Source organism: Varanus komodoensis, unplaced genomic scaffold (genome assembly GCF_004798865.1).
Source record: "Varanus komodoensis strain SLA01 unplaced genomic scaffold, ASM479886v1 scaffold34_1, whole genome shotgun sequence".
Lineage (NCBI taxonomy): Eukaryota > Metazoa > Chordata > Lepidosauria > Squamata > Varanidae > Varanus > Varanus komodoensis.
In genome coordinates, this window is record NW_025335854.1 from 947,564 (window position 1) to 1,091,742 (window position 144,179).

Consider the following 144,179-nt stretch of genomic DNA (forward strand, 5'->3'; position numbering starts at 1 on the left):
ATGATGAGTGTGTTGATATGTTTTGGTGAGCAAGTTGCAGTGTCTCTCCCCAGCTTGGAGCTAGGAAATGGGAAGGAATTCAGGCATATCCCAATCAAGTCTTCATTACTTTTCTCTAGGTGAAGCACACACAAAACAGGCAAAAATGATTCTGTGTTGTACTTTTCAGCAGTGATGCTTTATGGCAGGATGCGTCATGCCAAGCACTTTATTACAGGTTATGGGATTTTTTTCTTTTTTGGTAGAATTTATATCTCATCTTCTTTCCTCTTAGAAGGAACCCAAAGGGGCTTACACGCTTTCCATCCTCTGCATTTTATCCTCACAACAACAACCCTGTGAGGTAAGTTAGGCTGAAAGTCAGTCACTGGCCCAAAGTCAACCAGTGTATTTCATGGCTGAACAGGAACTAGAATTCAGATATCCACGAGTCCACACCGGCTGCTACATAGTAGAAAAGCAAGAAAGGAAATGTTTTGTACATAGTACTCTGCTCTCAGTTTAGTGGTAGAACAATTGGTCCAGTCAGCAGGTGGGTGTCACAGCTGAGAGAGGACTGGAATCCACTGGAGAGCCAGTGTGGTGTAGTGGTTAAAAGCATGGGACTGGGACTCAGACGATCTGGGTTCTAGTCCCTGCTCAGCCATGGAGCCAACGGGTGACCTTGGGCCAGTCACAGACTCTCAGCCCAACCTACCTCACAGGGTTGTTGTGGGGATATGATGAAGGAGGAGATGTAAGCTGCCTTGAACCCTTTGTAGGAAAAAGGCAGGATATAAATCGAAAAATAAATAAATAAATAAAAAATAAATAAAATCTTCCAGTCCCCAGCCCAGCCCCCAAACCACTATGCCATAATGGTTCTGTTAGTCACTCTACATACTCCCATCCCTCTGTGAATCTCCAGTCCCCACCGTCATCCCCATCCTGCTCAATGCTTGCTGGAGGGTCAAGGAAAAAGACTTTTCAATCTAGACAGCTGCAGACAAGAGGATCAAAAGTGCAAGATCAACACGACAAAAGAGTTTCCCCCTTTCCAGCAAATCCAGATCAGCCCAGCACCACAGCTATTTACTCAAAGCTTGCACTTCTTGGGCATCCACTCTGATGGTACTTTTGTGGAGATAGTGGCACACACCCAGATCCTGCAGCTACTTACCCAGTCAGTGGGGATTCCTTCTGATTCTACAGACATTTAGCCATACTGCTTTGTCAGCATCCCTCCTGGTCTTGCAGCTGTTCCACTGGTCCCATGTGTATTCAGCCTCTTCTGAGCATTGCTCTGTGGAGGGATATTCCCCATATCCTTAGCTATTTATTTTAGATCTCAAGAAGACATTCTGCTCCTGCAGCTTCTAACTGAATTATCCTTCCCTAAAACAAGAATCCATACAGTCTCGATTTGCACTGTTTTGCATTGCCATGTCATCCCTTCTGGTGGAGAACAAGAAAAGTGATGCATTGCTGCCTGCCATCTGATGGAATGGGCACCCCTCACGAAAGTGAAATAATGGGTCTTTTCCCCAGTGCCCTTAAGAAAGCTTCAAATTGCAACAGACAGTAAACAATCAGGAGGAAGCTTGTCCTCTGAATAGCACAGCAGCTCTCAAATATGTATCACAGTGGAATTGGCAGACATTCACAAAACGAATCTATAATTTGTAAATATCTGCTCCCCATCTTCAAAATAAAATGCCACAGCTTGTAGCTCCTGCTCAGGTGTTATTCCCTCTGGTATACGCTATGTCATTATTAACCTGAAGAGATGATTGCAAGCAATGGAAATGAGTGTTATACATTTCAAACAGGGTTTGGAGGGGGACAGTAGGAAGAATGCTGCAGATAGTTTTCTTGTCCATCTCTGCAGCCAAGAAAGCTGAAAATGTGGCCCATGCTTTCAAGCCACTTCCCCTTTCATCGTTGCAGATTAAAATCACATGGGAATCAATAGCTTACATCAAGGAGGTGCGGGAAAGACTTCTTTTTATAACAAAGAGAGATCTTCAAGCATCCGTTTTTGGACTTGCTGACATGCTTTGCTTCTGCAATCTGCTCTCTGTGTCATGCACAGGGAGAGAGTGGCACTGGACTTTTCAAAATCCCTCCCACCTCAGGAAGATCTATTTCTCAGTCAAGTTGCCCCTTGCCTAAGGCTTTCTATTTTCATTTCTGCAGTGTTTGCATTACTGCTTTGCTTCTCAAATGCTGTGCTAGTAAAGGAGCACCCAGGCCAGATGTGTTCAGTCTGCAATCATAGGACAAAGGAATTGGAGATGAGAAAAACGACTCCTCCTACACACATCCTTTCACACTTTTGCTGCCCCAAGCAGAAAGAGCGTGCGTTTCAAAAGACTGTGCAAAACAACTAGGTTTCTCCCTCCCTCCCTCCGCGCACACGTGTGTGTGTGTGTAAGGGTGGATTTTGAAGAATTCCGGCACTCCTTATGGCTCCTTAGGCTTCTGATGGACATTTTATTTTCTACTATGTTCTATGTAGGGCTGCCTTTGAAGATGGTTGGGTAGTTACAGTTGGTACAGAATAGGGCCACTTGGTTGGTGACAGGAATCCCTAGTGTGGCCGACATGGCACCTACTGTATACTGAAAGATATGCATTGCTTCCCACTTGTGGCCCGGGCCCAATTCAAGGTGTTTGTGTCCACATGTAATGGCTTAGGGAGTGCCTACACCTGCATGTGCCTACCCGGCCTTTGAGATCTACAAAGGGGGCCCTCCTGTGTGAGCCGTCCCTTAAGGAGGTGAGAGGGGTGGCCGCTAGGAGGAGGGCCTTTTCTGCAGCTGCTCCCCACATCTGGAATGCTTTCCCCAAGGAGATTCGCCTGGCAGCTTCCTTACTTTCTTTTCAGTGCTACACAAAGACCTTCCTTTCTAAAAAAAAACCATTTTAATATCTAATGCCGTAAGACCTTTGTTTTGTATTTTCTGCTTGTATTCTATTGCTATTTCATTTTTAATGTTTTGCTGCTTTTTATTATGTTTCTATCTTGTGTTGTGAGCCACCCAGAGGTGCTGCGGCACAATTGGGCAGCATACCAAAGTTTTAAATAAATAAAGCAAGCCCTGGAATGGTGCAACCATGTGGCCCACCCATGCAGCCAGCCAGCCAGCTAGCCAGAATGTTTCTTGGGAGACCACTGTGTATAAAGCTGTGAAATTTGTCAAGCCTTCATTGTTCTCTGATCAAGTTGTTGATGGTATGACATTGTGACCCCTCCACTCCAGTTTCACTTTTGCGCTAACCAGCAGTTTCGAGATGTGTGTTGTTTGTTTTTTTAAGAGTTGGGAAGAAGTAGCATGTAATTATAAAAATGAAATGAAGTGCGATTTCCTCTTGCACTATTCCACTCTACCACAGTGCCACCTAGAGGAACCATACCGGAAAAGCAGAAAAAGAAGCCCTCCTTCTGCAGTGCTAGGATTTCATTTCTGCCATGAAACTGAAAGTAGAGACAATGGATAAATACCCTCATGTACAAATACCTGTACTATCATTCAGAGGTCTTATTGGAAAATTAAAATAAAACCTGCTAATTTGCATGAAGTTCCAGTAGGAATACTGTGCCATGCTTCTTCACAAGCAAATGGAGAAGAAGAAGGCAAATTTTCCATCTGACCATATTCCAGTGAAAACAATGCAGTGCAGATAGCTGGCCAATGATGGAATTAAGCCAAATGTCCATCCTCAATCAAAGACTGGCTAACTCTACATTTCTCAAAAGTTGTATGGAGCCCTCTGCTTCTGCCAGAACTTAGGTTGGTGGGAAAATTTAAATGTCATGCATCCAAAAGCTTATCCATGAGCTGCCCAACATGAAGCCAATGTGGGAGGCTTCGTCCACCATGCTTCCTTCAAAGAAGGGATATGGGGCTAAGCCAGTGGTTCTTATATGCAGAGGGATGTGGAGTGATTCAGCTATCATATCATTAGATGCTAAATAACATTGAGATCTTTTTCTGCTTGAGATTTGGCCTTCTTCTTCCTTTCTACTCCCACTGTGGGCACAAAATATGGTGAAGAAAGCAGAGTGGTCTACACAATTATTTAGAACTGACTACATAGAAAATTTCTTATGACAGTAACATCTGCTAATGCAAATGGAAAGTAAACTATGAGAACTGCAAATATTCTGAAAGCACATTTCTGCAAATTCAGCAGCTACTGAGAAGGGGGAAAATGCATAACCCATTTCTGGCACCGACTCTCCTTTTTGTCTATGATGTGATATGGTTAGTTTCTTCCAGGACAATATACGCACCACTGCACAAACATGGCAGGGTGTTAATTCAAAACCTTTGGGGAGTTATCTGACTGTACCGGGACCTAAGAATACACAACTTCAGAGCTGATAACAAAAGAACAGCTGAAATCTCTGAAAAAGATTTGCTTGTTCAAAAATAGGAGCTTAACTTCAGAGTGCTACTATAACAATAAACAGAAGATTCATTCTAAAGTATTTTCACAGCAAGAATGTTGTGTTAGGCTTTTATTTTTTAACTATTTATAAGTCACTTACAAAAACAGTGAATAATTGGAATTGCTTCTGGGACTTCTTTGTCTATAAAGCCTATTGAAATCAATAGGCCAGATCCAGACTTAGCCAGTTGCATTTGGATTCTATTCAAGTCATCACTAACTTGCCCCAATGGTTTAAAGAAGACTTAAGTTTGACTAAATTCCACTGCAATCCTGTATATGGATACTCAGAAATAAGGCCCACTAAATATGAGCAAAAATTGTTATTAAGTGCATAAAGCCACACTAACAGTGTACAAAATATCAGTGATGTGGAACAATTTAATGTGATCAGTGAATTCTATTTTGTGCACCATTATTTTCTTGGAACTAATGCTGAGGAATGGATGCAGAACCCAGCAATTTCACGAGAATGCTGCAGTAGTCAATAAATACTGGACATGTTAGCAGTGGGTGCAGCCAGGGCCCAAGAGTGAGCATATTTACCTCCTCTGATTCACCTCTCACACCCATACCCTTCCTAGTCCATCCTCCTCAGCTGATTCTTGAAAATCAACAGAACATTTTCTTCCTCATTGTGGCACACTGGGAGGAATGGTTTGACTTTCCCATCTCTAGATACTATAATGGGATTGAAAAACCCTTCTTATCTCTGAAAAAGTTCTGGTTTCTGATTAGCTCTTGATTGGTTAAATGCCTTTCACTTGCCTCACTATGCAACTGGTGAAAGCTCTTATCTCCAAGCAGCACCCAGTCTGAGATAAGGGCTTCCCCTTGTCAGTGGAGGTGGAGCAGGTCCTCTTAAAGAAGCTGGCAGGCCAGATGCATGGTGCTGAGCAAATGATTAAGGAGGCATTTTTGTCTGCTCTCATGCTACTAGAATTCAGAATTATGCCATGAAGCTTATTGAGATGAAATTCAGGACATATAAAAAGAAGCATTTCTTTATCCAGGACATCATTATGCTATGGAATTCACTTCCACAAGATGTAGTGATGGTCAACAAATTAGATGGCTTTAAAATGGTGCTAGGACAAATTCATGGAAGAAAACTATGCGTGGGTACTAGTCCTGATGTCCATCCAACAGTAGAGGCAGAATGCCTGTGTATATCAAGTACCAGAGAATATGGGTGCTGCTACACTCAGATCCAGCCTATCAACATACAGTCCTGGGATGGAACAAACATCATCTCTCAATTTAGTAACTCAGATGGTATCCTCAGCCACTGACATAATCAACATAAGCTTTATTCATTTTGCAATGGGCCCACCAGGGTAGGCTAGAAGAGAGATACATGGTGTATATAATGATGCATTTAATGAAATGTAATCACGCATATTTTTGTTATGATTGATTCAATAGTCTCAGTCAAATGCTTTAAATAAGGATAAGCCAATATAGACGAGATGTGGTTTAGAGCAGAACAGGGTGCAACGGCTGAAGTATCATGTAGAGGAGAGGTCAAATCAGATCAAATCTCAGCCTCCCTGTATGAGACTCACTGACAAAGTTGAACTGCACACTATTGCTGAATCTAACTACAGGGCAGAAGAAAAATGATTTTAAGTTGATATTGCATCCCCCACATTCTGCCGTTAGGGTGGGGATTGTGAGTGAATAAATCAAATTTCTGAACTAATACTGGAATCAAAACAATCTAATACACACAGGGGCATTTCAACACTGCATGAAATATTAAACTGCTATACAGTCAGAGTTCATAGTAGGTAGAAAAAATCTGAGAAGAATACAGTAGGGCCCAAACCAGAATTTCTTTCCTGCTTCTTCAATACACTAATGCATTCACCTGTTCATTTTCCCACAGTTTATGGCCACTTTCTATCTGGTAGTGTACTTGTGGATTGGTTGTGGTAGTGGTGGAGAAGACCTGCATGATAAGGCTCCATTTCAGCTGCCCCAAATCATAGCTGAGTTTGGTTTAATCAGAAGGACTTCTTCATGTACATGGAGATGGCATTATTAGGAAAACCCTACTGCCAACACTTGTCTTCTCAGATTCCTTACCGGCTTCTGAATTGCACAGAAAGCCACCAGGGGCTACCCCTTCTCCACTCCTTACAAATGGGGGTGCTAGGACAAATGTGCCAACATGGAGACATTTCGTCTTTGCTGTGTGTGGATAGAATCAGTTCCTATTTGGTTAATGCTGGGGTGTCATCAGCATGTTGTGCTGTGATTGATTCACTACCAGCGGTGTTACCATAAATGCTGGATGATGGCTGCAGAGTTGCTGTCCCTGATGTAATTTTGGAATGTTGCTATACTCTTCTAAGTGCTGCAGCTGGGGGCTGGGAACTAGACTAGGGAATTCCACTAGCTCTGAAATGCCTGGCCTTGGCATATCACATGTGGTAACAGTCGAGAACAACACCACTGCCTGTCTCCCTACCCTCCTCCCCATGATTTAGTGGGAGGGAAGATGAGGAGCTGCCCATTTCTCAAAAGCAAGACAGAACCCTCCAGTCATTTGCAGCAGTGAATGTGTACATAGGCTTACTGGATGGAAATACAAAGAAGACCATGATGAAGTCAAAGATGAAGGAAACTTTTAAAGGTCAATTCCCCCTAAACAGAGCACCTTTCCAAGTCCTCCTACTTCTCCCACAGTTGCATTTGTTAGTGGTGCAAGATCAGATTTTCAGCACTATGGAAACATTGTGGTTGGCATCAGCATGTGCCAAATACTATGACTGCAGTCCTTGAAGATGGTCTACTGTAAATTACTCCTGGGAGTGTGGAACTGGAGCCATAAGATTGCTTTCCACATCTTATTCTAAAATCTATGCCAAGTAGGTAAGCTTTTTCCTATCAAAGAACCACAGAAGAAAGCAATTAATGGTTACACCTATTTATTTATTGCATCAGTGAATGATACGACATCTTCTGAATTGCATTGCAAATACTATGAATAAATCAAATGCATTGCAGTGCCTAAAACAATACTGCAGGGGGTTGTTATCCCCTGAGGTTCTGACAAGTCAGATTGCGATCCACTGGCTAATTGAACTAATGCTATAATTGTCCATGGAGAGGGAGGTTGGAGAAGCCTGTTCAGCTTCAACCTTCATCATTAGACAGAGTGAGGTAGTTTGCTCAGTCAACAGTTGATTTGAGATGGGGAGAGAAGTGGTCTGGGTTCACAAGGCCTTCTCCTCAATTAGCCTGCTGCTCTGGGGCTACCCAGTCCTATCCATTGCCAGAGGCAGACAAATGTCTTGGGTTAGCCATGAGGAGAAGACGCACCTACCCTTGTCAACAAATATCTCTGGCAGAAGAGGAAAGGAGGATTCAATGCCTTTGCCTAAAGATGTTCAAAGAGCCTACCAGGATCAGCACCCAACTAGCTGCTCTTCCCACCAGCCTTTCTTGGGAAATACCTGGAAATACCTGGGGGCTGGATGAAATTAAGGGGAAATCTCATCAATGGGCTGGATCTTCTGGACTTTTCATTAAAACATATGGCTACCTATACACCAAGAATAGCATCAGAACTCCATCTCCACATGCTTTTGGTGAAGCAGAGGGTTACAGGAAAAGCAGGTGTGGAAAGCATTCTACAGGGTGATCCAGTTAGCATTTAGCATTTCATAGGGAAGATAATCTTTAAAAAATCCCAAGCTTTAACAATCTGGGTTTTTAATTCAGTGCTGTGTTAGTTTACTAACTGCTTTCATATACCATTGTTTTAGTTGCGATGGTTATACTATTTTATTATAATATGTTAACATTTTTGATAACATCAAGAGTTCTAGCAGTGTGAGGATTGCATTATTAAATGTATGAAAAGAATAGAGAAATAAACAATACAGAGAGTGGATGTTCTGTGAAGTGTGCTCTGAAGATAATGCTTTTTTAATTTTTATTTTTGACCAGCTAGATGACATATGGGTCTCTCAACAAATTATCTAATGGATGCTCCTGCAATTTATGCTAGCAGAAAGCCTACTCATGAAATGGCAATTGCTAAAAAAAGTCTTCATAAAAAGGAACAACTGTACTATTCATTATAATGTGCATGTTTCCTGGAACCTTGGAGCTGGCATGCTAGCTAGTATGAGAACAATGCTGAGCAATTATTATGCCTTCGCCCTAATTATTTCCCATAGGAAAATAGTTGCCTTGAAAGTGATGTGGAAAAAATAGCTCATAAAATTTCCGTAATACTTAGTTACTCAATCTCAGTAAAACTGATTATTTGCTTAAACTACTTAAAATCCTGTCTTTTGGGGGTAATGGGAACCACCTACAATGGCGAGATAATGGGCACTTTGGTTGCATTCACACAACACAACAAGCAACCCTGTGTGGTTAGGGTTCACAGATTTTTGCCATGTTATCATGGTTTCCATTCTCCCTGCTCAGTCTCCCCACTATTGGCATGTATCCCACCACTGGCCACAGAAAATGGCTATCGTTGCTGTTGAATTGCATTTATATCCCACATTTCTTCTGCATGTTAGGAAGCCAGGGCAACTTACATAGCTCCATTTTATCCTCACAACTTGAGGTAGGTTAGGCTGAGAGTGAGTTACTGGCTCGAAGTCATCCAGTAAACTGCCCATCTGAGTGGGGAGAAGAACCTGGACCTGCCAGGTCTCCAGTCCAACCACCCTGCCTTGGATTCCCCAAAGAGGAAGAAGGTGGGATATAACTCTAATGTCATCATCATAGTAGTACTACCAATAATATTATCCACTGCTTACAGCAGTAAATAGACATGCTAGCAACACTAGAACAAAAATTAATTAAAGTGTAAATTGATACACAGATTTTATGATGACTGTCATTTGCCAACCAAGAAAATGTTCCATTGAACAGGAAGCTCAGTGTACTGTGGCACTGTAAGTGGCAGATCCATTATGTCCTCATGGCAGTGGGCACCTAGGAATGGCATTTCCTGGAGAATAACACCATTGCTGCTCATCGTCTAATGGCTATATTCCACCTCCAGTATCAGAAGTTATAAACCTATGCACACCTGTTGGCAGGGATACAGCAGTACTATGGAAGCTCTCTTGGGTTCCTCTCAAGAAGAAGAAAGTGGGGTATTGATGCAAAGCAGGAAGGGGCAGGGTCCAGTTGTTCTTATGTTCTGTTAGTTGGTTTCTTGTAGTCAGCTGGTTGGCTACTGTGCAAGCAAAATGACCTTTGCCTGATCCAATTTGCCCTTCTCATGTTCTTATGACATCAGTCTGGAATGGCATAGAGCAATCCCGGTACAGGTCATGGTTGAATGGGAGATCAGGAGAACACATGGTTGCTGGATGTGACCACTACTGTTTATCTGTGTGCTGTACAGGTCCTGGGAGCATGATGTACCCAAGATCCAAACACAGGGAGTCACTCAGAACCAGAAGTACATGTCTGGCAGTAAATATAGCATTTGGTGTTACAAAACTTGGAATTATCTTAATCTGACCATTATCTATTATAATTTAATCAGATTTTAATGCATGTCCTACCTGGATAGGGGGCTTGTTCTTACATAGCATAGCTTATATTTCTTCAGTAATGTACCTCCCACCTCTGTCAACTCTTTAAAATCTCTGTAGGTAAAGGCCACACACTATAAGGGCTTACCTAGGAATAAGTTTCATTGACCTCAGTGAAGTTTCCTTTTGAGAAGATGTGCCTATGATCTTGCACTTAGGCATAGTCTTGCATCATGAAGACACATAAGTAGGTCAGGATGGAATGATCAATGAAACTATTTGCTTTATTCATCATTCAGAGCATGCTGCGGGCCCTAAGAAAACCAAAATAAATCAATTGTTTGTGAAACTTGCGGAACACTTACCAGTTCACCAACTCAGATATTTTTGGCAATGTAAGAATTGTGGGTTCCAAACCACAAGATGTCAACAGTCACTAAAACTTCTGGATCATTATCTCCTCTCGCACAATGTGCGGCTAGCTGATAAGTATCTCCACTGGCTCTTTTTTCCTTTCCTTTTGCTGCACAACTCCCTTTTAAAAATTCACCTGCACAAGCCATGGGGCTCACCGACTAATATTTCCCAAGGTACTTACGTCCTTTTGAGCTCGTACGGTGTGCTTGTTAGAGCAGTCAATTTTCCATTCTTTATACATATCAGAGTAGCCCAGAAACAGAACATCTGATGGTTCATTGTATTTATTTTCTATGACTTCTCACATGCATTTTCCACTCCTTCTCTTAAAGTTCTTTACATCCTTCTAAGTCAATACAGTCAAGTTAAGCATTTATCTATTGCAGTAATAATCCTCCTTTCCTCAACGCAACCCAGGGCACTACTCATTATATGTTCTCACTCTTCTCTCAGAACTATCCTATGAGAAATCTTACCAGCTTTTTGAGAAATCTAATTGCAGGTCTCTTGGACTGAAGTCCAACACTTGTCCTACCACATCAACAAGTGAAGGGAGATATATTGGCTGTGGCTAGAACAGAAGTAGGCCACTGCATGTTCTCCAGATGTTTTGAAGTACAACACCCATGAGGGGATGGAAAAGTGGAATGAAATAGTTCTGCACTTCCCTAAACTTTTCAGAGCATAATTCAGTGATTGCATTCATCCTAAGGGAAGGCTTGGAAATATATTCCATTCTAGCTGTTCTTGATAGAAATCCCTCCTAAAGCTTATATCCTGTTATATCAGGAAATAGCCATAGTATACAAGGCTAAGTATACTTTCCAACCTTGCAGCTGAAGATTCTTCAACTAGAGATGCCAGAGGTTTAGTAGCATTGGTCCTTATATATGCAAAACATGTGTCTCCTTGCCACTAAGCTTTGGCTCCTCCAGAATACTAATATTTAAAGAAGTAGAAAAAACACCATCTCCACTCACAGTAGGAGGATGAACCCAGAGGAGAAATGTGCTGTACAGAACTTACCATGAAACCCATCTATCCCCCATTAAAGAAATAAATGTGTTGGCATTTGTAAGAGCTCATTATTTTAAATTAGCTTGCAAATGCTGTATAGGTGAAAGTCACTTTTTCTTGCTGCATTGACAACTTTTCTGCTTCTCCCAAGACACTTTCGAATGAGCTATTTGTTTTGCACTAAATTTACTACACAAACAAAATGACTAGCACAATCGTTTAAAAAGACGGATTGACAGAAGAAGAGTCTGTCTTGGCCATAGCAAAGGTGGGAGGTCCTATATAAAGTGAATGGGAACTATGTTCCCACATCTATTCCCTCCAAATAAATAAATAAATAAATGTGAATCATCAAAACCTGAGCTCACAAGCTCATTCCAACTTGAAACTGCAAGCTTTGCTTTTTCTTGCACACAAAAGACCTGTCTGCATTTTAATCCATTTTTCCTTCCATACATGCAATGTGTGAGTGCTTTTGAAATTATACAATCTTCTTCCATTGATTCATGTGTGTGTGTGTGTACTTTTACAAAGCACTCTTTTTTTCTTACCCATTCTTCTTGAGGCACAAATGCTGTCAAGCACATTTCTGGGGTTTGCAAATCACACGGTGAGCTCATAAGCATATGGACTTCTGGCACAGATGTTATCTCAGCCTGTGCTGAGTCAGAAGATGAGAACAGAGCAAACTTTGATCTTATTCATCCCTACCTGAAATTAGGTTTCAGAAATAAGACTGAAACCATTTGGGAGGACTCAGGAGCCCTGTAGGGACTTTGTTTCTCCTGGCTTGACTTTGTTCATGTTCAGAATAGTCTGAGCTAATCGCACACATTCAGAATGCATGTTATTTTTCCATATTGATACTCAGTTTATTCAGTTTTAAGTGATTACTAGAAGCCAACATGAATTTCCCAAAAATAAATCCTGCCAGACTAATTCAATTTCTTTCTTTTTTATTTTTTTAATTGGGCATCCTCCTTGATGGACTGTGGGAATGCTGTGGAATAATCTATCCTGGCTTTAGCACAGTTTTTGACAAAGTGCACATAAAGATATCCTGATTTCTAGGTAGCAAAATGTGGCCTTGACGGAACAATCAGGTGGATCCACAGTTGGATACAGAATCAGATTCAGTGAGTGCTGATGTATGGTACCTTGTGATGTGGCTGCAAAAAAGGCAAATGCTATTTTAGGCTGCATTAATGGAAGTATCACTTCCAAATCATGTGAAGTACTAGTTCTCCTTTGCTCAGCACTGCTTAGTTCTGGGCACCACTACAGTTTAAGAAAGATGCAGACAAACTGGGAAGAGTTCAAAGGACAGCAAAGCCCTGAGAAGAGGTATTTAAAGAGTTGGACGTGTTTAACCTGGAGAAGACTGAGAGATGTGAAAGCTGTCTTCAAGTACTTGAAAGGCTGTCACAAAGCGAGAAGATCTCTTCTTGATTACCCCAAGTATAATGGAATTAAGTTATAGGAAGCCAGATTCCACCTAGTTATCAGGGGGAAAATATCCTTGAATGTTAAAGGAGTACAACAATGGAACCCATTACCTAGGGAAGTCGTGAGCTGTCCCACACTGGAGGCATTCAAGATGCAACTGGACAGCCATCTGAGAGGGATGGTTCAACTTGCTATCTTGCACTAAGCAGGTGGTTGGATCCATTGGCCTTTTGGCCCCTTCTAACTCTGCTATTCTATGATTCTACAAGTAATACACTCAATGTAACATGACAGAATTTTGAGTTACCATTTACACATGACATATGATTAGAAAACAGTTAAAATTGCAAGCAGCGTTAGCACTTGTTTTATGTTTACAAATATGGCACAACTTTTTTATAATTATATTTTTATTTGATTGTGTTTACAATTTTTTCAACAAAGAAAAGTATCCATGAAATCCCACTGAGAATACAAAACAAGAGTTCCTCAGGATGGACTATGGTCAAACAGTTACATCCCTCTGATTCCCCTGTGAGTATAAACTGTGCACCTCTGGTGGGTAAAACTTGGAGGTATAATGCCAAGATTGGAATGAAGTCCACACTAATGGTCCTCTCTCCACCTAGCCCCATTTTCCTTAGAGGTGGACAGTGGCTAGACATCCATGGAATGAGGCACTGCCCAGAACGACTGGATCTTCCTATCAAATTTGACCTTGATGAAGCTCTTCCATACCTGCCCATAGTCAATGTTTTCACTTTGGGAATAAGCACCCAGAGCCAGTCAAACATAAATATGGTTCTGTCAGTGCTTCTTCGCCTCATTATCCTGAATGACTAACTCTTCCTGGTGGAGAAGGGCAAGGAGTATTTGGGCTCCACTTCAGCCAATCAATCAATCAATCAATCAATCTTGGGCTGTCACTGTTCCCAATGATCATGTACAGTGACAAAGTAGGAAGGAGGAAGATGAGTTGAACAAAAATGAAGTATGCATGTGCCAGAACTGGAATTAACTTACATTGAACTATATCCATCTATGTTAAATCAGAAGGAAGCCAGAAGAAACTATGGGACTTGAAGAAACTGCATAGCTAGAGAGTGAGCTAGCATGTCATGTCACCTTTGCTAAGCTGGAAAAGTGCAGGCCTGCAGCTGGATGGGGGATCATATGTAGAAGTGGGTTGGGCTGGAAGGCCTTATAGGCCCTGGCCAACTCTATTAATATTCTCTTCCATTCTAAGCTCACCAGGACAATGTTACTGAAACCTAGGATATCCACTCATCTCAAACTCGTGATCTTTAATGTGTTAAGAATGACTTACAGGAGTATGTCCTGATTCCAAAGAGGCCGAAGTACAACAACCTTAAAATTGTCCTTCAGAAAAATGCAATATCTGAGGAAAATATATACAGTATATTAAGGTCCAAAACAGCAGCAACCAACCTAACACGTGCACAGCTAAAATTGTTTCCCTTTTTGAAATGGTAGCAAAATTATATACAAGCCACATGACACTGTGTGGTTTCTGCTGCTATTGAATTACAGCTTTGTGTGCCAACTTAAGTGCTGTATGGAACATAGCAAAACACAATTCTCAGAACTCAGCTATTGATTATTCTCTCTCTCTCTCTCTCTCTCTCTCTCTCAGCAGTAAGAGTCGACAATCATTTGGAAAGTAGATTAGAAGACAGAGAAAGGAAGGTTTAAACAAAAATGTGTACTTTTCAAGGTGATTTTGAAAATTGTTTTATATATTTTATATAGTGGAGTCATTTCTTGCACGTGTTTCTTACTTGACAAGAGATATTCAAAGCTCAGTGGCTACTTTTGAATTTAAAAATCATCATGTTTTAAACATCATAAAAATCATGTTTGTTCAAATCCAAGCAATCAACGATTTCCCATTTGCATGGTATCAGCCTAACAAGCCATAGCCTAGTTATTGATTGCGTGTTGACAAGTGTACTTTACAGAAAACACGTAGCATTCAATAGAATTTAGTTTAGAAACTATGAAGACAGACGGAAATAGATTTGAAATGTAGTGTTTGAGATTCAAACTCAAGAAGGCTAAAAACATGCCTGTGCCCCTGGTCATCTGTTTTCTTTGCCGCTTGCATGGCACAGAAATACAAATGCCTCTTCCCTGCACCACCCTCGTCTAAGAGCCATGTGGATGCTCCATGCAAAGGCCTATGAACATAATGCCCGAATTCATGTGATCTTTGCCTCCCTCTCAAAAAGTAAAAGATTATGCAAATAAGACGGCTGCATTATTGCTCATGTTCTGGAACACTCCCATCAGAGTTTTCTTTTTCTTTAGAGCTGGTGTAAGAGAGAAAGGCATTCACATATTCCCCTAGGTAAAATTTCCCTAGCAAGAATAAGAATTCTACCATGGGCCGAGCTGAATGACAGAAGGGTTCTGGTTCTGTTTTCCCCCCATTTTTATTGTGAATTTCAACAAAAGAAAATATTAAGATGGGAAAGAAAGGGGGAGAAGACATTTTCCTAGCTTAAAATAAAACGAATCTTTGTACATATGAAATGAGTTCCTGAATGTATATAAGTGTATATGGAAAATCCAAACAAACAAAAAGGCATAATTTTCAAGGAAGGAAGTACAAATACCCATATATTTATCCATTTGTAGGTATTATCTAAATAGCACTAATTCAAGTGTTGAAAGCATTGTTAGGTCCTTAATCCACTGCATTGCAGGAGGTGGGCATTTTTTTCCAGTGTTGTAATATGAGTTCTTTAACTGTCAAAGGAGTATGGAAAATCCATTTACATTTACCATATGTTAACTTCCAGGGAATGGGTAAATAATGTAAGATAACATTTGCATCAAAAATATTGAAGAGCATTCCAATACTAAGTTTATCCATATTATGATCTCCTCCCAAAAAAGAAGGAATTATTGGAATTGAGAAAATGTATGGTAAGAGAACCATTAGTGGCATAACTTCTCCAGCAATTAGCCAAAAATGTAGCTACCCTATCAGTATATGAGGCAGCCATTCACCCTGCTCCTTTGTACTATTTTCCAGATATGCATGTGATATGCAGAATATTTGCAGAACACACTGCAGGAGTCATGCTTTGTAACTTATCCAAGCTAGGTAAAGTAGGAGAAGGAAGAAAGGGAGGAACAGCAGCCTCCCCATCTCTTTGTACAAGTCAAGAGGAATGCAGATTCCAGAGCTTCCCTCATTACTATGAAATGGGACCCAAGTTAGACTAATGTTGGTTGCAATAGCTCAGTGACTTCTGTGTATTTAAATATGTAGTGCCAGAGGCAATTCTTATCTGAAAATAAATCTGAAAACTATGTATGATTACCCTAAATTACCTTTTGGTCTAATTAGAAGCATTGTCTGAAGTCTGAAACAGAATCAATTTTGGATTAATCCATTTTTATGCAAATGGAGCAACTTTGGCTTATTAAGGACAGTTTTAAGTAGCAAATTATGAAATGTAGATTTCCCTTCACTTCAGCCATTTCTCATTTTCCAAAATCCCATAGGAAAAACTATGCATTAATGCAGTGTATCCTATGCTAATTAATTACTAAATCTATTTGCTGGAATGAGATGCAGTACACATGCAATTAAAAGGGGAAAAAATCATTGTCATTTGGTTGTATTTTAGAAGTGGAGGCATCTCTAGTCATATAAAGAGTTGCCACCATTCATGAAATTAGGGATGCTGGTGTATGGACAGTATCCCTAATTACTTGCAGCTTATTCAGTGCCCTATATCATGGTATTGGTGCCATTCAACCAGCTAATTAACCTCTTTTATTAGCTGCTCTGCCCACCAAAATCTCTTTCTAGTTTATAGTTAATTACTACATTCAAATCCCAGAGCCACACAGCTTCCTTAATGATAAGGATGAATTGCCATTTTTCCCCGAATTGCAAAAGAAATAAAGGAAAAATGCATGGCTGATAATTTCATTCAAAATACAGCATGATTTAATTGCTACACATCATTTTAACAAGGATGCTGTTCAACCGGAGGGAGGGAATCTGTCTTTAAAATGTGACCTATGTAGAGCACAAGGAATTAAGAGGAAAATGGGGGGAGTCAAACTGTAGAAGAGCATATTGATACCTGACCCATATAATGTTCCATGTTGGGAAGTCCCAAGAAGGACCATCAGCTGGAACATTTCTGAAAAGAACTCTACTTGAAGTTGTTCAAGTGAACAGTCAAGAAGCAGTGGGTGGAAGGGGACAAAGAAGTGGCCCAGAGTATGGTCTGAAGACACCATGTTGAAGCTAAGAAGTTCTGAGGCTGACCTGAGCTTGGAGGGAAAACCAGCTGGGAACTGCACGTAGCCACCCAGAATTCCACAATAGGAGAAAGGTGGGATGTAATATTTACATCCCGCTTAAATAAGTGAACAAGCCAGTGTAATTTAGTAGGTAAACTTGTTCCCTCGCCATTGCTAGAATGCCCTCAAAAGCTCTTCTCCAAGGTCATGCTTACAACCTTGGAGAAGCAGCTCCTATGGTTCTTTCCAGGGCTTTTTTTGTCATAGAATGCACCGGAACGGCATTCCGGCACCATTTTTTGATGGATTTTTCCAAGGGATTTTGAATCGGCCTGTCGGGCGTAGCAGGTCGGCGGCAAAAATCATTAAAATAGTGCATGTGGGCTGTTTGTGTGTCTGTACTGATTGTGAGGGCGCTGCTCGGCTTGGGATGCTGCTCAGCTTGGGATTGGTCATTGGTCGGGTGGTCGCACGCTGAGTGCTTACTGCCGGTGGCGACCATTATGTTTATGTGTGTGTAGAGTGACTGGCTATGTGCAAAAGGTAAATAAGTTCTTTATTTCAAAAAAGGTTGGTGAATTGAAAATCTTTTTTAGTGTAAAAGTGTGACCCCAAGACGTGAGTTCTGGCACCTTTTTCTTTTTTTACAAAAAAAACACTGGTCATTTCCATGCCATCAATGGGAAGGGAAGAAGGTATCTGAGTGCAGACCCCCAGCCAGAAGATCGGAGCAGTTTCCTGACCTGGCCATTCATTTCTAACCTTGCACCAAAATTCTTAAGGGCAGCTAGATGCTCTCTGAGAGCCAAACGACTGCACTTTTATTTATTTATTTTACTTTTACTTTTTTGTGGGTTTGTTTTTACCTTTGTACTTTTCTAATTTATTTTTTTTTTTTTTTTTGCTTTTAATGTTTAAAGAGACATATGTTTCTTGTATTTATTGCTTAAAGGTTTTATTGTTTTAAATTTCTGTACAAAGATTGACACCTTTGAATTGTGGTGCTGGAGAAGACTCTTGAGAGTCCTTGGATGGCAAAGAAATCAGATCAGACAATCTAAAAGGAAATCAACTCTGAGTGCTCTTGAGAAAGTCAGATACTGAAGATGAAACTCAAATGAGAAGGAAGAACTCACTGGAGAAGAACCTGATGCTGGGAATGACTGAAGGCAAAAGGAGAAGAGGATGGCAGAGGATGAGGTGGCTGGATGGGGTCACTGGGGCAGTGGGTGTGGGTCTGAGTAGATCCTGAGGGATGGTAGACGACAGGAGGGCCTGGAGGAATGTTGTCCATGGGGTCGCAGAATGTTGGACACGACTTAGCGACTAAACAAAAAAAATCCAAACTGATTTTGTGGGTCTTTAGTGGACAAACCAGTATATAAATATTAATACTACAACAGGCTACAATTTTCCTCCTGTCCATGTCCATTTCAGGGAAGAATGAACTGAAGAAACAGAAAGGGGAACAAATCAGACTTTCTAGATTTCTTCCACATCCCCAGTCACTAAGCTGCTATGTCATACAAGGGTTTTATATACAAGTCCAGTCTGGGTGCAGACCCCACTTCTGCCTAATACTGTACATCGGCCACATCAACTGGGTACCAGCATCATGAATTCTATACGTCCTCAGATGTCTCCCATCAGGTTTTGCCTCCATTCTCTAAGCAACATTTGGAGGTGTTGTCACTCTAATAGAGCATATCTTCTTTAGGAAGTGACATCCAACAAATAAAAGTGCAATGACCTTGAAGTGGTATCTTTTATTTAACTTATCACAAAGAAACATAAAACAGTGAATTACTGATGATGGTAAGCACAGCGCAGCTGGCAAGCGAAGCTTTATGACTGCTCAACCAGCAAACACTCTACATTACAGAATAATGGGGGATTTTGCTGTGATTCTAATTTCCATGCAAAATGACTGAAGCATACTTGAAGTGGGAAAGGTTTCCACGCCAAGAACCCTCAGAGAACCAACAAAAATCCTGGGAGGTTTACTAGTGAACACCATGCTTCAACAACAACTACAACAGCGGCAGCAATGTAATGTCATTAGCCAACATTTCCTATTAGTTGTGGGATAACACAGCTACACCAAAGAGGTGACTTCACAGAGATTCAGTCATGAATTCCTTTAAAACATTTATAACACTCAGAAAGGAAATAGAATTGACTTGAAAAAGATAGAAATGCTGGTGCAACAAGAATCCCTTATCTCTGCTCAGGCCACAGTGAAGTGTGCTAAATTGATGGACGAGAATTACTGCCTTTCCGCTCCCAGCGTTAACAGCATTTCCTATCAGCACCAGGGCACGTATTACTGATAGGCTAGGTGTATTTCAAGGGAGGTAAGAGTCTGGCAGAGGACGGAAGGCGACAGTTACCACTTTTTCAAGACACCATCCTTTACAAAACATAGAATGGTTCCTTCCTGCAGTGCTGTTGCTTTGAAGGTGCCACCTGTAGATTAAGTGCCATGTGTCCTTGCAGAAAGTGTAACCAAAGCAGGAAGACTGAGTTGGCATCACAGGGCACTTGCTGAGGTCAAAACTCCAGAAGGGGACCTCTTGGTGTCTCCAGAGCAGCTCTCAACCTTCTCTTCGTTGCCTTCAGTGTTTGACTTGGGCATGAGAGCTGTCCTCACCAAGTCCATGAGTGTGAAAAGACCTAGGGAAAGGAGCAGAACCCTCCATTTTCCTTGTCCCTTCTATCTAGGGAACAGTGCTGGCTAAGCGCAGAAGGAGAGGACAAGTGAATGGACAGCAGCATAACTGGCTGCAAGGAGGCGGGCCCACAAATTCCTTGCTACTCAATGCTGCCATCTGCATCTAGATTTGTTTGGAGGCTAAACTTGTAACCTTTGGTCCAGCAATCAGAAGCAATCTTCTAGTGTGCAAACTTAGCAGGATACATTTGACATTTTACTGATGCCCTTTCTTTCGTTCTTGGTATTTATTGTGCCACTAACTTGAAAAATGCCCAGGCCAAATTTAAATTAAAGCTTGGACAGTGGTATCTGAAGGTCACTTCTTTCTGTTGTTGTTGTTGTTGTTGTTTTTTAAATAATTGCATGCTATTCAGGTCCTTGTGATCTATCATAGATGGTCTCAAAGATCTCTCTCTCTCTCTCTCTCTCTCTCTCTCTCTCTCTCTCTCTCTCTCTCACACACACACACACACACACACACACACACACACACACATTTAGTAGCACTGTCTTCCAGTTCAAAAAATCTTTGCTTGCAATCTTCTGTGCATTTGCTCCAAGGTCTCTCTCAAAGGATTCAGAATGAAAGGTGAGAACAGCTTCTGAGACTCGAAATTTATTCGTACTAAACATAGACATTCCTATTAACACTAACCGAGCAATCCTATTGTCCTTAAGCAATTTCTAGAGGGCCTTGGATTTTTTAGCTTGCCAGAACTGAAATCTGAAAAAAAGTTCTGAGTTTGAATCTGAGGATCTACTCTACTTCCTGCTCAAGGATTAGATAAGCCATCTTGGGTTTCTTGCTGGAAAAAAAGGAAGGTATAAAATTGAATGAATAAATGAATAACATGTGTTGGTTTATCCCAAGTGAGCCTTAGAACTAAGATCAGATCTTTTTGTTTGGTAATAGTTACTAGTTAAGTTTCATATCTAGGATTTTGAAATAGATTGCCAATTGTCCTGTAAGGTCAGAGTCCCCGTGGTTCAGGCTGCATTGGATGTCAGGGGTGATGGTAGACTACCTTGCTGTGTTGATGTTCAGCCTAAGCAGGCTTTTGCCCATGCCAATACTACCGGAGGTTTTCCCAGTTGCAATGTACAGCTGTGAAAGCTGGACCATGAGGAAGGCTGAGCACCAAAGAATTGTGGCCTTTGAATTGTGGTGCTGGAGGGGACTCCTGCGAGTCCCTTGGACCGCAAGGTGATCAAACCGGTCAGTCCTAGAGGAGATCAACCCTGACTGCTCTTTAGAAGGCCAGATACTGCAGATGAAACTCAAATACTTTGACCACCTAATGAGAAGGAAGGACTCCCTGGAGAAGAGCCTAATGCTGGGAACAATTGACAGCAAAAGAAGGGGACTGGTGGCTGGATGGTGTCACTGAAGCAGTCATTGTGAGCTTAAGCAGACTCCAGGGGATGGTGGAGGACAGAAGAGCCTGGAGGAATTTTGTCCATGGGGTCGCAGAATGTTGGACATGACTTTGGACTGAACAACAACAACAACAACAGCATTACCAGAACATAGGCCAACTTCTCTTCTTGCAGGGTAAACTATTAAAATATTTAGATGATTACTCATCTGCCTTTGTATGAAAGAATCAAATAGTTAAGAAATGAAATTTAGAATAAATCTTCATTTACTGCAATCACTCTATTGTAAACATATACGAAAGGAGAAGTAGAATATAATAACCAACAGCTGTCACTCACTGTTAGAAAGAAAGGTGGCTAGAAAAACAATAATTCTAAAGAAAATTGAAGGCAGAAGAAGAAGACCAACTATAAAATGGATCAATTCCACAAAGAAAGGTGCAATCTTGAGTTTGCAAGAGCTGAGCAGGGCTGTCTAGGACAAGGCATTTTGGAGGGCATTCATTTATTTAGTCATTGTAAGTTGGAGACAACTTGATGGTGTGTAACAACAAATTTCTATCCAACTTTTCAGAACACAACCAAACTGGCTTACAAAAAGTTCAGAAAATGTATTTATTTCTGATATCTCTCTCTCACTGTGCAACATTAAAAAACCCTTAGAACCATAGCAAGCATTTTAAAAGCCAAATTTAAAAGGTGTATCTTAACCCTCCCTTCCTGCATATAGAAAGTGTGAAAAACAGTCCTTCATGAGGAATTTGCCCTAGAGGTTTGGAAAAGCACAGGAGAGAGTCTTTCAGTGCATACCTGACAAGGAGGACTCTGCAAAGGAGGTCTTTGAAAGGCCTCTCCTGCAGATCTTAATACCCAAGCAGATTGTTAGTAAAACAGGCAGTCCCTCAGAGAGCCAGGCCTTATGCCATTTAATGTTTTAAAAGTCAAAACCTGGAAAGCAATTGCCCACTAGCGCAGATCTTTCAGGATTGGGGGATATGATCATGACACCATGCATGAGTTTGCTGAAGAAAATTTTCTCACTATAAGCTTTCCAATACTCTCCAAGTGTGTTTACGGGGATACATGTGTTTCACTGTAACAAAGGCATGGAGTACTGTCATTACATAAGACTTTTTCTTCTTTATTCCTGGCCTGGACAAAACCAATATGGCCTTGAAGAGGGAAAGGAAGAGGAGGAAGACACTTTCAGTTCCACCAATCTACATTGACCTATAATGAGGAATGTGCAAAGTGTTTTAAAATTCATTCTGTTTTATGCATTGTCTGATACTTTTCTGTTCCATCATCTGCTCATTGACAGAACTGGATTTCATGCAAATGCTACCATGTGCCAAGTCTTCAAAATGTGTCAGTCCCCCACAACCCACACAAATCCCTGAAAATATGTGCCTTTTCACTTTAGCCCATGAGGAACATGCATATAAAGTTATGGAAAAGAAAAGGGAAAGGTCTGCAAGTTGTCCTTCCTGTACAACTTGGAAAAGCAAGAATCTGCTCACCACCTTAGAAATTTGAACCCATTTGAGTCAATCGAGGATTCCTCCAGCATGCTTACCCTTGCTGGGTTCGTGTTCAGAAATGTTCTCGCATTTGCTGATTGCATAGCACTGCAATTATGAAGCAGATGGCAGCCTATAGCTCAAGATCATATTTAGGTGAGATAAGTTGTACAAGAGGCTTAGTTTATATTATCTTATTTATATATTATATTATCCAGTATAGTGTTATATTGACCCTGTAAGTGAAATGAGAAACCAAAGAAAGTTGATCCAATTTATTACTGGCAGTAAATTCTGATTTCCCACACGTTAGAGTTTCCCACTGTAAAAAAGTGACATAGAGCAGGGTAATGTTTTGTTAATATGGTAAAGGAGGAGTGTGAGCAATTGAATGTCATTCATCATCATAACAATTTTTACTAGAGACTGAAATGAGATAACAGGCTCTGTTCAAATCATGCTTTCCACTGCTCCAAAGTTACCTCTTGCCTCATTCTTAACTGCTTTCAAGTAAAAATATAATGTACTAAGTATTTCTGATCAAAACAGTTGGAAATAGCTCTTATTTCTTCTACAAGGAAATATTGGGAACAATTTACAGCCCACTTACTCAATGGCAGTTCCATTAACTTTAATAGACTTGCTCCAGAGTAAAATGGCAGTGGATTTGCTTTTTCATTTAAATGTCTGAAGCATTAGGCAGTTGGTGCAGCAGTTCAGTGTTCACTGATTAAAGAACGTGGGTTTTAAATAACAAATGACCTCTGTAAAGGGATGATTGATACTAATGAGATAGTTGCAAATAGTTACAGTATCTCTTGATAAGTTTCTCCCCCACTCAAAACAATTAATGACTTGGATGCTGCATCATTCAAGAGAAACCATCTGCTCCAAATAATCTAAAGTGATCTATACTCTGAGGTACTTGACATGAACTTAAATGTATCTAAGAGGCTCTTAAATGTGTCCATGGGCTGGAGGCTTCTGTTTGTGTATATGTGTTTTCAAGATCCTCAAGGTGGGCAATGTCAGCATAGCAATGGCAGGTGGAAAATTTATAATTCCCCTTCCTGAAGAGTCATGGCTCTAGTAGAGCTGGCATTGCATGCTCTTACATGAGGGTAATTAAGCAAAGAGGTGACTACAGCACCATCTCTCTTGCCTTCTTCTTGCTTTGAGGGAGGTTGCTAGAGTGGAGTCTCCATGGCTGTGCTAAACCGTGCAGCTCTTTTTTTAAAGTGTTGGTGAAAGAACATAAATAGAATTCACAGCCACATCTTTTTATTAAGTCAAGTAAATGCACCCATACCTATCCCAGCTGACAATTTTTCAGAAATCTCTCCATCCATTTTCCAGTTTGGGGGGTGTTGTTGTTGTTGTTGTTTTTCCACTTTTTATCCCCCAGAAATAATCAAAAGAGCACGGTCTTTTTCTCCTCCAGCTCTAGTTTTCTGTGTTTCTCCCCTGTTATGTTTGCTCAATACCTTGAATTCATTGCGAGTTATTCCTGATCTCTGTGGTGTGTTTTAACATGGGGGTCTGTTCTCTGTCTGTTCCTACCCTGTTCTTGGATTCTCAAGGCCTTCTCTCAGCTTCCCTGGCTCCATTCCCTTCTAAGGTGGCCAATTACACAATGGCGCAAAGGAGGATTTGCATATGCTAATTTATATGTGGAGATAACACTTAGAAATACTAAGAGTTCTATAAATAGAAATACATCTCACCCTAGTGAGGAATACTACGACAAGGTAATCTGTGTTGTTCCCACTCAGTATGCTGCACAGATGGTATTATGTGTGACTCTCCTTCTCTCCCTTCTTTTCTTCTTCTTGTTATCTGCTATCAAGTCATCTCTGACCCTATCAAAGAAAACCCTTCAAGTTCTCCTGTCGTTGCCAGCCCTGCTCAGCTCTTGTAAATTCATGGTTATGACTTTCTTAATGGAATCAATTCATTTCCTATTTGGTCTTCCTTTTCTTCTTCTGCCCTCGACTTTTCCTAGCATTATGGCCTTCTCTAGTGATTCTTGCCTTCTCAATATGTGCCCAAAGAATGACAGCTTCAATTTTGTCATTTTTGCTTCCAGTGAAAGTTGGTTTGCTCCAGGACCCACTTGTTCATCTGCCATCCCAGGGAATTTGCAGCGCTCTCCTCTAGCACCATGCTTGGAATGTATCAATGCCCTTCCTCAGCTTTCTTCACTGTACAGCTTTCACACCTGTACATAGTGACTGTCTCATCTTATTATTCTTTAATTCTAATCCAAACTTGGAATGGGCAGCCCTTCACCCAGATGATCATCCTTTGCTAGCCCTTCAAATAGAGGACTATTCTTTGACAGCCCTATACATAGAGGAAGATCTTCTGTGAAGTAGGACACTTGACCCACCCAGAATCCTCCAGCTAACTTGTTTCCTCTTTTAGTGGATTGAGACTTTGGGTCATTTCTCAACATGCAACTCTCCTTTCATTGTCACAGTCCAGATGCCTGAACTCATCTTCCCCACAGTGGGAGACCAAATCCACCATTTTTCCTTTGCATGCAAACATATAACTCATAAGCCCTTCAAAAACATCTTGCTCTTCTGGACAGAGCAGGAAGCTTTGACAGGCTTTACACCCTATAATATATTTATGTCAAACCCAGTCCCTTTTGCTCTTCAAACCACACTTGGTATGATAACAATATTTCATGGCTTCTCAGACACAATCATCATGTCCAGCAATGCAGTGACAACCATGCATTTGAAAAACTGGCCCATAATTGTAGCCCTTTCAACATGTAACTCTTCCTGTTTCATTTCTTCAGCTATTTCTAGGACAACACGTATCAAAATGAAGTTATCACAGAATTACCAAGAAGAGACAACATGAATTTATACAATTGACCTCAAGAAGGTTTAGCATTGTTTTAACATGCAGATTCACCCCTAGAACATCAGCAATCAGAGTGATTGATGGTTGATGAGAAAGGGAAGCCCAAGATATGCAGTTCACTATAATTCGTAATGGTACGTTCTGGAAAAGATTGCCAGGCACAGAGATCACTAGACATGACACTTACCCCTGTGATCAGGGTACTCATTGGTTATGAGTTTCTTCACCTCCTCTGAATAATGCCATTGTTGTAGCTCACGGATAGAGAAACCCATGATAAAATGGATTCTCATAAGAATACATATTTAAAAGGTCTTACTTCTTCAAATAACTTCAAGACTGGCAATGACTATCCAGGACACTTTTTAGCTCTGCCTGGGGATGCTCCCCCTGGAGAATTGAACCAGGAACCCACTCTTTAGAAAGCTTGTTCTTTACCACTGACCTACAGTTTTCCGATTCTGTCCTTACCAGCTTACTCATGTGTTATATTAAACAATATGGTCAAGGGATGGGAAAGTCACCCACACAATACTGAGGCTATATGGAGACATTGTTAAATTAGAAGAGCAGAATGCCTCATCTTTACCTTTTCTTAAGACTCTATTTCCTTTGAGTGTTGAACACAATTTCTGCTTTGTGAGTTCTTCAGAATAAAATAGATTGAGGGCACTGTGGAGTTCTATGAAGCAGGGATGTGTTATCCCACAATTCTTTCCCCCCACTCTTCATCAGGAGGAGCCTGTTTCAAAATTTGCTGCAAAAATAAATCTAGGTGTCCCCCCACCACCAATGGAGGATACTTCAAAGTTTTTCCCCTTGTAGAATGTGGCACTAGAATCAAACCCATGCACACAAAAGGAAAGCCATTCTGAATGCCCCACTGATGAAAACAGAACTACTTAAACACTGCAGGTCACAGCTTTCCTTTTCTGAATCCACATTCCTGAGAGCTTTTCTGTACAAATGCAATGGGTGGGATCTGTTTTTTTCTGAAACAAGCTATCCTGTACTGTATCTTAAAGAAGTGCTAGAAAAGTGACCATTATCAGCTTGTGAGGTGCGTGTGTGCTTGGAAACCAAGCATTGTCCCCCTCTGTGCAGTTGGTCTGGATGTCCTTGTAGAATATTTGCTAACTCACACATAAGATTTCTGTGAATTGATTTTCTATCAGTGTAGGTGGCCTGATACATATTGGATCAGAGCCCTGGACCTGTTAGTAGTTCTGGAAAAGTGACTGATACCTCCATTTGTTTCAGAGACTAGCCTGGTCCACTGTAGGATTCAATCATTCATTTGTATATTGTGAGAGCCATAGTGGTATGTTCCTGGAAGAGCTGGACTGGAGACTGGAGGCCTCTGGGTTCTAGTCCCTGCTTGGCCATGAAGTTCCCTGGGTGCTTCTGGCCAGTTACTCCCTCTCAGCCTTGCCTAAGATACAATGGAGCTATGGAAGCCATATTGTTTTCATTTTTTTATTTACTCTACACACTTAACCAATAATTATTCCAAAGACTTCAGACATCCTGGATACAAAATCTTTTTTCTCTCTACAGTTATTATGTATTTCGCCCTAAGTAAGATATGGAAGCCATAATGTGTTCCCCATGTTGCTGTTAGCTGCGAAGTCGTGTCCGACAGATTGCAACCCCATGGACAACATTCCTCCAGGCCTTCCTGCCCTCCACCATCCCCAGGAGTCCACTTAAGCTCACACCAACTGCTTCAGTGACTCCATCTAGCCACCTCATCCTCTGCCATCCCCTTCTTCTTTTGCCATCTATTGTTCCCAGCATTAGGCTCTTCTCCAGGGAGTCCTTCCTTCTCATTAGGTGGTCAAAGTATTTGAGTTTCATCTTCAGGATCTGGCCTTCTAAAGAGCAGTCAGGGTTGATCTCCTCTAGGACTGACCGGTTTGATCACCTTGTGGTCCAAGGGACTCACAGGAATCTTCTCCAGCACCACAATTCAAAGGCCTCAATTCTTCAGTGCTCAGCCTTCCTTATGGTCCAGCTTTCATAGGCATACATTGCAACTGGGAAAACCATAGCCTTGACTATAAGCACTTTTGTTGGCAGGGTGATGTCTCTGCTTTTTAGTATGTTGTCTAGATTGCCATAGCTTTCCTCCCCAGGAGCAAGCATCTTTTAATTTCTTGGCTGCAGTCCCCGTCTACGGTGTTCTTGGAGCCAGGAAAATAAAAGCTGTCACTACCTCCATTTCTTCCCCATCTATTTGCCAGGAAGTGAGAGGACCAGATGCCATGATCTGAGTTTTCTTAATTTTGAGTTTCAAGCCAACTTTTGTGCTCTCCTCCTTCACCTGCATCAAGTGGCTCGTTAGTTCCTTTTCACTTTCTGCCATGAGAGTGGTATCATCTCCATATCTGAGGTTGTTGATATTTCTCCCAGCAATCTTAATGCCAACTGGTGATTCATCTAGCCCCACCTTTCTCATGATGTGCTCTGCATATAAGTTAAATAGACAGGGCAACAATATACAGCCTTGCTGAACTCCTTTCTCAATTTTGAACCAATCAGTAGTTTTGTGTCCAGTTCTCACTGTGTTCCCCATAAGCAGAATAAAGACAAGATATAAATGCAATGTAATACTAATGCTGGTGATCATTGCTTTGCCACTTAATAGCCAAAGCTCTTTGCAACAGTGAGAAAAGCACAGACGACAAATGCAGTCAATTATCCCATTAAAAAGTCCAAATAAAATCATAATTTAAATGGCAAAGAGTTTTCAGTACAAGTTGGACCTGTTAAAAAGAAACTTATGGACATACCCCCTAAGGATATGTTCCCCAGAGAGGCTCAGCTGGCGCTGACATTATATCAGGCAAAACCCTTTTTACTTTCTCATCATTTTAATGTTTAATTGAGTTTAACTGGGGTTTTATTATCTCAAATTGTTGGATGCTGTGGTGTTTTGTTTTATTCTATTTATTTTTATTGTATGCTGTCCCAAGATACTAGCGATGGACAGGTTAGAAAAACTTGTGCCAATAGTTTGCTTCAGGGGAAGGGTTAGGGTTTTGGAAGCATCTTCAGGGAACAAGGAGCCTGCTGCTTGAAAATCCCTATTAAAGCAGCAGAACTTTGTAGCAGCAAATCCTGGATTGTTCCTGGATGGAGGAGAAGGGAAGGTTCTCCCACTTTCAAAACCAAGACACACCAAAGCTAGGTGTATGCTAGAATCCTCATGCACAATGCCCATTTTCTGATGTACCTTTATATGGGAAAACATTAAATCATATGGTCTCTCAACAGAAGCATGAAAGAATAAAGTCCAACATCTGCTGGACCACTTCATCTACCATCCCATTCGGATTGGGCTATTATAATTAAGAAAGTCAACTCACTTTGCAAATAAAATTATGTGAGTCATAAAAGGAGATGCTGGTCTGTGTATTCATAACTATGTTCCATGGGCTGATGACATTTCCTGTAGCCTGAATTGTTCATTGCTTTAGCATTCCAGCATTAGAACTCTTGCCTACTACAAGCTACTACATTTGGTACATAGTGAACATAAATTATGTGATAGAACTATGCCAGAGAAGTCTCCAAGGAGCCATGTTCTCCAGTACTAAGGATGTATAGACTTGTTAAATCTTCACTTCTCATTGTTTGCAGATTGTCAGAAACCTTTCATTTTATTGTCCACTCTTTTGCACAAATCCACCTTCTGAAGGTTCTCACATATCCCCAATATGTGAGTTTTCTTGCTTTACTTTATGGGGTAATACACATTTTCTGTGACTACATGTGTGTAAAATTATGGAACATAAAACAAAAACAAAACAATTCCATGGGATCTGTGCAACCTAGGAAAACACAATCCACTGCAGAATATACAGATCATATCCATAGAAATCCAAACTCACTTGAATCCATTGCGGATTTCTCTGACAACCCTACCCAGTACGAATGTATATTTTAGAGAACAGTCTCTTCCATACTCTCATTTCTTTCAGCTTCCCTGAATAGAATGCTATTCTGTTCAAGAATAGAATCCAGTTTAATTGTTTGCCTGTCATTCACAGATAGTGCATACACGTTATGTCTGCCAAAACTAAATTACAGCATTGAATTCAGATAGGGATCATTTTTTAATTTTTTAAATGATCTAACATCAGCCATTGCAAATCTTCCATTTCTAAATGGAGCAAGATAATTGCAGTCCATTATGAAAATTTAGTAGTCTGTTGGGTTTGTTTCTTTTTAAAAACCATAACAGTGTTAGCAATTATGGATCTGAAGAACACATTGCAAATCAGAATACAACTGAGCACTGTCAAATGATTTGTATTTTAGGAAACAAGGCAAACCTGCTTCGGAGAATTCAGTGTACAAGAATATGCACATCTATGCTGTGAAATAATAATAATAAGAAATATTTCTCAAAACAACATATCTTACAAAAAGTAAAATATTCAAAATGTAAAACAGCTAAAACAATTATCTACTAAAATACAGCAAAATCACACCATTAAAACATCAATGAAAACCATGAATAATTTAACCACTGTATTAAGAGCATTCCTATACCACCAAATGCCTCAAAATAGAGGAAAGCCTTACCTGATGCTAAAAATATAATGTTGGCACCAAGCATACCTGGTGAGGGACAACATTTCATAGCTTTTTGTGGGGCTACCACCAAAAAACACCTTCCTTTGCTGCTTTCCTTTAAAATCCCTTTAGAAGGAACTGAGAAGAGGACCTTACAGGCTGATAATAAGCAACAGTGCATTTGTACCAGGAAAGCTCTTCCAAATGAACTGGTGGCCCATGGTTCTATAAAATTTTATCAGTCAAAATGAGCATCTTGGATTGGTCTCAGCAACATATAGGCAGCCAGTGCAAGGGAGAAATAATATTATATGATCACATGTTATGGTTTCTTTCTTATGCTTTCTATGGATTGTTATGGTGGTGACACATTTTACAGAAACCACAGTTGTGTAAAAAGAAACACCCTCTTAGGTAGCCCAAGTAGAGTCTGTTGCAATAATCAGGGCATAGTCTCCAGTTAGAATAACTATGCCACCAACTGAAGTTGGTAGGAAGTACTTTGTCCCCCTGTGGTAACCTGAACTTTCAGCCACAGTGATGGCTCCAGGAGACCCTCCAAGCTATGAACCTGCACTTTCAGTGAGGAGTTCAAACCCATAACAGGCTGCTCAACACCAGTCAACTAGTCAGAAGGACCAACCATGAATAACATCTCAATCTTCCCTGGATGAAGCTTCACTTTATTAGCTTCCATCCAATCCATGATCACAGCCAGAAACTGCTCCAGAAAGTACATAGCCTCACTTGGTTATGAATGCAGCTGAATGTCATCTGCATACTGCTTTAAAACAACCTACCTCTGGTGTAAGAGGAAGAAGAATCAACTAGCAAATCTCTCAATTACACAATCAGAATATACATCTAGAACTCTGCCCATTCTCCTTCATAGAGCCAGACTTTTTCAAACCTTAGAAAACGGCTTAGGAAAATAGTACACTAAAAAAGGCAGTTTCAATAGATAAATGCCTGTGTTGTTCCTGTTGTTGTCATCGTTGCCATTTTTATGTGTCATCGAGTCAGAGCCCATGAATGGAAGCTCTCCGAAATGTCCTGTCCTTGACAGCCCTGCTCAGCTCCTGTAAACTCAAGGTTGTGGCTTCCTGTATGGAGTCAACCCATTTCATATTTGGTCTTCCTTTTCTTCTTCTGCCTTTGACTTGGTCTAGCATGATGGCCTTCTCCAATGAGTCTTGGCTTCTCACGATGTGTCCGAAGTATTGTGTATTGACTATCAATTGTGTAGAGACAAACTAGTTTGGCATCCATAATACAAGAAGGAATGTATGCATATTCCAAGTTGAGCATGGATTGAATATGTTTCCAATTTCAATCTCTAGTTCAAAGAACTGTTTACTAAGCTTTTATTTCCTACATCAGTTTTTACAGTTCAAGTATCTTTAGAGAGCAGCACACGCAAGAATCCCACTAAGGGCCTGGGATACATTATTTAAACACTGCTGCTTTCAGCCACATAGACAATCCAATTCTGCAAACTCCCATGGGTGCAAGTTTTGTTTTGTTTTGTTTTTTCCAAAGGACTTGCAGCAGCTGAGTTTTCCAACAACCAAATTGCAGTTAGAAAAGAGCTAGGAAAGAAACAAACAGAACACACCCCACTTCGTTCCTAATGTAATAAAAGGAAACTATTTCACATCTCATTTGCGGCATAAATTCAATGATTTGTGTACTGAGGTGTGTGAACACCCTTTGGGTACTTAGACGCAGTAATAATGCACACACACTGAGCCAGGCTCAGTTTGCCTCCTGCTCAATACATTAAATAGGGATAATGTAGCAAAGTACAACACTAATAAGTGTTAAAAAGTATTAAAGGTTCAGCTATCTTCTGAGGCAGACCAGGGGCAAAATCCTTACCTTCAGGAACCCCAGCCTCCCAAGAAACACCCCTTTCCCTGTCACATCCCCTTTCCCCAAGTGCCACTCATGTCATGCAGGTTCTCCCCATTCGGAAGGTTTAAATACTTCTCCTAAAGCCTAGTTTCTAGTGAGCTGCAATATGCCAGTGGGTTCCTTTTTTTTTTTTTTTTTTGGAGACAGACAGACAGACAGATGATAGATAGATAGATAGATAGATAGATAGTTTGATAAATATATTGATAGATTTGCTCAGGGACCTCTCCCACAAGGACATTCCCTTTTCTTCCCCCTCAGTGTCATTTTTTGCAGTTTACTGGCTTATTCATAGGGGTGAATCAGAGAACAGCATTTCACAAACCTATTTATTTATTCATTCATTTATTTCATTCTATTTCTATGCCATACAATAGCTGATGCTATCTGGATGGTTCACAGCCATGTCTTGAAATAGAGAGGGAATAACATGCGGTATAAAATTCCAATTTACAATTTTAAAACAGTTTTAAAATTGCAGTTTAAACATTTAGAGCAATTTCAATAAAACTGCAGTACAGTACAGATGTAGTGAGTGGGCCAGTTACTCATTCTCTGCTGACTTTCCAAGGGCCTGTGCAGTTGTATCTTGAGGAAGAATCAGGGGAGATGGCAACCATGCGGGGAGGAGCCTTTGAAGCGCCATCAATATTGCTGCCCCATTTCCCAGGCAGACTGGGAGAGTAGAGATGTTTTGGGAGAAATGGGAGGGGTCCCAGGAGAGGATGGAAGGCCACTGCCTTGCCTGGTCCCTGACCCCACTAGGAGGCATCAGGAGAGATGAGCTACTCAGTTCAGAGGCTGGCTCCCCACCTAGCCATCCTGAAGGTGGACCCTGCAGCATTCCTGAAAGGGAAGGATTGAGAAAAAGTTTGGTTTGGACACTTTCTGACTTGAGTGGAGGCTTATTGCTCAGGAGCTCTCAGAGTTGCCTTGTCTTGTTAACTGACAGTCCTTTACAAGTGCCATTACAGACCTGACTTGTAAAGGACTGTCATGAAGGAACAGTCTGGATCATGGCACTAGACACAACTCATCATGTACTATTAAACACCTGGAAACAGGTATTTAGCCTGATGCCAAAAGATGACAATGTTGGCACTCAGTAGGAGGGTCATTCCAGAATTGGGAGGCCACCACTGAGAAGGCCATTCTCCTGGTTGCCTCTCACCATGCCAGCCTTAGAGTTGGAAGCCAGAGAACAGCCTCAGATGCAGATTGTAGGGTAGATTGGGTAGACTAGGGTTGGGAAAGGCATGCCATCAGATATTGTAGTCCCAAGCTGTGCAGGGCTTTATAGGTTAAAAGCAGCACCTTGAACTGTGCTCAGAAATGTACATGCATGTACAGGGGTGAAATTAGTAAACCATTTCAGGAAAGAAAGAAATGTCAGTGGTGGATTTCTATTTGTGACCCTTTTCCACGTCCAGAGTTGGAACAATCTAATCAGCCAATGAGGAAGAACTCTACTCTGAATGTTTTGGTGGTGATTCTTGGTGATCTATGAAATCCTGATTTGCATTCTGCACAGCCTTGCACCTACCTAACTTCCACTGCCCTGTCCAATTTTTCAGGGGAAAGGGTAAAATTCACCCCTTCCAATTCAAATTATTAAGAGAAACTCAGTAACAGCCCAAACTAGGCCAAGGTATTTACGCAGAAGGGCTGAGTTCAGACAAATAGGTTCTATACACAGAGAAGAAGACCTATGACCTCACCATTTGCTCCCATGCTTGATACTATGCATAGACGCCATAATATGCATGTTAAGGTTGGGAATGAACTGCCCAGCTTCTTGGCCAAGACTTTCATGCTTCCACCTGTGCAAATGGTATTCAGGGGCATACTACTTCTGATACTCAAGTAATATATAGACCTCAGAACCAGCAGCCATCCATAGCTTTATTCTCCATGAATTTTGTAGAAATCCCTTTTAAAGCCATACCGATGGCTATGACTGCATCTTATACTAATGAATACCACAGTTTAACTATGCACTGTATATTTGTTCTGACTCTTCCAGCAATCCATTCATGGGATAAGCCCACACATCTTACATTATGAGAGAGGCAGAAAATGTGTCCCTACCTGCATTTGACATATCATGCATAATGTTTGCACATCTGTCAGGTCCCCCTTTCCCCTTTTCTAAAGTAAACAGTCCCAGATAAGGCTCGGTTCACACATCACCGCAAGCAACCCACTGCGGTTATCACAGTTATTGGGGCAGGTGGGGGGGGGTATCCTTTTGTGCTCAAGACATGATCAGACTTATAGTGGTAATTCTTCTCCCTCCTTCCATCTCCTTCCCTCACAGTCCCTCAGGCAGGATCCCAGGAGACATCTCAGATAGGAATGAGGTGATAGCTGTGAGATTGAGCCAAGTTCAGCTGTGCAAACAGGGCCCATACCATGAAGAGCATAAGAGAGGATGAGTGAGCCAATCGGAACCCTCCCCTCCTCCTTTGGAGTGATCCACTGGAGCAGTGGGTGGCCTGATCTTGCTCAGAAAAAAAAGGGGGTAGCTACGCAGCACTGTGGAAAGGAACTGCCACTCCGCAGATTCCTCTGCTACCTCCTGCACGTATTCCTGCAGGAAGCACTATGGTTCATGAGTCCTCCAAGGAAAATGGTCTCCAAGCCTATCTGGAGGCCTTGCCGTTAATAGCAACTCTTGTCCACCAGAACCCGATCACCCAATTTCATATCTCAGCCAATCATTTATTTACTTTCCAATCAATTTCCAGTTCAATAACATATACTTTCCAGAGTTCTTGTTCCTTTGCCCAGCACTTTTACAATGCTTTGTTGTTTCTGGTCCCTTGACTTTCCCCTGTGAATGAATCATGTCAGTACCTTTCCTGCAGGTTACCCTTTGCTTCATTCAGTCTACAGGTCTTTGATTCATTTCTGAAAGCTATTGAAAGGCTGATAAGAATGTCATAAATGCCGACTCCCTTCCTTATTAAAGCAGATGAGAGAGACTAAACTTCACTTTCTAAATCAAAGATGGGCAGTGACTTATCTACTGGTCAGACAAAAACTTAACAGCAATTTTAGTTGAACCCCCACAGTACTTACAAATTTTAATCAAGATGTGGTACGTGTGTGTGTGTGTGTGTGTGTGTGTATGCAAGTGTGTATAAAACAGTTCCATTTATAAAGAAAAGAAGCAGTGAGTCTCAAAAGTTATGTATTCCTGAGATATCTCTGTAACTTTTTCCTCACACACCTTCTGGATTTTTTGGAATAGCAAAGGCTGGAGCCAACCCACCTCTTCTTGGGATCTTTTGGGCATTATGCTCATTCCTCAGTCACTTCCATCAATGTCTTCACACTATTTAAGTACATACTTTCAATAGTTACCGAAGCTGGACAACATGCATTTGGACCATGACTGTCCATTAATAAGCTTATATGGGGGTTTGTTTTATGCAAAAACATAGTATATGTTGCCTTAGAACAGGTTTCTCAAACCTGTTTAGTATGGCAAAATTGGATTCAATGGTCTGTCTACCCTTAGGCTTTGCAGTTACTTCATACATACATATGTGTGTGTGCATATGCATATGTACGTGTATACTTAACCTATTTTTTCAAATATCATGGTATTTGTTAATCAAATACACAGGAAAAGAAAACAAAGCAATGCACAGTGTATTTTTTGTATTTTTGTATTTAATGGTAATTTATTATGTTCTATTGTATTTCAGTGTATTTTATTGTGTTGTAAGCCGCCCCGAGGCTTCGGCAAGGGGTGGCATAGAAATGTTATAATAATAATAATAATAATAATAATAATAATAATAATAATATATTATATACAGTGTGTGTGTGTATTGTGGCAAGTTCTTAAAGAGATGGGAGTACCAGGCCATCTTATTTTTCTCTTGAGAAACCTATATGCAGGTCAAGAAGCAACAGTGAGAACTGGACACGGAACCACTGATTGGTTCAAAATTGAGAAAGGAGTTCGGCAAGGCTGTTTACTGTCACCCAGCCTATTTAATTTATATGCAGAGCACATCATGAGAAAGGTGGGGCTAGATGAATCACCAGTTGGCATTAAGATTGCTGGGAGAAATATCAACAACCTCAGATATGCAGATGATACCACTCTCATAGCAGAAAGTGAAGAGGAACTAAAGAGCCTCTTGATGCAGGTGAAGGAGAAGAGTGCAAAAGTTGGCTTGAAACTCAACATTAAGAAAACTAAGATCATGGCATCCAGTCCTCTCACTTCCTGGCAAATAGATGGGGAGGAAATGGAGGTAGTGACAGATTTTATTTTCCTGGGCTCCAAGAACACTGTAGATGGGGACTGCAGCCAAGAAATTAAAAGTCACTTGGTCCTGGGGAGAAAAGCAATGGCAAATCTAGACAGCATACTAAAAAGCAGAGACATCATCCTGCCGACAAAAGCACGTATAGTCAAGGCTATGGTTTTCCCAGTTGCAATTCATGGCTGTGAAAGCTGGACCATAAGGAAGGCTGAGCACCAAAGGATTGAGGCCTTTGAATTGTGGTGCTGGAGGAGACTCCTGCGAGTCCCTTAGACTGCAAGGTGAAAAAACCGATCAGTCCTAGAGGAGATCAACCCTGACTGCTCTTTAGAAGGCCAGATGCTGAAGATGAAACTCAAATACTTTGGCCACCTAATGAGAAGGAAGGATTCCCTGGAGAAGAGTCTAATGCTGGGAACAATAGATGGCAAAAGAAGAAGGGGACGGCAGAAGATGGGGTGGCTGGATGGAGTCACTGAAGCAGTTGGCGTGAGCTTGGGTGGACTCCGGGGGATGGTGGAGGACAGGAAGGCCTGGAGGAATGTTGTCCATGGCGATGGGTTGGATACGACTTTGTGACTAACAACAACAGCAGCAACAACAATACACACGCACACACACGCACACACACACTTTATACAGCATTTTGTTAGCATGGGTGTCTCCATGCTGGCAGTGGCTTCATGAAGTGTCCTTATTTAATTTTATAGTAGAATAGGATGTGATGCATTCTTTTGTTCCTACTCTTCACTTTAATCCATACCTCCCCTTCTTATCACCTGTTTATCACTCATTTCTCCCAATGACCTTGTCCACCTTCAAAAGAACTGTACCCTATTTTGATGTAGTCAAGTATTAATCACAAGAGGACACATCTTTGTAACTATTTTCTACCTAGCAAGTCAGCAAATGACAGGGTTTTCAACCTGATTAGCTTCCTGTTTTCTGCATCTCTTTCTGTGGTCTCTTATCCTTAAAATTATTAGTAGGGATGAACAAAAGTTGTTTTCAGTTCATTAAACATGAGAACTTGCCCTGTTAGCCCTGTGAACATGTATTTGGACTCATGTTTCAGGCAAAAGAAATTCCTGAGATTGTGACTTTGTTAGCAAAATAGATGTTTAAAAGGAAAAAGGCAGACATTAAAATGCACGGCTCGAGGGGAAAATATTTTTCCATGTTTTAGTAACTGCGAGAAAAGTACACAATTGAGTGTGTGGATTGCACAATGTGAATATAAATATGCACTCACCCATACAAACAAGCATTTTAAAAAGCTTGCATTCAGGAATGGGAACAAGGAAAAGTGAGGGTTTTTATTTGGGCTGTGAGTGCCTGGAGGAGCTTAATGAAGCTTGAGCCTAGGGAATGTGCAAGGAATCCATTCTGGGGATGGGAATCAGTTGGATTCCCTGGGTTCAGCTCCCCAGACTTGGTCCCTCTTTCTCACAGCCACGAGTCTTGTTTCCTGGCAAGCTACCACAGAACCCCTGTGGTCACAAGCAACGTACCGGCTACGTCCTTCTTCCATGCAAGTGACCTGCAACTTTTATTTGTGCTGCATGTACCTTGGAAGAAGGTTGCAAATTTCACAACCAGACTTCAATTAGCATTTGCAGATTTTCCTTTGGCTCAACTCAGTTCTGAAGTGAGGATTGACCATGAGAAAAAGTGTGATGGACAGAGAGGGCTAGATTCCAGGGGAGTTCCTCGCAGCACTGTATGACCCTGATAGTGATCCAATCCTTCCTCACTACTTTCGCTTTGCAAATAGCCTTTTCTGTGAGGATTGGTAATTTTCACTGATAAAGGCTTCAAAGTGAAGTTTAGTCAATTATCCTATATTGTCGTTATGTACTGTCAAGTCATCTCTGACTTGACAGCCTTATGAATGAAAGCCCTCCAAAATGTCCAGTCCATGACAGCTCTGCTCAGCTCTTCTAAATGCAAGGCAGTGCTTTCTTTTATGGAGTCAATCCATCTCATATTTGGTCTTCCACTTTTGTCTTCTACTTTCCCTAGCATGAGTGTCTTCTCCAGGGAGCTTTGCCTTCTTATGTGTCTGAAGTATGACAGGCTCAGTTTTGTCATTTTTGCTTCTAGGGAAAGCTCTGAGTTGATTTGATCTAGGGCCCACGTCTCCATCTTTCTGTTGGTCCAGGGTATGTGCAAAACTCTCTTCCAGCACCACTTTCCACATTCATCATTTTTATTTGTGCCAACTTTCTTCACTGTCCAGCTTTCTTATCCATACATTGTGATTGGGAATACAAGCGTGTGGATCATCTTGGCTTTGGTCTCCAGTAAAACCCCTGCACTTATCTTTTCCTGCAATTAGATTATCTTTTCTAGTTCCTTCATTGCTGCCCTTCCAAATCTCAGTCTTCTTCAAATTTCCTAGCTATGGTCTCTATTTGAATTGATGACTGGGCCTAGGTCTGTGAAGTCTTTCACAGTTTCAGTTACCTCATTGTACTCTGTAAAGTTGGGTATTTTTTTCTGTGATTTTTGTCTTCTTAACAGTCCTCTGCAGTCCTCCTTTTTCACTTCCTGATTCCAATTCTCCTATTGCCTATTTTAATCTTTATGTGCACTGATCTCCAAAAAGGGTGGCAAAGGGTCATCCCTGGTGTCTGTGCACATTCTCACTTGTGTATGTATGCATTTGCAAACACACACATAGAGGTCAGTACTGGGCTCTGAGACTAGTGCCCAAAGAATTGATGCTTCACCAAAACTTAAGCAAGAGCCATCCCCACTCTAAATTTTGGCCCTGCAAACGGGCTAAATTAAGCAGATGTTATATGGTTGTAGGGTACCACACTTGTTTTATTGACCTTTCTGTGTAGCCAGAAGCTGTAAAATGGCATACAGCAAGATTGGTTCCTTTGATATTTCCAGTGGTTGCATGAATCACTGTGATTTCTTCAGGTGTTTATGGAGATACAGTAAAACACCCCGGCAGGCACTCACAGAGACCTGGATGGATTTAATACTTTCCTTTAAGCAGCACATAGACAGACAAATCCAGATTCACAGAGAATGTAAATTCACATCCTTCCACAGATGACAGGGACAATATGTCAGCTTCCTAAGCCGAAGGTGCAGAGATAAGGCCTTAAAATATTTTCAAACGGTGCACTACACCATCTTCACCCATTTCAACTTGAGCTCGCTTTTCATCTTAATGGTTCTGTATTCAAGCCTTGAAGCATTTTTAAGGGAAACCAAAGCTGGATTCTAACCACCATTCTGCATAATGGTTTTTTGATTAACTGAAATCTTTCTTATTTTAAGTTTAGTACCTACTTCAGTGATAATCAAGAACAAATTCTTGTGTTTATGTGCTACTCTTAAAATACCAAAGTTAAAATTTGCAAAACCAGAGAAATCTCTTCAGAGAGATGCAGAGTATAATTATGGCTGTCAAGCAAGGGGGAAACCAGTAACAATTGCTTTTCTAGTTTGCATTGAGGCATAATGACTTAAATGAATATTAACAGCCTTTTATGACTGGTGGCTTCTAATGGAAAATTCTTCATCTGCTTGGATGGAGATTGGGAAACATAGCTGGTGAATCAAATAGGAGTGTGTTACTGTGGAGAAGGAAAATATGACAGGGCAGATTCAGAACTCTTCCTGCTGGCCAAGCATCATAATAACAACCCTGGTAGTTGTAGGATTACTCCCTCAATCTACTGCAGCTGCCGGGGCCCTTATGAGCACTACCAGGGGGAAGAATTATTGAAGAACAGGCTCTTCCCTCTAGAAGCTGTCTCAACAGCACAGGGCTATTGTGAAGAGAAAATGAAGAGGATCAGGATCAGGATCATATATGTCACCTTGGGTGCCTCGCATCAAAAAGGTGAGATGCACATATTATTAGTACTGAATTGTTATAAACCACCGACAGCCTTTGGGAATGGGGCTGTACATAAGTCTGGGCCTGCTTCAAGGGGCTTAAATTAACATATAAAGCCCTAAATGGTTTAGGACCTGGATATCTGAAGGAGCACCTCTTCCCATATATGCTCACCTGGACCCTAAGATCATCTATGGAGGTCCTTCTCCAGGAGCCATCATTAAAAGAGGCAAGGAATGTGGCTGTGATTCCCAGCTATGGTGCCCCAATTATGGAATCAACTTCCCAGGAAAGTGGGCCTGGTGCTGATGTTGCATTATTGCAGCACTGGGTTAAAACCTTATTTCCCTGGTATTTAAATTGGTACTGTACTGTTAGTTAATTGTTAAATTTGTGGATTTTATATTAGCTTTTATCTTACTAGTAATTGAAATGGTGTGATTTATTGTGGTAACCTTTGTAAGGACCCTTTGATATTTTGTGTTTGTTTGTGTTTTTTGGTAATCTATTGTGTGTTTTTTATTTTAGATTGTCTCTCAGAATGGTTTACATATCAACAATCTGGCTTATCAAATGGGTTATAAAAATCTTAAATCAGTAGCAGCAGCAATTGACTATAACTCTGGTGTAAGCTTGCAAAACTCACAACATTACCAAAGCTTAAATTCTAGAACTTCTGCGGCAACCATTACATGCACCCTAATCCTTTGTTCTCTTCTTGAAGATACACTAGGTTTACAAAAAAAGAAATGGGGAAAAGTCAGAACTGAATGGTTTGACAGCCAGCTAACTACCATATTCATGAGCTAATCTCGGAAGGGTAGGTGTTCACTTAGGATAAGCATCCCACAGTCCAAATTGTTGAGCAGCCTTTGAACATCTTTGATAAGGAAATAAAAGGGAGACATAAAGAAAATAAGGAAATAAGTCAGCATTTTTTCAAGATGGGCATGTCACTCGCCTCTTTCTTTTCAACTTTCCATGCAGCAATATTTTTAAAAAGTTTTTCCTCAGAAAAATGGGGGAAACAAATTCACACAGGGGAAAAATGAATTAATTTCAGCTCAGTGACACCTTTGTGAAGTGATGTTCTCAGTTTCTGGCTGGTAAAATGGAGGTTTTGCCAAACCCTTAAATAGTCTTCTTCAATATTTTACTGTCTTTACTATTCCATTTCCAAACGGTATATCAAGAGGAGAGAGGTATATAAGATAGTAGAGATGCAGTGCCTCCTAGCTTACACAACTTTTACCATTTCACATTGTCCACATTTGTTTGTACCTTTTCACAGTGCAATGACTGATTGCACAATCGGACTGATTTGTCCAATCAGTGCAACGAATCATGAGTGGCATAATAATCCTATAGGCTTTTTGTCTATTTACAAAAGAACAAACAAAACAAAACCAGACATTCTTTCTAGCACTAGGCAAGCCAGAATACATGGCCAATAAGCTTGATGCATATGCATCCGATTATTATGAACTATTAATAATAATTTCATTTCTAAACACCCCATGGCCAAAGCCCAAGCCAAACTGGGTCTCTTAGACTATTTTTGGTGCTTTTCTCTGGAGTGACCAGAACTGAAGCTGGATTCTGCAAGATGCTTTATTTATAATTTGGCTTTCAAGAGGCCAGCAGCACATCTCCAAATATAGGCTCATTTGCATTCATTTCTCTAAATGTCAACTGTGGGTGGGGTGTGGAGACAGCAGTAGAGCTGAATGGGCCTCTTTTTCACAGTCTTCAAATCACTGCACTTTGGCAGATGACAAGAAGGAAACTATAAGATGAACGCTCTTCCAAAGTCCAATCTTACCAGGCTGCAAAATAACAGCAATAAGAAGAATGCCTTCAACAGTTTCTCAGTCATCACTGCCCCCTAACCTCTCAGAGGAGGCAGCAGCTCCTTTAAAATCATTTATTTATTCTATTGTAGTCTGTCTTTTTTTCCTTCCAAGGAACTCAAGGTAGCATATAAAATTGTCCTCCTCCTCAAAATTGTATCCCCCCAAATTGTACTGGCCAAAAGTTGCCTCGTGGTGTCCAAGACCGAGTAGGGACTAGAACCCCAATTTCTTACGCCCCAGTCCTGCACTCTTATCCACTCCACCGTATGACTTGTATATCATCCATATTTGCCACAAAATAAATAATAATTTGGTAAATCCCTTAATTTATATAAAATAGTCTATAAAGCTTCATATTCACAGTTCCTACTGCTGCAGGAGCATGGCAATATTAATCTTATGAAATGGCAGCTTCAGAGACATCACCCTGAGTAAATGTTCCCTGTTCATCTGCTTTCTTCAGCCATGCCTTTTCTGTGAGCATGGCTATTATCACGATTATTATTTGTTCAACTGGTACACAATTCAGCATTGAGGTACTTAGAGTTGCTAAGAAATTGGATCACGTGCCACTAGGTTACACAGATGGCCAAGTCCGCCACTATGTGTGGGCCAGAGTGTTGTGTTATCTGGAGTGCACTCTGAGATCAGTATCGGACAGGCATGGGTGACAGAATCTTCTCCACAGTGGTTCACTAGACATCATCATTGTAGGCCCTGAACTTCTCCATTAACCCTGCCATACAAATTTGCTAAGCCTCTGCTGGAGTTATTTTGTACACAAGGTGCTATTTGCTTTTAACCATTGTAATGAATCTATTAGATTTTGCAGTGAAGTTCTGTTGATTGCTCACTTGGGATGGATACCCTAAAAGGTGGCTTGCATGTTTTTAAATGAAAGAACAGCAAAGTGTGGCACTCTTACTGTTTTACCACTGCATTTTGAGTTTGCTCAATGAGTTATTAAAAAATTGCAACACACAAAGGCAATCAACCTAGACAAGGCTAGACCAGTTAGTGGAGCTCAGTCTTTGACATTTTTCTACCTGCTTCCTCTGAAAATGAAAGCTGCATTAAACTGGCCACCCACCTCTTCTTTTCAAACACAAAAAACCCCAAAGAAGCTGTCTACTTATCAATTCAGTGGATGAGGCACAACATCCATTTAGCATGAAGAATAACATATTTCTTTTTATTAGGTCGCACTAATATATATATATGTATGTATGTATGTCTTTAAAAAACTTTTGCTGAGCATTACAGTTACCACATACTTAGGAAAATAACCATAAGGGAGACTTCCATGTTGTATCTGATGCTAGGATGTGCTAAGAACACCTGCAAGACATTTAATTTTACCCCATGGCCTCATGTCTGCTAAATGTGGTGTAAACTGTATTTTGAAAGGTTTCACTCTGGTGTAAATCAAGAAATCCCCTGAAGATATTTGGAAATATAATGTGCAGGAGAAAGTGACAGCTACAGGTGAGAGAGTGAAGAATGTCATTTCACTGTTGAACTTTATGTCCATTAGGAAACCTGCAACAACAAAGCAAAAATGGTCAAAGAATATAATCTGAAGGTACCTACTGAAACTTGGAACTTCTGTATGCAAAGCATGTATCTAACTGCTGAGATGCATCTCCTCTCTTTACATGTATTTTACTAGCCCTGGAAGAGGATTATCTATAAACATGTTCTATTTCTGTCATGGTACATCACTTCTGCTGCACTTGGAGGATCAAGCATGACAAAAACAACTTCTGGTTCAGGGAAAGAAGAGGAGGCAAGAAATGGAAGAGTCACTCTTTCCACCTCTGCTATCAAAATTCTTACGGAAGTTATCAGGAGAAACCCTTCTTTTTCGGTACCCATCAACTCCTTGAGCAGCTACTACATTACCCATATGACATCCCTTAGGGCAAACCAAAAGGCTGATGTAGCAGCCAAGCTCCTTCTCTAATGCTCTTTTTCATGATGAGGAACAGAGATCAGCAAAGCTGTGGAGGATGGGGTTGAGACTCTCATGAGGAGGCAGTTGGGAACAGGCACATGAGAGGGGTAGAAAGATAGCCAGTATTATAGCAATATGAAAGGGCTGCTAGAAGCAGGAGATATTTATTGTGCTTTCTGAGAGAACCTGAAGGTGACTCCTTCTATTCCCCAAGACTAAATCCTTTACATCCAAAAAACAAATGAACAAACCCCTCCCCTCCCCTTACATTTGGTCTAGAAAACAAAATTGTTTCAATGCTTTAAGCCAGCCTTCCCCAAACCTGGAGCCTTCGAGATGTATTGGACTGAAACCCTCATGATCCCTAATCAAAATTGCCGAAGACAGTTGGGGTTAAACATTTTGGGGATTAAGGAAGGTGGTTAAAAGTAGACTACTTATCTTGCAGTATTATAAAAGTACATTATTCCTTGTCTTTTTCCCTTCTCTAAGGAACCCAAGGTCTCTTACTTAGTCCTCTTTCACTCCATGTTATCCTTGAAGTAGCAATCCTGTTAGCCTGAGAGTAAGCAACTGGCCCAAAGTTATCCAGTGAGCTTCATGGCTGAGCAGGGACTAGAATCTGACTCAGCTGGGTTCCAAGGCTACAGTTAGTATGTTAAGGAAGGTAAATGTGACTGAATCCCAAACAAGCTTCAGCCTGGCAGGAAAGAGGAATGGGGCAGGGGAATAGGTGGAGGTATAAGAGGTATGAGCAGGAAGGTATAGGAGGATGTCCTGGACTATTCAATAAACCTGTTCCATATCCTGCTTTCCAATAAAACCTGATCCTGGAACAAATGCATGATTTCCTTGAAAAAAAGTTCTGTTTAAAAGATACAGGCTCGTTATGCAATCTCTGTTTTCTTTCCCAGAACAATGCACCTTTGCATGACCATTTCTGCATGACGACTGATTCACATGTGGAGGAAAAGGGTATACAGATGAACTCAGAGCTTAACAGATGCTATTAAGGCAGTCTTGTGATTAGTGTATGACACACAACACTCTTCACAGTTCTGTTTCTATTCTCAGTGCACCACCTTTGGTTGTGTGAATCGAACGTACCATTCCATCTTCACACCCTTACTAATTATCACATGAATAACCTATTCCCCACACAACACCCCTTACACACGGGTGCATGTTTCATTCCCATCAGTGCTGCCTTCCCCGGATTTTTCTCCTTCTCTTCTTGCCCACATTTATGCTTTCATGGGACAGACAGAGAGAAGAATGGTAGTTCTTCAGTCAGTGGAATGAATCAGCAGCAGCGGCAGCAAGTTCTGTGGCTGAGCAAAAATCCGGAGAAGTTGATTGATGATGCAGCTCTTAAGCAAGCAGAAACTGGTAATAAAAATCACATTAATGGGTGCACTGAGTGTTTCTTGAAATGCAATTGCGTCCGCTATCTGACAAAAAAGTAATGCACGCAGCAGAAGCAAATGGCACCAGATAAGTTTGTGTCCCCTCGTGTGTTGAGTACAACATCCGTATCTGTTCTGCATGGCAAAAGCAATAAGACAAAAGGGAAGTCTATACACAAGCTGCACTCTACGTTTGGGCAACGCCATGTTTCAGACGCTGTTCTATTAACACGGCCAGAAGGTGTGGTGTTCCAAAGGCTTTTGAATCCAGGCAAATGCAAAGGTCAATTCCTTCCTGATTCCAGAGGCTTTCGGCAGCAGGATTAAATTCTTCAGCCACTGAACCTTTTCTGCTTGCACTTTAAAAGTTAATACCCTGATAATGAATCAACAGTTCTCTGCAATGCAAGTGCCATTGTAGTTCATTTAGGTACTGCAAACAACAGAGGGATTTTGAATGCATCCAGCAAGTTGAAGAGATTAAAAGCCAAAAGGAGGAAGGGCTTTCCATGGTCTTTCTAAGAGATTCTTCCTAAGTGAAAGAGAGCTTTTCTTTTTAGAAGTTCCTTTTCTGTGAAGTAAATGAAGTACCGTGGACACATAAATCCAGAGCTTCATTAAGAACAAGGGGCACAAGGGCACTCCCATTACATGTCGCTGATGCTATTTGGCCCAACCTCTGATTCTGCACAGTTGCCACTAAGTCCTTCTGGGGAGTCAACATGCCCAACAAGGGCAATGGCCCTCTTCTGCTGTTGTTCCTTTCCCGGATGGCATTCACAGATCTATGAAATCTGAAGCTGGAGGTGCCATAGACAGTGGTGTGATGGATCCAGGGCTTTCAGGGACTGAGCACCAATCTTTCTGATTAGTGGGAATGTGAATATCCTTTTCTATCCCTCACAAAACCCCCGTTCCATCTGAGCTGAGCTGCACTCCTCTTGGTAGTTGGCAGGGTAAGGATGATTTTTCCCACCAACAGTATACTGTCCCTTGTTGTCATGGGACATGCTTCATGGTGGCCTGAACTTCAAATGGGCAATGGACAGCCAGAACTTTACCAAAGATCTGCTGATAGCATATGGATAATTTTAGGATGCGTTTTTGTTGATGGAAAAGACACCCCTGCCTGTGATTTTGGACTTGCCCTGTGGATGTAGTTGCAGAGGCTATCCTGATCAGTGCCTTCAGAATTCAACAGCACACTGTTGGGCATATGGTCATCATGGCTAGCAACCAGCCAAGACTACCCTAGTTTGATTACAGGGACCCGCTTTCCCCTGCCAGTAATCTGCTCTTGCAAAACAGGTCCCATATAAGCATCCAGGCAGCTGGGATAACATTGCTTATTTGTCTGCTGTCTGATGAAGCTGCTGCATGGCTGCACTGAGGCATGTGATGGTGCTACCATATTGATTAAAATCCTGCTGGGCCCTCAGATCTCCAGTGTGCTACATGTATGGATGTTAGCTTCCATTTAAAAACAAAACCCAACCCAGTCTTCTGGAATGTTGCAGAGGTAAGTCCACCCATTTTCATTGAGACCAACTAACTATTTCTCCTGATCCTAGGGACCAGAAAATATTTAGGATGCTACCACAAAGGTTTTTGTTATTGCTTGAAAATCTAGTTGGTTGACTGCTTGCTGATGGTGTGATAGCCAACACAATGCAATACCAAAGCTGCACCAATCCAATACCTGTGGGACAAAGCATGCTTTGAAGTCCTCCTGTCTGGAACTCAGTTCACATCAAGGCTGTAGGGGTGCAAATCCCCCTCCCCCCATGGCTTAATCGGGTAGTACCGCTGAATGAACCTCGGACAAGCCCTAAAACCCCATTGGTGGCCTTTCTATTATCCTTGCCATCATTTTCTATTCACAAAGCATGAACAAATGTGCATCCATGGTTGCATGGTTTTGTGGTTCTTCCCATTAGCAAGTCTACCAGGCATACTTGGTCAATTGCCAGGGTCCAATCACCCTGCCGTGCCCATGCCTGATGACTTCCTTGCTTTTTTTTTTGCTAGGTATAAGGGAACTGAACATGCTCGGCCTTGAGAAGGGAAGGCTGAAGCAGGACATGATATCCCTGTATAAGTACCTCAAAGGCTGTCATAAAGAGGAAGGTCAAGACCTCTTCTTGCAGATGCCAGAGTGTAGGACATGGAGTAATCAATTCAAGTTGCAACAACTCAGATTCAGGCTGGACATCAGGAAAAGCTTTCTCACTGTCACAGCAATGCAACAGTGGAACCAGCTGGGCTCTCCTACACTTGAGCCATTCCAAAAGAAACTGGACAGCCATCTGAGTGGGATGGTGTAACACGGTGTCCTGCATAGCAGGGGTTTGGACTCAATGGCCTTTATGGCCCCTTCCAACTCTACTACTCTATGATTCTATGATTCCTACATTGTGCTGGTGAATTCCTATGCTGTGGGATCAGTGGTGTGGGAATATGGTAGAAAAGAAAACACCAGTGTCACTGCTATCTTTTGTTAGAAAAAACATCAAAAAGTTGCTTGTACACAAGCCAGACAGCAGGAACAGCTGGATATGCATGTTGGTATATTTGCCTTATTTATCACAGTCCATTTCACTGGACGTTTTGCTGGAACATATTCCAGGTGGGAGGAATCTCAGAATAGATTTCTTCTAATAGCTGTGCATAGTTCTAACATTATACTAAACTTGTTGCGAGGCTCATTTCAAATTAAAATATGACAACCCCATTTAATCAAATAAGACTTGAGGACATTCAGACTTTCAAAGGGCTTGATAAATGGCATATCCATTTAAACAAAGCAACCCTGGCACAGGAGATGCATTGTGAATTTAGTATGCTATAATTCATATAATAGGATTTCTATTATTAATTAGGATCATCACTATCATAATCATCTATTAATACAGTGCCATCAAGGTACCAGGGACTTTAAAGAGAAAAATAGGTGTGGAAGAAAGATCCCAGCTCAGGGTTTGGACCTAGACTTGGCTATTCATAGGGCAGGCCCATGGAAATCAATGACACATAAAGTAGTTATGATTAAGTCTCATTCATTTCAATGGGTCTTCTCTAAACTAAGTCTGGATTCAATTCCCGGATTTTACAGTTCAAAAATTCAACAGAGGGAATGGAGAAATAAGATTTCCATAACTGGTAATGCAATTATTTGTATTTAACCATTATTAAGGACACTATGAGTATCCGCTGACCTGGTGCTCTTCAGATGTTTTGAATTTCAACTGCTGTAACCTAGTCAGCATGACCAATAGTCAAGAATACTAGAAGATGAAGTCCAAAGTATCTTCAGGACACCAAAAAGTGGTGGACTAGGTGGTTGGGCCAGAAGCTAGGAAGGAAAGAAGGAAGGGAGGGAAAAGGAAGGATAAACAGAAAGTAGAAGGCCAGGTGTTTTGAATTTCAAATTCCTGTGTTTCTGAACACTGCCCAGTGTGCTGACAGGGACTGTAGTACCTGACATTCGAAGTATCTGGGGAAACTACCTTCCACCAAGCCCTTTTCTCCAAGGCTTAGAGTCACCAAGATAAATGGGTGAACTCATTTAAAACATCCAAAGCCCATCTTCCCACTGTAAAGACCTCTGGAGTGCTGTCTATGGATAATCCTGTAAGTTACCCCAGACAGCAGCTGAACAGCAACAGTGAAAAAACTCATCTGTGAAACCAGCCACCAAAGGTGCACGTGAATAACACTGTCCCTGCTAGTCCTTGAAGAGGCAATAAGAGTCAGCTATGAAAAAAATAACAGGGAAAAGTTTTCCTTAAGGGGACCTTTTAGGATTCAATCCAGTTTGGATGCCTATAATCTACTTATTATATTTATTTGTTGTATTTGTATCCTGTCTTGTATCCTTTCAAGGAACTCCAGGCGGTTTTCAGAACTCTCCTCCTCCTGCTCTCCATCTGTGAAGAAGGTTGGGCGGAGAGTCTAACCCATTGAGTTGCATGGATAACTGGGGCTAGAACCCAGATCTCCCGCACCCTAGCCTCATGCTCCTAACCATGACACCACACCAACTCTCAGCCTTGGAGGAGTATTACATCCAGTGCAGGGCAAACGGAATGTGGAAGCAAAGGTTACCTAGATTTGCTTCCCACCACACAAAATACTTAACTGGAATTGGCTCTCTTGGTGCTGTACCTCAGAGAGTGAAGGGAAGAGGTTGAAGCAACACCAGGATTCTCTACATTGTAGCAGGCCTGTCTTATCCCATCAAGCAATCCATGGACACAATCTCCAGTTTTCCCTTGTGCAACAGCTTAGGGCCTGGTTACCTGAAGGAGCGTCTCCTTCCATATGTGCCTGCCCACCCCTTAAGATCTGGGGCAAACACCCTTCTTCTGGTGCCCTCCCTGAAGGAGATTATGAGGGTGACTACCTGGAGGAAGGCCTTCTCTGCAGTGTCACCTCAGTTGTGGAATTCACTCCCCAGAGAGCTTCACCTGGCACCATCACTTTATTCTTTTCGGCCCCAGGCCAAAACCTTTTTATTTTCCCAATGTTTTAAGACCTGACTGTTTTAGTTGGGGTTTTATTATTAGCTAAATGTTAGGATGCTGTGTTTTTTGTTTTAATTACATTTTGTATTGTTAAACCATCTCAAGACTTCAGTAATGGGACAGGCTACAAAAGTTTTAAATAAATAAAATAAATAATATAATAAAAGTCAGCCAACGTGGTTCTTTCTGCTCTGGTTGTGGGGTTGAGGTGGGGGTACTGAGCCTGGAGTCACCACTATGAGTTCCAAGTACTGCATCATTTCATGGCTTTGGTTCCTGAAAATGGTCATCTGTACTCCAACGTGCAGTCCTATGCATGATTCAACAGGAAGAAGTCCTACAACTCCTATCATCCCCAGGCAGCCACAGTTTTGAATAAGCACCATTGTTCATCACAAAGCTTTCTTCTGAGGACTGTTGCTTTTAAAGGATTAACTCCTACACGCACTTAAGATGGAGTAAAATCCATTGAACTCCAACTCCAATTGTAACTTACCCCAAGTATAGATATATAAAATTAAGCTGTTAATAAATTTGTGGAGCAAAGTGACACAGCCCTTTGGAACAAACACAGATCTAACTAATTTGTGTCAGATTTATAAGTTTCTATACAATAAAAGAATTGTCCTTAAATAATTCTTCATGAAGAACATCCTATCATTTCATCTCAAGTTTGCAATATTTGGATTTCTTCTTCCCATGTAAAGATTTAATCATCTTATTGGACTTATGTGCTAATCTCCCAGCTAGCAATTCAGGTACCACAAAAATCAATTTTGACCTCCGGGGCCTGTGAACTGCATTTGAAACAGCCTATAGAGATTTCTCGTTATTTATTTTTTCTTAATCAAGTTGCATTTTGATCTTTGCCACTGGCACAAAGTTCATCTGATGCTATCAACCAGCAATTTAAAAGGGGGTGGGAGATGAAAATCCTCACTTGAGAAAGGTTACTAGAAGACACACAGATTAATCCATATATCATGTCTTATTTTTTAAAAGAATTATTTTTGCAGATGGAAGAAATGGAGAAGGGAAAAAAAGAAGCATAGCTAGGTTACTGTAGAGGTCATTGAGCTGGTGCAGGTACAGTTTCATGAATGATATAAATCTGATGAACTGTCAAAAACATAGGCTTCAGTTCTGCTTTTACAGAACATTAGAGGTCTTCCCAGCCTGGCAAATCCAATGACCACTGCAGCCTCCAGAAACATTTGTCAAGCTTGGGCATGCAGTCTTTGGTTCTAAAAGCACCACTGATGTAACCTATTGGACTGGATCTGTTGTTATTTGCTTGCACAAACTAATTTCAATTCTGCAGCAGTGACTGCAGCCTACCAGAAGATGTTCCAGAACACAAGTAGGCAACCTGATGTTTCCATCCTTCTACATGAATTGGACTGCAATTTGCAAGGACTGCAACAATTTCCACTGCTGATGAGGACTTCTGGGAGTTGCCATCAAAAATAAGTTACCTAGTTGTTCTAGAACATTCATAACATGACCATTTGGCTCCTTTCTGCAGGACCAGGGCAAGGACAAGAGAAAGCCTGTGGATGCTAAGGACAGATTCTAAAAGGATTCATCCCACCCCTAAATATTCTCAGGAAACTATTATTATAGTAGATTTTCCCTTATATAGAACTATTGTGTTATAGGAGTATTGTAATTAGCCGATCATAGATCAGCAGGTAATATGGTATCCCTTGCCATATTCCAGATACAAAGTGCCATCAACGAATTGTAAGCTTAAACATCCCTGGTTATTAACACAGAGAGATTGCCGTTTTAACAGATGGCATGAAGATCGGATATGTCTTTTTATCTTTTATTTTGAAATCTTAAGAAGTATATACATTTCATGATAACAGCATTGATATAAGACAAATTGCAAAGTGGTCAAAAGCAAAACTTAATTTTAAACATTTAAAGTTTAAATCTAGGAACACTGCCATCATTTTAAAGATTTAAGCAACTTACCCAATTATGCTTCTGAGTTGGCAGAAAATGAAGCAGAGAAGTCAATTAAGGCTGGTGGTATTGTTCTCCTGAGGGTTTATGTTGCATCCTGTGAGTACCAATATTTGGTTCTGAAGTTCCTGTGTTTTTTGTTAATATTGATCTGATTACTTCTCAGTTCTATATCATCAATTATTACTAATTATTAAAATTACTATTAATAATTTAAAAAAATTATTTCAACACTTACAGCTATAATTTAGGAAAATATAGTTACGTTATTATTTTTCTGCTGCACATTTTCATAATCTCAAGATACTATCTAGTTATCTTCCATAGGTCCTAACTGTATTTACAACATTCTTATTACTTCCAAAATAAACTGAACATGTACAACTGCACAGCAACTGATTACCCTTTATCTCCAACTTCCTTATCTGATTCACTTGTTACTCCTATAGTTGTTATTCCTGTTACCCTGTGATAGCTTTAATTAAAAATTGCAACTGTTAAAATGCCTCTGTTAGAATCAAACTTACTCAGAATCACTACAGGGGATATTTTCTTAATATCCTATTCACTTTTATATGAAAATGATAGTTAGGAGAGTTTTCCCACTTATGAGAAAAGGGTGGAGGATGATATAATGATTTGGATAAATGTTTGCAAGGTAGCCTATTATGTAGCTTGGTCAGGGTTTGCAGGATGCAAAGGCCTCCAACTAAAGTATTTGTCACACCATGATGTATCTGCCTGCCGTATGGCTGTTAGAGATGTCAGAAGGAAAAGAGATGACCACAATAATTCAGCACTGCAGACATGTTTCAATATACAGGGATTTGAGCAAAGCTCTCAAAAACTATTCCTGGGTAGGCAGAACTAGCAGCTATGTTTTCTCCTAATCTATGTATATGCATATTAAAAATGTCAAGTTCTTCACATCTCATTCATAAGGACATTTGTGAATTTCAGTTCATTCTTATGAAAATTATTTTTTCCAACCATCCCTAAATTATTTCATGTCTAGCTCCATTTACTGAGTTAGATTTTCTAGGCCATGGCACATGCATATTTCAGCTTATATGACGAAGAAGTGCAGCCAAATCCGGTGCTTCTGGACTCCCAGTCTAGCCTTCTGCTGTTCCCAAAAGCCCATGTTGCCTTTTATCCAACAATGAATCATTTGACATTTTCCTGAGTTGAGTGCCGTTTTTCCACATTCTGAAAAACTGAAATGCCCCTTCTTGAATTTAATTACAGGGAGCAAGAGAATTAGGCTAAAATGTGTTACTGGTGATGTTTTTGCATCCTTCTTTTGCCTCTGGTTCTGTCCCTTTGCCTTCATCCCCATCCACCATTGGAATGTAACTCCCAGGCATTTCTCTGGTTTCAAATTTAAGCCTTGGGCTGAAAGGAGTCTCTCTCCCCTGCATACAATATAAAAAAGGACTGAAAAGAAAGCAAAGGTCTGCAAAAACCAGCAGAAGACATCCTATTGCAGGAATATCTTCGAATCTTTAAACCATTTAGACCACTACAAGGCTTATATGAGGCACCTTGTTAGAAGAACCAGTTAACAACACTGTAGTCCCTGTAAGATTATCAGCTTCTGTAGTTGGAATCTGGTTGCAAAAGCAAAAGCAAGCAAACAACAAAGGGAAGGAGAGAGCATTTACACTGACATTTTCCTTCTATATAATAATGAGCTTTATTTATTGGTCAGCTGATTTTGCAGCTAACAATCACTATATGACACTTCATTAGGAGAGGGTATGGGAAACAACCTTGTGAGAAAGATGACATTTTTGCCATATATTGGAATTTGGGTCTGGGATATACATTTCTCTCAATTTATTTTCATAAAGGCAATTACAGGGAAACTGAAACCTAATGGAATGCAGCAGCCTATTTCTAAAAGTTCCTCTAAAAGTGATGTCAAAAATATATTACAATTCAGAAAATATAGGAGTGCTAACTAGTGTTGTGACAAAGTTCCATGGAACCCATCCCTCTTCAGTTTGCAGACTTGCTCTCATGATTAGCCTTGGCTTAGAAAATGAGTTGAGGGAAAGTCCACAAATGCTTGCAAAACTCTAGCTGCACAAATGGCAACTGTGTCACATGCAGTGGGAACAAAGGCCAAAAGTCATGTGCACAAACATGAGATGCTGCTTGCATAGTATTCACATGGGGCTTGATTCCTGGTGAGTGCCACACAGATGCTTGGCATGCTCTCCTGGCAGTTGGTCTCAAAGCCACCAGAAAGTCAGGCGGAATCTGGGGAGCTGTGCCCCAGAAACCCAACAGCTTTATGCATGTCCCTAGTCTTAACCATATGTTTCTAGACATGAGCCATACATTGTTGGTGCTCAGTTCTTTTAAATCCTTTTTGATACCAAGAAGCTTAAAAGAACCAAATCTAATAACTTCCAGAGAGGAAAACATGCTAGTTTTTTGTAGCGAAAGCCTAGTCTCATTTGGGAAGGGGTGTGTCTTACCTCAGTGTTCTGACCAGAGTGTGCAATGTATCTCACGGATAGTGTTGTCCTGTGTGATGGAAGCCTCACATGAATTGGGACGAATCTACCTCTCAGTGCAATTACATCTGCTGGTTATCGTGTCCTAAAAATCTGTACACAGTTTGGGGCCAGATTGTCTGAAAGAATGTCTTCCTGCGTGCAAACTTCAAGAATTTTGGGGATACTCTTCTATTTAGTGGATGACATGAGAGAGGGCCTTTTTGTTGGCTTGTACCAGGCTATGAAACTCCCTCTCACACACCCACATTTTCTTCTGCTGGTAGGCAAAGTCATTTTAATTCAGGCAGAACTCTGGCATGGAAGGAATTCTGTTGCTTGAAGTGTTTGTTTGTTTAAATGAGTTTGATTCTGTTTCATCAACTGTTGTGTTTCAACTAAGGTTCACATATGTTTTCAAGTTATATTTTAAATTAATATTTTATTTTTAATCTATATTTTATGATTGTTAGGTGCACTGAGTAGAGATGTGAGTGGAAATGAGATATGGACGTGTGTGTGTGTGTGTGTGTGTGTGTGTGTGTGTGAGAGAGAGAGAGAGAGAGAGAGAGAGAGAGAGACCACCAAGATATGCCCTCCCTTCTCCAGGCAGATACATTCAATCATTTAGCTACATGTTCATCTTATGATTTTAGGTCATAGCAAAAAACTGTTCCACAGTTTTATGTGTTCCGTGTGCATATTTATCTGTCTCTTTCAGCTTGTTAAACTGCATCCAGAGTGAGGACATTCAGATTTTCCATTCCCTCTGGAAAAGGAACCTCACTTTAATTTAATTCTTTTTGCTATTATGGGATAGCAAGCGCCAGAGGACTATTTGAACAAGGAAGACTCCTTTGTTCACTAAAGAAAAAAGCAGGTCAGCACCCACCTTGTCTTTAAGGATGGCTCAGCATTTCAAACCAGCTTTTTCTTCAGTGTGAGTCTGTGGGTGCCACCAGCTAGAGCCATGTGCATTATGTTCCCATGTTTGCCTTTTGAATCCTTTCATCCCATTTTGTAATCTTGAAATGCTTGTGCATCTGATTCCCTTAAGAAGCTCAGCTTTTCCTACATATTTTAAAAGATGCAAACTCCATCACACAATTCTGAAAGATGTGGTTTTGGCACAGGAGCAATTCTGTGTTCACATATTGGTTCAGGAGGTATGAATCAGGTTAGTTCATATAATAATGAACTAACCTAATTTATTCTCCATGCCTGCCTAGGCCTATGGGTGAACATTTTCCATCATCTGTTGAAGCTGTTTTGGAAGCAACCTATTTTAGAGATGAAATCTCAATGGAATTTTCTGGTTTGGCCTGACAGATTGGATTTCATTTTTCCCAGGATGCCATTGGTTCATTCTTCAGTGAGCTGATCTGACATGTAGATTATGCAGAAATGGATCTTTTTTAGGGGAAGGTGGATCTTGACTTTTGTGCAAATGGAGTTGTGTCTTTAATTAATAAAAGGAAAGAATAAAAGAGACAAGTTCTTTGACAAGTACAGAATATGGCTCTGCTCGGTTAAATGTAGTTGTGTGTGGAGAATATGGAACTAACATTGAAGGAGGGTACATGTCTCTGTGGGGATACACAGTAGACAAATGGGCTTGTAATTGTTCACACTTGCGCAAGATTTTAAAAACACTCCCATTTATACAAGTGTCAATATCCTCCCCCACTTCCAAAACAAACAAATCAAAATTCCCTAAGTTGCCATTTGCACAAGTGGCAAGACCTGAAAAGAATCTTAAAACAGTTTCCACATTTCTGAAATTGGGAAAAAGTCCATTGCAGTCTATCAGCACTAAGCAGAATGGAAACACTGAAGAATCCTATCATGCACAGATAAAAAGGAATTTCCAAAGTTGCTCATCTTGAGCTGCAACAAAATACATGTACGCAGACAAACAAGTATTAGAGCGCTTTGTAAACACTAAGAAATATAGTATATACCATATAGTATATACCATTTTAACTGTTAATATTATTGGATTTTATCTGGCCAGGGCGGCTTATTTTATACTGTATTTTTGTATTTTTAATTTAATGTTTATATTTTTGATTTATAATTATTTTAACTTACTGTTGTAAGCCGCCCCGAGGCTTCGGCAAATGGGGCGGCATAAAAATGTTTTAATAAATAAATAATAAATAATTATAGTTGTGTGGACTGGAATCCATTCAATCAGGCATGGAAGGAGTTACCCTTGATTGTCAGGTAAGCAAATTTGGGGGTAGAGGGTGAAAAGGAGGTAGAATGCCATGAAACGGAAGCAATTCACTTCAAATGTATGCAAAAAAACCATACTCACATTCACAACAGCAGCATTTGGTGAAAACACAGTTCTCTCAGCATCACTGAGATAATGTTGTGTGAAGGTGTGCTGGATGCCATCATAATATCCTCTGTGGTGTGTAATCTACAGATCTGATTCTCAACCAATTCACCTATAATTTTCTATCACTTTTCTATCAGTTTGTCTGTCATGGTCTCATCCAAAGTATCTAGTTTAGTGAGCTCTCCATTTGAAATTCCAGAGAACCACCATTCCCAAGCTTTGCTAATGGGAAAAAGCAGTAATTAAATTCAGGGAGATCAACAACATGGAAATGCTCTAAGCCCTACAAGTCTTTATGGTTGCTCAGCATTTTTCTCCATTGAAATGACTGAGAATTTTAACAATGTTTAACTTTGGGTAGACTGCATCATAGATCTTGAAATAGCCTTGACAACTACAAATATTTTCTTTAAGTATATCCACTATTTTCAAAATCCCTATTACCTCTGCTTTTGTTTACCAAACTATTTCAAGATAGTTAATCACATTCTGCATCAGATGGCAGGAATTCCCATTGGAAATGCAAGGCAAAACCCTTGACAGACCTTCATATTGCAAAGTAAAGCAAACAACGGGTACCATATCCTCATTATTTGTGAACTGACAAGCACTTAAATTCAGTGTTGTTCAGCTCAACATTCAGCTCTTTAGTGCGTAATGAAGTTGAGCCAATTTCCCATAGCACCACCTTCCATATAATAGAGAAAATTAATTGCACACTATTAAGAAAGATACGGATTGCAATCTGCTCTACTAATTACTGTCTATGTAGCATTACCTGACTTTCTCCATCTCTTCTCATCTTGAGACTAATGATCTCTCCCCAGAGGCAAAATTTAAGCACTAGCTCAATATTTCTGCTTCAGCTAGCTTCACTTCCACTGTGTCCACTTCTCAAAATAACAATAAGTCCCAACTGAACAAGCATAAAGAACCTCATTTTGTTAATTTCCCATTGCATCAAGGAAGGTTTGAGAAAGAAGAAAGGGATCTTCCCTTGCTGGGTGATAAAAAGGAAGATTGTTCATATCAAAATCCACTGAACTCTGCTGGTGCACAACTGAGGTTATGATAAAGCCCCTACTTGATTTGTAGAAAATATTGTTTGAGAAAGGAGTTGAGGACCAACAGTAGTGAGGAAGTAGTGAGGAAGGGAACCCACACAGCAGGTCCTATCCAAGAGTCCTCAGAAACCTTGATCCAGCACCTCCATGGGTTCAGTCCAATGTTTCGCTGATGGTTCAGAATCCACTTTTTATTTTGTGGTAGTGGTGGTGGTGGTGGTGCTGCTGCTTCCTCCTCCTCCTCTTCCTATTCTCCTGTTTTCCATGTGGTATTTTTCTTGTTGCAATTGTCTCACCAGGCCAACCTGATGATTTTAACAGTGTGTCCAGATATTAAGATCGGAGTAAACAAAGGGATGCCTTTGAAAAGTAGATTTGGCAAATTCTACTTTCAGAAGTAGAAGCCTAGCTGGATGGCATTCAGACATCTCATGAATCACAACATAATGGGAGTCGTACCTTGAGTAAACCTAACCTCTCCCTCTCTCTTTTTGGTGGGATACTTCCTCCATCCATTGGTAGCGAATCCCAAAGGACCATGTTTTATGTTCTTAAATATGTACATGTATTCTTGATGGTTTTCTTTTTGATGGTGACCAGTTTGTCTTTGCTTTTGTGACATTTTATTAGAGGTCAAGCAGAGCTTATTCCCCACTTAAAGTATCCTCACTTTCCCATTATCGGACAACACTTTCCTTCAAAGAGCAATTTAATATATTCCACCATGTTCAAATGGTGAATCGCCTAATTCCACACTTTTCCTATAGCAGAAGTTGAATTTTTAATAGGTTCACCTTTTGGATATAAGTGACCAGTCTTTCATTCTGATTAAAGATTTGACATTATGTGTGCTATAGGCAATATTGAAAAGAATGCAGCAGTGGGTTATATTTTATTCACAAAAAGCTATGTGCCAGGAATTAAATCCAACTTTTTATTACTTTTATCTCCATTCAGAAAAAGTACTTGTGGCCAAATAAATAAATATTGAAAAGGTGGGAAGAAGAATTTTGTATTGGCCCCTTGGATTACTAGATTAGCTAACATTATGCTTTGGAAGGATGACCAAGAGAGTGCAAGATGAGGTTTTCCTAATATATAAAACCAAAAATGAGATTTTAGCTATCTGAAATCAAAGATCAGGAGGCACATGCCACAAAGGACAATTTCCTTGGTTTCTAAGCCCTGGCTGGTTGAACAAGAGGATAGATCCAGTATTTGTTCACTTAGAAGACCCAGTTCAATTGAACTGCTCCCTAGTCAGTTTTTTAAATGGGAATCTGTGTAAAATATTCCTTTAGGGTATGATGCTATGGCCACCAGAGCTTGTGTAGAAAGCCATAAGAAAATTCCACTCTTGAATGCTACTTATCAGATTTCTCTCTCATTGCTTATTGTCCTCAATAAGGTTTCTCAATCTGTAGGTTGGGGTTAATTGACTTGCTTCAGAAACCAAAGATTTCCCACATGAGCCAGAGACACACTTTTCATGAGACACACTTTGCTGAAATGGGGCAAGAAAGAAGTGGACTGTACCCTCTTAGTGTCAGCTGGGGAGTTAGATGGCAGTGGCCCCTCACAGTGGAAAATTAACCAGGCCTCTCAGAGTTCATGAACAAAGAACCGAGAGTTGATATCAGCTGTAGAAAGGAGCTGTGGCTTGGTCTTGCTCTCAAGGAAGCTGGGCCTTTTCTGCAATCCCATCTTTCACCTGTCACTTCATAATAAAGACAATACAGAGCCATCATTATACAATCAAAGGATTTAACCTTTCAGTCATAATACTAAACTCCTGCACAGCTCAGCCATCCCACTCACCCTCTCCCTGCTCCCCTTATGCTTGATTGCCCAGGACGCCTGCACGATACCACTACTGAAGTCCTATGTAGGTCTTGCTTAATACAGTAACCAAGTAAGAACATAAGCAAAGCCATATTAGATCTAAACAAAGGTTCATCTAGTCCAGCATTCTATACACCTGGTGGCAAACTAGCTGGCCTAGGATGCTCCAGGCAGGATGGATGCAAGACCTTTTTCTGGCCAAGCTCCTCAGCAACTGGTTTCTCCAGGCATGCCAGCTCTGGTAAAGGAGGTAGCACTCAGCCAGCAAGGCTAGTAGCCACAGATAGCCTCTTCCCTCATGTATCTGTCCAATTCCCATCCAGATTGGTGGACATCACCACTTCCTGTGGCAGTGAATTCCATAGTTTAATTACACATTGAGTGCAAAATTGGCCCAATTCCCTCTCTGGCAACACATTTGTCACTCTCTATGTGTGGAAGGCAACTTTCTGAAGAGGAGAACTTCCTCTATCTGTAGACTCACTGTGTGATCCATAATGCTGATCTTTTACAAGAAAAAGTTGAAACGGGCGGAGTTTGCATGCTCCATTTCCTCACATGTTTACTGTATGCAAATTAGGAATATCTGAATATGTTCATTCAAGCTCCTCATCAAAAGTCTTACCATATAGATATATAGATCATGCCTTAATGCTTTCTTCAAAACTAGATCTAATCTTCTGTAACTGCATTTGCACACAGCTGTGAAGGGGCTATTGTCTTCCAAATGAAGAAACAGAATGGGTGCTAAGATATCCTCTTACTTTTATTTTACATCCTTGTACAGACAAATATTTTGTCCACAAAATGCATGCATGAAATGCAAGTGAGCAAAGATAAATCTGAGCTCAGGAACATGTGTCTATTTGTTTCATGTAGGCTTCCGTTTGCTTGTTGGACCCCTCTGAGCAATCATCAACACCTTGCTAAGTAGGGCAGAGACAAAATGAAACTGCAGGTAGTAACAAAATGAGCCGCCAAACATCATTTTTTGAATCTGAAATATTATGCCTCCATTATCAGGCTAGTGAACAAGATAATTGTGCAGTGAATACAGTGCTTTTACCTGAAAATTGAAATGCTTCGTATGGATCCATTAATGATACTTAATTTCAGTATGCAATGTCCCATCTACCACCCCACTGAGACTGAGAACACTTTGGAGCTTAGATGCATTACGCTAAAACAAACAATCACATTTCCCTTACAAACTTGATCTTTAAGCAATGCATTATATTTGCAAAGTACATAAGCCCCTCTTTGAATAGCAAGAGAAGGATGGAAGGCAAACTAAATTATGGGTTTGGATCAGAGTCTGCTTACACAATGAGTCTGCTTACACAATGCCACAGATATAGTGTTATCCTGGAACAGTCATCCCAGCTCAAATGCAAGAATTCCAGAATAAATTCCCTGCTTACATGCAAGAATTCCAGAATAAATTCAACTTCTGTGGAGTACCTTATCATGGTAATTCTTACAAAAATGCTTTAAGGTGGGCAATTATAACAGTCCCCCTATTTAGCCTGAGCCTGAACCAGTGTTTTCCCTGTCTAGTTAATAGCTGAATTATATTTGAACAAAGAATTTCACAGGTCAAATTCCAGCTAGTCTGCTAATTGAGGTTTCAACATTCCGGATATGATACTTCCTTCACTATTATTCTAAGTAACTCACAGATTTGCACTGAGTTGTGAATTTGCCACTTTGAAGAGCCAGGATAAGAGCCAAATGGGCTCTTGTGATGTGCAAATACAGTCCATATGTGCTTGTTTTCTTTCAAACAAGCCACCTTGCATTGCCTGTGGGCGGAGAACAGGGCTATGGTTATCCATGTGACTTGTTGTGTTGTCCATACAGGGACCACACATCCCACTATGAGCAACACCTTGCAGCCAGCAAGTCACTTTGTAAGAGTGGCACAATGTCCTTGCCACTCGTGTCAAGCAGATGTCTGGCAATTACCTTTGCCTACTGCCCCCAAAGTGCCCAATCTGTATTGAAGCAGAGGCTGCCTTTTTCTTACTGTGATTGCCAGAACATTTTGAGGTGGATCTGATCTGATCCTTGCCCAAGTCTACAGAAGGCTCAGGCAAAAAGCAAACGTTCTCGCAGAAGCCCACTCTTTCTTGCCAGCACAACGACTGGGCAAGCAGTTGCAGACAACATGGTTGCCTGCTCCAGAGGAGACCTCTCCAGAAGCCTAGACTGCACAGTCTAAAAGGTTACTTGAAAGGCACTTGGATCAGCCGTGCTGTTGTTCTCAATGGGTCCCATGGGTGTTCCCAACCACTCAGGAACTATGCATGTCCCCAGGATCAAATGCTGCCAAATTGCAGTTATTGTGAAATGTGCCCCCTCCCTCTTTGGCTCAATCCTATTCTAAATTTTATTTTTTCAGAGTATTACCTAGGACAAATGGAACCTGCTACAATAAGATTTTTGGAGAGACATTTCCTACCCCAATCTGCAATACTTTATGCTAAAGTTATAGAAGTCCCAGTCACTTAAATGCTAGCAATGTCTGATAAGAATGGGCCCTGAAGGACCTGCATTCAATAAGAGACTAATTTTCTTTCAAGATCAGCTATAAGATGAATGACAGCAAGCTACTCTGGATTTGAAGAGGCAAAAGTCATTTCTATCATTAAACTTCCAAGCAAATAAAATGGATCATTTGTGCAAAATGAACTGATGGAACACTTTGCAATATGCTGATACTGAAAAAATGGCAAGGATAAGATTTCAGAAATGCAATGGGATGTATAAGAAGAATGCCATATCATCAGCATTCTTGATGCTATAAAAACAGTCTGATATTTCTGTATCACATAAAAATATTCTCTTTGTAAGTTTATTTAGCTAATAATACATTGCATGTCTACTGAGGGCAACATGGAAGTCATAACTTACTTCAGGCACTATTTGTTGGGAAGTTCTTTGGAGTGAAGGCTGAGAATTTCTTTTAAGAATTTACCAAAATCTGCAAATGCTTTAACTTCAGATCAGAAAATGATCAAGGAAAAATAAAAAATCTAGAGGGAGAGGAGAGGAGAGGAGAGGAGAGGAGAGGAGAGGAGAGGAGAGTTTAATGCAAGAATATCCAGCCCCATGAATATGAGTGTTTTTCCCTAAGGAATTTGGGATTTAATGTTCATGAATTCAGCCATGTCAGGGTCAAATTAAGCTGGACACCCATTCTTTAATTTTGGTTTTGTTTTTCTTGGTTTGGTTTGGTTTGGTTTTTCTGGGCTTTTTGTTTATTTGATTTTTTTCTTGGCAACATAATCTTCTCAGTGCTTACCAAATTGGGCCAGTGCAGATGAGCAAAAATTGTATTTTGCCTTGTGTTGATAAAGAGTTGCCAAAATTTGTGAAGTTCTTCATATTCTGAATGGGAAACAATGTGATTTTTTAATGTGAGTGTATGTTAAAGAGATAATAAACCCAACTAAATTAAAGGTACAGGATTATGGCAATATTCTTGTCCAGGTCCCAGTGGGATCGCTATGGAAAACTTACTAATGTGTTATGCTTTTGTCATCTAAATTATTCTTCACAAAGACTTCAACTGCTGTTCTAAAAGTTTTCCAGTACAAAAATGCTATTCTGTTTAATGAAAAGGACTTGAACTTTATCGATAGGTTTGACTTCCATCACACAGACTTTGAGCAGAAAGATTCTAGAGACCTTGATCATTAATTTCTATGTACTTGTTCCAGGCATTATCCACCATGCAAGAGCAGCAGCCCTGCTTTTCCAGAATCTATACACTTTTTCTTCTTTTCAAAAGAATCCTCCGCATAAGAATGAGCATTGTCAGGTATGAATGCTAGATTCATATCTCCCTACCATTCACAAGAAAGGTCAATATTAATGGGAAAGCTGTTACATTTGGGATTTCTCTGAGTTGGAACTCATGTATGATGCATGTTCCAAGCCCACACAACCCTTGAGATGTGCAAGATCTTTTGCTGAACTCTAACATGTATTTGGCATAAGTTTATGTATGCATTCTTCATTTCTTCTACTAATACACTCTTGGATTCACCTAGAACACAAAGAATATTTGTATTACATGAATAATACTACAGATGCAGAGTTGTAAACGTCATCTTAAAGGTCATCTACATGCATCTTAGATAACAAAGCAGCAAAACATAAATCATACACATTTGCAGAGAGCAAAGACCCTCTGCCCTCTATAGTAAAAGAGGATAGCACTGGGGACAAGGACCCCAATTTGGAAGGAAGGAAGGCTATGCCTAACTTAATTTCTTGTCCAGTTCAGCTTGATTCATGTTGCTTGGATTTAGATGCCATTTGTTGTGAACTGATTTCCACACTGGAAACAAGTCTTGTTCTCTTCCTGCTTTCCTTATGGAGAAAGGAGGATTCAACTGGGTGAGTAAGTACTACTTGCTACATACCATTCCTTCATTCCTATTATTTCCATTGTGTTAGTTAGATGCTTTAATCCAAATTAGAATTCATTAAACTACTTCTGGTTTAACTTACATTTTGAAGGACCTTTAAAATTAATCTCATCTTCGTTGGAGTATCACCAGACCTGAGTCCTCCTTCATTTTGTGTACCTTGCCCTCATCACATCCAGACCAGAATCCCATGTTAATATCCCATTAATAACATCTCCATCACAACTAGTCATCACTTTTTTACTTTACGTATCTTCTTCATTGTTATCAGAGGTCAATTGGATTCCCCTTGACTATCCTCCCATTATGCTTAGCAACTTTCAGGTCCTGTTTACCGTTTTTCCCCCTTGTAGCCCTTTGCTATAGTGAACCATGACAAAGAGGAATAAGTAAATTACAAAGGCGTCATCCAATTCCTTTTCCTGTGCCAATCTTTTCCTATCATGAAGGTACAAGGAAAGAAGGTTAGGATTTGCTTAAGCAGCTCCTTGCAAACTGTATGCGGGCCAGCATCATTGTTCCATAAGCAGGGTGCTTGCCATTGATGGAAAATAGGGGAAACATAATTTCTTTGAAATGGGAAAAGCTCTGCTTTATGGTCCTGTAGGCTTGGAAGAACATGAGAATCAGTCCAAAAGAAGTTATCTATCAAGAATATCCACCTTTATTCATCACTCTTGCTATAAGTAAGCAAGCAAGTTTGCCCTTGTTGGAATGGAAAAGGCAAAAACATATTGGTCTTAAACATTCCTAAGACATGCATGAGCTGCAGATCAGAAGTGAAGGCTCTAATCAATGGTAAGGACTTTGCATTTAGTATCAGCCATGCATCCAGAGAGAAAAATATTGCTATGTCTAAGCCAAAGACTGCAGCAGATATCCTTCAAAAGAATTGAAATGGGTTTCCAGGAAAATACCTTCATAACAAGGAGTCTTGCACTGATTCTGAAGGGTAAACCCTTTCTGTAATTCCCTGAAGCTTACAGAACAGAGAAAAAAAGCCTACACATTTTTGGTTCAACAATTAAGCATTGCAAAACTGAGCAGAATTAATGCATTGCAGCAACCTTTCTGATGTTCCACTGGATAATTGCATTTGGACAAGCATGAACATGCTCCCTCTTGAAGAGTTTAATGCAGAAAACACTGTCAGTCACCATCAGCGTTCACCTGCCGGAACAGTGGAAATACAACATTGCTTTAGGATTATAAGTAATTATACACAGCCCTATTCTAATTCACACAGTTGGAAGCATAGGAAATTGAATTCATATCTGGTTTAAGGAACCTTAGTGCTGCCAGAAAAACAGCTATGTAGAGTTGGCAAGGAACTATCTGATCTGGGTCTCTCCCTCTCTCTCTCGGCTCCCACATGTGAGAGAGAGGTGGGAGGGAAAGATTGTCTGTGTCTGTGTGTGTGTGTGTGTTGCATCAGCCACTGGATGGTCATGAAAATATGTTTAGTGAACAAAACACCTTGGCATTTTTAGTTGCATTGTCTCCGTGTGTCTATTCCAGCGGACAGAGCAATCTAGAATCTAGGTCTATCATTCTTCCATTGAAAGCCATCCAGTCATCACTCAGTGGCAGACCAGATGGTTTGCTTGGTTTGCACTTTCAATCCCCAACAGCTCCAAGTGGGGCTAGGAATACTTTTCCATATAGGAATATGCTGAGCTTCTCTGGAACCTGTTTTGCACCTGCCCATTGGACTTCTCTTGGTGCTTGTCCCATGGAGCAAAGGTAGCAATGGCAGCAACATCTAATATCTTTTTTTAAAGCAGCATTTGACACCTGCTGACTCTGTACTTGCATTTCTGTCCCTTTGATACAAATTTATCCAAACATTTGTGTGATGTGTTTCCAGAAAACTTTCCAGGAATTTGGAATTTCTTCCATAGGAAATGAAACATACTCTTGTTATGGGGAAAGACTTCCTTCCTCTTCAGTTGCAAGGTTCCATGAAATGAGGTAGGATTTCCAGAAAACTTCACAGGGACTTGTAATTTCACCCTCTTGGGGTGGGGATGCAACAGGAACAGACGGGAAGGGAAGGGAAGGGAAGGGAAGGGAAGGGAAGGGAAGGGAAGGGAAGGGAAGGGGTTTTTTTTTTTTTGGAACAACCATTTTGCATTTATGCCTTTGCTCATAAATCTTCAAAGTAAAATGCCTTCTTTGTCATATGACAAAGGTTTGCTTGGCCTTTTCAAGCACAATTAGGGTGTCAAGAAGTGTTTGCTTGTACTAGTGGAGAATCACATTTAAGCCATTAGCTCCAGCAAATTTAATTTTGGCTAAAAACATAAAATCTTCCTGAATGCATATATTGAATTAAGGAAAATCTGCCCGTTACTTGTCAAAGAAACTCTTGCGGAGAGGTGGGGAGGATGAAACTGGAAACCACCCATTCCCTGATCCCTATTTCAGCTAAAATCCATTTGAAACTAGTGGAGCAAGCTGTTTGCAGTAGAACATACTCATTATGAACTTTAGCTGGATCAGGGCCAGCTAAGCCCTGTCTCCAGAAAAGAATATTGCTACTGATCTATATTTGTATATAATTGTATTGATTTATTCTTCTGTGAAAGATATAATAGAAACAAAACCATGTGGCCATTAAGTATTTTCATTGATTTCCAAAGAGAGAAATGGTATTATTCTAAAAGCCTTTGGAGATTAGCTCACAAAATCCAGGAAAAACTATATTGTCTTAGTTTTAGATTTGTAAAGGAAAGGCAAATGAATGCTGGTTTTTAGACTCAAATCCTGTCTTCAATGAGCAAGCAAACTAGGGTGCCATTTAAATGTGGTTTCAGCATCATCCATTTCCTTGAAATGAATGTAAGTAGCTTGGCAAAGAATGCCTTCTTCCAGTCAAGGACAATAGTCCTCCAATAATATCGAATACAGAGAACCAGCCGGTTCCACCCACCCCTGCCCAGCAGTGTTCTCACTGTCAGAGCAAAAAATCTATCGGTACTGAAAGGACAATGGTGGTCCAAATTCTGTGGTCATTTCATCTCCTCATATGTCGGAGGCGGGCTTCAGACTTCCTCATGGAATATGTAGCTGACATTCATCCATTACAGTATGAGTGGCAGTCATTAAAAGAAAACTTTAAACTTTAAACCCTATTGTTGTTGTTGCGTTTTTATCCTGGTTTTTTCCTCTTGTGAGGAACCCAAAACAGCTAACATAGCTCCATTTTATCTTCATATCATCATCATCTCTATATCAACAGAAATTTCTATCTATTTCTGTATCTCCCCACACTTGAAGCTCAACAATACATAAAAACAGGCAACCCACTGACAACTATCTATGGAAAATGTAAATATTTCAGATTTGTACCTTCTCATTCATCCTTTTAGTGTCAAGCTTCAGATATTGTGCCTTGCTTAAGATGTATAAGTGAACATGGATATTGCTGCTATTTGAATAAGCACTGTGAAAAATTCAGAGTTGTTTGCCAACATTTGTCAGGGAACACAAATCATGTCAGATGCTACGTCCTGTGCACATGTGGTCATATTTGCAGTGATGCATCATTCTAAGCACACAGGAACTTAGGGATTTTAACTTCATCTGTGTCAACATTTAGGCAATCCTGCCAAAAAGTCAGTACCAACTAGGAACAGGGGGATAAACTTGTTCAGTTTGCATTTGAATGTACCTAATTACTCAGTTGAAACAATACATTTATCAAAACTATGTTATCCTTCAAAATTCACATGTGTATGTTTTCTAGAAATATCTGTGGATTTTGCTTGAACTGATGCTATCCGGTAGTCTGTCTTGTCCTAGTTATGTTTAGAAATGTCACCAGCCTACCAGCCAGCATATTTGCCTTTTCTGCTCATCACCGTGTAGGTTTTGCTCAGTAAGTCTTCCAAGTCACATCAGAATAGCCCTAGGAAATTCAATTTCCTATTGATTTTGGAATCATACCTCTGACTTTAATGAAGTGTTAGTTTTACCACAATTTTACCTGAGTGAGCAGGTGGATATGATGTGATAAGGCATATATGTATACAGATTTCTTTGTTTGTAAGAACTATTCAATTACATGTGTGATATCAGTTGTTTTTAAAAATTATCCCTGTGAAGCAAGGATGCTACCATGAGCTCAACACTGTTGCAAGCAGACCAATATTCTGCTCATCCCTGAAGCATTAGCCAAAAATTCTCCCACCTGCCTCTGTTTATATATTTGACAAGGTACCAAAGAGAGCAGCAAACCTCCTTTCTAACATTTCTGAACTCCATTTAGGACTGGATTTAAAAGCAGGGAAGTAGCCAACCTTCTTCAGCCTGGGACCATGCTCAGCTTCAATAATACCTGAGGACTGACCATAGGGCTGATGGGAGTTGTTATCCAAAATTAAAACAGGGCACCAGGTTGGGAGAAGGTTATTGTACTATTAGACACATACTCCTTTAACCCATGACTTTACCTCACCGAAGTTCAGGTCAATCTTGCTATTGAGACATGCTCAGCTGACTCGTCTGTCAGCCTCCAGTCCTCTTCGTGAGCACAGCAACTGCTTCTAGTCATTGTTAATAATACTGCTCTGGAAGGACCAATAATCTGATTCAGTATAAGGCTCTTTCCTATGTTTCTGTGATTGTGTGGGGTTTTCTCATGCAGTTTGCTCTCTGCTAGGCTATATACTGTCAATCATACAAGTAAAAGCAACATGATCTGTCCTACTCTCACTGCTGCATTATTTACACACACCTCTGAACCTTAGGTTCACTCCCACATTGTTAGGTGCACATGTATGAAAGAGTCTAAAATAGCCAAGCATCTAAAATAGGGAAGAATAATGCCTATTTTATGAAAGTGCTCTCTCTTTCTCTCCCTGGCATGTGCAGCAACTCAATTTTTCATTTAACTTTCTCATCTTTGCACCCCTTTCCCTTTCAGCCTTCCCACTCTATTTCTTCCTGCCAAAAATCTATCAATGCTTTTGATTTTAAATTACTAAAAGCAAGAGTCCCTTAAGAGTATAATTAAGCAATGATTCATTGATTTTATCTTCAGAAGTAAAATTGAAGTGCACTGTATTTTTCTTAATTGTCTCTCATACTGTGTGTCCTTTCTTTCTAATTATATCCTTCCCGTGTTTAACAATCTGCTACTATTCATTCTTCTTAAAATTTACTAGGCTATTATAGTGCTACTAATTTCTTTTCAGCTTCTCTCCTGGAGAACTTCTTTCTTCCATCGTTTACTTGTCCTCTCTCCTGTTCAAATAAGGAAGTCTTCTAAATAAGTTGCAAATATCATTCAAGTTCAGGTATGTGAAAACACAAATAATAAACCTTTCAACTAGAATATGGCCTGAAGGTACATAAGTCATCCACCATATTGAAGCTAAGCATGTATGGGACTGTCCTGAGTTTGGAGGGGAGACCACCTGGGAACTGCATGTAGCCACACAGTTCCTCAACAGGAGAAAGGTGAGATATAAATATAATAAAGAAAGAAAATACTTTGGACATTCTAGAATCACCTAGGGAGAGAAGTTTGAGTGATTAGTGGTTCCTTTCCTTTTACCTTCATGCCACCAAGATGATTATCCCCTACAGGAGAAGGTAGGATGCCATTCCATAGAGATATGTGCAAGTCCTCCCACTGGGGGACACCTTCCTTTCACTGCTTTTCTTGTTGTTGTTGTGAGTCGCGAAGTCGTGTCAGACCCATCGCAACCCCATGGACAACAATCCTCCAGGGCTTCCTGTCCTCCACCATCTCCCGGAGTCCACTTAAGCTCACACCAACTGCTTCAGTGACTCCATCTAGCCACCACATTCTCTGCCGTCCCCTTCTTCTTTTGCCATCTATTGTTCCCAGCATTAGACTCTTCTCCAGGGAGTCCTTCCTTCTCATTAGGTGGCCAAAGTATTTGAGTTTCATCTTCAGGAACTGGCCTTCTAAAGAGCAGTCGGGGTTGATCTCCTCTAGGACTGACCGATTTTTTCATCTTGCAGTCCAAGGGACTCGCAGGAATCTTCTCCAGCACCACAATTCAAAGGCCTCAATTCTTTGGTGCTCAGCCTTCCATATGGTCCAGCTTTCACAGCCAAACATTGCAACTGGGAAAACCATTGCTTTGACTATACACACTTTTGTTGGCAGGGTGATGTCTCTGCTTTTTAGTATGCTGTCTAGATTTGTCATAGCTTTCCTCCCCAGGAGCAAGCAACTTTTAATTTCTTGGCTGTAGTCCCCGTCTCCGGTGATCTTGCAGCCCAGGAAAATAAAATCTGTCACTACCTCCATTTCTTCCCCATCTATTTGCCAGGAAGTGATAGGACCGAATGCCATGATCTTAGTTTTCTTAATGTTGAGTTTCAAGCCAACTTTTGCGCTCTCCTCCTTCACCCGCATCAAGAGGCTCTTTAGTTCCTCTTCACTTTCTGCCATGAGAGTGGTATCATCTGCGTATCTGAGGTTGTTGATATTTCTCCCAGCAATCTTAATTCCAACTAGAGATTCATCTCATAATGTGCTCTGCATATAAGTTAAATAGGCAGGGCGGCAGTATACAGCCTTGTCGAACTCCTTTCTCAATTAGGAACCAATCAGTGGTTCCATGTCCAGTTCTCACTGTTGCTTCTTGACCCGCATATAGGTTTCTCAAGAGACAAATAAGATGGTCTGGTACTCCCATCTCTTTAAGAACTTGCCACAATTTGTTGTGATCCACACAATCAAAGGCTTTAGCATAGTCAATGAAGCAGAAGTAGATGTTTTTCTGGAACTCCCTAGCTTTCTCCATGATCTAGCATATGTTGGCAATTTGATCTCTAGTTCCTCTCCCTCTTTGAAATCCTGCCTGTACTTCTGGTAGTTCTCGGTCCACATACTGCTGGAGCCTAGCTTGTAGGATTTTGAGCATCACTTTGCTAGCATGTGAAATGAGTGCAATGGTGTGGTAGTTTGAACATTCTTTGGCATTGCCCTTCTTTGGGATCGGAATGTAAACTGACCTTTTCCAATCCTGTGGCCACTGTTGAGTTTTCCAAATTTGCTGGCATATTGAGTGCAGCACTTTTACTGCATTGTCTTTTAGCATTTTGAGTAGCTCAGCTGGAATACTGTCGCCTCCACTAGCTTTGTTGTTGTTCAGACTTCCTAAGACCCATTTGACTTCACATTCCAGGATGGCTGGCTTGAGGTCAGTGACCACCCCATCATGGTTATCAGGGACGTTCAGCTCTTTCTTGTATAGTTCTTCTGTGTAATCTTGCCACCTCTTCTTAATCCCTTCTGCCTCTGTTAGGTCCTTGCCATTTTGGTCCATTATCATGCCCATCTTTGCATGAAACATTCCCTTCATATCTCCAATTTTCTTGAAGAGATCTCTGGTCCTCCCTATTGTATTGTTTTCTTCTATTGCTTTGCACTGTTCATTGAAGAAGGCATTCTTATCTCTTCTTGCTATTCTCTGGAATTCTGCATTCAATTGGGTGTATCTTTCTCTTTCTCCCTTGCCTTTTGCATCCCTTCTTTCCTCAGCTATTTGTAAAGCTTCCTCAGACAGCCATTTTGCTTTCTTGCATTTCTTTTTTTTTTTTTTTTTTTTTTTTTGGGATGGTTTTAGTTGCTACCTCTTGTACAATGTTGCGAACCTCCATCCATAGTTCTTCAGGCACTCTATCAGATCCAGTTCCTTAAATCTATTTGTAACCTCTACTGTATATTCCTCAGGGATATGATTTAGGTCATACCTGAGTGGCCTAGTGCTTTTCCCTACTTTTTTCAACTTAAGCCTAAATTTTGCAACAGGAAGCTCATGATCTGAGCCACAGTCAGCTCCTGGTCTAGTTTTTACTGCCTGTATAGAGCTTCTCCATCTTTGGCTGCAGAGCACATGGTCAATCTGATTTCTGTGTTGACCATCTGGTGATGTCCATGTGTAGAGTCATCTCTTGGGTTGTTGGAAAAGAGTGTTTGCTGTGACCATCGTATTCTCTTGACAAAATTCTACCAGCCTGTGCCTTGCTTCATTTCGTACTCCAAGGCCAAACTTACCTGTTATTCTGGTTATATTTTGGCTTCCTACTTTAGCATTCCAATCCCCCATGATGATAAGGGCATCATTTTTTGGTGTTAATTCTAGAAGGTGTTGTAGGCCTTCATAGAACTGGTCAACCTCAGCCTCTTCAGCACCAGTGATTGGGGCATAGACTTGGACTACTGTGATGCTGAATGGTTTGCCTTGGATTCGAACTGAGATCATTCTGTCATTTTGGAGATTGTATCCCAGTACTGCTTTTCCTACTCTTTTATTGACTATGAAGGCTACTCCATTTCTTCTGAGGGATTCTTGCCTGCAGTAGTATACCTGATGGTCATGTGAATTAAATTCACCCATTCCTGTCCATTTTAGTTCACTGATTCCTAAGATGTCGATGTTTAGTCTTGTCATCTCTTATTTGACCATATCCAGCTTGCCTTGATTCATGGATCTTACATTCCAGGTTCCTATGGAGTATAGATCTTTGCAGCATCGGATTCTCCTTTCACCACCAGATACATCTGCAACTGAGTATCCTTTCGGCTTTGCCCCAGTCGCTTCATTCTTTCTGGCGCTACTAGTACTAGCCCTCTGCTCTTCCCCAGTAGCATATTGGACACCTTCTGACCTGAGGGGCTCATCTTCCGGTGACATATCTTTTTGCCTTTGGGTACTGTCTATGGGGTTTTCATGGCAAAGATACTGGAGTGGGCTGCCATTTCCTTCTCCAGTGGATCACGTTTTGTCAGAGCTCTCTGCTATGACCTGTCCGTCTTGGGTGACCCTGAACAGCATAGCTCATAGCTTCGTTGAGCTACGCAAGCCCCTTTGCCACGACAAGGCAGTGATCCGCTGCTTTTCTAGAACATTCCAAATGACATTCCTGAACAGAGGACTCCTAGGCCTTCTAATTAGAAATACTATGCTATTCATTCTCTCTCTCTCTCTCTTTCTCTCTCTGATGTAAGAAGAAGATGACAACACCTGCGTCCAATGTAAAATATCACACATAGAACAGCTTAATGGTGCTCAAAACCTAATACAGAAGGAGCCTCAAGGAACTGGGGCACAATTCAAAAGAAGCACTTAGGAAAGAGAGTGGTAAAAATTCCAGAGCCACCCATTCTGAAGAAGTTATTTATGTCAGAATGCGGGATGTATTCAATCTCAGTTTTATCTTACTGCTCCCACTACCCCTTAAATCACTATAAAGCATCTCTACCTTATGTTGGAAAGAAGATAACAGCATGACTGCAGACTATTGCAGGGAGCTCAAATTTCTGTCTAGTTTAGCTGCACCTCTGCATTGCTCTTGCTTCCATTGCTAAGGGCCAGTCTTGAGGTCTCAGGACCTGCAAGTGTTTTGACTTACCTGGGGAACAAAACAGAATGATAGAGCAGCAAACCTGTCTGTAAGCTTTGGCTTGCTGCCACATTAATGCAGAACTGGGGTAGGAACTATTTAAAGGGCAGCCTAGGTGATGGGAGAGTGAGCTGCCAGGGTTGCCACCCCAGAATGGTTGCCTCCACTTCTGATGCATCTCTAAGGTAGGGAGCAATGTCCACCTGTAGAAAATCAGCTGAGATTGACCATTTAGGATAAAGTTGCTTCCTTCCTCCTGCCTTATCTAAGCACAGGATTCTTTAGTCAGGGATGGGTGACACTAGGAAATGCATTGTGTTTGAACTCAACAGCCTTTCAAAAGATTTTCATTCTGACAAGCAAAAGCAAGATGATACAGGTTTTTCTTTCTCCCGGCTTCCACAAAATCACTTTAAATATTTGCACAAACAGAATTGCTTATCTCTTGATCTATTTGCCCAAAATTTGATTTGCATAAATTGTGCTTTATACAAATCAGAGCTGACTCATTTGATTTTTTTCCTCTCATAGCATTTAACATGAGAAATATGGAAACATCTTCTTCTTGATACATATACACACACACTTCACCTTAATCATCTTAAATTTTTTGACAGGTAATTTCAGATTTGTAGAAAATTTGAACCAACATTCCACAGTTTGCACAAATTTGCACAAACAGCAGAGCAGAGGCCTGAAATTTAGAAATCATGCTTTTCTCACCTTGATTGGCTAACCCAGAAGTACCATCTGCCTGTTGTACTTCCAGCTTCTCTCAATCCCCTCCGCTGGCTCCAGTATCAAAAGATGTTCTAGCAGCTTTATTAATCTACACACTGTAAGGAAATTTCATATTTGTTCTGTCAACTTATACCAATATGGCATATCCAATTGAGAGAGTCATTGTGGTTAGTGTTAGATTGGGATGTGTAGGAATCCAGTTTCCAGTCCCCTCTTATCCATGAAGCTCAGAAGAATATTGTGAGGATGAAATTGATCAAAGGAAGACCATATGATCAGTTTTGGATTTCTTGCCAAAAGAAAATAAACTTCAGATATAGATGTAATAATTGATTAATCATACAATTAAAAGCTGATGCTTTTCTTCAGTCATCAGCCTTGGCTCAATTTGGGTTGGCTGGCATAAGAAACTGGATCTTTCCTGCACAGGTGTGTGCAACTCCTTGCCCAAGGAGGGATATTCACAAGATCTAAGCTGTTACAGGCTTTAGGGGACTACAAAGATTTGCAGCTAAGGTGGATTTTTAGGGAATAGAAGCTCAGCTGGTTGTCTGCCTGGTAGTAGCTTCCAAGGAACTATTTTGCATACATGATCCTATCCATTTTTTTTTTTTTTACTATTCCCCTCCTGCATTTATATTTTAGATCCATATTTTGCCATTGCTTCTCTTTTTAAAATATGGTTTTGGACTACACAGGGAGCTTGAGTGAGTTGTTTGTCAAGACAGCTGGATAACAAAATGAAATGAAATGCAGCATCATGTAGCTCACTGTTAAGAAACTGGCAGTGTAAGCTGACTTAAGCAGCAAGCAGGGGAGCAGACCTAACATCACTTGGAAGTATATTTAAGATTAAAAGGCTGCATCGACTCCTTTCCTTCAACCTACACGGACCATCCCATGAGCAGGATACACAAATGCCATTCATTCACTGTCTGCATATCAAAGAACATACGAAAAAGTGAACGAGGTCATCAACCTGCATTAACCCTGGAGAATTAACTGATTTCTCATACCGTCTTCCCAGAAGTATGGCTTGGACATGCACTCATAAGTGGAGATAATTCTCTTCCGCTGATATACGCTGCTTTCTTTCCAATCACTCTTCCTCTCTCTGAGCAGCAACCTGGGGAGTGTGAGGCTCTCAGAGGCCGATGTATCACCCACACTCCAGTTCATTCTCTCTCTTTGTTTCCTTTGTCACCTCATTCCTTCTTTCCCAAAGCGTCCATTGACAGCTGCTCATTATTTCTGTTTATCTGCTTCCAGTAACCAGACACTAAAATAACAGGCAAGATGGAGATCTATGCATGTGTCCAGCCCCTTCTATGCATGCTATCAGCCTGTTCTGTATTAATTGTGGTATCCTTTGTGACCACTAATTTGCTACGCACAACCAGAAGCCATGAAAAATGCTATTTTATGGACTGCATATGCATTCATCTGTTAGGTGTTGGTGGAATATATTTATAAGAAAGCAGGGGAGAATATGTAGTTTAAAAATATTGTTCAGAATGGTGGCATCACTCAAACCAGTACCATTTTTCAGTGTTACTGCCTCTCAAGACCCAGACTAGGGACATGGCCCTTAGATGAAAGCTTCTCATGATGCCCTGGCCCTAGACTGTACTCTCCTTTCTTATGCCTGCAGTCCACCTATACATTCTTTCTGTTTAAGTATTTTCCTCCATTCACCTTCTTCTGCAAATTGTACACATTCCCTTCTTTCCTCAATCATAGTCAAGAGGCCATCTTAGCTGAAGCTGAAACAGCAGCCGGAATACCAAAAATCTCTTTGCAAAGCAGCTGCCAGCTGCCCGGCTCCTAGATTTCCTTTTATAACTGTCCATTTTGAATACCTGAAACACATACGTTTCTCTTTTTCTGGTTAAGGTGTTTCCCTTTCTTTAATGAATTGGTGCCCATTGCACAGTGAGATACTATCATTCTCTATAGCCGTGAACTCAGCAGATGAGCACCAACAGAAAGAGAGACAAGGGAGACCAGGAGAAGTTTGCAAAAGCACCAAAATGATATTTCAGAAGGGGGGAAAATTAGGATCCCATCCCCTACCACCAAACAAACCTCACCTAATAATGTTGGAGCATACTCTCTAACCACAGTGTATCGATTGTCAGTTAGAAAAGAAAAATGGAAAACCAGAGAGAGGGGGCAGCAGGAGAAATGGAAATATGTATCTCTGACTGTTGGGTACTCAGCCTTCACTTGTATAACAATATTTTGTCAAGCTGTGCTTATTTGGCAGAAGGTATACAGGTGTTGTTGAGTTCAAAGCTGATCTAGCCATTTAACTAGGATGCTTTAGAAACTGTAAATTATAGTACAGGGGAATAACATGTAACTATAAACTGATCCTCAAAGTGTGTTCCATACTTAAAAATGAAGAGAATCTAGGCAGTCAGGAAATGCCTCCCACAAAGGTAGAAGAGTTCCTATTCTCTTTCTGCACTTGAGTGAGGCAACAGTCTTTGTCCACTGTGCAACAAATGTACTTGCTTCATTTGAAAAATTTTTGGAGAACATGCAAAAAATATTAGCATCTAAGTTCACTGTTTAGATTGGATATGTATCTTAATACAAAGCTGTTTTGAATTTGGAGAACAAAGTAATTCAAGTATAGTTCATTTTTTAAAAAAAATATGAATTAGAATTAGATTTCATCATACTTCACAGAATATCCTCTGAAATCAATGCAATTTCACTTTACTATGAGTGTCTTAGTTCCACTGATATTAACAAGTCTATTTATTTATTATTTGCATTTATATATTTATTACTTGCATTTATATACCACCCTAGTAGCCCAGAGGGCTATCTGGGTGGTTTACAAATTCTCTGGGTGGTCTGCCCTCAGTATGATCTGGATCCAACTTAGGATTTTCTATTTTTCCAAACCAATGGCATTTAAAAAAAAATAAATAAATATAATAAATATAAGCTTAATGAAATGCACATAAGCAAGCAAATGCACAGTTCATTTTCCTGGAACTTCAAGATATGCCCTCTGCTACACAATTAATCTGCCTATCCATGTCTTAATGGGTCACTGGATGCCTGCTCTTCAAACAAAGGCCTGATCCATAAGTGCTCCCACTCCCTATCTCACTATCTGGTCTTCCCTTCCAACATTCCCCATTGTCAGCAAGGTGTCAAAGTATCTATTTCTTTGCTCATATTGGCACTTGCATAACTTTGTATAAAGTAACTGATTGCCATGATGCTTGTTTTCTGCGAGGCACAATGCTGCCGACACATTAATCTGAAAGCAAAAGACAGAACCTTAGAAGTTCTGAATTACAGATGCCACAGCTATGCTTTTCATGATTATACCTGACAAAGTACATCAGAGGTAAGGGATCACAATAGGCCACTGTCAGCCCAATCCACAAGCTGCAAAACAGTGTTTTGATACAGAAATATCACTCCTGTATGGCAAATAAAAAGTTTACTACAGGTAAGCCCTGCAATTAGTGCTCTGTACCAGCTCCGTGCTTCAGTCTGTACTTATCAGCACAATTACTTGGGAGTAAAACACACTGAACTCAAAAGCACATACTCTTGAGATGGCAAGTAAAAGATCGTGTAGTCAGTCTGCCTTCCGTGTTCTCCTCTAGGATGTATCCCTATCTATTCCGTTTCCCCCCCAATATTCAGACAGCACTCCATTCCCACTGATAATATTTGGTTCCTTCAGGGCTTTCCTTCTTTTGGGGTTTTGTTTGCCTATTTTTAAATTAAAAACAAACAAACTTTGGAGTTTTCCTGTGCATGCTGATTTCTTTTGTGCTGTGGTCACTTTTTAGTTATATAAGCAACTACCCTTATCTCTACATGTCAGGAGAATGAATTAGCATTTTCCACTCAACCCAAACCCTAGAAATTGCCATCTCATAGTTTCTTCTACAAAGAGATCCTTAGGTACAACATCAAGAATGAAAGGATGAACAACGATACTGGTACTGATTCTTTATTTAATGTTTTATATAGTGTTCTATCAGCTCATGCTCTCAGAATGATTTACAATTACTCCTCACCTGTGAGAACATCTAAGGAATTTCAGTTCACAATATTTAATTTTTATCTAGGCTAAAGACTGAGTTGGATATGATTATCAGTTACTGTTATGTATTGATAGAGTCATTCTGTATCTTGCCTTTTTAGTGAAAAAAAGCATACTCAAGGAGGCTACCAGTTACATCCAAATTAAAAATAAAATCTGAAAACACAACATTAAAACAAACAAAAGAAATCAATTAAAATGCAATGAAAAAAGAAGCAATACAAGAAATAAACAGCACACAGTCAATTCTGCCAGCACCTTCAGAATGAGCGTATAAGTCCAGGGCACATAACCTCCGAACAGGCCTTTGCCCAGAATGTTCCAAGGAAGTTCATAACTGTGAGCTGATTCCAAATTGAGTCAAGAGGGGTTGGTTCACCATCCATCATAAGGCTTCTAAATATACAGCACAGAAATATGTGCTATAAGAATGCTGTTTAGAAAAGAAAATTAAAGTGTAATTTTCTGCTATTGCATTAGTACTTGCAGACCTACTCCAAAGACCACTGCAATCAATAGAATTCTTTTTAAATTGCTTGCCATTGCACTTTCCTCTCATAAAAAGGGCAAAATGTAGCTGAAAGTTACTTGCAACTCTGGCTTAACTTATTGAACCAGGCCATTACAAGAAAACTGCTCTGAACAGCCTCTGTTCTCCTATCATGCTAATGTACTACTCAGAGGGATAGACCCATTTATACTAAATTCAAAGAAATCGCAAAATGAAAAATTCTCGCACCACAAAAGTCAATGACTAAATTCCTGCATATCCATTATGAGTGAGCAACTGGAAGCCCTGGGCTAAATTCAGACCATTGCTACCTATTTCTCCCTACCCCACACTGCTGCCATACCAAAGACAGTAAACAACAAAATTGTGTAGAAGTGACGGGCATGGACTTCTGGCAACTCTCCCTGGAGATTGGCCAATTTTGGAACAGACTGAAAACCTGTCTTGTCCGGTGTTCGGGTCACACAGTGGTCAACCAGCTGCTCATAGGAAACCTACAGCAGGGCATGTGTGCAAGATTCACATTCCCCAGCAAACCATACACAGAATACTGCTTTTGATTCTGGGGGTGGCAGGAAGCCATCATGAGAAGGAAGCTGTTGATGGTCTAATTAATTATGCTAATATGCATTTAAGGTCATCCAAATTGAGAGCTGTTGCTGCATCTGGAGGTAGATGTGGAGCGTAACAATGTGCCACATGAATGAGAACGTCCTTTTTTCTGTGCCACATCTCACGCAAATCAGTTTCATGCAATGATCCCTGGTTTTAGTATATGGCAAGGGGGTGAAAAAAGGTACAGCACACATAATCGTGTAATGTGAACCAACCATGATTTTATGCTCATTGGTTGGCTCTGAACAACTGGAACTAGATCGACATAGTTGTTGATGCTCGCTTGCACACATAGAAAGATGCACAACCAGGGTCCATCTTGGGGTGGAAATCTACAACATACACACACACCAGGAATTGGCCTGCATACAATCATCAGAGCAGAAGGGGGGGCAAAAAGCCATTGAGCTCAAACAAGCCAATGGCTTGTATCATATCCAGATGGTGTACCTTTGGGCTATTATTGTCCTTGGTAGATTTTATGACAAAACGTGCATGGAGCTTCTGCATTAAGAACATGATTTTGCCAACAACTTGCGATTCCTTGTTTAGCCTTTCCTCTCTATTCTTTCACAACTGTAATATTAAAAACCCCACTTTCATTGGAGGAACAAAAAGTATTTAATCACTAGCGGGCTTTTGTTTGGCTCCACTGAAAACAAGGAAACACTGACCCCTGCTCACTCTGTGTAGCATATCTGAACTCGCTCAAGAGCTACATCAACTTTGTGCTCCTCTTGAGACCCTCTCCCCACTCCCCCGTGGACTTACGTACCCTGTTCTATTAGACCTCATGTAATTGTTTCTCCGTATTCATCTCTTCACTGCCCTGAAGATACAAACAGAAACCTCCCAGTGTTCCAAAATATGCGGACAGAACAATCGTTCATAAGGATTTATCTGGCTTTTCAGTTAGTGCATTGACCCTCTGTTATATATCACCTTCCAGCCTTTATGCTTTTTATCAAAAAGTAGCTCTCCTTGCTGAAAAGGGAGGCTCTTTCATTGGTAGCAGTAATAGAAGAAAGGTGGGAGGGCTCTCTCCCCCCAAATAAATAAATAAATAAATAAATAAAAGTCCACACATATTGCTCTGTCTGAGTCTAACAAAAGATCACCAACAAGCTTAGGGCTGTGGGACTACATAGAAAGCTTGCTTGCAGGAAGCGGAAAACCCAAGGAATGCTGTTAGACGTCAACATTCACAGACGGTGCATAGTTTAACAAAAGCTATCTAGAGATAGAAGGCCAGAAAGTGAAAAGAGCTTCCTGATTTCAGGTAACATTCTTTATTGATCGTACTTTATGTTGTCCAATAGCAAATATCCCTGGTCAGACTATGAACAGGCAAAAGAATAAAGTACAATAAAACAACAGCAAAACACAAGAGAACAAATAATATAATTCATACGTAGATGTGTAAGAAAGTATAAAATCAAAAAATGGAGGTAACACTCCTATGGCTCCAAAATCACACCTGAGAGGCTTTAGCATATTTCAGAATCCCATATCTGAGGTTGGAAATGTCACTCTGGTGACTGTTGGGGAATGCATTTGAGGGAGGGAATCTGGTGGATTCCCTGGTCTTGGTCTCATGGACTGTGGTTGGTCTTGCCACAGTCCTAAGCCTGGGTTTGAGGCTTCGGCGAATGGGGCGGCCTAGAAATTTTCTAAATAAATAAATAATAAGTAAGTGTACCCAGTGTTCACAGCATGCTCACCAGGAATTGAACACCCCACTGCACCCCACTTTCTGGGCCAGGTGCAGCAGCTTTTTCGCTGCTACATGTAATGCAGAACAAGGTTTCTGGGGGAACTTGTGTCCATGGGCATTCATGGACTTCCCCTTGGGTGGCTTGCTTTTTAAGACCAGGCCAAGCATAAGAGGAAGCCCATATCTGCTAGAGGCATGGATGCCCATAGGTTGATTTCAACAGCATGGCATTCTGATATTGGGAGGTAGAGGTTCAACAGGATGCAAGCCTGTGTAGATGTTCACATTTGAAAATGCACACCTGTTCACTTTAATCAATAGGTGGTGAATGCCTAAATTTCAAGGAGTCAGATTCATAGAACAGTAAGGTTGAAAGGGGCCAAGGAGGCCATTGAATCCAACCCCCTGCTGGCAAACATAATTCAAATTCAAGGCAAACAGCAAGCTACTCTGGGGATAATTGTGGACAGTTCAAATACAGCTTAATTGTCTGTCCCTACTTGTCTGACCGTGAATGGAAAAAGATATACAGGACACCACTTCTACTCAAGGACCCGGGGATTGTAGTATAATCTGAATTTGCTAATCAAAGTATATCAGAACTCACTGGCCTCTTTTGCCAGTTGCATTTTTGCCACTTACCAAAGTTCTTGTGTCATAGTTTCTTCTTATTAAATCCAGTTTAAGGGATATCTGTATTGGTTTTTGTTTTGTTTTTAGCCAAACCTGCTTGAAGATGTGGATTTTAATTTATTTATTTATTTATTTTTCGATTTATATCCTGCCTTTTTCCTACAAAGGGCTCAAGGCAGCTTACATCATTCTCCTCTTCCATCTTATCCCCACAACAACAACAACCCTGTGAGGTAGGTTGCACTGAGAGTCTGTGACTGGCCCAAAGTCACCCAGTTGGCTCCATGACTGAGCAGGGACTAGAACCCAAATCGCCTGAGTCCCAGTCCCATGCTCTTAACCACTACACCACAGTGGCTCTAACTAATTTTGTGTTAGTCATTCCCAATGGATTCATGTGAAAGAATGAAATGCAATGCGTATGTATGTATGTATGTATATGTGCGTGTGTGTGTGTGTCCATGGGCATTCATGAACTTGTGTCCATGAGCACAAGTCTCTCTCTCTCTCTATATATATATATATAGAGAGAGAGAGAGAGAGGGAGGGAGGGAGGGAGAGATTATATAAATATAGATATATATTTCTCTCTGCTAAATTTAGTCAGCTCAAGTCCTTTGGCAGCAGCTTCTATTGCTTCATCTACATGTCTACAGTGAAATTAAGACTGTGGTTCTAAGCCCCTTCACACAGAAGGACATTGCATTGACATTTATGTGACTTCATTAATTTTGTTGGTGATTAAATTTCTGAACTACCCAATGGTCAAAGCTCTCTAACCATTTCACAATAATCCAGTGATTTTTTTTAACCAAATATGCTTGGCATTGAGAAAGTTTCAGTTCCAACATGTGTCATGCAACGTAAAGGATCTAAAAATACCATATACGTATGACGATGCCTAGAATTTATATTACACAATTGTCTGGTAATTTGGTATTAAGGTGCAATGAAAAATAATATCCTTCAAATCTAAGTTTCTGGAATTGAATTAAGTTCAAAATAGGTAAATATTTGCCTATGATCTCTGAACATCAAATTATCATGCCTTTGTTATATGTGAGAATTTGCAATCACTGCATCATTTGTGTGAATTGGACTGAAGGACACAAGGGGTCCAGTCTTGGAGCATTAGCCCAATCAAGCATGACAAGAGTGAGAGAGGAAAATACAGATTTTTATTCTTGACAATAGTTCAGTCACAAGCAAAAGAGTGCAGTCCCTTTTATACTTTTCTCAAGCAGGTAGTAGAGGCAAAGATTCATTGGTTTCATTCATTGGATGCTGATGGGTTCATTTAAATTCTGCTGGTTTCCCCCTTATCTGGAGGCTGGGCTTGAGTAAAGAATTTCTCCATCCCACCCAATGTCGCTGGCTCCAGTTTCACTGATATCACTGGGAATGGGACCAGTCTTCTGTGTTTAATGGTGACCAGTCAGGTGTGTTCTACCAGTCAGGTTGTGCAAAATGGACATGATCTAACAAATTTGCAAAAACCGGAGTATTTTTCAAAGCTGTAAAACATTTCCCCATGAAAAAGCATTGCATTTCACCTGGTTTTAACTGCATAATTCTGAACTGCTTTTTTCTCTCTAAAATGTGCACTGTTTTTTAATCTGAGCAGAACTTCAAATATTTAATAACTGTTCTAGAGAACACAGTCTCCTTCTCACCCTTACATTTGAGATTCCAAATCAGTCATGCTTTGCTGTTCTGTGAATGCAAACAAAGTTTTTGAACATCCCTACAAAAGCTTTAGCAGTACCTAAAATTTAGTTGCAAAATACATGTCCTTGCTGGTATCAGTGGAGTCCTGGAGGGTTGCTCTCTGGTGCTACTGAAATGAAAACAATTTCACAAAAAGCTTGGGTAGAATATATCTGTAGGCCACTTATGCTGGTCTGTTAATTTCCACATGGGATAAACAACCATATATTATTCAAAATTGATCACAGTCCAACACCAAGTAAAGATCATATTGAGCTACCTTATCATGCATCTGCAGCTTAATTGACTCAAATACTATCAGGCATGCAGTTGGTATCCATGAATATTAAAAAAGCTGGTACATGAAATCGCAGGTGCAAGTGCAAGGGACTTTTAATAAATCAATTATTGGACAGCACTGGATGACTGGAGCCTAGCTAACACTATACATATGTTAAATTAAACCTGACTTGCCTTTTGAGCTGCTACTTTTTTATTCTGGAAAATTTCAAGCAAATGCTTGGGCTTTATCCTTGATCATTCCAATGGAATCAGAAGTATGCAATAATTATTTTTGTGGTTGCTACTTACAGTAGATATCTATTAAAAATTTTGCAGCCTTCATGGGGTCAACTTAAGGATGTATGAATGACGGCGCATTTTCCACTGAGAGTCTGTTTATTTGCAGCAGCATCTCCAGAAGGGTAACATAGGTGCAACACCTGGACTACTGGATGAGTACCACCTTGTATGCTATCACAATCAAGTGGTGGCCCAGGTTGAACTTCAAGCCCAAGAGTGATCACCTGCACCTAGCAAGGGGATCACCTCAAGGTTGTCGGTGCGGGAAATGTCTATGCACTGAGTGAACATTAAGAATAGGAAAGTGAACAATTGACCACTATGACTAGAAGAACACAAAGGTGGGACGTAAAGAAAGACTGGATTGTATGTCTACTTAATTATAAACAAAAGGTGAGACTAGGGTAGGAAAGTCACCCCAGGATAAAAGGTAAGATTGTAATGAGAGCATAACACTACCGTCCTGTCCAAATTTCCATGCAACTGATATGCCTATGGTGCTGAAGGCAGCATCAAGCCATCAGGACTTGTGGGCACTAACAACTTTATGCCCTATGAGCTGGACTAAACTTTTTTAAATCTCTCCAAACTCGCTGCCCTCTTGTGGGAAGACACATGCTTTCTTTATCTTTTATGGGTTTGACCATGCTAAGCTTTCAGACTATGACAACTGCTTCTTGGAAAGGAAGATCCTTTAAAGTCCCGTGGAAGCAATGTCTCTGTGTTTGTGGGTATTCCTCAACTATGTTGTGCCTCTTTGTTATTATATAGGGCACCTCAGGAGAGATTCTTACTCCGTTTTCTTTCTTGCCCTGATAGTGCTAAGAAAGATGGTAGGCTTTTGCCTGATCACAATAAATGGGAATCTTGTTTTCATTCTGGATGCCATGGTTAGCTAGCTCAAGTGCCAGCTTTTTGACCACCAAACAAATTAATAAATATGTATCAAGTTTTACTATTTGCTTTTAAAATTAGAAGTAATTACATAATGGCACTTACCAGGGAATTGGCTTTTATGTTGTATTTTTCCTGTCTCTCCTGTTTTGTGTTGACCTTTGGTTTCAAGGAGATTAAAAACAGATGGATGGATAGAAGGAGGGATGGATAGCAGTGGCTGGTCCTACAACATCCATTCTCAGCAACAATCATAGACCTGCAGGGTGCAGGATTGTTACTTCAGGCCATCTCGTGTTTATGTGCACAACACAATAACAAATCTTAATGGCCTCAGTGCCATGCAAGGAATTAAATGCAACGCTGACAGTATTAAACCTCCACTAACCTCTCTCCATTTTCCTTCTCCTTCTGCAATGCAAGAGGGTTGAACATGTGTGTAGTTCTCGGCTGGCGGAGAGGACTCTAGCCTGGTCAGATGCCTACATAGAAACCCACTGCAGTTCTCATGCAAGGCAAGCTGAAGTCCATTGCTGCAATTAAAAATTTACCAGGAGCTTAATTGTTTGTTTGTTTTTACAACCTTCATCTTTATTACTGTGTTCCAATAAACTGAATTTACCTGTGCTTGGATTTTAACATCTTGCAGTATTTTCCAGAGCGCTCATAAGACTTCCTGCATTCTGAGCCAAAAATAAAAAAAAAAGAGCTTGGCTTCTAGGATATTAAATGAATAACTAAATTTGAAAATAATAAAATGTAAGTACTTTGTTGAATAGAATTCCTACAGGGTTTAATACTTCCTCTATAAAATTTTTATCAGTGGACTGGGAAATGCACCAACACCGTGTTCCTTATTTTTTCAATCATAATTAAATCTTTAATAATGTATTAGGAAACTACCAGTCATTGACTTGTCCAATAGCCTGAAGCAGAGAGACGTGGAGTTGGATAAATCTGTTTTGGAGTCTGAAATCTCCTGCAATCTTATAGCTGCAATCCTATATGCTTATTTGAAATGAATCCCACCTCAGAAAAATGCAATGTTCTCATAAGGAAGGGCAGCCCATACACAGAAATACATCTGCAACACATCAAGACCGCAGTGCCACGTGATTCCTTTTTGCCTGTGCATGTATTATAACCCCCAATGGAAGCTGCAACATGATTCAGCCTTCCAGCCAGCCATGACTTCCTTTGGGATACTCCATTCCATTCCTTCCTCTCCCCAACCCAGTTTCAGCTGATACAACTGGCAGCCAACATTCCATGGTTAGTCAACATGCCCAGTTAAAACCATAAGAAAGGCAATGGTGGTTGAGGTTACTTAACCAGTTTAGCATCCTGTTCCCAGAGGGCTCTGCCAATGACCAGATTCCTCTGGACTGGGAGATACATAAATATTTAGTTTGCAAACTTTTTAAAACCTTGGTACTAGGGTGACCAGGTGTCCTACTTTCCAGAGGGCAGTCCCCAATTTCAGGTTTTGTCCAGCAAAAAGTCTAGTGTCAAGGTAAAGAACCATGAAAAAGGAGAGCAAGAGGGGCCTTGAAGCTTCCCATCAAGAGTAAACACCCAGAGCAAGTCCACTGGCCATCTGGTCATCTCTTCCCTGCTATTGTGAAATGTACTCCCCCTTTTATTTCAGTTATAGGCAGGGCTTTTTTTGTCATAGAACACACCGGAATGGCATTCCGGCACCTCTTTTTGACGGATTTTTCCAAGTGATTGTGAATCGCCCTGTTGGGCGTAGCAGGTCAGCGGCAAAAATCTTTAACACATTGCCTGCGGGCTGCTTGTGCGTTGGCGCTGATTGTCGGCGCTGGTTATGAGGGTGCTGCTCGGCTTGGGACGCTGCTTGGCTTGGGATCGGTCGTGTGGTTGCACGCTGAGTGCTTACTGCCGGCAGCGACCATTGTATAAAAGTGTGACCCCAAGACGTGAGTTCTGGCACTTTTTTTTTTTTTTTTTTACAAAGAAAGCACTGGTTATAGGGAGTATTTCTAAATGTGCAAAGTCTCTGGAAATGTGTGCCCTCTTTTATGGCAATGCATGGGTTGCTTTTTATTGATGTGCAAGAGTCAATCCTGACAAAGCACAGCTGTGGAGAACCATGTAGAAAGCTGCCTCTTCGTTTTTGTACTTTGGAAGAGGTTTTATTGACCTCTGATATTGCTACTAGGTAACACCGTTGTTGTAAGTTTTATACTTTAGTGTATAGAAAACTTTGCCTGTTTTCTCCCTCCTCTCGCCCCCCCCCCCCGAGTCTTCAGGGTTTTTCCATTCAGGTTCTTTCTATGGGAAAAAGGAGACAAGCCCCAGGACATGCAAATAGATACCATTTGCATATGTAATCTTGTGGGTGACTCCAATCTCCCTTCTGCCAGCTTCCCCATTGTGTTCCTGCAGTTCCCTACCTCAGGGTGTAAAAAGCAAACATTGAAGCCTATTAAAGTTTGTAACTTCTGATTGTTTTATCATTTTATTTGTCACTCAAGATTTTGATGCATCATGATGTTTTTCCAATGTTTCCCCGATGATTTCTCAGTGTTTCTGTGCTTCTACAATGTTCTTGTAGTATCACTCATTCAGAATTTCATTCCCTGCTGTGTGTATGTGACCATAACCCCATAAAACATTCTGTCTGTACTTTTTTGAGTGTAGTCAGTCTTAGACTACACTCAGAGCTGGGAAATACCATGCTTGGATTGTTGTTGTTGTTACAGCGCATTTCTATCCTGCCTTTTTTCCTCCTGTGAGGAACCCAGGGTGGCTTGCATAGCTCATTTTATCCTCAAAACATCCTTGTAATGTAGGTTGAGCTGAGAGTTTGTGGCTGGCCCTTAGTCACCTAGTCAACTTCATGGCACTAGAACCTGGATCTCCCAGGTCCCCAGTTCAGCATTCTAACCACCACATACTGTAACACTGGATGGAGGGTAATGGATCTAGCCAGTGGAAAGGGGCAGTTAAATGGCCCTTGACCATTGGAAATTAGCACTCGTGGGAAATTGGTTGAAGATCTTGTTGTGCAAGGTAAGAAAGGGAAGCCAGGAGAAAGAAACTCTGGTGTTGTGCCAGAGTAAGCATAGGTGATGTCACTAAGATTTTGGTGCTTCAAGGCAATAGTCCTTTTCTTTGCAAAAGCTCGTTATTCACCAATAGATATCCAATAAACGCAATCACCACTTATGTATCTCTGAGCATGCACAGAGCAGTTCATTGAACTCAGTTTAAGCAACTACTTCCGGAAACCTTCCTTTTGAGTATGTCTGGGCCTGATCCCTTCTGAAGGGCCTGTTTGGAAATGAACACACATCTTTTTGATACCCTGTCTTCTAACTGGCTGGCCTTCCTGTCTCATTGCTGCATCATGGTGTCAAGAGTTGTACCAAGTTTGCCTGACTCTGAGAGCTTCTCTCCCATGCTTCTGTGTGTTTTGGATGTTCCTAGAGCCTGCCTGAGTAATTGGGAAGATTGGCCTTGAGACCAAGGCTTCCTCTGTTTTCTACTGAAGGTCTGAATCCTTTCATTCCCAGCTCCTCCACCTCATTCTCTAACTTGGAGTCCATATTAGCATGACCTGTGAGTGAGCACCAAGAACTGCCAGCCTCATTCCCAACAGGAGAAGGCAGATAGTTGATACTGGAATATTAAGATATTCTTTCAGTATGTAATTAATAAACTTTGCTGGTGAAAATTGCCAGTAAGGGAGCTTCTGCCAGCAGCAGTCTCTTGAGTGGGGTTGGGAAGAAGCCAATCAGAATCCATCCCTCCAAACATTCACAGGCTTCCTCTTGTGCCTGGCCTGGTCTTCCAAAGTGAGCTGAGCTGAAAGGAAGTCTACCAATGCTTGCAGTTCCCAAGCTGCATAGCCACCAAGTCCCTTGTGGCCAGCCTTCTTTGGCACCAGCCTGCAAGAATCGCTCTGTTTGGACAGTATGTGGGGCTTGATTCATTAGGAACTCAGACTTCGGGCTGCTGTAAAATGGACTGAAGTCCATGGAGCTAGGTCCAGGGATGCATTCCCATCCCAGAACAGAGACTTCATACATCCCTACTCTTGAATTCTGAGATAAGCACAGTTAAAAACCCGAAGACAGTATCAGTATTGCGTTATGTACAAAATATCCTTTTAATAAGCAGTCCTATTAAATTGCTCACAGTGCCTGACGTTTATGCCCATGTCACACTTATTATACCAAGCTAGTAGCAGGTTTTTAAGCATTCCAAGGGGATTGTTGGCAGCATAAAAGGTCAATCCTGAGAGCTCAGAGTTATTACTGCAAGGTGTTTCCCAGACTCTGAGACATAAACATTAAGTGAAGCACAAATATCTAAACTCGTGGGAATAGAAAGTGGAACTAAGGAAGTTTTTCCCCATAAGAGTTCTGAAGTTTTAAGCATCACAACAGGACCGAACTACAAAATACTGGCTGAATGATCATTCTTCCAGAAGCCCACTGACAGCTTATAGTTTTAGCCCCAGATGTCTTGAATTGTACATTTTCTAAGCCTTCATGCAGTTTGACTCATTTATTACCCACTTTTTAAACCACTGTCAGCTTTTACATCTTCACATAAGAGTGTTTGCAAGATGCCTTGTACACAACCATCCTGTAACTTAAACTGGTAGAACCCACCAAACGATTATTCATTTTCAAAGGTCTATTCATCATTATAGTTTGTCATCTGGAGTATACCATAAGCCTCCATTCATTTTTCAAGTTCCATTTTTCCCTTTGTCAAATATGCATTAAGAATGTTTCACTGTCATGCAGGCTTGTTACCAAGTCATAGCAGTCCTTCCTCTTGTTTATTTATCAGACTTAATGGAACAGTTTCCCTTGACAAGTGCATAGATGAAGTAAGAGCTCATTTCAGAATACTAAAACAGGCTCACCAAATTAGGTGATGCAGGCCAGCCCCTTCTTCTTGCGTAGTGATGCTGATTTGATCATCATTTTGAACAAACTTTAGTACTCAACACTTTTCGGCCTGGGACAACATATATAGGAAATTGCCATCTTTGTCCCTCTGTTCCACCACAATCTTGAAGATCAAACAGAAGTATGTTCTTACGATCACAATGCAGGTGCCTAGCAGAGAAAACTGGAAGCATTTTATGAGACAGGCATTCTCAGTGGTTGAATTCAGCAGTGGCATCATTTCCCTTTTGACAAATTGCCAAAGCCCGGGGCCAAACCAGCCCTGGCATTAAAGATGGGATTAACCCTTGAATTCCTATTAAAAAAGGAATTATTATTTTTTCAGTGGGACAATTCCTTGCTTGATGTATTTGCTGAGTATCTTTCTACATCATTTCCCAAATCTGATTGATCCACAGTGGGTTAGAAATCTTCTTGGGAAACTACCAGCTATGTGCCAAGCAGTATTTTCCTGCCACATGCAATTGCTAAGAAAGGTCTTTGTGGAGGAACTGAGGGTCACTAAGTTCAAAACAATGAAGAGCTTTAGGATTTGTTTATGGTTTGGCAGTAATCAGCCAAAGTCCTGCTCTTTTGGAGATTCCCCCCAAAGCAAACCTATGACCCAATGTATCCATAGCTCTTCCAAAAATACTAACTATAGTTCAGACATACTATGTGAAGTTTTGTGGCAGTGATATATCATCTCCTGAGAACTTTGCATTGTGCTTCCTTTATATTTGTGTTGATGGATAAGATAATGGAACAGGCCCAGACACTATGGTAATCTTCTTCCAAGTCTTCCATCTAAAAATTACTGCTTAATTTGAATCTAAAGACAGCTAGATCTGTCTATTTCCAGCCCATGTCACTTCTACATGTGTTCATTCATAAATCCATTTGCCCTGCATCTTCATTAATCTGGTCTTCCAAATGACTTGCTCAAAAATTTGCATTTGTCCCAAATAAAGCGAATTTTCGACATAACTTTCCTTAAATATGCCTTTGCATGCAAATGGTTTCTGCTTAGGAGTTTGCAAGCAACAAGCAAAAGTACATAATTTTTTCATGGGTTTCACTATTAGATTTCTGCAAACAAGACTATCATTTTGAGTTTGCCTTAAGGGCAGAATCTTGAACCTGACAAAAGAGTGTTAATAGCCTGGGATATTTAGGTGATGTGTCTCCATGGGAGCTGATTATTAGAAGATTATTTCTTGATGAATAACAGAAACAGAACAAAGGAAGTGGTGGGGATATATCTTTCCCCCAGACAAAGGCTATATAATTTAGGTCTCTGTATCTGTGAAAGGGAACAAAGGGAGAAAGTCTGCAGTTTTTTTCAAATGAGCCAGAGAAATGCCTTACTTATGGAACTGCTTTTTTCTGGCAGTTGGATGCATCACAGTATATTTGGCTGTCCGCTACAGTGTTAAGCCATGTTTCCACTTATGTGCACTCTGCATATTTGTAAATGAATTCAAATATCCCAAACTGTCCTAAGCCTCCAGAGGACTCCTTTCATAGGAAACCAGATGTGGACAAATGTTCTCCTCTGGAATTTTGCACTCTCAGAAGTGGGAAAACAATTATCATCAATAATAAATATAGACTTGTGTGTATAATAAAATATACATTGGTGATAAAGTTCTGCTAAAGCTCTGTTGTGTTGCTAGATAATATTAATTCAGAATATAGATGGGGTCAGAATAAAGCCAAACATGCATGCATGGGAAAGTTTTGTTTTATATTATATTGTTTTGTTTCAATCATAAACTTGTAAGTGATTTAGAACAATTTAACTGACTCAGTTTCATCAGACAAAGGAGGACATAATGCACAATTCACTTGTGACAACAACTCTCCACAATAACTGGTGAAATCATGCCCAGTGATAAAGAAAAGGCCAATATAACCACAATGAATGCAAATGGTGTACTTCCAAACCTTCTTGTTCTCCACTGCTTGGATCCAACACTATGCAGCTGGTGATTCCATCTGTGTCTCACACCTCCAGGCCAAAAGCAATGGGTTTCCTATTGGCTTGTGAAAAGGAATTCAGCAAGGGCTCATTGTCTGAGACCAGAGGATTACTAAGTACACTCAGCCTCTTTCACAGAATTATAGATATTTGCTCCTGTGAATACAGATTACTCTCACCACCACCATCTTTTCAGGTCGGCTGAAGCAGAGCACAATGCTCTAAAGGTTCTAGCCATTTAGCCTTGTTCTGATTTCTGCAATCTAGCAAAGGCATAAATCATGCCTGCAACGATCTGTCAAGCTGATCTCCAAGTGAGAAGTTAAGTCCACACATACATTGGAAAAGTCAAAATTAATCCAACAGAGGGTGTCAGCTTTAGTCTCTTATCCTTTGGGCAAATACTGGCTCTCACAGAAAAATGTGACCATGATAGTTACATCCATCTTGGTGTCCATGGTGCTCCTGTCTGATTATACGTTGTCTGCAGGAGGAGTGACCAGAACCTTGAGATCCAAGAGACAGATTGCCTTCAGCAGTGGGCATAAGCAGAAAATCAAGTGAGCATGACTGAGGACAAAATGGATAAGCCACCCTACCATCTCTCATAGCATTGGCCTAGACACTCACCATTCACATAACCATCCATATCCCTCAGATACATATACACACTCAACCACAGTATCCATAATCAGTGTCGTTCGTGCACCCACTCTCTCGGTGATAACCAGACATGCCCAAAGCAGACATTGCCTTAGCTGATTTATTCAGATCAACTAAGAGAAGCATACTGAGGAAGAGAGCCCCTCTCAGTGCTAAACAGGAAATTCATATATATTATATACCATATTAACTCCACCAATCTCCTAGGTGAGATTTTAAAAAAATGCCTGGGGAGAGGGTTTGTAACTTGTGACATCAGTGTGGCCCTGGGGCAGAAGATGCCCTCTCCTGAGTTCAACTGGGGAGTTTCAGTGCTCTCATAGCTGGTTCCTAGATCGGTAAAAGTTTCCATCATAAGTGGTAGAATGTCAGCACAGATGCTTCTGCTAGAATTGAGGTGATCCAACTTTCATATGATAATAAATGAAAATAATAAATGTTAACACAGGATGTGTTTGTCTCTGAAAATGGTAGTTTGGGAGAGTTTGGCCATCAATGAGACAACTGTGGATATTTGCTAGGTGGGTGCTGGAGCCTTGAATGATGTGAAGCCTGCTGTGGCACATACGTGTTACATCTGTCAAATTAAGTGCTTGCGCTGAGCCACTACTGTGCAAAGTCACTACAGTATAAGGAGCAGAAATGAGGTTGGCTCAAGTGTCAAGACAAATCTCACAAGAGGGTGAAAACTGAATGCAGACCCAATTGCTGAAGCAACTAGAGGCTGAAGCAAGAATCCAGGGTTGATTGCAGGCCAGGGGATGCACCAAGAAAGTTCCTGAAGGTGTGGGGAAGGGGGAGGGAGAGAAACATCAGAATTCATTGAAATGCAAGAAGAAAACCCATGTGTGGTTGAACCTGTTCTGCACATCCACTGTATTCAGCATGGTCCTATGAGCATACACAAGTGGATGCTTCTCCTACCTCTACCAATTCAGACAAGATTGCATGTATGCATGTGTGTTGGCGGCAGACAGTGGGCATGTGATTGGAATGTTGCCAACTGGGAGGGCAATCAGTCTGCAAGAAGATACCGGAGGAATTGCAGAGTGTGTAGGCCTAGACATCTGAAGTGAGATTAGAGCACTGCATAAGAAAGGTCAGAATATGACTGTTGTCCACAGATCCAGGCAGGGCCTGGAATCATTTCTCTCTAGGCCAGGAGGACTTTAAAGAACAGGGCTGACCATCTGTTTCATCTCAAGGGCTGAAATCCATTCCAGAGAAGTTTTCAGATATTGCATCCCAGTGATGGGTGGAGCCATCCCTTTGGAGACACTGGGATGGGGCCAACTTACGCAAAATACCAGCCTATTTCAAAGCTCTGCAGGCCAATAAGCTAAGCCTTAACAGAAGCAATTTAATGGTTTGTTCTGTTCAGTTGCAAAGTTGTGCCCAACTCTTCATGACCCAATGGACAAAATTTCTCCAGGTTTCCTTGTCTTCCACCATCCCCTGGAGTTCACCCAAGCCCATACCCACCTCTTCAATGACCCCATCCAGCCACCATCCCCTTCTCCTTTTGCCTTCAATCATTCCCAGCATCAGGGTTTTCTCTAGTGAGTCCTTCCTTCTTATTAGGTGGCCAAAGTATTTGAGCTTCAGCTTTATTACGTGACCTTCTAAAGAGCAGTCGGGCTTGATTTCCTTTGGGATTGACTGATTTGAATTGTTTATAATGAGGCAGGAACTTTCACAAAAGCAAGAAATCCACACATGTTTGCAAGTTGTGGGAAAGTGGTTAAGATCAGGGAGGGGGGCACTGACCCCAGAAGGTCCAATTTGGGGTATGAAATTCTGCAGTTCTGAAACAGTTTATTCTTGGTTGGTGAGATTAATACTTATAACTCTAACCTGAGTCTGAAGAATCTACTGTACCCTGATCAAATAGCATAAAGATGAAACCCTAAAATGCTAGGGCAATGTTCGATTTGATTTAATGTGGTACATTTGTACATAATCTACTTTACAATTCTAAGCTTACAATGCAGTAGGTTTAGAATGCAATCCTATGCTTGCTACACAGAAAAAAAAAATTCTGTAGCATTCCATCCTATGACATTCCATCCTTGGGAAGTTTAGGATCTAAACCTACCCAGAATTTCACCCTTAACCTGCAATCATATACCCACATACTTCAGCTTAAGACCCATTGAACTCAATGGAATATACTTTTGAGGCCTCAGCTATGTGTCATGCTGTTAACACACAATCCTAAATTGTAGGGTCAGGAAGCCTTGGTGCCTAGTAGTCTTATTTCCAGTAAGCATGCTTTGATAATTATTGTTTTTGTAGCAACCACATGGGCATTAAAACATAATGCATCTTCAAAGTAAACTGATATCCAAATGAAACTTTGCAAGTGTTGCAAATGCCAAATCATACATACAAAACCATTTCCGCTCTTTGCAATGAAAGGAAAGCTCTTCCATACAAATTCTGCACTTTACCCATACATTTTTCCCTGTGAAGAAAATGTTATACACACATTATTACTTCCATCAGATACAATTTGAGAACTTAAAATAACTTCAGACCCGACAGTGTGATTTTAATTTATTTCTCCCACTTCTAGTTACAGCCACGCTGTAGGTGACTCATAGATTATTCCAAAAAGCTGCAGGAATTCATTTGAGGAGCACACACATTTGTAAAAAGCCTTCAGAGTTTTGCAGCATTTTAAAGCAGACTTTATATTACACATTTGTGTGCGCTCAAGTGAAAGAGACTTGGGATGCTTCAGGAATTCGATCTTTCTAAGTTCCAGTATGAACTGATCTGATCCCAGACTAATATGTGGATTGGAACTTAAGTTATCCACTGGTTTCATACTTCCTGAATGTTCAGTGGAGTTCTCAGCACAAAAATGCAACAAACTACATTTAACTTGCATAAAGTACAAGAGAATGAAGTGACAGGGCAATTTGATGGGGATGATGCTAAACTACCACTTTCTAATATGGACTTGAACCATCGGGCTAAGAATGGTTATACATTTTCCCCCTTACAATTTTGCTTTTTGCTTTTCTCCCTATGCACTTTTGCCTCCCAGTTTTTCTTGTCCTAGCCCCTTCCAGATTGTTTTTTTCTGAATTTCTCATCCATAGATGCCCTTGATCAAAAACAAAAGCAAGCTTGTGACTGTGTATGCATGAGTGTGTGTCTGTCTGCACTCAAACACTTTTATTTCCCACATTTTTCCTCATGCAAGATACCCAGGGTTTATTTCATGATCCTTCCCCCTCTTCATTTTGTCCCCTAACAACCCTGTGAGGTAGATTAGTCTGAGAATCAGTGGTTGGACCAAAGCCACCCAGTGATCTTCATGGCCAAGTAGTCACCTAAATCCCAGTTCAACAGCCACTACTCCAGAATGGCTCTTCCCCAGGCAGAATCCAACAAGGCTCTTTTACCTCTTGTTGCATAGCACAAGTGGATACCACTGCTTGCGTAACGTTGATTTAGCACTTTCATAAGTGAATTGTGCTGCCTCTTTCACAAAAGGAGTCTTTTGCTTGTTTCTCCTAGCATTCCCCCTAGGAAGTGGTAGATCTTCCTTGTGGGTCACACATATTCAATAGAACTGGCAGGTTTGTAGCATGGAACAGGCAAGCTGAGGAAGAATTGGCAGGGGTAAAAATGCTTGGGTTTTGTATTACAGGCTGTTAACAAAAGATAGCAATGAAATTAGGGAGCCAGCTACTCAGGTAAATACCATTCATGCCAAGTAGCTAAATTCCAGTTGAAACCCAATGTCCCTTTTGAACCAAACAGTGTTAGTTCCACACTTAGGGAGGTTCCCACTGCTTATGGTCCAGAAAATAGGAACAACAGATACTACTCCATTGGTCTGCTTGTTTGATTTGGCCAACCACGTTATATCTCCCCTTATTTAACTCTGTCTGTTCAGCAATGTTTTTTCCAAAACCAGATTGGTTTGGTTTCTATCAGCCACTTGGTTTATCTCAGGGCATGTCAGCCTTGTCAGCTAAGAACTCTGAGCCTTGTCAGATTCAGGTTCTTCCTGTAGGATTCAGAGTCTGAATTAAGCACTTTGCAATGCTGATTTTTGCAGAAAGTGGGCCCAGACTCTTTAGGCAGCCCCCACCCCGGCCCCTGAAAATGTTACACCAGCAATATGAGGACACTCCTGAATGGTGTGAACTGTGGTATAAATAGGGATGGGTGTCTTTCCCCCTTCCCAGAAATTAGCAGAGGCATCTCCCATGGATGGTACCTCTCTATCAATGAAAGAATGATCATGGATCTAACTAATTTTATAGTTTTAAGGGAGATGACTGCTTGATCACTGTGAATCACAGGGACTTACCCAACTGTACTTCTTAATAATTCTGTGCTATTCTTTGAGTGGATAATCCAGCTGGTGGGGTTCGAAAGAAGCACTTTACAAGAATAGGGAAGTTGAAAAGAGTATCACAGCACTCTTCAGAAAGAACACAGAAAGACAGCCAAGTGTTTATAGCTAAAAATGAGAGTGAGTCCTGCTGGGAGGAAGAGAAGAGAGATGCTGCAAAAGGTGTTCTCTGAAGACCTGCAGGATAAGTCCTTGTTCACCTAATGTTGTCAGTACTCTTGCATCTAAGAGGAGCTAAATCTTGGATTGATGCACCAAAAACTGTTCACCACTTGGAAATAAAGATGGCATAGTAATATTCATTTCCATGTGGGAAAGCATCTTAGTTTATTGCAGAAAAGTAAGAGTCCCGTGACACTTAAAGATGCTTAAGGGCCAGAGGATTTAGTGGAAAAAAATCCAAATGTATAGCAGAGCTACAGTCTTAGAGCACACTCATGCATTAGCATGTGAGTGAGTGTCTGTGTGAGTCTGTGTGGAGGCCTTCTTTTTGATTCCTTTCCCATCAGTCATACTAGAAACTGGTATGAAGTCCAAAACTGAAGTCCAAAAGATCATAACCAGTTGTAGCCTCCAACCATGTCCCACCAAAAAGCAACAACAACAACCGCATAGACACCTTCATATGTAAACATTTATATCCATATCTATCACTGGCAAAGGCAAATTCATGTTTATTGTATAGCTTGTACACATTTTAAAAGAGAAAAAAAATACAATAGGACTCAGAAATGCTAAGAAAACTTTGTCAAGTTCATTAGAACAGACATTCTTCATAGTAGCGTGAGTGCTATAAAGAAAACACCACAACAAAATCTTACATGCACATGGCCACATGCAGAAGGTCAATGGCATTGCCTTGACAAGTAACCCTCATCTCTGTTAATCTAATTGGGTCCCTATATCCTTCTCTTCTCATTGAAATACTGAGGCATGCATTCCATTTAGCGCCTTTGCCATTACTGACACAAGGAACACATTCCAGAGATTTCACATCAACCGAAGAGCATTCATTTTGTTTCTCCAATACAGGAATGCCAGTAAATAAGGCACCTCCTTTGTAGTCCTGGCCAAATCCATTTGATAAGTGTGCTGGAAGTAGCCAATTTGGTTTCTCGTCTGAGCAGTTGATAAGAGGTGTTTACATCAGAGCATAAACACATTCTGTTAACTGAAAATGATGTTGCCTGCTCCTGTTAGGGTGATGAGATTTTCACTTTTCTTTCTTAAAAGATGAAGTGTCAAACTCAGCTGAATGTCTGATTCAGCTGGGTCACAGGGAAGGCAGAGAAAAGAGAAGCAGAAAAAATGCTCAGCTGAAGATCAGAGGTTGCGGTTGTGGAGGAGCTTGGAATGCAGTTGCCTTCTCCTCCGACTTCAAGGTACCGCTGATGAAGGCAGCCCTCCAGTGCCCACCTCTCATGGACCAGGACTCTGAAGCCTCATCTTCAGAGGATTTTGAACCCTTGTCCAAAGAAGAAGGTCCAGGAGAATCTCATGCTAGAGTATTCCCTCATTGTCACTGCAGAGATTTGCCAGGCCCCCTCAAGAGAAAAGCTTCAGGCGGAAGGCTCAACCACCTTCAGCAACAGTTGTTTTTGAACTTCAGTCATGTTGGAGAAATTGACTGACAGCCCTTCCCATGAGATGGATCTCCTGTCTCTCTTCCTGAGAAACCTGACTTGACAGCAGGACCCTACAACCCAACCTGTATCACAGAGCAGCATTAGAACCCATTAGACCAGAAATGACACACTGATCATGTGTTTTCTGCCTTCTCCACCAGGGAGAGCCACGAACCCAGGGCAGATCATACTCTAACTCCCACTTCCTTTCCTTCTGTTTGTGAGGAAGGGCTGTTAATATGTTCAACAGAATTGAATGACAGAGATTTTCCTCATCCAAACCGTGAATGAAGGTGAAGGAGTATTCTTTGTTGACAAGCTCACCCAGGTGGTTATTTATAAAATAAAATAGTTTGCTTATTGAATATTGCATATAAGGAAGAACTCCTCTCTTTGATGTGCAATTCCTTTACATGCACAGTTGGGTTTCTCCATGTAGGAAACAATCTAATAAGCATGCATAGAATCTGTGATGAATATCTGAAGAGCAACACCTATAAGAAGCTAACTTATATTAAGTCAGGTCGCTAGTCCATTTGGTTCACTACTTCACTAATATATGAAAAGGCTGGGACTGGAAATGTTTAGAAATATTTAAATAAATGGCTATCAAGGAATGGCTATTATTTGACTGACAGACAACTTCCAAAATGGTAAGGGTAAGTTTATGGTCAGCACTGGAATTCTCTCCCTTTAAACAGGAGATCTTAGGGATGGAAGTAGTCTGTACTCCATGATTGTGGGGTTACTGGGAGGTCCGGGAGGGAAGGCAGAGAACCCTCCCTGCCTGCCCCCATACCTACAAGAGCCAGGAGATGCAAACTGAGATGCCTCTGGCAGCATTTCTAAGTAAGGCTTTTGATGTGTGCTTGTGATTCATGTGTTGTTCCTTCCATGCTGGCATCACCCAGCAGTGCCTCTCTTGTGTTTTACAGCATCTCTGCAGCCTTTTCTTTTTTTAAGAGTGGGCAAAATGCAGTATTTTGCTGGATGTTACCACTATTTGTCACAGAGGTCTTGTGTAAATTCACAAATCCACTGTATAGCACATCACCACCTTGGATTGTGCAATGCAACCTATGCGAACTATAGAAAGGCAAAAGTCCCCTAGAAAGAAAAGCGTTGCAAGAAAGACTACAGTCTTCCAAGAAAGAAAACGGAAAGAGCCCTGGTCCAGAGAACCATGCAGAGAAAGCCTTAGTCTATATGCAACATTCTCGGATGCCTTGTGAAAATGTTATAGGGTAGGGGACCCTCCCGCTGATATGGGCCCTGACAAATGCCCCAACTTGCCACCTTCTGGAGCCACCTCCCAATGGAAGCTTAGACCCTTTTGCTCTTAATGCCTCTGTTTTACCACCCGGCTATCGCTCCAATTTTGCATTCCTCTGACAATTCTGAGTTTCATGCTGCAGTCAGGGTGGGGGCAGAGAAGAGGGATGAGTATATCTCCTGTGGCAAGATATGCCATTTCCTTTCCAAGGACAGAACATGCATCTTAATACAGGGGATGTTCACATCTGCCCTCTTTTCACACTATCAGTGCTTTGGGCGAATATCCAAAGTCATCATCCAGTGACTTCATATAAGGAAAAGAAAAATTAAGCTTGCAAGCTTTAAAAAATGTGTAAAGTGACTAGATAAATTTAAGCAAGTCAGGAAATAGCTTTTTTCCCCACCTATGAAAGGACACTATGTAAAAACAGATTTACTATCTGAAATGGACCCATTATAAGCAACTCTGGATTGTTTTTTAAGCTTATATCATGAGTCATGAATTTGGGTAACAAGAATACCTTGCCTTGGCTGGTGTTAAGGTCATACTTCTTTCTCCTTCCAAGCTTACTCCCTAAAGACTTTATTAAGGTGATCAACCCAATTGGATGGGGTAAAGCAATATGTGTTGTGTTGAAAAAGAAACTAGCATAGGTAGAATCCTGTAACTTAGAAGAAAGTACAACTGATCTCTGAGAAGATAATCCAAACAGGATACCTGTCCTTGCTTCTGAATTCAGAAGACCAATACACACCTCTAAGGCAGATCTTCTTGGCTCGATGCCAGCTGCTCAAAGTGTCTGACACTTCTCAATGAGTCCTCCCTCTTTACCTGAAGTCACACCCTGGAACTGATCTGCTTCCCTCCGGCTCAGATTCCTATGATATTTGGAAGTTATGGACTCTTGGTAACCACCTGCCTTTTGTTTTGCTTTGTTTGTGGAGTCCTCTGGGTTTGGCGTCTCATTTTCAGATCTTAATTCATCCTCCTTGCCTGACTCACCATTTATTCCCATACCCCCTGAAGGCTCTGTTACAGGAACAGTGACCCAGGAACCTATAAATGACGAGCTGTCCCCTTTCTACTGATGTAGTTCCAGGATCTTTAGGCTGATGAGGTATTGCACAGTGCATGTAGAATATCAACTTGTCAGCTAATATTTACAATGGCATTGAAAAGGAAATGAGGAAAGGACAACAAAGGGGCAAATGTGCCAAACACTAGCCTCTCTGGGTAAGTCAAGGAGACATTTTGGTGGCTCCACAGTGCCCTTTAGTTGCTAGAAAAGTGCCTTCACTTCCTCCCCGCGTCAAACGCACAAAGCCTAGGACCATTTCTTTTAGTTTCACCAGCTTTGCTTCCAAAAAACAAGTGGTTTGTGACTGGCTGCTCCACACCCCAGCCACACACCATGAAAGCTCCCCCACTTTTTTCTTTTGGCCAAGTAACAGATGACCCAACCTTCAGGGGACATGCAGGCATGAATTCCTATGCTCAGTTCTCACAAGATTCCCTCAACATCAGAGCTGCACCAAGCCCAGTACAGATAACTTCACTCGCACTGGGGTGCACTGGTCCATGACAATCACCATGCCCAGGTTTTCTATTTCCTGATCTGTGCTTGGCCTGGCAGGTCCCAACTCATGCATGTACATTTCTCTTAAAATGCTTTCCCCCTGACCATACTGGCTCAACATCTACAAGTCCCTTTTAATCAAGTTTCCAAAAGTGGGACCCAGCATAAAGTAAAGGTTAAAAGGTTTCCCCATGACATTAAGTCCAGGCATGTCCAATTCTATGGGAGGTGATGCTCATCTCCGTTTCTTAGCCGAGGGAACCAGTGTTTGTCTACAGATGGTTTCTGTGGTCATGTGGCCAGCACGACTAAATGCCAAGAAACACAGAACACTGTTCCCTTCCCACCAAAGTGGTATCGACTGGTAGTGGTATCTACTTGCATTTGCATGCTTTCGAACTGCTAGGTTGGAAGGAGCTGGGACAAAGCAATGGGAGATCAACCTGTTGCATGGATTCGAACTATCAACCTTTCAATCAACAAGCCCAGTAGCTCAGCAATTTAAACCACTGTGTCATGCGCATCCCATCAGTCTGCAATAGGAAACTCACTTCTAAATTATTTCTTTCAAAGAAATCAGAGCTGAATTGTAACCATAAACAGATATGCACACACAGACCCAAGAAATTAACTGAAATGAGATAATGACACTTCCTGCTGCCAAGTGGATACTTTGGACTTTAACTCACTTCAGCCCTAGCCAGCATGGCTAATTCAGGAATCCTAGAAGCTATAGTCCAAGATATCTGGACTGCAAGTTAGACAAGGTTAGGCAAGACTGAGGAAATGTATGGGCTGTCATGGGCTGATGGAAGAATAAAATGAACTGATGGATTCATTATATCAGGTACAGTCCTGATTATTCAAATCACAATGCATCTTCCACTATAAATTCAAAATTGCTCTGTGTTAAGCAAAAATATCTTCATTCTTCCTATTTCTTCTGTATTCACACACACAGAGAGACACCATTTAATCAGAAATTAGACTTTAGTTACACTGATGCTGTACTTTATTGATTATTTATTTATGTATTTCATTCCACTTCTATGCTGCCCTATAATCCGAAGGTTCTCTGGGCAGCTTGCAAATGCTGAAAACATTGGTCTGATACTCTAAGGTGCAATTCTGTGCCTGCTAGCTGCTGACCACATGGCCATAAAACAATTCAGAGTCCCATTTCTAACCTTAGAAAAGCATGCCCAGGTCAAAACGTGGGCCCCAAATTTGGAAATCCCTTCACAGCCAGAGTAGTTCTTTCCCTGCTGGCTGTAGCTCTGAAGTTGCAAGTGTGGTGCCTCACCCATTTCACAAGCAAAGTGTGTATGAGTGTGTGCTGGGAAATACTTAGCCCAAATCAGCAGTCCAGGTGTTTTAGGGAGTAAAGAAAGGATAGAGGCAATCTTACCCCCAGACACTTCCTGCTTTGCATGCCAATAAACCTCACATTTGGAGACTTATTGATCACACTGGGTGGCACTGTTAATGCTTTATCATTTCAGTTCAGTCTCCCAAATTATTATTGCTTTGGTGAGAGAGGGAAAACTATACACCAACTTTTAAAAAGTCATAGATATCTTAGATCATTAAAGAAACGATTTGCATAAACAGCTGTCTTGTTTCCCATATGATTGTTTGTATATCTGATAGTAACAACCCTTCTAATGTTCAAATAATCAGATAGAACAATAATTGCATTGTTGTTCTGTCTCTCTTTCTCTCTCTCTTTAAAATGCATGAAAAGAAAGCCAAATATAACCAACATTAAATGTTCTATAAATGAGTTTCCAAAGATCATATTTGACTTTGGTTGAATTGCAAGGCTGGCAAATTGTTTGTGAGCAAAGAATTAAAGATGAATATTCTCAGCTCTAGCTGTACCAATTATAATGGAAAACTGGCCATTCTAATCCGAAAAGGTTTTCAAATGAACCAGTTGCCCAATTATAACCCCTGCTCCATTTGGACTGATACCCTATTGATTTGTTATATGTATGACTTTTCCTTCTCATGCATTTTAATTTCATTCTTTTTTTCCTGTGGAACAATTCTAACATTAACCAATTCAAAACACAACATTATATTTCAGTCTTTGGCTGAGTCCCAAGAATTCGCATAATTATATTTGAACCTCTAAAATATTTATTTACTGTCAGATTCTAAAAACACAGTCACAACATTAAGCAACTTTACATGGCATGCCAGAAGAATAAATGTACTACTTAAGTAACTCACTGACGCTTGATTACTGTTTCTGTCGAACAGCTTTAATTGAATCATGAAATGACTGAAAACCCTTCGTGAATGACTAAATACACTTTGTTGCTATTCATTCAACTTGTAATGCCAGGAATGTAGAGAATGCCACTATTTTTAACGCCTTTATACACATTTATGCAAGCTGGGCCACCTACTTGACTGGAAAAGAACATTCCTACCGACTTCTCACAGCAGTTTTTAATGATGTTAAGCATATAGCCAAGCTAATGTGAATGCTTGGACACCAATCCAACCGCACATTTCAAGAGTGTTCCAAAATCCACTTAAAACTTGAATTTTAAGTTGCAAAATCCAATGTTCAGTGCTAAAAAAATCTCAGGTTTATGCCATTACCTAGGCAACCTTAATTTTCCCACCTTGTCCAAGAACACAGAAAGACAAAAGGAAATTACAGTTCATTTAAATTAATTGGGCTGCTTTTCTCCTGAAAGCTTCTCCAAGAGCTCCAGAAAATGCAACCTTGAATTTACAGGATGGGGTCTTTAAAATTCTTCCCTGTTCCGAGCAGGGCCGAGAGTGATGAGTTTCAAAGAGTATTGATCCCAAAGTCACAAATTCCCTTACTTTACATTTGATCTTCTTCCATGAAAACCATTGTTGTTATAACTAGTAAGATGGAAACTTTTCTCAGTTTGATCTGGGGAGTTGTAAAGTATTTGTGGAGAGAACTTTTTTCTCCATTTTAAATGTTCTCCAAACCAACTTATAATTTAACATATTACACTGAATTACTTTTACGTGTCATATATTTTAGACCATGTCCTGAACACCAAGGGCTGGTTTCATGAAGCCAAGCAGCATCCCCCTAATAAGGATTTTTAGGGTGCTAAAGGGGAGAAGGCAAGTGCAGTGATTATCTCGAGACTTACAAAAAACAAAGCTGCATGCCCAGGGTATGTCCAAGAAAGCACTAACAAACTTCACAATCCAGCCAATGGCATCAGTGCATACTTTTCTTGCAGGTTCTGGAAGCTCTCTGCCCCCACAATGGATCTCTTTCCTTGGCATCCATAGATAAGTCTAAGACAAAACCGAAATAAAGACTAAAGGCGGAATCCTATGCATGTTTAGACATAATGCTCCTCCTGCAATTCCCAGTATGCATAAGCCAGCCATGCTGGCTCTGATGTTCAGTGCAAATGCTAAATATTTTATGGAGCCCTGAAAGAATTTTCTCCTTCCCTTGCACTGCAAATATCCAATTTTGACAGATGAGTAAAGTCCGGAGTGAACGTCATATTTGAGAAGGTTAGGGCATGCTTATATGTTTACAGAAGTCTTGCTGTTGGTTAATCAGTAGCTCAGAAGACATGCCCATAAGGAATACAGCTGATGATGTCACACTTTGGATAAGGCACATATCAGAATGTTTGCATAAATTCCTTATTGCGGATGTGTAACTTACAAATGTACACATTTACGTACTCAGTTCTACCACTGCAGGGCCTTTGTATAATTAGGCTGCCTAATTTGAATTGCTGTCTTTATCTTGCCCAACACAAAGTAGAACAAAAATAGCAATGTGCTACATTTCATTATCCGTTTACTTAAGGGTAAATGCATCCAATGGCGCCAACCACGGTTCTACTGTTGAGAATGGCACAGCATGCCATTTGCTGTCAAGGCATTTCAGCCCGGGTGAAAGATGAGTTTGACCCACTGCAGTTATCTGCATGCCTCCAAAATGCCCCCCTGCAGATAAGAATTCTATTTTACTTGCAGATTGGCAAGAAGATTAGTCAGTTATTATTATTACTATTATTATTGGATGAGCATGGACCAAAATTCACTACTTCCTCCATAAACTTTCTCCAACACTTTATTTATTTCAGTGCCAGGCTAAAACCTTTTTATTTTCCCATTATTTTAAGCTATGAGTCTGATTTTAATGTGGGGTTTTATTGTATACAAAATCAATTTGGATGCTGTGCTCTACTTTGTTTTATTTGTAAGACTGTCCCGAGACCTCAGTAGTGGATGTATATAAAGGTTTTAAATAAATAAAGAAACCCAATAGAAGAATTTGAGATCCAAAATATTCCAATTCTTGAAGAAAGAGAAAATGAAATGGACATCCCGGCAGAACAATTTGAGTGTTCCACTCTTACAAGTCTGGCTTGAATCTCCATGCATTCAGCCATGATTGGGCAGTTGAATTATGGTTGTCCCCACCTGTTATCAATGGGTTCCTTATCTTTAGCAGGTCTATTGCAAGCAGGCAGTGTAACATGGCTCTCTCCATGCTAGGAGCAGCTTTATCTATTGGGTTTTGTTGTTGCCAATAGAGTGAAATTTTGTTGGGCGTGGGCCATAGGAATTCACCCAAATTTGGAACCTCTTTCATAAATAGATGTTTTGAAGTCAGTGTGTGTGTGTGTGTGTGTTTAATGTATGAGAAAGCCAAGCTGTCAGATACCTCCAACTCTGTTTCTGTACCTGTAATTTCCTGTAACTGCCAATCTAGGTTTCTTTCCATTACACTGTTACCTCTACTTTCCTCCCTGAACTTGTAGCTGCCTTTTGTTGTGGAAAACGGTAACATTCAGTAGCCAAAAGAGAGATTTCTTTAAGTGTGTCTCTAGTACCAACAGCCATCCTTTCCCATTTTTACTCTAGAAGAAGTACAGAAGGTCAGATTCAGATCTTAAAACCCTTCTTAGCCAGTCATGCTATGGTTCTGATCTTGATTCTATCATGAATATACATTTTAAAGCAATATGTAGCTGGTAAGAAGCATATTGAGAGTAATTTCTGTTTTGGCCCCTGGACTGCCAGCACCCCACATACAAACTTTAACACTTCACTTAGAGATCCAGCAATGTTTTCTCAGCAATGTTTTAACAACAGACTTTAGAAGTTTCCATCAGGACCATGGTACATGGGAAAGGCACAGGTTAACCCTGTCCTGCTACTCCATGTTCTCTCCCTCTCCCTCTCCCTCTCCCTCTCCCTCTCCCTCTCCCTCTCCCTCTCCCTCTCTCTCTCTCACACACACACACACACACACACACACCAACACTGATGTTAGACCCAGCATCTGGCTTGGGGAGATGGAATTTACATTTACCACGTCAATACCAGTACATTCCCTGTTCTGTTTTAAATAGGGTCATCAAAGACTGCTACTGGATAAATGATTCACATAACTTCCAACTATTTATTTATTTGTGTGTTTAATTTATTTATTTAAAGTTTTTATATGCCATCCAATACTAGCGTCTCTAGAGGGCTTACAAAAAACAAAAAACAAAACAACAACTTACCAACCAACAACACACTGCGTCCAACCATTAATGATAAAATCAAAGATAAAACCAATTAAATGTTGGGAAAATAAAAATGTCTTCGCCGGCGAACCTCCCTGGGGAGCACGTTCCAAAGTTGGGACACCACCACTGAAAAGGCTCAGTTAAGTGCCTGACATCATATACAGTTGGACCTGGAGAGGAGAAAGATTTCAATGTTCCCATTGTGACTGCAGGTGCCCCTTCTTCCAGCAATATACATTTGCCATAAACAAAGAAACCCAAGCAACACATTGTTCACTACACTTGCAGCATTTCACATGACTTCCAGCAACACACTGTGAGGTAACAATACTTTGTATTGTTAATAATGATCAGATTACAAGGTGGCATAATAAGCTAGCACAGCTTATTGGACCGTGACTTTAGAGAATTCGTTTCTAGTCTCTCCTTGGTCAAGGATCTCATTGGGTGACTTTGGGCCAGCTGGGCACTAGCTGTCAGACTAACCTATTTCACAGGGTTGTCATGAGGATGAAACGGAGAAGGCGTGGATCGTCTTGCCTCCTTAAAGGAAATTGCAGGATAGAGATGTATACAACAAACAAGCCAATAAATGCGATGACATGTCAATATGGTTGCCTCATAAATTTCAAGAAGGCTGCACACATACACAAATTCTAGAGTTAAGCAAACCACAAAGTCATACAAGACCTAACATAATAAATACACAAAACATATTAAAACAGCAGCAAAAATACTGTCCCCAGCAACTTTGACAAGGTCTAGGCATCTTCGACAGCAGGAGCAATTTTGTAACTTGAGGTTGCTAAGCAAGGCAGTGTTTCTCCAGGTGGACCCAGATTGGGCCCTCTGTCCAGGCCAGGTTCGTGCACTTGTAAGAATGACAGGCTTTTCACACATGACAAAGTGTCAATCCAAATTTGCCACCAGTCTGAGAAGCTGCAGTCAATCACAGTTCTCTGAAAAGCACACCTCAAGGACTGTGGGACTGCCAGCACAAGCCTATCATGTTCACAATTTCCATTCTGATGCATGATGCACTATCCTCTGTGAAATTACTGTGCCTTGTGAGCTGACTACTGAAAAGTCTCATGTTCAAGATAAAGAGAAGGTGATATAAGATGAACGTTCTCTGTAAGACTGCATGCATCTCATGATTTGCCATAAACTGCCTGAGCATCGCTGGCACATGGGGGTTTGTGTGTTGGATCATTCCATAGGACCAAACATGCATTACACTTTGTTTTCACCATTCTATACTGCATATGGATGCTTTATCATTATTTGAATATTTTAAGAGAATAGAAAGCCATGGTGGTGCACAAGATAAATTATACAACCACAGCCAATAACTTTATCAGAGGCCAACCAAACATTACAAAACGATGAAAAACAAAATTTCCTGTTATCTAAAACTACTTCAGCTGGGATGTAACAAAGCTGGGAGTAGGCAATGGTTGCTATTTTCCTCCCTGATTACCACATGCTTTCCTTAAGGTTCTTGTTTCCCATATGGTGACATTTTGGGAAACAGCATTGTCCGACTGTAACTTATGGAACTATGCAATACTGTTATCACTCAGCATACATGCACAATTGTACACAGTTTTCATGCCAATTCATTACATCTGTAGGTGTTAGACTCCTTTATTTTGTGGATGTTGGGTTAGATGCAAGGTCTGCCTTCCATGGATGGTTTGGCACTACTTATGGGAACTACTTGGTGGAATCTTCCTTCTTTTCTACACACGGTTTGCCTCATTCAGCAAGATTCCCTGACACTCTAGGCAGCATTTTCAGGAGACAAAGCCTGCTAGAGCAGGGGTCTCAAACTCAACTTATCTGGGGGCTGCTGGAAGTAGAGTCTGGGTGAGGCTGGGCCGCATCAAGTATTCCACCACCACGGTGGTGGTGGGCTGCTCATCCCATGGCTGGCCTGGGCACCACCGGCATTTTGAAGGCCACAGGGCCCCTCCCCCATGCCCTGCCCATCCCAGCAATTGGCCCGCGGGCCGTGAGTTTGAGACCCCTGTGCAAGAGGGAACAGAGGATGAGAAAAACTACTTCCACCATCCTCGGTGCATGCAGTCAAATTTGGATCCAAGTTTGCATGTGTGCAAGGGTCATAATAAATACAAGTTACTGTCTGAAGTTGCAGTTATAAAGTGTAAAACATTCACATGGAAAGTAAACTAAGTCTGAGGTTCACTTCCATTGGACTGGGTATAAATTTACCAAAGTGATACAGAGCTTCACATAATACCAAATCCCTTTCCTCAACACAAAAAAATGCATTAGTATTCTATACAAAATTCCCAAGACATTTCCAGTCTGTTCTCAAAGGGAGAATTTAACACAAAGTCAAATCTTGAAGGATCAAGGACCAGCATTCACTGTTTTACTAATGTCTTTCTGAAGTAAAGATTGAAATTACACTTTTATTGCTTTTTATAATTCTACTGTAGCTTCTAGAAATAGCAAATGAAATAACCATGCAAAGTACAGTCCCAGCTTTGACTAAATCTGTAAATCAGAATACATGAATAAAAGCCACCTCTCAGCATATTGAACATTAAGATGGAGTAAAGTGATATAATAAAAATATGTATAGGGTCACAGAAACTGTTATACAGCTGAGGCCTCTGAACAGAAGCTTCAAAGGGAGCTAAAAACAAGTGAGGGAAGCTGTGCCAAACTATCGATTTTGGATATATGGAACAGATGTAGCCTCATTCAAATCCCAGTGGAATCAATAGGCTTAAATCAGTTGGTTAACTTGGCCCATTATTTTACTGGGATTTAAGCATGATTAGCCATTGTTGGATGGTTGCTTCTCTTACAGACTAAATATAGGGGTGATTACCCATGCATAGTTCCTGTGGACTGATTTACTACAAATGACTTGTATCTTTTTGGCCAAAAGATAAAATTATGGCAGGCAGGAACTTCTACTTGGCCTGCCTTCAACTTCAAAAATGTGAGACAGAGAGAGATGTGTAGTCAGAAATACACACATACCAAGGTTCATTTTCCCCTTTCGGTCATTTGCCTAGGATATTGACCATGATAGTGTGCAAAGTTAAACAAAAGAAGGCAACATGAGCCTACAGATGCCAGTAATCCCCTGGACACCTTTCTTGACACCTGCCAAGGTCTCCTACCCCTCACTTCTTTGTCGCCAAGTTATGACCTTTTCTTACTGGAAGCTGGAGTTATCTGCAACAGTTTTTTGTTGGTGCTAAAAACTGGGTTCAAAGGAGTTCTTTAGTATATTCAGGGCCAAATTCTACCTTCCACTCCTACCTTGTGAGGAAGTCCAAATTGCTACATTGACAGCCAGGAAGAGGAATCTGGAAGCTTCAGCTCTTGCATTTATTGCTCTTGCATAAAGGATATGCTCCTTTATGCAAACAAGGAAACTGTGATTCACGCTAAGCATGGTTCATTTTGATAGGCTGATTCTGTATGGCTTCTGAAGGTATCTTTCTTAAACTAAGATAGTTAATAGTGCTTTTGCAATATTCTTCAAACTTCAAAGCATGTGTGCTTTGACTTTGAGCTTGCTGTTACAAGGTGGCCAAGGTGTGGCTGACTCTTTGTGTGTGTTTTCTTCCCTTTACAACCTCTGTGTGGTGCACCTTATACCCACAAAGCATATTTTCTTCCTGCTAGGGGAAAAAAACACATGTTCCATTTGCAATCCTGAATGCAAGCACAAGCAGGGTTGTCTTCTTTTGAGAAATGCTTGTACAGTTTCAAGATTTGGTATCATACCTGACAAAAAGTTATGTAAATGTGAAATACAATTCTCCCCTACATTGTGTGCATGTGTGTGTGTTTCATATTTTAGTCCATGGGGGTATTTTCATGCTTCTATAAAACATGTTTTAAACATTTTTTTCCTGCTGTTTCTGTTTTAAACAAAAACAGGGGGGAAAACCAAAAAGATCGTATTTTTGGAGAATTTGGGTGAGCTTACTCTATGTTCAGATGGGGAGGAAGCTGCTATCACTTTCTTCCAAAGTCTGAGTGTGCTTGACAAGTAACAGCCACACTAGTTGACAACTGACACATCACTTCTGCTTTCTCTGCCAGGAAGACTGCCTATCTGTGGAGAGCTGATGTGTGAAATTTCTCTTCTCTTCTCTTCTCTTCTCTTCTCTTCTCTTCTCTTCTCTTCTCTTCTCTTCTCTTCTCAACATCCTTTTAACTCCAGGGTAAGAAGATTTCACCCAATTTTCCAACTGCACATGCATCTTGGAATGCTTGGGAATGATCTTAAGTCATGTTCTCGTCTCCTGAAGAGGAGGCTGAACCAACTGGATGATTGCTAAGCAAAGAAGTCCAGAAAAGAATGCCAGTGCTTTTGTCCACCTCAGAACCTTATTAAGGATGGCAACATCCATCTTCGCTGAAATCTTCAAAGAAATTCTCTTTCCACCATCAAAAGGGGTCTGAAATGATTACTTCTTTCACAGATGCAACAAGTTCCTTGAAATGGAGTTTGGCACAGTACTCAGGGAGAACTAAAGTTTGTCAGTGTGGACAAACCGTAAGTCCCTTTTAATGAAAAGTGAAAGCTGCATAGGGAAAGGAAAAAGGAAGGAGATGTGTCAGGCAGGCGGAGGTCAGGGGAAAACACTGTCTCTTCAACCATTGCTTCTTTCTTCAGCATTGGTGGTCCGGTACAGCATGGATTGAAGCAACTCTTTAGTCTCATCCTTGGTAGATCTCACCTTTCCCACATGAGCTTTTATAACTCTACAGTTTTCAAAACATGCTAACAATAGTATTCAGCAGATTCCGTATGACAAGCAACTGTGTATTTGAGCATGTCCAGAAACTGAAGATCCAATGCTCTCTCTGTGGGTTTGATGTACTGCCTTTATAAGTACTACCATGCTCAAAAGACAATGTCTTCATCTGGGTTGCAGCCTGAATCTGCTTTAAAACATTCATATTACCTTCAGTCCAAATAGAAAGTCAAGTGACCCATCTGATTGTGGATTTTGCCTTGTTGTTGTTGTAGTTAATTGCGAAGTCGTGTCCGACCCATCGCAACCCCATGGACAACATTCCTCCAGGCCTTTCTGTCCTCCGCCATCCCCTGGAGTCCACTTAAGCACACGTTGACTTCTTCAGTGACTCCATCCACCCACCTCAGCCTCTTCCATCCCCTTCTTCTTTTGCCATTTATTGTTCCCAGCATTAGGCTCTTCTCCAGGGAGTCCTTCCTTCTCATTAGGTGGCCGAAGTATTTGAGTTTCATCTTCAGTATCTGGCCTTCTAAAGAGCAGTCAGGATTGATCTCCTCTAGGACTGACCAGTTTGATCTCCTTGCGGTCCAAGGGACTCGCAAGAGTCTCCTCCAGCACCACAATTCAAAAGCCTCAATTCTTTGGTGCTCAGCTTTCCTTATGGTTCAGCTTTCACAGTCATACATTGCAACTGAAGAAACCACAGCCTTGACTATACACACTTTTGTTGGCAGTGGGATGTCTCTGCTTTTTAGTATGCTGTCTAGATTTGCCATAGCTTTCCTCCCCAGGAGCAAGCGTCTTTTAATTTCTTGGCTCAAAAATTCATGCTAAAACCGTAACTGCCACCACAGATAACGGTAATTTTTATTCTCACTGTAAATGCCAAGATGTACTTTAGTTTACTGAACTTTCTTTTACCTGTTCAGTGTTTCATTCCTGGACTCTATTTTGTTGGTTTTATTAACAGCTTGGAAGGTGGTAGCATAGGAGAAGGACCTTCTCTGTAGTAGAATTATGGAAAAGTCTCCCAGATGAAGTTCAGCCTGGAACCAACAATATTATGATTTGGTTGCCAGGTTAAGATTCTATTCTCAGACACTTTGCAGTGTTTTTAATTAGGTCCTCGGATTTATTATTTATTTATTTTATTTATCCTAAAATTTATGTACTACCCCATTCTCTTAGGCTGTGGGAGGTTTGCAAGAAACCAACAGTGATTAAAATTGACTAGTAAAACATTTTGAATAAAGTTGACATGAGAACTAATCTGGGAAGGCCTGTCAGAAGAGATCTTTTTTTAACTCTCTCTCAAAGATGAGAATTTGGGAAATCGGAGGCATCTCTCCTGGCAGACCATTTCACAGCTTAGGGCTACCACTGAGAAAGTCCTCTGATTGTTGACATTAATCTTACAGAAACAGACTTCAGAAGATTATCCCCAGAGGACCTTAGCTGGTGAGGTAGAGCATATGGAAAAGGTGCTCTGAAGGTATTATTATTGTTGACTGTTAAAATGTTGTGTGTGTGTGTGTTGCCTGTTTATATGCTTGCATGTAAGTTGTTTCTATATTATGTGCAATATACCAATTTGGAAGGCTGGCTAACCATCAAGAGAGATTTGGCTCTTGGGCATTGTACAAAAATAACCAATGTGCAGGGGAAAGGCCATTGGCTTTAAAATAAATGACATGTGGAAATTTATATTAGTGGTGATCCTGTTATGATTATTGTTGTTATTTCACTGCATGTATATACCCCACCTTTTTTCTTCTTGTGAGGAACTTCAGACAGCTTCCATAGCTCTATTTTATCCTCACAACAGCAACCGGTGAGGTAGGTTGAGTGGAGAGGCTGTGACTGGCCCAAGTCATCCAGTGAGCTTCATGGGTCCATGGGAACTAGAACCCAGTACTCCCAGGTTCCCAGCCCAATTCTCTAGCATGCCACACCTGGCCTGCAAAGCAGCAGATTTCCTGCCTCCAGTCACACCTGTTTTTCTTGCCTGAAGGCATATTCAAGAATTTAGCCTTGTATTCCCCAGCATGCAGGAAAGTTATGCAGCCAGACTGGGCTTTTATATGGTAGCAAATGGTGTAATAAATCCAGAAAAGAAGCATGCTGCATTATTCATTTCCTCCAGGGCAGACACCTTTGACTTGGCCCAGCTCTTTCTTTCACCAGTATAACTTGCCAATCCAACAGATTTGGGTCTTGGCTGCCTTGCAAAAAGCATTTTCCCCTAAACCATTTGAAATAGCACAACACAACCTTTTCTATAAATGTAACAAGTGCCCAACAGAGAACACTTCATTTTGTTTTGCTGAACTTAAATATTTAGTACAGTGTTGAAATTTTCCACGTTTGAAGAAGTAAGAGATGGGGTCTGGGCTTTGGCCTGTATGGTGAGCCTTCCAAAATGCTAGAGCAGAGACATATTTTGGGCCCCAGAGGTACATCTGGCATATGCTAAGGGGTCAGGGACTGTGAGTGCAGATACTCACATATTCACATTCACATCCACACACAAACACACCCACAAGCTTCAGTTATACCAACAGGGACATTTTCCAGCCAAGCAAGTAAAGTACACCCCAAGTCCATGCATGCCTACTTATGGTAATTGTGAGTATAACAACTTGGAAGCACATGAACCACAACACAATCCTAAGAAGTAAACTGCTCAAAATGCTCAGAAGTTTCTTTACAGTAGAATCATCTTTAAATTGTGCCTCTCTCCCATCACTGAACAAGGTACTAGTGAGGTTTCTGCACTTTCCCCTCAAGAAGGACTCCCCTTTTCTGTGTATCTATGGTCCTCTTTTCCGTGTCCATGTGTGTGTGTCTTTTTCCCTGCAACCCAAGTGATCAGCTGAGCCATGGAGAAATGTAGGTTGGTTCTGCACAATCTGCAGCCAAAGAGAACAGATTGTACTCCCTTGCATCAGAGGAAGCTCTCATTACTGAAAGAGAAATTGCAGGAATGTATCCACAAAGAATATTTGGGAAGGTATCCATCTTGCTCAGAAATCCAGCTGATTAGCAGTCTGGATCGGTGGACATTGGAAATCTATAGGATTCTCAATGAAACAGTTCCCTGATAACTGTGTGTATTGAGGAGAGCCTGGGATCCAGATAGGTTTCCTTAGTAAAAACCAAGCTGAATCATACATTGATTATCTGAAACACTTCACATCTAGCAATAAAACTGAGGGCTGAAGAAGAATGAAGGTAAGGCTTCCAGGGAGCTGGCATTCCCCAGAAAGTATGTCTGTAACAGAGCAATCTTGGTAGCATCACTGGTAGAAAAGAGGAGGGTGGAAAGGAGAGAGGGAGAGGCAGCCCCAAAACAAAGCATTTCTGAAATCTTTTCACATTTGAATGCGGCCAGCTGAGAAGTTCAGGCAAATGCTATATAAAAAATTATTTCTGTCTTTGCAGAATTTTCTTTAACTGAAGAAGCCTGCCAGTTGCATTGTGCTCAGCTTGTCATTTCATTGGTCATTTCAGGTGATGGTCACCCTGAGAATCTAAGCAGCTGGTCAGTGGAGGTGAGGAGAGTCTCAGGGGTTGGTGCTAGTAAAGCTGAAGAGCCTGTTTCACCCTCCAAGAACAGGGCATATTGTCACACCGTGACTGTGCTTGCATGGCACTGGATATCTCAGGGCCCACAACATCAAAAGGAGCACATCCAACTATCCTGGCCTGCCATGGGCTTGACCAATCAGATTTTTTTTCTGTCTGAGACAACATGGTAGGCCATCTTGGTCATCACATCAAGGCTTTTGGGGTCCTCTTGACTGAGACACAGAAGGAGTCCGGATGTCACCACTTTGCAAAGGCCTGTGTTTGCATGTGGTTGGAGGAAGAAACTTCCAAGTCATTTCCAATTCTGTGATGAAGTTTCATGCACTCTTGGATCTTCAGTACTGGATGGGCGGAATTTTCTGAGCCCCAGTGCAACAGGTTTCAGGCATGCAAAGCATCTTTCACATCAAAAATGCACAGGTACTGAAATTTTAAATACACCACAGGCCACTGAAAGTCTAAAGACATTGTCATTCTTATCTCTGCTCATTGATTGGAGATAAGTATGGGGCTTCACGTTCTGTAATCAGTCAGCCATGCTACCTTCGTAACCTTATATCCTTGGCAAACAACTCAACCTCTTTAGAGGGACATTCTGGGACTGAGACCAGAGCCAGGCTTCATGCTCTCATCCCTGAAAGTGCCTTACTAGCAAGCTCTGCTGACACTTCCATCATTCATTCAACATACACTTCTCATTTGAATGTTGGCAACGGGTCACCAAACAGTGACCTTCTTCACTGGCCTGGATCCAATTCATGGGCTCATCCAGGGTTAGTGCAATATAGTGTAATGGTTACATCTGAAGATGGGCAAAGAGTCCACTGGATCCTTGGTGGATGTTTTTGACCAAGCTATGCTGTCTCTACCTAATGTTATTTTGAGGATAAATACAGTGAAGGCAGAACTAAATATGCTATTCTGAGCTGCTTTGCAGGAGAGCAGGATTTTTTTTTAATAGACTGTTTACTACCAATGCTACACTTTACATTATTCCATGATCCCACAATAACTTGAGCATCACCTCCCAAATATTCCATTTGCAAAACTTTGAATTTGATGAATGCCATGAAATTACTCTGCTGCAATTATATGCTCATTTAACTAACCACATACAACCTAAATAAGGCACACTTCGAAGCGCAATTAGCAAATGCATGTGCTCATTAATACAGAGGAGATGACAAACAATATCCCTGAATTCATTGTGCAGCTTCTGAATTACTTGGTGTGATTTGTTCTTCCTCTGCTCTTATGAATCTGTCTGCTTTGTTACAGCAGAGAAAATATATATATAGAAATGAAAATATCTGCCTAATTTCCAGAAATTCTACATGGAACAAAATGTGGTATTTATTGCTGGAAATATCTAATCTGAAATGTTTGCAGAAGCCAATAATGATGTTGTAACACTTTGGGCAAAGTTTAGCCTGGCACTTAAATTTGATTCCAGTGTCTACAAATCTTTAGTAGTTAATACGAGAGACATCAAAAGCCAATAGAATCTAATCTAAGATGGGAAAGTATTGAGCTAATAAAATCTATTGTGTGCCTTAATGGGGATGCACTGTTGAGCAACAATAACTAGAGCAATCTTAACAACATTTGGGCATTATTGAATTTGTGTTTCATATCTTAAAAGCCATTTTAAATATGTCAATGCATTCTGCTCTGTTCAGATCCATATGTAAGAATTTAATTTCAGGCTGTGATAACAATCAGGCCTCTTCAACATTGTGTATTGTAATTTAGCAATGTAGGTATCTCCTTTATTATGATAACAGATTCCATTTTCTGAAAGAGAGATACAGTAGCAAATAGGACATGCATCATTATACAGATAGGACAGTGTTTCAAAATGTCATTGTAATGGAAGTGCAGAGAAATCAATCAACCTCCATGCTCTCCATTTGGAAGTTCAGGTATGTTAGGTTCCAAGGCCTAAAATTTAGGTGTCCTAGCACAGGAGGTGGGGAGGAGGGGAATAGAGCAGAGCCAAATTTTCTCCAGATTGCACTGTTCTGATCATTTTCTCTGAATATCTTCCACCATATTTATGTGTTTTGTTTATTTGGTGGTAACTGTGATTCCCTTCCTCTACACTCCCAGAACATTGTTAGATTCAGGATGGTTTGGAGGATGCAAAATGGTGGCCCTACACAAAAGTAGGAAATAAGTTCAGCTTATGGTGAACTAATGGTGATCTCCACACTGTTGGAAGTTTTCTCCTTCCTCGGCAAACATTTGCTGGTAACATCCCCACAGTTTCTCAGGATCACAAAGAGGGTGATAAATTTCACAAAGCTATTTCTGCCTAGCTCAAATAGTAAGACTCCAGTAGATTTGCTCTTATTGGATTCTGTGAAGGATCCAAACTTTGTCCTGATTTTTATATAGTTTAATTTGGTGGTTAGGAGTTGACTTCATAGCTTTATATTTGCTGTAACAAGGAAGTCAAACATTCAGGTAGTTTAGATACCTGATAGATAGCAAGAGAGGAGACAGGAGGTTAAGCTACATGGCTGGTGTATTGGTCAGTTCCCCAAAAATGAAATTGAAAAAACTGAAAGAAAAACAATTCTTTCTTGCTCTGAAAGAAAGACAGTTCTGCAAGGTGTTGGGGCTTTGACAAGAATGGGTGCAGAACAAAATGAACGTAAAACAAAGGTGAGCCCTTTTGATTAGCACTTATGAGAGCACAGGTAATTTTTAATATATAAAACATTGAGGTAAAAAGGCAGCTGCTAGAGATGGGAAGGCTGAAATAGAGGAAGGTTGGAAGAAAAGATGAAACTACAAGACAAAGAAAATTTAAGAGGTGTTTAGAAGAAGCTGAAAGGCTTGGGGAACACAGTATAGCACAAATACAAGCCCAGTCTATCTAGGCTAGCTGGAAGAATTTGCCTTGGATTTTGTTTTATTTGTGACTGTGTGTGCGTGCGTGTGTGTGTGTGGGTGTGCGCGCGCACATCCATGTGTGTCTACGTGGGTGGTAGGTATACCATTGATGTGTTGAAACCTTTCCCCTAATAATACCTTTCCAGTAAAACTTTAAAAAGTTGTCATTTAACCCTAGTCCCTCAATATTTTACTATTCAAGAAACATCTGTAGGGGAAAAGTTCTACAAAAGTGATGAAATACATGGGTAAAATTTCAAAATCTAAATAGAATCAAGAATGAAGGAATAAGATGCAATACTGCCAGAAATCAGTTTTTTACAGTACTTCACAGCAGTTTCTAAGGATTGCCATACTACCAATACTTTTGCTGTCCTGCATTTCCTTTCCATAATGAGACCTCTAGAACCTGTTATTAAAAAGAGACAGTCAATGTAGTCAAGTGACTGCATTTTCACACCTTGAGTTTGAATTGCTCAACATGCAGGAGAGATCTGGCTTGCAGTACTGAAATGGATAATTTTCAGAAATGCAAAGGTACAACGTGGAGCATCTGTATATACAACCTTCAATGGTGGTTTTTGTATCATCATCATCATCATCATCATCATCATCATCGAGTGGAAAGATAATCACTGTGATTAGCAACCAGTTATAAAAAAGGAAAGCACTCATCTCCCTTCTGTTTTCAATGACAAGTAGCAGAGGCTCAGAAATATTGGACAAACAAATTAAACGCGAAATTGCTGGAAGAGGTAAGACTTTTTCCTGTCTGAATGTGCATGGGATTATGTCCTCACATATTTTTAATTCCCAAAGTAAATGATACAGATTTGCAAAGTGAGCAATAAATAGACCAGGCACAAGGTGACTTTGGCTGAGTCATGAAATCAGTCAAGGATTGTTTTTCTGTGTTGGGGGACTGGGTCCTCTTCCCCTCCTTCTGAAAATATAAAGGCATGTGTAAATATAATGGCCTATGATATAAAAGCATGGTAATTACTTTTCTTGTGGGAAAGTAATTACACCAAACAAAACCATGTACAAATAAGTGCATATAAATATAGATGGGGGTATCCAAATCAGACATGGGAAAGTGTGTGAGCTGAGTCTCAGAAGACATCAAATCAACAGGATAATCTGAGTTCAATCACAGCCATTTTTCACATGGGAATTCTGCAGACAGGCAGAACTTGGGCAAAAAGGCAATACTCACCATTGGACTGTCCATTTCCCCTCTTGTTCTATTAGAAGTGGAGAGGATTCTAGGTGGCCTTCTGAAGAACCTGACGGCCCAAGTTTGCTCAGCATTATTTCCAATGGCCCTGAGGATATTTTAACTGGACCTCAGCTGGATTTAGGAGTAATTTCTCAGACTTCTGAAAATTAATCCACTTGCTCTGACTTTGTTCTGGAGAAGATTGACAACTTAGCACAGCCTTCCCCAACTTTGTGCCATCCAGACACATTTGGACTACAGCACCCAGAATTCCCAGTCAATGATCTTGCTGGAGTCTGTGGTCCAAATGCCTCTGAAGGCCACCAGGTTGAGGAAGGCTGACTTGGCTACCTATACAGAGGTGAACAATTTATGCAACATCTTCTCTCCACTGCTTCTCTCCACTGCCCTCTTGCCAAGGAGCCTGTGTAGGTGCTACCTCATGAAAGAACTGGAATGCCTTTGTCTTTTTCCAATCAATGCAACACAGTTGGCTGCAGAGTTTCTATTTGTGTTGATTGACAGTGTGGAAAACTATTGAACTAATCCTGTTTTTCACAGCCCTTTTTTGCTTTCCTGGTCATTCCATGTCCAGAACCAGAAAGGATATTCCTTGCTTTTGTGGTTGAGATCTCTGCTGTTTCTGCCCAGAACAGAGTGAGAGTAAGTGCCGATATTCATGCAATCTGCCTTGTTACATCCTAGGATGCTCAGACATTTCTTCTCCTTGATTTAGATATGCATGCTATAACACTGTTTGAAACCCCCTGGGGCCGTAAGATATTCAGGGCACCTGCTATGTCTTCTGCTGTATACATAAGGAACAGTGACTGACAGGGGCAGAAATAAATAATAAATCCTATTCTGACTCAGTGATGCATCTGAGAGTTGACTGGATCTAGGACGTTAGAAAGGTCTTTGCTGCCAATCACCAACTTTAACTTAGCTGGTGTAAGAAATGATGAAAAGGAATTCACTTGCAAAGTGATTGCTTTCATTATTTGCATGGAAGTTTCTGATCTCAAATGGAATGCACATAATTGTTGCAAAGTGTTGCCGAGGGAAAGGGAGGAGGGAGAAAAGAAACCCGAACAGCTATTGGATGGTTACAGAGCCATATGTGTGGACATCACACCCATACCAAGATAGTCCAGTCTCAGGTTTTCAGCCATCAGCCATAGCCTAAGAGCATGCTTTTTTGGACAAGTGTTATCTTTGTGTCATTCAGCAGTAGCACAAGAAAATCCTTTTGAAGGCAACAACTTGTTTTAACAATGTCTGATAAACTCAGTGGCATTTGACCACTGCTCTTTCAAAAGTTTACATTTTTCAAAAATTCTCCTTCATGAAGGTGCCAAAGACAAATATCTCTATTGTATTGGACAGAAGATGCAACAACTGAGGGGATTCCTGAGCCTGTGACCTATATAGCCAGATTCTAAGTATGCTTAGAAATGTCCCATTAGGATCCATTAGTATTTACAACTCAAATATACATGCATAGGGTTGCCAACTTAATCAATAGTCTGAACAATTGATCAGGTAGAGCTCCTCAGCAGTACCATGACGTAGAATGCAAGTTCAACTTAAGTTCTTGAGTTTTCTATTTTCTTTGGTGTTTAACTCCCACCCTTCCTGTAAAAGAAAGCATGAAGACTTTGCTACCAGAAAGGGCAATAGTTCCTGATTAGTATTCCTTGGATTCCATCTTGGACCTGGTTCTTCTGCTTGATCTTCATCAACTCATCTTCCCTTACAGCACCTGGCCTATTTGCATGTTCCTTGTTTTGTTTTCTTTAGCTTTATTCTTCTACAGCATTATGTCTTCCAAAAGTTTGGTCTACAGTTCCCATTATCCCTCACCATTGACTCTGGAGCTGATGGAAGTTGTAGTCCCAACCATCTGCAAGGCACCAGGTTGGTGAAAGACTTGTATTCTCATAATAAGCTGCATGCCCCTTTCAACATGCATCTTTAGCTCTTATATTAATGACAATACCCATCAGCACCCAATTCAACATCAGCAAAGTTGGTTGAATTGCCTGAATGCTGAAGCCCAGCCAATCTAGAGGAAAGCTTGGCTGGGGAAGGATGAGTTACAGTCATCCTGTCCTGGCACAGGTAAAGCATAACAATCCTGTGTTCAGTGGCAAACACCCCGGGGACCATGGGATTGCTCAGTGTCCCATTTCTGAAATCGGGGGCAGTTCCCCCTTACAGCTGATGTGGAAGCTGGCTACTTATAGGACTGGAAAATCAACATGGAGGCAGAGGGAAGAGTAGATGGTGAAGGGAGATCAGAAAGGTTTGCATATGGATTTTCCCAAACATCCTCCAGTCTCTGTCCCCTTCCAAAACACCCTTGCTTGGAAAAAGTCCATCTGGCAAAATTCACCTGTCCTTCCATCCTATTTTGGATGATCAGATGTCTCTGAGTTTAGGACTTCTGGTTATCAAGGGTCCAATCAATAGCATGATGCTTTAAGTTGGTCAGCTCTCATGGCTTTGAAGTAAATGTGCAATTTATTTGCTTGCTTGTTTGTTTAAAAATTTTTATGCCACCCACTAATTCAGGTGGATTTTTTTAGGTGACTTAAAACTATTTTTGCTTGGCTAAATGGTTACAGATATATGCATATTTGAATTCGTAATCCATTCTTACTGCAAGGTATGAAGTTTGTCCTACACATTACATTTTCCCTCTTAAATTCTCACTATCATCTTGCAAGGACCAAACCAGCTCAGTTCCAATACTCTCCCCATATGACCCATGCATACCAAGGAGCACTTGTCTGTGTCGAAATTCATTCAGAATCTGGGAAGTACCATAAAAGGGAAGAAAGAAACAATAATTTGACAGAGTATAACATTGGCTGCCAGATGGATAATTTTAATGCTCATTTTCAAGTAAATAGATACCCAGAAGAACAACAGTTACACAATCTTGCATTATTTTTCTACTGGCAGAAGGAAGCACATTTGAATTCAAAAGTTAAGGTAACTCCTGCTCACCCACAGCTAATTTGGATGCTACAATCTTAGGCTACTATTTCATTCTTTGAAGCCCATGTTCTGCTTGTCTTTCACGGGGTATTCAGAATTCTATAGAAATGCCTAAACAATGGAGCTGTGGCTATTTGAGAAGATAACCACCTGCAATCAGTCCAAATGCTGGCAATTAAACCTTCACACACAGGTGTTTTATGAGTCCCATTCAATCGAAGGGGTGTAGCGATGTCAGCTGTAGAAAAATGGAATCAAATATTGAACTCAGACAAAAATGGCTCAACTCTGGGGACATGGAAACAAAGCACCTGAATTAAAGAAGCAATGTTGAGTCACAGCCCCACACCTGACTACAGAATATTGTGACCTGTGTCAATAGAAATGGGCTGTCGGTAATTTGCAAATGTGGGAGAGAAGGCTTGTCTTCAAAGCCACCAGAGCCTGTTGAGGGAGTGTATTGATCCAAGGGACCAGTCCAAAGGGAAGCCACCATTGTTGTTGCTTTCTGACATTCCCTCTTACAGGGATAAAGAGGATTTGGAGTGCTCCATAGGTCTTTGAGGAATTAGGAAAGCACCTGAGCTATGCTCTGGACAGCCTATGTGGGGATATATAACTGTTCCATTCTTTTGTCACAAAATATGCAGGTGTGCCTTGTTTGATGTGCTGAATGCAAGCACAAGCACTTGCTCATGTCCCCAGTGGCTTAGCAAGGAAGGAAGCCAATAATGTGCTGAGATTTTAGCCCCACCCCTGCCTATGTCTCCCCCATCACTAGAATATGGTTCTCGGGGACTTCTCCAAAAAGGAATCAGACTCTAACACACCTGATTTAGATTGTGATATGCCAGTGTTAAGAAGCTGCCTGATTTGGCATCATAAGGTAGAATAAGTTGGTTAATGTTGCATTCCTAGGTGGGCAGCAGAATCAAGTTCCTTGGGAGCTGCTGTACAGTTCAGGCCAGTTGTCCTTTGTCTGGTGGCTATCAAGGTTGCAGGCCAACTGTTAATCTGTGAGCCAGGTGCCAACCACCCAATATATAGAAATCCAAGGTGAAAAGTAAAAGGCATTTTAAAATAAGGATTCTGGGGCAGCAAAATGTCAGAAAACCTCCATCTTTAAGATGAGTTTAATGCAGCAGTCGAGATGCCTACCATGTTTAAAGATGGCTACAATGACCTTTTTCACTGAACAATCATAAATCTAACTATCTCTTTTTAAAACTCTATTCTTCAATTTATCTCCTCAGCTTTCAATAATTCATTAGAGGTACAGTGGTGTGAAACAAGGGAGACAAGGAGAGCACCATTGGGAGTGAGATGCCGGGAAAACGAGTCTTCCAGACCAAGAGGCAATGAGTCAAAATAATGAGCAGAGGACTGGATTGGCCCTCTTGAAGGATGCAGGATTCAAGAAGATTGAGCGAAGGCTGCAGCAAACTACAGCAGGCTTCTCAAGTTTAGTGCTACATATAATTTTAATTTATTATTTATTTATTTGGAATTTTTGTATGCCGTCCGATTCGCATAAGCCTCGGTAATGATTTTTCTGTAGAAGAGGTATCTAACTCAAAGTTCCTTAAAGTGCACCTTTTTGGCAGTATTCCTGACTATAATGCAAACATAGAGACTTGTTATGCAGCAATAAAAAGGAAATGAGGACCAGCAGATGACAAGGTTTGTCTGGGTAGAGCATAAGAACAAACTCCCCTGTTGTGAGCAATTATTCTTCACTAGCTCTACCTATCAGGAGCTTGATAAATACATAAATTTATTGAAAGAGCTAGAAGTTCTGCTGCTGCAGAGAAAAGGGCCTGGCTTCTTAATTCCCTGTTACAACCTTTTCTCCTAGTTCTACAATGAAGTGGTGAAGCAGAGAAGATCAGATCATTAAACGGTCCAGATAATTGTACTCCTAAAGGGAAATTATGCTTTACTTTTTTCTAAATGGCTACATTCCTTGATTGTATCATTGTCTTTTTAAAATACTCAAGTTATTATTCTATTATTTTGTGGTTTGCATATTTTCTAAAATGGCTCTGAAATCTTATTCTATGTTTATTTCATTACTCATTTTATGTAAATAAACACAGGGAATTTGTAGCTATTTTTCTGCCCTGTCTAGTTTAAATGTTTTACTGCTTAATTCAAAACCATTTTGAATGTATTGTGGACATTGTGTGGAGGAGGGATGGCTCCACATGTGTGCAATAAAGTGTGCCAGTTGAAAAGCACATACTCCATTTATGGAACAATGTGCAATTTTTTTGCTGTTCCCTCTCCATTAGAAGGGTACTTCAAGAACTTTGGATGGTCAACCCTAAATTTGGCTGCTGCCAGAAACATGACACTTCTAGACATAGCTTAGTTTTTCATGTAACATTCTCCCTCTCTCTCTCTCTCTCTCTCTCTCTCTCTCTCTCTCTCTCTCTGTGCATGCACGCATGCATGCGCATCGCAATCCTTTCAGCCACGTACTGGCACATCAGGGCTTCCCTTAGGGCTCGAGCCTCACAAAAACCTGAACATCACAACTGGCTCCCTGGCAAGACCCAGCATCGGTGTAGCAGCACTGCTGAATGCTACAAGGATGCTGTAAAGCCATGGGTGGGGGAATGAGGGCATGCAGGCTGTAACTCCAAAGTTATCCCAAACCCTCACCCCATTAAGAAGTCAATTCTCTTTCTGCATCTTAGCAGTCTGTCAGCTTCCATTTGTAGGCCTGAGGGTGCATGTCATGATGCACCCCCAGTCCCAAGGTCAACACAAGACTTGGTTAACTCTGGGAACTCTCTCATCCCCCATCCTGGAGGCCTGGGAAATCACTGAAAGGGCCTGCCCGAGACCTTCCCTAGTCAGCTCCTCTTGGACACTGTTCCATTTCCCAGCATTGAGGGCTTGCTTAGGTAGTGTGGCTTACATTGGACTGGGACCCAAGTGACCTGGGCCCTAGACCTGGCTCAGCCATGAGCCGACTGGGTGACTTTGGGCCAGTCACAGACTCTCAGCCCAACCTACCTCACAGGGCTGCTGTTTCAGGGATAAGACTGAGAGGAGGGGGAGAATTATGTAAGCTGCCTTGGGAGGAAAAATGGTGGAATATAAATATAATAAATACACAAATAAATAAAGTATCAGCTAATGGAGCAATATAAATCCTCCCATAAGGAAAGTACAACAAGACTGAATTTTTAGTGTGGGTTCAGCCAGTAATTTTACTGTCAAAGCATATATAGAGGATAACAACAATGACAAAATATTAAACTTGTGTGATAGCAAGGTGAGAGCATAGAAACATTTTTCCGAAGAGAAGAGAAGCAAAACTAACAACCTTTCTAAGAATGCTTAGTGGTTATCTTTCTTTAAAAGGAGAACATCTGTGGCCCATTGGACTTTTCCAAGCCATCGCCAAAGCAGAAGAGAAGTCAAGATGAGGGCAGCTGTTCTCATCTTCAGATGTTGTTCTTGTTGTGTCAAGTCACTTCCAACTTGGGGAGTCCCTATGAGCGAAAACCTTCCAAAATGTCCTGCATTTGACAGCCCTGCTCAGCTCTTGTAAATTCAAGACCACAGCTTCCTTTCTGCATAACAGAGCTATTTTCATGCAAATCACTCAAAATAGCACCACACTTTAAGGGACTGATAAGCGAACCTGAGAAATAAAGACCTACAGAGACTTATTGTAGCCTCTTTTTTCTCACTTCTCATATGGTAATATAGCATAATGCAGAGTACTTCTCAACAAGTCAGTCTTAGTCTTTCTCAGTATGGGGGACAAAGTCTGGCGGCAGTACTTGCTACTTGTAGCTTGCAGTACTGCTACTGCAAATACTGAAAGAATTTTGGTTGACCAAAGAATTGACCATAAGACATAGTTTGTATAAGTTTATTTTGGCTTCCTTCAGTTCTGCTATCAGGGCTAAAATAAAATACCATTTATAATTCAACCCAAGTTACCTTTCCTTTCCTCTTTGGGAGAGTTAAGCAAACACTTTGGCATCTTTCACTGTAATCTTTTGTTAGATTATGCCCATTTTTCTCTTTCCCCACTAACATTTGCCAACTGAAAGACATTAATAATGGTTTGGATTCCTTCTTATAATATTCCCCCACAGTCAGAGGTGAGAAATAAGATTATGGGTAATTTTAGAGAACCACACAGGGAGTAAGAGACCTTGAGTTCAAAATCAAGGAGAAAAAAAAAGAATCATGTTGTTTGATGAAGGAAAATAAATGACATGGAGACAAATCAGATCTTATTAACTAGACCTGATACTTTAAAGTGGCTCAGGGAAAGGGGTCATGATTGTGAAAACTCCTCACATCAGTATGTATCTTGCTGAGTTTCAACCCATTCACTTAAGTAAACCTTCCCTGGGAGAAACGAGAAGAAAAAAACTAATCACCTTGCCCTAACACAACAATTTGTTGGTGACACTGAAATACTGTGTCTCCTATGCCTTATTTTTCAAGCTGCCTCTTCCCTACCTAAGGAAAACATAGGATAGAAAAGAGCTTCTATTTGTTCCTAAGCTCCTTGATCACTTTACATGAACCTATCAAATCTCCAAGTCAGATCTAGGTCAAGGTCACTACATCAAAGCCACCAAGCTAGAACTTCCTTGTCTAAGATTCTATCACTCATGGCTTTAGTTGGATGTGAATGCCAGTGTTTGCAGTGCTTAGGGTGCAGGATTGGGACTTGGAAGACCTGGGTCCTAGTCCTCTTTCGTTGTGGAGCTCACTGGCTGGCTTTGGATTGGTCAGTGGCTTTCAGCTTACTCTCTCTCTCTCATGGTTTGGAGAAGATAAAATGAGGAATAGGATGACCATGGAAGAGGAAGAAATCAGGAAAATAAATAAGTGACATTTGAACCATATCACGTGAGTCTCCCTGTCCACCTCCATGCCCAAACTGGCACCATCACTTTTGTCAGGATGCCAGTCAGGTGGAAATACACCCACGGCAGTTCCCCCTCAACATGGTTGAAACATCCCCATGTGCTGGGGCTGCACATAACTAGGGTTCAGATGAACCCTTCTGGAATCCGTCACTCTAGAACTCACAGACTTACTCTCACACTCAGCCTAGCCCTGCAAAGTGAGCTGAACCAAGAGGAGGTCTGCAAACACTCATGGACCCTGTGCAACCGGCAACCTTCCCTTTCAGGACCAGCTGCTGGATGCAGAAAGGGGGCACTGAGAATGGGCTCACCAGGAACCATTCCCAGTGACCAGCCTTCTTCCCCACTCACTGCTGGTGCGATAGTGGCAGTGTGCAGGGGAAAGGGGCCCTGCTTGCACAGCACATGGGCCTCAATTCCTGATGAGTAGCCTACAGATACTGGGAGCTCTTGCCAAGGACTCACACTTTGGCCCGCTGCAAAGGGACTGGACTCTACAGAGCTGAGCCAGGGAATTTGATGGATCCCCATGCCCAAATGAATTCCCCACACATCCCTACATGCAATACTTCAGAAAGGCTCAGTATGAGAACGAGGAAGCTGAAATTAAGACCTTTAAGGAAAATCGTCACCCTTTCTTACAAATCTTCAGATATTTAGCTATTTAACTATTTACAGTTGCGTTGCGGTTTTGATTTTGATTTGGTTTTGTATTTGTTTGTATTAATGATGTGTTCTTGCTGGTCTTATGTATACTTGTAATTATTATTTGTTGTTTGATCATGGATTGTTTGTTTGATTTTGTTAGCCGTCCTGAGACGCTTCCGCATATAGGAAGGGGTATAAATATTTTAAATGAATAAGTAAAATATGCATTCATAGTACTAAGATACAGATGGTGATGATGTTGATTGATTGATGATGATGATGATTTGGACTTACACATCCAGAGGTGTGTTTCAAGTAATGTGTGTATTAAAGTATCTAATTGAATGTAGCTCTACTTTTAAGTGGTGTGTTATCTCTATGAGTACTGTAAGCATTTATTCTACATTTCATTTCTCTTTTTCTGGCTTTGCTCCCACAGTGGTTGATGGTCTGGCAAAAGGGAGCATGACATTGCAGTCCTTTCCCCCAGCTGCATTCACTCTGCCACATGACAAGCAGAAAAGCCGATGCCACTTTGCCAGAGCCTGGAAACAAGGTCTTTCTCCTCCATGTGATAAGACTTTGGCTGATGGCTCCTTTTCTCTCCTGAAACCCAGATTGCTATTCTTTGTTCCCCTTCCCAACAGCCCTGAAGTTTCCTTCCAGGTGGCAGAGAGCTGAATCTTTTCCTTGGAATCGAGCACCAAGACATATGCTAATTTTGAGGCAAATATCAAAAATCAGGAGTTATTTGGCACACACCCATTGGAATGCTGGGTTGAGGAGGCTGATTAAAAGCTGTGCTCCCAACCTGCTTTCGAGACATGATTCACTAACATGCAGGAAAGGCGTATAGCACAGCCCACACATACAGTGGCGAGGAAAATATAGCTCATTAAACAAAGAAGGATGTCATCGGCAGACGAGTGTAAAATTAATCACATTTCCTTCCCATTATGACTGCTCAGTCAGAACCGCAGTTCTGCTACGTGGACAAATAAACTACCACAGGTAGCCTGTGAAGTACACTTATTTTAATATTCTCTAGCAATTACCATATGCAAATATTACTTTTGAGTACACTTGGTTTATGCTTCTGTATGTGACAAAGATTTGCCCTGCTTGACTTTACCAATGATACAGTTGATTTTTCAAGGCACTTATTGGAGTCAGATGGTTAATGAAAGCTCCAATACACAATTACAACAACAGGAAGAACTGAAGCTTAATATTGAGGCAAAACAGATCAATTAAAGAACCTGTACTCCAGGTAGAAAGGTGCAGAAAGTGACAATTGAAATGATCAAGAGACTGGAGCACCTTCCCTGCAAGGAACGCTGATATGTATAAGCCCTTATTTAATTGCATGATGATATCTAAAGGAAGCCATGACTTAAGGGTATCACCAAGTTCAGTTCACTAGTTTTGAATACAGATTTGTCCAGCTCCTCATACCCAGTTGTATTACAAATTGAGCCTCATTTCCCAGAGAGAGTCTTCCCTGAATCAGAATGTAATTAATTTTATTTTACTTAGCATATGGCATATACTGCCAGGGAGTCTACAATGTTTTACACACAGTAGATGCTCTGGCGCCTGCAGTTGCTAGTCTGTTATTGTGTAGGTGCACCACAGGGGGTGAACTAGCTTAGCACCGGCTGGCTAGCAACATTCTTGTTGAAGTCAGTTCATCCAGGGCTTTTCTCCATCAATCCTCAGCTGAATACATCTAGACAGATCCAGTGCTGGTGCTTGCTTCCATCATGAACAAAGCCAGCAGGTTTCCCACCAAGGAGTGGTGGTCCCAGACTACAAAACAAGACTGTATACAAGAATGCATAGTTCTGGGCCCTCCGGAACTGGCAGTCAATGATTGTCCTGAACTCTATGAATAGGCCTTCTAACCAAACCCAACCTAAACTTCGGTTGGGTAAGATTTTCTCCTTTTGGATCCATGTCTATTTTTATCTACCAGGCATGTTTGTTGAGACTGATGCACCTCATCCAGTTCTAAAGTCTGCAATCTTCAATTTCCATGTACCACAGAACACAGGGACAAAGGAAAGTTGAATGTCCACATGCCAGCCCTCCACTGCTGACACTGAAAATCCCAATTCTTAATTCAGGGGATGGGAATGATAAGATAAATTGTCCATGGCGTGCTCAGTGTGCACATGCTAACCAGTCGAAGTGGGAGAGAACACACAGAAAACACAAGCTTTTCTGAATACTAGCTGAGAGTGTGTGTAAATACCCAAACAATCCCCATCAATTGGACAAGAATAGAGATATGTAAGACTGTGGAGAGGGTGGGGGGGAGCTGATTGTTTCCCCCTATCTCAAAATGTTAGAATCTTCATTGAGGCAATACAAAAACAATGAGACAAAATGTGTGAGCACAACAGCCCCGTCTGCTTCCTCATCATGTCTGCTGCCCAGAACAGGAAGAAGGTGACTGTGAGAAGAGGAGGGTTTCCTGTATGCAGGTAGAAACTCCAGGCAAGCTCAAATTTAATCCTCTTCAACAAGCTGCCCTCTGTGTGCAGACACTGACGAAAGTGATTTAGCCTTGTCACTTTTGGAATGCTCAGAAACACCGTGGAGGTAGACGGTGAGCGCTCTCACACAGTGCCTGCATCCGCTGTTGCAAGATATGGTTCTTGCCACTAGTCTGGTTGTCTTTTCGAAAGCAGCAGGGCAATTCACAGAGAATAGATTTGCAAGCCGCTCTTCCCCACGCTTTATCAAAGGAACATCCATGTTCAGAGGTTGTACACCTGAATAGTGGGCCCTGAAGACAAGTAGCAAGGGCTGGTTGCAACCTCAGACCTCTTGGTGTGTCTCTTGGAAGGAGCAGGCTGACTCGTACTGAAACTAGCAAGACTCTAGACTAGCTCGACCTTTGAAATCACAACAAAGGAACCTACTACAAAAGCAAAGAGCCGGATGTTCCAACTTCGAGCATCTTCTGTTGGTTTTATGCATGAGTTTTTCTAATTGATATTTTTTAGGCATCACCTACTCATATAGCCAGTGAGTTATGATTCTGTGAAGGACTCATCACACTGACTGGTTCTGTTTAATTTCCTTTCCTGCCTATGAACTTTATCAAGAGCATAGCTTATTTCAGTGGCATTTGTCATAAAAGCACACCGGTGGGTTCCCCCCTTCCTCTTGATCTCCAAAATCTCCTTTATGTCTTGCTGTGCCTGTATTTTGAGGTGCCTTTCAAGGGATTTGAGGAGATAATGTAGTCAGTTCAATTTAAGCTTCATCTCTCTGGAGATGCAAGAGGGAAAACGACAGGATGACTTTAAAAGGGAAGTAAACAGAGTGGAGATGGAATCAGAATGGCAGAATGCAGCACTCCTGCCTGCATCACCTGGTTTCCCAGGAAGGTGACCTGTTTGTATGGAAATACTGATATAGCACATGATTGGCAAAGAAGCTGTGTTGACAGTGGATCTGGATGCAGTGATACTTAGTGCAGATCCATTGAAACAATGGACTTAAGTCAGTTAACTTAAGCTCTATTAATTAGTGAGTCTGCTCTAAGTACAGCTAAGTCTGGATCCCATCCAATAATAACATATGCTTGTATAGTGCTTTCAAGTATTCAAAGTGTTTCAAATATCTGGCTATAATCCTTGAAACAATCCTAATAAGAGAAGACTGTATTATTATCACACATATTATACGTCTAGAGTCCAAGACTGAATGAGCAGAAAAATAGCTTGTTTAAGACCACCTTGTGAGCTGATGGATTAGTTGATAAAGTAAAGATTAGAATATCCATTATATTTTTCATCCAAAATGCTAGGGTTGGTACCCAGCAATGCCATTTCTGGAAAACTCCCAAGAGCATTTTCTGCTTTCACAGAGGAATGCAGACAAGGAGACGGGAAAGTCATACCAGCAGCCTTTCCCCAGCATGATGCTGAATTGAACTTGAGGCTGTAGGTTTTCCTCAGAAAATTGGCCATGGAAAAGCAACACTATGGTTCCAGAGCATCCCAGGTCCCACAGGATATTTCAAGTTCATCCCTATTCTGAAGTTGGAGACAGCACTCCAGTTTTGGAGTAGAAGGTCTGACCGTCTCCTGCTCACTCACAGCTGATGTAGCAAGAACCATGCTGGCTGTCCTCTGAGCTTGGAAGAGCAATGCAGGAGGAGGAGAAAAGGGACAATTCTGGCAGATGGGAAAGGAGGAGGAGAGGGCAGAATATGAGCTACACTAAGCCTCCTGCTTCCTGCTTCCACCAAACAACCCTTGCTAAAAGTCTGCCCTGAAAACTCTGGAGAGATGGGCATATGAAGAGCGCCTCTCCTGTTCCCCTCACTGCATCAGGTATTGCTTACCTCTGAGTCTGTGGGCACCCCTGAGTTTGGGGGCTTCCAGTCACTAAGGGAGCAATGGATAGGATTCCACCTTGAAAGATGTCAAATGGATAAAATCTGAGGAACTCCTGTTTATGTTTGAAACTTTCTAAACTATTGCCATAATAAACGAAGGGGGAAGTCTGCAATAGTCAGGTGTTCCATGTTGTACTTTGCACTTGACCTTGACTTTGGGTCAGTCACTAACTCTCAGCTTAAACTACTTCACAAGGTTTTCATGAGGATGAAGTAGAAAGGAGTAAGATGATAAAGAAAACTGCCATGGGTTTCTTGGAGGGAAAAAACAGGATATAAATAAATAAAGCTGCATTTCTTCCAAATTTTTGCAACCCGAAATAACGAAATATCAAGAGGTAAATGGATGTAAAATAATCAGTTCTGGTTCTACAAATATATGCCATCTTTATTGTACAAATAAATATGACTGTATGGGTTTATTTAAAACCTGCATATACTACCTTTTATCAGAAATTTCAATGTGTGCCTTTTTGGAATGGATAAACCGTGTAAATGCATTGGTGGTTTTCTGTGTTGGTTTGGTGATCCTACTCCGGCTTACTTGATGGAATTGTCTTGGACAGGGAGAAAAGCAACCTAAGTATGAAAGGTTACAGTAATGATAATCCCAGCCAGTGATGGACTGCAGCAGCAGTTCCCTACAGGGCTGCTTTGAAATCATCGGTCCAAGGCATGAGATATGCCACATGGATATGTTGGGCACTGGGTCATCAAATGTTTCCTGCTCTAGGAAGGACTGAAGGTGGAAATCCCACATCGCTTGAATCTTAACCACTTCTTTGATAAAGATCATGCAGAGTTTAGGCAAGCTTCTGCACCTTGTCCCCAACTTCTGTATTAGAGCTTTGGAAGGTGGTGCATTGTTCCTGTACCCAGAAGCATTGTTGTTTTGAGGATATAATGAAGAGGAGGAGAACCTTGTAAGACTTCTTGGGTTCCTGCAAAAGGAAGAAATGTGAGGTATAAATGAAATGTAATACTACTGCTACTATGACTAATAATAATAATGGCCTTGGCCCTAACGATCTACCTAAACAGTCACTGAACCACATCAAAATTGCCTTTTTACATTGATTTGCTGATCTGCGTATTACACAGGACTTTGTGGAGGAATTTGAACAAACAGGCGTTCGAACCTGGGGCAAACTGTAGTAAAACTTGGAGATAGAGCTACAACAAAACTTATCATTCTGGGAAGTATATTTCCACTGGCTCCATTGTCCTCACTGGTCCCAAATAAGTTGAGCATTTCTTCTTATTTCCAGTCATTCTGGAGAATGCTATATTTCTATTACATTAATGGTAGGTCCTGGCACTGTTGCTGGATAGACTGCATGTGGGAACTAAGCCAAGGAGGCATATTCTAAGTGGTCAGAGTGTTCAACTAGGATGGGCTGAGGGATCAGGTTCCAATCCCCACTCAGCTCACTGGATGATCCTCAGCTTTATGTTTCTTGCAAGGTTGTTACAAGGATATAATTGTGGGTGGGAGGTAAATTCCTTGGTGTGATGTGTATGAGATAATGCATTTATTACATATGGTATCTATGTAATAAATAGTATGGAAATAGAAAATCAGTGAGAAACTTGGATGTGGGGAAGCATTCCCATGGATGAGGCAGGATGTCTAAGAAAGCAAGGCACATATGTTTCAGGCTTTCTTCAGGAATTAGTTTTCCGTTTCCATTGGCTTCCAAGTACCCTGGCATTTGTACCCTTTGCATTTCTGCTGCCAAAAGGAAGCATATGAATTTATAATCACCCATTCCCATTCCTCTGTAGTAGAAAATATGATGCAAAACTGTTTCCCCCCTTTTCTTTTTTCAAATAACTAAAGTGGAACAAGAAACTTCTTAATGTCTGGCAATCTTAAATTACTAAAAAAAATCTCTGGCACATTTACTGCTCTACTGAGCAAACTCCTCATCAAGGCTTTCTGGCTTGATGGTACCAAGAACAAGCTCTCTCAGCCAGCTGGTTGTCATAACTGAATTACAGAACAAAACCTTCTGGACAAAAATGGGAGCAGTTATTCATGCTGAAAATGAAGGCAAAATTAACCATACAAAAACATATAAAAGCAACATCCCATGCAAATGAAAGCAGGAACTGATGTAGCAAAAGCCTTAATATATTTACTCAGAAGTAAATCCCACTGTGTTCAATGGGGCTTTCTTGCTAATAAGTGTGCACAGGAAGACAGCAGCCTAAATGAGACATAAGATGCCTTTGCTTAAAGCCTATTATTTGAATTGAATGAAGGCTGCAACTGGGAAGTGCTAGCAGCGGCCCTGAACAGGCCCGGGAACAGTACCACCAAAGGCTCCCGATCTCCTGTATTGGGCTGTTGCTGTTAGCACTGCTATCTTTGCATCAGTGCAGGAGACATGCCATCTTGTACACAATAATGGTACTGTAGCCTCTAATCACAAGCATCAAGAGGACGGGGAATGACAGGTGACTGTACACTAAAAGGAACCTACTTTTTATCACTTGCCACATAGGGAGGACAGCTAAAGGGTTCTAAGAGAAATTTGTTTTTTGCAAATTTGCAAAAATTGTATCTGCGGTGGTCAAAGTGCATACAGACAAGAGCTTTGCAAACAGGACTCCCCAAAAGCAGTATTCAACAGTGTGCATGCAACTGAAAATAAATATGCTTGAAAAGGGGTGCATATGAAAATGCACACAGACGCACTTTAATCAATGGACCCCTATCAGGAAAATATGTGAATTCCAAAGAGGCATATGTTTAAAACAATGCACATGAAACTATGCACAAATGCACACTTGAGTTTGGAAGCTGATATGACATGCAACTCCTTCGTGGATCACTGCCTTGTCATGGCGAAGGGGCTTGCGTAGCTCAATGAAGCTATGAGCTATGCCATGCAGGGCCACCCAAGACAGACAGGACACAGCAGAGAGCTCTGACAAAATGTAATCCACTGGAGAAGGGAATGGCAACCCACTCCAGTATCTTTGCCATGAAAACCACATGGACAGTACCAAAAGGCAAAAAGATATGACGCTGGAAGATGAGCCCCTCAGGTTGGAAGATGCCCAATATGCTACTAGGGAAGAGCAGAGGGCTAGTACTAGTAGCACCAGAAAGAATGAAGCAACTGGGTCAAAGCCGAAAGGACACTCAGATGCAGATGTATCTGGTGATGAAAGGAGAATCCGATGCTGCAAAGATCTATACTTCATGGGAACCTGGAATGTAAGATCCATGAATCCAAGGCAAACCATTCAACATCACAGTAGTCCGAGTCTATGCCCCAACCACTGGTGCTGAAGAGGGTGAAGCTGACCAGTTCTATGGAGGCCTACAACACCTTCTAGAATTAACATCCAAAAATGATGTCCTTATCATCATGGGGGATTGGAATGCTAATGTGGGAAGCCAAAAGATAACTGGAATAACAGGCAAGTTTGGCCTTGGAGTACAAAATGAAGCAGGGCACAGGCTGGTACAATTTTGTCAAGAGAATATGATGGTCCTAGCAAGCACTCTTTTCCAACAACCCAAGAGATGACTCTACACATGGACATCACCAGACGGTCAACACAGAAATCAGATTGACTATGTGCTCTGCAGCCAAAGATGGAGAAGCTCTATACAGTCAGTAAAAATTAGACCCGGAGCTGACTGTGGCTCAGATCATGAGCTTCTCGTTGCAAAATTTAGGTTTAAATTGAAGAAAGTAGGGAAAAGCACTAGGCCACTAAAGTATGACCTAAATCATATCCCTGAGGAATATACAGTAGAGGTTACAAACAGATTTAAGGGATTGGATCTGATAGACAGAGTGCCCGAAGAACTATGGATGGAGGTTCACAACATTGTGCAAGATGTAGCAACTAAAACCATGCCAAAGAAAAAGAAATGCAAGAAAGCAAAATGGCTGACTGAGGAAGCTTTACAAATAGCTGAGGAAAGAAGGGATGCAAAAGGCAAGGGAGAAAGAGAAAGATACAACCAATTGAATGTAGATTTCCAGAGAATAGCTAGAAGAAATAAGAATGCCTTCTTCAATGAACAGTGCAAAGCAATAGAAGAAAACAATAGACTAGGGAGGACCAGAGAGCTCTTCAAGAAAATTGGAGATATGAAGGGAACATTTCATGCAAAGATGGGCATGATAAAGGACCAAAATGGCAGGGACCTAACAGAGGCAGAAGGGATTAAGAAGAGGTGGCAAGATTACACAGATGAACTATACAAGAAAGAGCTTAACATCCCTCATAACCACGATGGGGTGGTCACTGACCTCGAGCCAGACATCCTGGAATGTGAAGTCATATTGGGCCTTAGGAAGTCTGAACAACAACAAAGCTAGTGGAAGCGACAGTATTCCAGCTGAGCTACTCGAAATCCTAAAAGACAATGCAGTAAAAGTGCTACATTCAATATGCCAGCAAATTTGGAAAACTCAACAGTGGCCACAGGATTAGAAAAGGTCAGTTTACATTCCAATCCCAAAGAAGGGCAATGCCAAAGAATGTTCTAACTACCGCACCATTGCACTCATTACGCATGCTAGCAAAGTGATGCTCAAAATCCTACAAGCTAGGCTCCAGCAGTATGTGGACCGAGAACTACCAGAAGTACAGGCAGGATTTCAAAGAGGGAGAAGAACTAGAGATCCAATTGCCAACATATGCTGGATCATGGGGAAAGCTAGGGAGTTCCAGAAAAACATGTACTTTTGCTTCATTGACTATGCTAAAGCCTTTGATTGTGTGGCTCACAACAAATTGTGGCAAGTTCTTAAAGAGATGGGAGTACCAGACCATCTTATCTGTCTCTTGAGAAACGTATGTGCGGGTCAAGAAACTACAGTGAGAACTGGACAAGGAACCACTGATTGGTTCAAAATTGAGAAAGGCGTTCGGCAAGGCCGTATACTGTCAACCTGCCTGTTTAACTTATATGCAGAGCACATCATAAGAAAGGCAGGTCTAGACGAATCACCAGTTGGAATTAAGATTGCTGGGAGAAATATCAACAGCCTCGGATATGCAGATGATACCACTCTCATGGCAGAAAGTGAAGAGGAACTAAAGACCCTCTTGATGCGGGTGAAGGAGGAGAGTGCAAAAGTTGGCTTGAAACTCAACATTAACAAAATTAAGATCATGGCATTGGGTCCTCTCACTTCCTGGCAAATAGATGGGGAAGAAATGGAGGTAGTGACAGCTTTTATTTTCCTGGGCTCCAAGATCACTGCAGATAGGGACTGCAGCCAAGAAATTAAAAGCCGCTTGCTCCTGGGGAGGAAAGCTATGGCAAATCTAGATAAAATACTAAAAAGCAGAGACATCACCCTGCCAACAAAAGTGCGTATAGTCAAGGCTATGGTTTTCCCAGTTGCAATATATGACTGTGAAAGCTGGACCATAAGGAAGGTTGAGCGCAAAAGAATTAAAGCCTTTGAATTGTGGAGCTGGAGGAGACTCCTGCGAGTCCCTTGGACCGCAAAGCGATCAAACCAGTCAGTCCTAGAGGAGATCAACCCTGACTGCTCTTTAGAAGGCCAGATACTGAAGATGAAACTCAAATACTTTGGTCTCCTAATGAGAAGGGAGGACTCCCTGGAGAAGAGCCTAATGCTGGGAACAATAAATGGCAAAAAAAGAAGGGGTCAGCCGAGGCTGAGGTAGCTAGATGGAGTCACTGAAGCGGTTGGTGTGAGCTTGAGTGGACTCCGGGGGATGGTGGAGGACAGGAAGGCCTGGGAGAATGTTGTCCATGGGGTCGCGATGGGTCAGACACGACTTCGCGACTCACAACAACAACAACGACATGCAATGCATTTCGAAGTGGAATTTTGAGAAGTTTGACAAACTCAACTGTTACTTGCTTGCCTGCATTCAGCCAAGATAGGCTTAAGATGTCATCTCAGCAGATGCTGAAGGTGGGGCTGATTCCAAGCCTGCCAGCTGGGCTCCTGTTATAAAAACTCAAAATCCTGTGCATAGGAATAAATAAATTACATAAGGCAACAATCCAGGCAGCTCAATAAGGCTAGATTTCACCACAAGACTGTATCATCAAGCCTGAGAAGCAGCATTCAAAGATTGGCCAAGCAACTGAGATACCTTTGATAAGGAGTTCCTTGAACAGATATCGTGTGTTTATCACATTGGATTTTAAAATCTTCTTGGCTGCATTTGCTCTCTGGACAAAGCAAAAAGGAGGCCCAGCTGGTTTCTACTCTCTACCCTGCTGAACTACAACAATCAAAAGCAAATTACAGTTAATCTACAGCTGTTGACAAGCTAAAAATGAAATTAATATGGTTTTTCAGTTAAGCACTTATTTTTCAGAGGAAATTTTATTTCTACGTCTCCACATACACACGTTCTAGTTCTCTAGGAATTTATTTTTAGAAAGAACAAGTTTGTCAAGAAAGGATGTGGTGTTTCTCAAATGATAAATGCAGAAAAAGGGAATATTCTTTTTCATCTTCACTGTCATTTGGAACATTAAATTAAAAACAAACCACCTTAGCCTCCATCTGGTTTGAAGCCAAGCTGTTGCAGCTAAGAATAAAAATGTCATCACTAAAAAATTACAGTTCTCTTGCACCTAAATGGGGAGCCACTGCTGCCACCGCCGCCACCATTGCTGCCACTCCTGCTCCTCCTCCTCCTCCTCCTCAATTTCTGGTACCTGACCTTGCACAGCAACTTCGCAATGTTCCCATTCATCAATACTACTGAAGAAACTGATATAGTCTATGCTGGCTCTATTAGAGAAGAATCATTCCCATCACTCAATGTAGTCTCCCCCACCTCACACGCACACATACACACATAAGTGACTTGCAACAAAATGTTGCAATGTATTGTCCTAAAAACAGTGCTCCTGTTCAGGGTTCCACAAAGCTGAGCACATCGCTCTTCATCTTCTGCTTTTGTGTGCTGCTCTTCCCATCTCAGTCTTCTTTGGATTTCTTGGGAGCCATCTCCATTAGGATTGGTGACTGAGCCAAGGTATGCAAAATCGTTCACAATTTCAATTTCGTTCACAATTTTTGACCATACCTTTCTCTAATTCTTCTGTAGTCATGACTGTTGCTTTCTTAATAATCAGCTGCAGTCCTGCTCCCACACCCGCTTCTTTCACTTTCACCAGAAGTCACTTCAATTAGCTGCTGCTCTCTACCAGTAATATGGTATCATCTGCATATCTCAAATTATTGGCATGTTTTCCACCACTTTTCACTTCTTCCTCTGATTCTAATCTAACCTTTCATATGATATCTTCTGCTAGGACCAATAGGGAGATGAAATACACCTTTGTCTGATGCCTTAGCTTATAAGAAACCATCCTGTTTCTCCTTGAATATGAATTTATAGTTATAAACATTTTTAAATATCATGCTCAATTAATTGAAAATATAACAAGTAGAAGATGTCTTTCAGGACTTGTCAACCCTCTTTTCTATGAGGACCCCTGACAAGCATAATTTGGAAACAACTGTTTTGTTTTTTAATCTCATGAAGTCTAGTCATTCAGATGCAACCGTCATTATTATTTGATAACAATATTTGATGGTGAACATCTCTCGAATGGTATCAAAAATAGCACACCAATTCTATCTGAACAAGATATGTATTTTTTAAAAGTTTGTAATTCTATGCTTATGTACATGGCAGTGAGCACAATGAATTTAATGGAGTTTATATAGCTTCCATGTAGCTTGAAGGGCCTGATCACACCTCATCGTGGAAGCTAAGCAGGGTCAGGCCTGGTTGGAATCTGGATGGGGGACTTCAGTGTTGTGAACCACCCAGAGAGCTTCGGCTATGGGTGGTATAGAAATATAATTAATAATAATAAATTCACATTTTGAACTGGGAATGTCACATTCAAAATTTGGATTTTTCATTGACAATCTAAGTGTAAAATTGGAAAGTCCACTTTGAATATGTTTGTATATTTATTTGACTTCTAGCTCCTCATCATTGGACAAGCTCCAATGGAGCCAAGCTCAGAGAACCAAGGTTCAATTTAGATTCCAGGAAGTACTTCCTGACAATTAGGATCCTCGAGTATGGAATGGGCTTCCACGGGAGGTGACTGAGGCCCCATTGGTGAGGGGGATAGGCTAAACATGCCAGGATAGGCTAAACATGCCACATGGTAGGAATGTCGTGAGCGGAACCAGCTGGAACTGGGGGTCAGACTAGATGGCCTGGGAGACCCCTTCTGACTTACTCTGTTTCTTTGTTTCTATTCTTAGAATATAAAGTAAAATTATACTGAGCCTCTACATGTTTGTGCTTTTATCCCACTTCAAGTAGCCTTTTTCTGCTTCAAAAACACAACAAAAAATAAAAGGAAAAGAAAGAGGAGAGGGAGAGGAATAGAAAAATAAAAGGAAAAGAAAGAGGAAAAGAAAAAGAGGAGAGGGAGAGGAATAGAAAAAATCCACATGGTCCCCTGTTTATCATTGTAACAACTCTGAGAGATAGGACAGACTAAGAGACTGTGAGGGTCCAACAGTCAAACATTAAGTTTTATGGCAGAGTAGGGACTTGAACTTGGGTTTCTCAGTCTTATACAAGCACTCAGAACATTAGTCCATATCTTGTGAATTCACATAAATCAACTCATTCAAGTTTAGCTTGATCATCTGAGATATGTCTCTATCAATAAACATTCCACAGCAGGTAATAAGATCTGAGAGACATCAAAGTGTCCAAATTGCTAATATTAGCAAATGAGATCTATTATCTTCAGTTGGCATCAATTCAGATTTCCACCAGTTAATTGAATTGCCAGGCAAATCACTATAAATACTGATCAATGGAAACAAATCTAGAGTAGACAACTGTAGTTTAAAGATACAAATAACATAGCATCAGTGTAAAGAATAATTTTAAATTCTAAACAACCACGAATACTGTTGTTCTATCTAGTTAGGCATGTCAAGGATACCAAACATAAGTCAAATCAATGGAAAAGTCAAATCATTATCAGGTGTCTTTCCCAAGCCAAAAGAAAGACAAGACTATAGGTCATGGTTCTAAATCTTGTGCCTGAGTATAAAATTCTGATCTATTTCAAACAATGTTACAGGAAAGCCCAAATTAATATGGCAAAAATAATTTTTCTTTGCGTTTTTTCAAAGGTCTTTTCAGTATCCAAAGAAGCAACGACAAGCTGATCTGTTCTATCAGTATTTAAAGCTATCAGATCAACAACTAATCTAAAATTATCACAGCCATCCATATTTAATAAATCCCACTTGATATGCTTGAACCAATGTTGTGATAACATGTGTGATCTATCCATCAGAATTGGAGTTAATATTTTAATCTCTAAGTTAATTAATATATTAGGTTGATAGCACAGTAAGTCAAATGAGGTCTAGGCTTAGGGATCTTTGTAATAAAAGCATCATTTAGCAAAGAAGAAAAGAATCCTGTTTAAAGAATATGATTATGAAAATGATAAAATTTTGGGACAAGCCAGTTCAAAAATGCTTTGTACCATCTAATTGAAACCCATCAAGAGTTTATTTCCTAGTATTAGAATTTGCAACTGTGCACATTCATTGTCTGTAATAAACAAGTAAGAATAATATTTACTTATTTAATAGATATATTAGAATGAACTCAAAACAGCTTAAATAAATCTCATCCTGGTCTCAATCTTGTCCCCACAATACCAACCCTGTGAGGTAGGTTGGGCTGAGAGTCTGTGACTGGCCCAAAGTACCCCAGCTGGCTCCATAGCTAAGAGGGGACTAGAACCCAGATCCTCTGAGTCCCATTTCCACACTCTTAATCATTATACCACAATGGTTTTCATTTTAAAGAATAAAATCTTTCAAATAGTGTGTTCAGATCTAAAGAAGTGGTCTATGTATATCATGTCACCTCATATGTAATAGCTGAAAAAAGAAAGATGTTGATATTCATATTGTTTATGAGAATGTGACAGAATCTTACTGGGTCATACATCATTTCACTGTTATATTTATTGTAAATAGATTAAGACAAATTCCACTTATTCTGCTTATACTGAATGTTCTACAACTTCTGATAAAGTTGTGCATTTGGGCAAATAGCACTGTATTATAAGAGCTGTCATCTCTCCTCCCCCTTTTATCTATTTTTTTAAATACAGAAAAAACATAAATACATAAATAAAATCATCATAATATTAACAGCATTACACATAAGAGGTGTCATCTTATTTAGAGATATTTGTTGCATCTTTCTTTTATTTCTTTTTTCCTGATACAGGACATAGGAAATAATCCAGCTTTGTAAGAAATCTTTACTGGCCTCTCACTCAAAGTCACAAGAATGAACAGTCTACTCACTGTATTTAAACTATTTGAGTAACTCAGCAGAAACCTGATTTTTAAACATGTCTTCATTAAGCAGATAAATGTTGAATTACCAGAAATCAGAGGGCTTCGCAAATCTGGAAACTACTACTCTAAACACAGTGAGGCATAGTCTAGGATACCAGTATCTCAGACTTAAAATTATCTGTGTGCAATAGGACAAATACAAAAATAAACAAACAGAAAAATCTAATCAAACAAAGTTGTGATGGACAGGTAAAATAAAGATGCAGTCTCACTCACAAGGATGCAAAATTCTCCAAGCATCAATCAAACATAGTTCAGATACATAAGCATGAAATGTACATCTTCTGTAAACTTGAAGCATACAGCTCACTACTATTTTTCTCTTGGAAGCAGCATCAACCAAAGGATTAAAAACCTTATTAAAATCTCTATGTAAAATCAAATAATTATAAGCAACATCAACTAATTCGCCTAAAACATTCATGAAACATAACCACAGAATCATTAGGAGGCCCATGAATACTGATCATGGCTAATTATTTTAGCAATGCATTCTCAAAAAGAATAAAAAAGTCATTGTAAGGATCAATAATCAATAATTGTTGAACTGAAAAAATAGTTGCCTATCAATTAAAAAAGTAAATCCTTTAACCTGTGCTGACATATTTGGTATATTGAGTTCCTTTCTCAACAAATGTTTTTCTGCAGACATTAAACAACTTTTTTGGATGGAGCTGAATGAAAAAAAAAACACATTAGCTTAGCGAAATCTCCCTTTTGCTTATTCATACTCCCTGTATCATAAAATTATAGCAAGCATGCTATTCTCCTCTACATGCATGCAAATTTTACAAGTTTTACAAAAGAGATGGACTTTTAAAATAGATAACAAAGCAATCATAAATATAATGCATTTGATTCCATTGAAAAATACCTATACTATTATTTGCTATGCTAAACCTTACAGAAGCTGTATTACTGCTAATAATACATTTAAGCGCATATATCCCCCAAATTGCCACTAAATCTCTCACCAAAAAGACCCCCAAATGATGAATGTGGCATTAAAAAAGCCAACACAACACAGCACAGCACAACACAAAACACAGGGGTGGGCAGGAGGAAGCAGTTTTCCCTTCCAGAATGAAATTGAAATAAAACTTCCATTGGTCCCCATGCAGTTATTAAATGCACATCACCTTTTTAAAAGAATGAGTGAGTATTTTAGAAGGTATTTTAAAGTGCTTGTAAACTTTTACTAAGGGTACAGTCCCACTGATTGAACCCTCAGTGTTTGTAAGCCCATAAACTCAGAGGCTGATGCTCCTTCCAGTGCAGAGCAAGAGGAGCAGAGAAGCTGCTCTCCACCTCCCTGCACATCCTCTTCTAAATGCCTCTTTTTTGGTCATTCTTCTGA